A 144,179-nucleotide genomic window follows, 5' to 3' on the forward strand; every position below is an offset into this window, starting at 1 on the left:
CCCATAGGAACCCTAACCATAGCTCCAAGTGTCCTACCCATAGGAAACCTAACCCTAGTTCCAAGTGCCCTACCCCTAGGAACCCTAACCCTAGCTGCAAGTGCCATACCCATAGGAACCCTAACCCTACGGCGGGAAAATCTACCCATAGGAACCCTAACCCTAGCTGCAAGTGCCCTACCCAAAGGAACCCTAACCCTAGCTGCAAGTGCCCTACCCATAGGAACCCTAACCCTAGCTGCAAGTGCCATACCCATAGGAACCCTAACCCTAGCTGCAAGTGCCCTATCCCTAGGAACCCTAACCCTAGTTCCAAGTGCCCTACCCCTAGGAACCCCAACCCTAGCTGCAAGTGTCCTACCCATAGGAAACCTAACCCTAGCTCCACGTGCCCTACAAATAGGAACTCTAACTCTAGCTCCAACTGTCCTACCCATAGGATCCCTAACCCTAGCTCCAAGTGCCCTAGCCATAGAAACCCTAAACGTAGCTCCAAGTGTCCTATCCATAGGAACTCTAACCTTCGATCCAAATGTCCGAACCATAAGAACCCTAACCCTAGGGCGTGAAGCCCTACCTATAGGAACCCTAACCCTAGGGCGGGAAACTCTACCCATAGGAACCCTAATCCTACCTCCAAGTGCCTTACCCAAAGGAACCCTAACCCTAGCTGCAAGTGCCCTACCCATAGGAACCCTAACCCTGGCTGAAAGTGCCCTACTAATAGGAACCCTAACCCTAGCTCCAAGTGCCCTACCCCTAGGAACCCTAACCCTAGCTCCAAGTGCCCTACAAATAGGAACCCTAACCCGAGCTCCAAGTGTCCTACCTATAGGAACCCTAACCCTAGCTCCAACTGCCCTAGCCATAGGAACCCTAACCGTAGCTCCAAGTGTCCTAACTATAGGAACCCTAACCCTAGATTCAAATGCCCTAACCATAAGAACCCTAACCCTAGGACGGGAAGCCCTACCTACAGGAACCCTAACCCTAGAGCGGGAAACTATACCCATAGGAACCCTAGCCCTAGCTACAAGTGCCCTACCCATAGGAACCCTAACCCTAGCTCCAAGTGCCCTACCCATAGGAACCCTAACCCTAGCTGAAAGTGCCCTACTAATACGAACCCTAACCCTAGCTCCAAGTGCCCTACCCCTAGGAACCCTAACCCTAGATTCAAATGCCCGAACCATAAGAACCCTAACCCTATGGCGGGAAACTCTACCCATAGGAACCCTAACCCTAGCTCCAAGTGCCTTACCCAAAGGAACCCTAACCCTAGCTTCAAGTGCCCTACCCATAGGAACCCTAACCCTAGCTCTAAGTGCCCTACCCCTAGGAACCCTAACCCTAGCTCCAAGTGCCCTACAAATAGGAACCCTAACCCTAGCTCCAACTGCCCTAGCCATAGGAACTCTAACCGTAGCTCCAAGTGTCCTAACCATAGGAACCCTAACCCTAGATTCAAATGGCCTAACCATAAGAACCCTAACCCTAGGACGGGAAGCCCTACCTATAGGAACCGTAACCCTAGAGCGGGAAACTCTACCCATAGGAACCCTAACCCTAGCTCCAAGTGCCTTACCCAAAGGAACCCTAACCCTAGCAGCAAGTGCCCTACCCATAGGAACCCTAACCCTAGCTGAAAGTGCCCTACTAATAGGAACCCTAACCGTAGCTCCAAGTGCCCTACCATAGGAACCCTAACCCTAGCTCCAAGTGCCCTAGCCATAGGAACCCTAACCCTAGCTCCAAGTGTCCTAACCATAAGAACCCTAACCCTAGGATGGGAAGCCCTACCTATAGGAACCCTAACCCTAGAGCGGGAAACTATACCCATAGGAACCCTAACCCTAGCTCCAAGTGCCCTACCCATAGGAACCCTAACCCTAGCTCCAAGTCCCCTACCCATAGGAACTCTAACCCTAGCTGCTAGTGCCCTACCCATAGGAACCCTAACCCTAGCTGCAAGTGCCCTACCAATAGGAACCCTAACCCTAGCTCCACGTGCCCTACCCCTAGGAATCCTAACCCTAGCTCCAAGTGTCCTACCCGTAGGAACCCTAACCCTAGCTCCAAGTGCCCTACCCCTAGGAACCCTAACCCTAGCTCCAAGTGCGCTACTCATAGGAACCGTAACCCTAGCTCCAAGTGCCCTACACATAGGAACCCTATCCCAAGGGCAGGAAGCCCTACCCATACGAACCCTAAACCTAGGGCCGGAAGCCCTACCCATATGAACCCTAAACCTAGAGCGAGAAGCCCTACCCACAGGAATCCTACCCCTAGGGAGGAGAGCCCTACCCTTAGGAACCCTAACCCTAGCTCCAAGTGCCCTACCCATAGTAACCCAAACCCTAGCTCAAAGTGCCCTACCCATAAGAACCTTAACCCTAGCTCCAAGAGCCCTACCCATAGGAACCCTAACCATAGCTCCAAGTGTCCTACCCCTAGGAACCCTAACCCTAGCTGCAAGTGCCATACCCATAGGAACCCTAACCCTACGGCGGGAAAATCTACCCATAGGAACCCTAACCCTAGCTGCAAGTGCCCTACCCAAAGGAACCCTAACCCTAGCTGCAAGTACCCTACCCATAGGAACCCTAACCCTAGCTGCAAGTGCCATACCCATAGGAACCCTAAACCGAGCTCCAAGTGCCCTATCCCTAGGAACCCTAACCCTAGTTCCAAGTGCCCTACCCCTAGGAACCCCAACCCTAGCTGCAAGTGTCCTACCCATAGGAAACCTAACCCTAGCTCCACGTGCCGTACAAATAGGAACCCTAACTCTAGCTCCAACTGTCCTACCCATAGGAAACCTAACCCTAGCTCCAAGTGCCCTAGCCATAGAAACCCTAAACGTAGCTCCAAGTGTCCTATCCATAGGAACTCTAACCTTTGATCCAAATGCCCGAACCATAAGAACCCTAACCCTAGGGCGGGAAGCCCTACCTATAGGAACCCTAACCCTAGTGCGGGAAACTCTACACATAGGAACCCTAATCCTACCTCCAAGTGCCTTACCCAAAGGAACCCTAACCCTAGCTGGAAGTGCCCTACCAATAGGAACCCTAACCCTAGCTCCACGTGCCCTACCCCTAGGAACCCTAACCCTAGCTCCAAGTGTCCTACCCGTAGGAACCCTAACCCTAGCTCCAAGTGCCCTACCCCTAGAAACCCTAACCCTAGCTCCAAGTGCGCTACTCATAAGAACCGTAACCCTAGCTCCAAGTGCCCTACACATAGGAACCCTAACCCAAGGGCAGGAAGCCGTACCCATATGAACCCTAAACCTAGGGCCGGAAGCCCTACCCATATGAACCCTAAACCTAGAGCGAGAAGCCCTACCCACAGGAATCCTAACCCTAGGGAGGAGAGCCCTATCCTTAGGAACTCTAACCCTAGCTCCAAGTGCCCTACCCATAGTAACCCTAACCCTAGCTCCAAGTGCCCTACCCATAGGAACCCTAACCATAGCTCCAAGTGTCCTACCCATAGGAAACCTAACCCTAGTTCCAAGTGCCCTACCCCTAGGAACCCTAACCCTAGCTGCAAGTGCCATACCCATAGGAACCCTAACCCTACGGCGGGAAAATCTACCCATAGGAACCCTAACCCTAGCTGCAAGTGCCCTACCCAAAGGAACCCTAACCCTAGCTGCAAGTGCCCTACCCATAGGAACCCTAACCCTAGCTGCAAGTGCCATACCCATAGGAACTCTAACTCTAGCTCCAACTGTCCTACCCATAGGATCCCTAACCCTAGCTCCAAGTGCCCTAGCCATAGAAACCCTAAACGTAGCTCCAAGTGTCCTATCCATAGGAACTCTAACCTTCGATCCAAATGTCCGAACCATAAGAACCCTAACCCTAGGGCGTGAAGCCCTACCTATAGGAACCCTAACCCTAGGGCGGGAAACTCTACCCATAGGAACCCTAATCCTACCTCCAAGTGCCTTACCCAAAGGAACCCTAACCCTAGCTGCAAGTGCCCTACCCATAGGAACCCTAACCCTGGCTGAAAGTGCCCTACTAATAGGAACCCAGCCCTAGCTCCAAGGGCCCTACCCCTAGGAACCCTAACCCTAGCTCCAAGTGCCCTACAATTAGGAACCCTAACCCGAGCTCCAAGTGTCCTACCTATAGGAACCCTAACCCTAGCTCCAACTGCCCTAGCCATAGGAACCCTAACCGTAGCTCCAAGTGTCCTAACCATAGGAACCCTAACCCTAGATTCAAATGCCCTAACCATAAGAACCCTAACCCTAGGACGGGAAGCCCTACCTACAGGAACCCTAACCCTAGAGCGGGAAACTATACCCATAGGAACCCTAGCCCTAGCTACAAGTGCCCTACCCATAGGAACCCTAACCCTAGCTCCAAGTGCCCTACCCATAGGAACCCTAACCCTAGCTGAAAGTGCCCTACTAATACGAACCCTAACCCTAGCTCCAAGTGCCCTACCCCTAGGAACCCTAACCCTAGATTCAAATGCCCGAACCATAAGAACCCTAACCCTATGGCGGGAAACTCTACCCATAGGAACCCTAACCCTAGCTCCAAGTGCCTTACCCAAAGGAACCCTAACCCTAGCTGCAAGTGCCCTACCCATAGGAACCCTAACCCTAGCTCCAAGTGCCCTACCCCTAGGAACCCTAACCCTAGCTCCAAGTGCCCTACAAATAGGAACCCTAACCCTAGCTCCAAGTGTCCTACCTATAGGAACCCTAACCCTAGCTCCAACTGCCCTAGCCATAGGAACTCTAACCGTAGCTCCAAGTGTCCTAACCATAGGAACCCTAACCCTAGATTCAAATGGCCTAACCATAAGAACCCTAACCCTAGGACGGGAAGCCCTACCTATAGGAACCGTAACCCTAGAGCGGGAAACTCTACCCATAGGAACCCTAACCCTAGCTCCAAGTGCCTTACCCAAAGGAACCCTAACCCTAGCAGCAAGTGCCCTACCCATAGGAACCCTAACCCTAGCTGAAAGTGCCCTACTAATAGGAACCCTAACCGTAGCTCCAAGTGCCCTACCATAGGAACCCTAACCCTAGCTCCAAGTGCCCTAGCCATAGGAACCCTAACCCTAGCTGCAAGTGTCCTAACCATAAGAACCCTAACCCTAGGATGGGAAGCCCTACCTATAGGAACCCTAACCCTAGAGCGGGAAACTATACCCATAGGAACCCTAACCCTAGCTCCAAGTGCCCTACCCATAGGAACCCTAACCCTAGCTCCAAGTCCCCTACCCATAGGAACTCTATCCCTAGCTCCTAGTGCCCTACCCATAGGAACCCTAACCCTAGCTGCAAGTGCCCTACCAATAGGAACCCTAACCCTAGCTCCACGTGCCCTACCCCTAGGAATCCTAACCCTAGCTCCAAGTGTCCTACCCGTAGGAACCCTAACCCTAGCTCCAAGTGCCCTACCCCTAGGAAGCCTAACCCTAGCTCCAAGTGCGCTACTCATAGGAACCGTAACCCTAGCTCCAAGTGCCCTACACATAGGAACCCTAAACCTAGGGCCGGAAGCCCTACCCATATGAACCCTAAACCTAGAGCGAGAAGCCCTACCCACAGGAATCCTACCCCTAGGGAGGAGAGCCCTACCCTTAGGAACCCTAACCCTAGCTCCAAGTGCCCTACCCATAGTAACCCTAACCCTAGCTCAAAGTGCCCTACCCATAAGAACCTTAACCCTAGCTCCAAGAGCCCTACCCATAGGAACCCTAACCATAGCTCCAAGTGTCCTACCCGTAGGAACCCTAACCCTAGCTGCAAGTGCCATACCCATAGGAACCCTAACCCTACGGCGGGAAAATCTACCCATAGGAACCCTAACCCTAGCTGCAAGTGTCCTACCCAAAGGAACCCTAACCCTAGGTGCAAGTACCCTACCCATAGGAACCCTAACCCTAGCTGCAAGTGCCATACCCATAGGAACCCTAAACCTAGCTCCAAGTGCCCTATCACTAGGAACCCTAACCCTAGTTCCAAGTGCCCTACCCCTAGGAACTCCAACCCTAGCTGCAAGTGTCCTACCCATAGGAAACCTAACCCTAGTTCCACGTGCCCTACAAATAGGAACCCTAACTCTAGCTCCAACTGTCCTACCCATAGGAAACCTAACCCTAGCTCCAAGTGCCCTAGCCATAGAAACCCTAAACGTAGCTCCAAGTGTCCTATCCATAGGAACTCTAACCTTTGATCCAAATGCCCGAACCATAAGAACCCTAACCCTAGGGCGGGAAGCCCTACCTATAGGAACCCTAACCCTAGTGCGGGAAACTCTACACATAGGAACCCTAATCCTACCTCCAAGTGCCTTACCCAAAGGAACCCTAACCCTAGCTGGAAGTGCCCTACCAATAGGAACCCTAACCCTAGCTCCACGTGCCCTACCCCTAGGAACCCTAACCCTAGCTCCAAGTGTCCTACCCGTAGGAACCCTAACCCTAGCTCCAAGTGCCCTACCCCTAGGAACCCTAACCCTAGCTCCAAGTGCGCTACTCATAGGAACCGTAACCCTAGCTCCAAGTGCCCTACACATAGGAACCCTAACCCAAGGGCAGGAAGCCGTACCCATATGAACCCTAAACCTAGGGCCGGAAGCCCTACCCATATGAACCCTAAACCTAGAGCGAGAAGCCCTACCCACAGGAATCCTAACCCTAGGGAGGAGAGCCCTACCCTTAGGAACTCTAACCCTAGCTCCAAGTGCCCTACCCATAGTAACCCTAACCCTAGCTCCAAGTGCCCTACCCATAGGAACCCTAACCATAGCTCCAAGTGTCCTACCCATAGGAAACCTAACCCTAGTTCCAAGTGCCCTACCCCTAGGAACCCTAACCCTAGCTGCAAGTGCCATACCCATAGGAACCCTAACCCTACGGCGGGAACATCTACCCATAGGAACCCTAACCCTAGCTACAAGTGCCCTACCCAAAGGAACCCTAACCCTAGCTGCAAGTGCCCTACCCATAGGAACCCTAACCCTAGCTGCAAGTGCCCTATCCCTAGGAACCCTAACCCTAGTTCCAAGTGCCCTACCCCTAGGAACCCCAACCCTAGCTGCAAGTGTCATACCCATAGGAAACCTAAGCCTAGCTCCACGTGCCCTAGCCATAGAAACCCTAAACGTAGCTCCAAGTGTCCTATCCATAGGAACACTAACCTTCGATCCAAATGCCCGAACCATAAGAACCCTAACCCTAGGGCGGGAAGCCCTACCTATAGGAACCCTAACCCTAGGGCGGGAAACTCTACCCATAGGAACCCTAATCCTACCTCCAAGTGCCTTACCCAAAGGAACCCTAACCCTAGCTGCAAGTGCCCTACCCATAGGAACCCTAACCCTGGCTGAAAGTGCCCTACTAATAGGAACCCTAACCCTAGCTCCAAGTGCCCTACCCCTAGGAACCCTAACCCTAGCTCCAAGTGCCCTACAAATAGGAACCCTAACCCTAGCTCCAAGTGTCCTACCTATAGGAACCCTAACCCTAGCTCCAACTGCCCCAGCCATAGGAACCCTAACCGTAGCTCCAAGTGTCCTAACCCTAGATTCAAATGCCCTAACCATAAGAACCCTAACCCAAGGACGGGAAGCCCTACCTACAGGAACCCTAACCCTAGAGCGGGAAACTATACCCATAGGAACCCTAACCCTAGCTCCAAGTGCCCTACCCATAGGAACCCTAACCCTAGCTCCAAGTGCCCTACCCATAGGAACCCTAACCCTAGCTCCAAGTGCCCTACCCATAGGAACCCTAACCCTAGCTGAAAGTGCCCTACTAATACGAACCCTAACCCTAGCTCCAAGTGCCCTACCCCTAGGAACCCTAACCCTAGATTCAAATGCCCGAACCATAAGAACCCTAACCCTATGGCGGGAAACTCTACCCATAGGAACCCTAACCCTAGCTCCAAGTGCCTTACCCAAAGGAACCCTAACCCTAGCTGTAAGTGCCCTACCCACAGGAACCCTAACCCTAGCTGAAAGTGCCCTACTAATACGAACCCTAACCCTAGCTCCAAGTGCCCTACCCCTATGAACCCTAACCCTAGCTCCAAGTGCCCTACAAATAGGAACCCTAACCCTAGCTCCAAGTGTCCTACCTATGGGAACCCTAACCCTAGCTCCAACTGCCCTAGCCATAGGAACTCTAACCGTAGCTCCAAGTGTCCTAACCATAGGAACCCTAACCCTAGATTCAAATGGCCTAACCATAAGAACCCTAACCCTAGGACGGGAAGCCCTACCTATAGGAACCGTAACCCTAGAGCGGGAAACACTACCCATAGGAACCCTAACCCTAGCTCCAAGTGCCTTACCCAAAGGAATCCTAACCCTAGCAGCAAGTGCCCTACCCATAGGAACCCTAACCCTAGCTGAAAGTGCCCTACCATAGGAACCCTAACCCTAGCTCCAAGTGCCCTAGAAATAGGAACCCTAACCCTAGCGCCAAGTGTCCTAGCTATAGGAACCCGAACCCTAGCTCCAACTGCCCTAGCCATAGGAACCCTAACCGTAGCTCCAAGTGTCCTAACCATAAGAACCCTAACCCTAGGACGGGAAGCCCTACCTATAGGAACCCTAACCCTAGAGCGGGAAACTATACCCATAGGAACCCTAACCCTAGCTCCAAGTGCCCTACCCATAGGAACCCTAACCCTAGCTCCAAGTGCCCTACCCATAGGAACTCTAACCCTAGCTGCTAGTGCCCTACCCATAGGAACCCTAACCCTAGCTGCAAGTGCCCTACCAATAGGAACCCTAACCCTAGCTCCACGTGCCCTACCCCTAGGAACCCTAACCCTAGCTCCAAGTGTCCTACCCGTAGGAACCCTAACCCTAGCTCCAAGTGCCCTACCCCTAGGAACACTAACCCTAGCTCCAAGTGCGCTACTCATAGGAACCGTAACCCTAGCTCCAAGTGCCCTACACATAGGAACCCTATCCCAAGGGCAGGAAGCCCTACCCATACGAACCCTAAACCTAGGGCCGGAAGCCCTACCCATATGAACCCTAAACCTAGAGCGAGAAGCCCTACCCACAGGAATCCTACCCCTAGGGAGGAGAGCCCTACCCTTAGGAACCCTAACCCTAGCTCCAAGTGCCCTACCCATAGTAACCCTAACCCTAGCTCAAAGTGCCCTACCCATAAGAACCTTAACCCTAGCTCCAAGAGCCCTACCCATAGGAACCCTAACCATAGCTCCAAGTGTCCTACCCTTAGGAACCCTAACCCTAGCTGCAAGTGCCATACCCATAGGAACCCTAACCCTACGGCGGGAAAATCTACCCATAGGAACCCTAACCCTAGCTGCAAGTGCCCTACCCAAAGGAACCCTAACCCTAGCTGCAAGTGCCCTACCCATAGGAACCCTAACCCTAGCTGCAAGTGCCATACCCATAGGAACCCTAACCCTAGCTCCAAGTGCCCTATCCCTAGGAACCCTAACCCTAGTTCCAAGTGCCCTACCCCTAGGAACCCCAACCCTAGCTGCAAGTGTCCTACCCATAGGAAACCTAACCCTAGCTCCACGTGCCCTACAAATAGGAACCCTAACTCTAGCTCCAACTGTCCTACCCATAGGAAACATAACCCTAGCTCCAAGTGCCCTAGCCAAAGAAACCCTAAACCTAGCTCCAAGTGTCCTATCCATAGGAACTCTAACCTTTGATCCAAATGCCCGAACCATAAGAACCCTAACCCTAGGGCGGGAAGCCCTACCTATAGGAACCCTAACCCTAGTGCGGGAAACTCTACACATAGGAACCCTAATCCTACCTCCAAGTGCCTTACCCAAAGGAACCCTAACCCTAGCTGGAAGTGCCCTACCAATAGGAACCCTAACCCTAGCTCCACGTGCCCTACCCCTAGGAACCCTAACCCTAGCTCCAAGTGTCCTACCCGTAGGAACCCTAACCCTAGCTCCAAGTGCCCTACCCCTAGGAACCCTAACCCTAGCTCCAAGTGCGCTACTCATAGGAACCGTAACCCTAGCTCGAAGTGACCTACACATAGGAACCCTAACCCAAGGGCAGGAAGCCCTACCCATACGAACCCTAAACCTAGGGCCGGAAGCCCTACCCATATGAACCCTAAACCTAGAGCGAGAAGCCCTACCCACAGGAATCCTTACCCTAGGGAGGAGAGCCCTACCCTTAGGAACTCTAACCCTAGCTCCAAGTGCCCTACCCATAGTAACCCTAACCCTAGCTCCAAGTGCCCTACCCTTAGGAACTCTAACCCTAGCTCCAAGTGCCCTACCCATAGTAACCCTAACCCTAGTTCCAAGTGCCCTACCCCTAGGAACCCTAACCCTAGCTGCAAGTGCCATACCCATAGGAACCCTAACACTACGGCGGGAAAATCTACCCATAGGAACCCTAACCCTAGCTGCAAGTGCCCTACCCAAAGGAACCCTAACCCTAGCTGCAAGTGCCCTACCCATAGGAACCCTAACCCTAGCTGCAAGTGCCATACCCATAGGAACCCTAACCCTAGCTGCAAGTGCCCTATCCCTAGGAACCCTAACCCTAGTTCCAAGTGCCCTACCCCTAGGAACCCCAACCCTAGCTGCAAGTGTCCTACCCATAGGAAACCTAACCCTAGCTCCACGTGCCCTACAAATAGGAACCCTAACTCTAGCTCCAACTGTCCTACCCATAGGAACCCTAACCCTAGCTCCAAGTGCCCTAGCCATAGAAACCCTAAACGTAGCTCCAAGTGTCCTATCCATAGGAACTCTAACCTTTGATCCAAATGCCCGAACCATAAGAACCCTAACCCTAGGGCGGGAAGCCCTACCTATAGGAACCCTAACCCTAGTGCGGGAAACTCTACCCATAGGAACCCTAATCCTACCTCCAAGTGCCTTACCCAAAGGAACCCTATCCCTAGCTGGAAGTGCCCTACCAATAGGAACCCTAACCCTAGCTCCACGTGCCCTACCCCTAGGAACCCTAACCCTAGCTCCAAGTGTCCTACCCGTAGGAACCCTAACCCTAGCTCCAAGTGCCCTACCCCTAGGAACCCTAACCCTAGCTCCAAGTGCGCTACTCGTAGGAACCGTAACCCTAGCTCGAAGTGCCCTACACATAGGAACCCTAACCCAAGGGCAGGAAGCCCTACCCATACGAACCCTAAACCTAGGGCCGGAAGCCCTACCCATATGATCCCTAAACCTAGAGCGAGAAGCCCTACCCACAGGAATCCTAACCCTAGGGAGGGAAACTCTACCCATAGGAACCCTAATCCTACCTCCAAGTGCCTTACCCAAAGGAACCCTAACCCTAGCTGCAAGTGCCCTACCCATAGGAACCCTAACCCTGGCTGAAAGTGCCCTACTAATAGGAACCCTAACCCTAGCTCCAAGTGCCCTACCCCTAGGAACCCTAACCCTAGCTCCAAGTGCCCTACAAATAGGAACCCTAAGCCTAGCTCCAAGTGTCCTACCCATAGGAACCCTAACCCTAGCTCCAACTGCCCTAGCCATAGGAACCCTAACCGTAGCTCCAAGTGTCCTAACCATAGGAACCCTAACCCTAGATTCAAATGCCCTAACCATAAGAACGCTAACCCTAGGACGGGAAGCTCTACCTACAGGAACCCTAACCCTAGAGCGGGAAACTATACCCATAGGAACCCTAACCTTAGCTCCAAGTGCCCTACCCCTAGGAACCCTAACCCTAGCTCCAAGTGCCCTACCCCTAGGAACTCTAACACTAGCTCCAAGTGTCCTACCCGTAGGAACCCTAACCCTAGCTCCAAGTGCCCTACCCCTAGGAACCCTAACCCTAGCTCAAAGTGTGTTACCCATAGGAACCCTAACAATAGCTCTAAGTGCCCTACAAAGAGGAACCCTAACCCTAGCTCCAAGTGCGCTACCCATAGGAACTCTAACCCTAGCTGCAAGTGCCCTACCCATAGGAACCCTAACCCTAGCTCCAAGTGTCCTACCTATAGGAAGCCTAACCCTAGCTCCAACTGCCCTAGCCATAGGAACCCTAACCGTAGCTCCAAGTGTCCTAACCATAGGAACCCTAACCCTAGATTCAAATGCCCTAACCAAAACAACCATAACCCTAGGACGGGAAGCCCTACCTTTAGGAACTCTAACCCTAAAGCGGGAAACTATACCCATAGGAACCCTAACCCTAGCTCCAAGTGCCCTACCGAAAGGAACCCTAACCCTAGCTCCAAGTGCGCTACCCATAGGAACTCTAACCCTAGCTGCAAGTGCCCTACCCATAGGAACCCTAACCCTAGCTGCAAGTGCCCTACCAATAGGAACCCTAACCCTAGCTCCAAGTGCCCTACCCCTAGGAACCCTAAGCCTAGCTCCAAGTGTCCTACCCGTAGGAACCCTAACCCTAGCTCCAAGTGCCCTACCCCTAGGAACCCTAACCCTAGCTCAAAGTGTGCTACTCATAGGAACCCTAACAATAGCTCTAAGTGCCCTACAAAGAGGAACCCTAACCCTAGCTCCAAGTGTGCTAGCCATAGGAACCCTAACCATAGCTCCAAGTGTCCTAACCATAGGAACCCTAACCCTAGCTCCAAGTGCCCTACCCATAGCAACCCTAACCCTAGGATTGGAAGCCCTACCCATAGGAACCCTAACAATAGGGCAGGAAGCTCTACCCATAGGAGCCGTAACCCTAGGGCGGGAAGCCCTACCCATAGGAAGCTTAACCCTAGGGCGGGAAGCCCTACCCGTAGGAGCTCTAACCCTAGGGAGGGAAGCCCTATCCTTAGGAACCCTAACCTTAGCTCCAAGTGCCCTAACCATAGGAACCCTAAACCTAGGGCGGGAAACGCTAACCATTGTAACCCTAACCCTAGCTCCAAGTGCCCTACCCATAGGAAACCTAAACCTAGGGTGGGAAGCCCTACCCATAGGAACCCTAACGCTAGCTCCAAGTGCCCTACCAATAGGAACCCTAACCCTAGGTCCACGTGCCCTACCCAAACGAACCGAAACCTTAGCTCCAAGAGCCCTAGCCATAGGAACCCTAACCGTAGGGCGGGAAACGCTACCCATAGGAACCTTAACCCTAGAGTGGGAAGCCCTACCTATAGGAACCCTAAATCTAGCTCCAAGTGCCCTAAGCATAGAAACCCTAACCATAACTCCAAGTGCCCTACCCATAGGAGCCCTAATGCTAGGGCGGAAAGCACTACCCATAGGAAACCTAACCCTAAAGCGGGAAACTATACCCATAGGAACCCTAACCCTAGCTCCAAGTGCCGTACCGAAAGCAACCCTAAACCTAGCTCCAAGTGCCCTACCCATAGGAACCCTAACCCTAGCTGCAAGTGCCCTACCAATAGGAACCCTAACCCTAGCTCCAAGTGCCCTACCCCTAGGAACCCTACACTACCCATAGGAACACTAACGCTAGGGCGGGAAGCCCTACCCATAGGAACACTAAGGCTAGGGCGGAAAGCCCTACCCTTAGGAACTCTAACCCTAGCTCCAAGTGCCCTTCCCCTAGGAACCCTAACCCTAGCTCCAAGTGCGCTACTCATAGAAACCGTAACCCTAGCTCCAAGTGCCCTACACATAGGAACCCTAACCCAAGGGCAGGAAGCCCTACCCATACGAACCCTAAACCTAGGGCCGGAAGCCCTACCCATATGAACCCTAAACCTAGAGCGAGAAGCCCTACCCACAGGAATCCTACCCCTAGGGAGGAGAGCCCTACCCTTAGGAACCCTAACCCTAGCTCCAAGTGCCCTACCCATAGTAACCCTAACCCTAGCTCCAAGTGCCCTACCCATAAGAACCTTAACCCTAGCTCCAAGAGCCCTACCCATAGGAACCCTAACCATAGCTCCAAGTGTCCTACCCATAGGAAACCTAACCCTAGTTCCAAGTGCCCTACCCCTAGGAACCCTAACCCTAGCTGCAAGTGCCATACCCATAGGAACCCTAACCCTACGGCGGGAAAATCTATCCATAGGAACCCTAACCCTAGTTGCAAGTGACCTACCCAAAGGAACCCTAACCCTAGCTGCAACTGCCCTACCCATAGGAACCCTAACCCTAGCTGCAAGTGCCATACCCATAGGATCCCTAACCCTAGCTCCAAGAGCCCTAGCCATAGGAACCCTAACCCTAGTTCCAAGTGCCCTACCCCTAGGAACCCTAACCCTAGCTGCAAGTGTCCTACCCATAGGAAACCTAACCCTAGCTCCACGTGCCCTACAAATAGGACCCCTAACTCTAGCTCCAACTGTCCTACCCATAGGAACCCTTACCCTAGCTCCAAGTGCCCTAGCCATAGAAACCCTAACGATAGCTGCAAGTGTCCTACCCATAGGAAACCTAACCCTAGCTCCACGTGCCCTACAAATAGGAACCCTACCCCTAGCTCCAAGTGCCCTAGCCATAGGAACCCTAACCGTAGCGCCAAGTGTCCTAACCATAGGAACTCTAACCTTCGATCCAAATGCCCGAACCATAAGAACCCTAACCCTATGGCGTGAAGCCCTACCCATAGGAACCCTAAGCCTAGGGCGAGAAACTCTACCCATAGGAACCCTAACCCTAGCTCCAAGTGCCCTACCCCTAGGAACCCTAACCCTAGCTCCAAGTGTCCTACCCATAGGAACCCTAACCCTAGCTCCAAGTGCCCTACCCATAGGAACCCTAAACCTAGGGCGGGAAACGCTAACCATTGTAACCCTAACCCTAGCTCCAAGTGCCCTAACCAAAAGAACCATAACCCTAGGACGGGAAGCCCTACCTATAGGAACTCTAACCCTAAAGCGGGAAACTATACCCATAGGAACCCTAACCCTAGCTCCAAGTGCCCTACCGAAAGGGACCCTAACCATAGCTCCAAGTGCCCTACCCCTAGGAACCCTAACCCTAGCTCCAAGTGTCCTACCCATAGGAACCCTAACCCTAGCTCCAAGTGCCCTACCCATAGGAACCCTAAACCTAGGGTGGGAAACGCTAACCATTGTAACCCTAACCCTAGCTCCAAGTGCCCTAACCAAAAGAACCATAACCCTAGGACGGGAAGCCCTACCTATAGGAACTCTAACCCTAAAGCGGGAAACTATACCCATAGGAACCCTAACCCTAGCTCCAAGTGCCCTACCGAAAGGGACCCTAACCATAGCTTCAAGTGCGCTACCCATAGGAACTCTAACCCTAGCTGCAAGTGCCCTACCCATAGGAACCCTAACCCTAGCTGCAAGTGCCCTAACAATAGGAACCCTAACCCTAGCTCCAAGTGCCCTACCCTTAGGAACCCTAACCCTAGCTCCAAGTGTCCTACCCGTAGGAACCCTAACCCTAGCTCCAAGTGCCCTACCCCTAGGAACCCTAACCCTAGCTCAAAGTGTCCTACTCATAGGAACCCTAACAATAGCTCTAAGTGCCCTACAAAGAGGAACCCTAACCCTAGCTCCAAGTGCTCTAGCCATAGGAACCCTAACCGTAGCTCCAAGTGTCCTAACCATACGAACCCTAACCCTAGCTCCAAGTGCCCTACCCATAGCAACCCTAACCCTAGGATGGGAAGCCCTACCCATAGGAACCCTAACAATAGGGCGGGAAGCCCTACCCATAGGAGCCGTAACCCTAGGGCAGGAAGCCCTACCCACAGGAACCTTAACCCTAGGGCGGGAAGCCCTACCCACAGGAACCTTAACCCTAGGGCGGGAAGCCCTACCCATAGGAGCTCTAACCCTAGGGCGGGAAGCCCTATCCTTAGGAACCCTAACTGTAGCTCCAAGTGCCCTACCCATAGGAACCCTAAACCTAGGGCGGGAAGCCCTATCCTTAGGAACCCTAACCGTAGCTCCAAGTGCCCTACCCATAGGAACCCTAACGCGGGAAACTATACCCATAGGATCCCTAACCCTAGCTCCAAGTGCCCTACTGAAAGGAACCCTAACCCTAGCTCCAAGTGCCCTACCCATAGGAACCCTAACCCTAGCTGCAAGTGCCCTACCAATAGGAACCCTAACCCTAGCTCCAAGTGCCCTACCAATAGGAACCCTAACCCTAGCTCCAAGTGTCCTACCCGTAGGAACTCTAACCCTAGCTCAAAGTGTGCTACTCATAGGAACCCTAACAATAGCTCTAAGTGCCCTACAAAGTGGAACCCTAACCCTAGCTACAAGTGCCCTAGCCATAGGAACCCTAACCGTAGCTCCAAGTGTCCTAACCATAGGAACCCTAACCCTAGCTCCAAGTGCCCTACCCATAGCAACCCCAACCCTAGGATGGGAAGCCCTACCCATAGGAACCCTAACAATAGGGCGGGAAGCCCTACCCATAGGAACCGTAACCCTAGGTCGGGAAGCCCTACGCATAGGAACCTTAACCCTAGGGCGGGAATCCCTACCCATAGGAACCTTAACCCTAGGGCGGGAAGCCCTATCCTTAGGAACCCTAACCCTAGCTCCAAGTGCCCTGCCCATAGGAACCCTAAACCTAGCTCCAAGTGCCCAACCAATAGGAACCCTAACCCTAGCTCCAAGTGCCCTTCCCATAGGAACCCTAACCCAAGGCGGGAAGCTCTACGCATAGGAACCCTAACTGTAGGGCCGGAAGCGCTACCATAAGAACCCTAACCCTAGCACCAAGTGCCCTACCCATAGGAACCTAACCCTAGTTCCAAGTGTCCTACCCATAGGAACCCTAACCCTAGGGCGGGAAGCCCTACAAATAGGAATCCTATCCCTAGGGAGAGAAGCCCTACCCATAGGGACCCTAACCCTAGGGCGGGAAGCCGTACCCATACGAACCCTAACCCTAGCTCCAAGTGTCCTAGACATAGGAACCCTAACCCTAGCTCCAAGTGTCCTACCTATAGGAACCCTAACCCTTGGGTGGGAAGCCCTACCTATAGGAACCCTAAATCTAGCTCCAAGTGCCCTAAGCATAGAAACCCTAACCATAACTCCAAGTGCCCTACCCATAGGAGCCCTAATGATAGAGCGGAAAGCCCTACCCATAGGAACCCTAACCCTAAAGCGGGAAACTATACCCATAGGAACCCTAACCCTAGCTCCAAGTGCCCTACCGAAAGGAACCCTAACCCTAGCTCCAAGTGCCCTACCCATAGGAACCCTAACCCTAGCTCCATGTGCCCTACCCATAGGAACCCTAACCCTAGCTCCATGTGCCCTACCAATAGGAACCCTAACCCTAGCTCCAAGTGTCCTACCCGTAGGAACCCTAACCCTCGCTCCAAGTGCCCTACCCCTAGGAACTCTAACCCTAGCTCAAAGTGTGCTACTCATAGGAACCCTAACAATAGCTCTAAGTGCCCTACAAAGAGGAACCCTAACCCTAGCTACAAGTGCCCTAGCCATAGGAACCCTAACCGTAGCTCCAAGTGTCCTAACCATAGGAACCCTAACCCTAGCTCCAAGTGCCCTACCCATAGCAACCCCAACCCTAGGATGGGAAGCCCTACCCATAGGAATCCTAACAATAGGGCGGGAAGCCCTACCCATAGGAACCGTAACCCTAGGTCGGGAAGCCCTACGCATAGGAACCTTAACCCTAGGGCGGGAATCCCTACCCATAGGAACCTTAACCCTAGGGCGGGAAGCCCTATCCTTAGCAACCCTAACCCTAGCTCCAAGTGCCCTGCCCATAGGAACCCTAAATCTAGGGCGGGAAACGCTAACCATTGTAACCCTAACCCTAGCTCCAAGTGCCCTACCCATAGGAAACCTAAACCTAGGGTGGGAAGCCCTACCCATAGGAACCCGAACCCTAGGGCGGGAAGCCCTACCCATAGGAACCCTAACCCTCGCTCCAAGTGCACTACCCAAAGGAACACTAACCGTAGCTCTAAGTGCCCTACCCATAGGAACCTTAACGCTAGCTCCAAGTGCCCTACCGATAGGAACCCTAACCCTAGGTCCACGTGCCCTACCCAAAGGAACCGAAACCTTAGCTCCAAGAGCCCTAGCCATAGGAACCCTAACCGTAGGGCGGGAAACGCTACCCATAGGAACCTTAACCCTAGGGTGGGAACCCCTATCCATATGAACCCTAACCCTAGCTTCAAGTGCCCTACCCATAGGAACCCTAACCCTAGGGTGGGAAGCCGTACCTATAGGAACCCTAAATCTAGCTCCAAGTGCCCTATGCATAGAAACCCTAACCATAACTCCAAGCGCCCTACCCATAGGAGCCCTAATGCTAGGGCGGAAAGTCCTACCCATAGAAACCCTAACCCTAGAACGGGAAACTCTACCCATAGGAACCCTAACCCTAGCTCCAAGTGCCTTACCCGAAGGAACCCTAACCCTAGCTGCAAGTGCCCTGCCCATAGGAACCCTAACTCTAGCTCCAAGTGCCCTTCCCATAGGAACCCTAACCCAAGGCGGGAAGCTCTACGCATAGGAACCCTAACTGTAGGGCCGGAAGCGCTACCATAAGAACCCGAACCCTAGCACCAAGTGCCCTAACCATAGGAACCCTAACCCTATCTCCAAGTGTCCTACCCATAGGAACCCTAACCCTAGGGCGGGAAGCCCTACAAATAGGAATCCTATCCCTAGGGAGAGAAGCCCTACCCATAGGGACCCTAACCCTAGGGCGGGAAGCCCTACCCATGGGAACCCTAACCCTAGCTCCAAGTGTCCTAGACATAGGAACCCTAACCCTAGCTCCAAGTGTCCTACCTATAGGAACCCTAACCCTAGCTCCAAGTGCCCTACCCATAGGAACCCTAACCCTAGGGTGGGAAGCCCTACCTATAGGAACCCTAAATCTAGCTCCAAGTGCCCTAAGCATAGAAACCCTAACCATAACTCCAAGTGCCCTACCCATAGGAGCCCTAATGCTAGGGCGGAAAGCCCTACCCATAGGAACCCTAACCCTAAAGCGCGAAACTATACCCATAGGAACCCTAACCCTAGCTCCAAGTGCCCTACCGAAAGGAACCCTAACCCTAGCTCCAAGTGCCCTACCCATAGGAACCCTAACCCTAGCTCCATGTGCCCTACCCATAGGAACCCTAACCCTAGCTCCATGTGCCCTACCAATAGGAACCCTAACCCTAGCTCCAAGTGTCCTACCCGTAGGAACCCTAACCCTCGCTCCAAGTGCCCTACCCCTAGGAACTCTAACCCTAGCTCAAAGTGTGCTACTCATAGGAACCCTAACAATAGCTCTAAGTGCCCTACAAAGAGGAACCCTAACCCTAGCTACAAGTGCCCTAGCCATAGGAACCCTAACCGTAGCTCCAAGTGTCCTAACCATAGGAACCCCAACCCTAGCTCCAAGTGCCCTACCCATAGCAACCCCAACCCTAGGATGGGAAGCCCTACCCATAGGAACCCTAACAATAGGGCGGGAAGCCCTACCTATAGGAACCGTAACCCTAGGTCGGGAAGCCCTACGCATAGGAACCTTAACCCTAGGGCGGGAATCCCTACCCATAGGAACCTTAACCCTAGGGCGGGAAATGCTAACCATTGTAACCCTAACCCTAGCTCCAAGTGCCCTACCCATAGGAAACCTAAACCTAGGGTGGGAAGCCCTACCCATAGGAACCCTAACCCTAGGGCGGGAAGCCCTACCCATAGGAACCCTAACCCTCGCTCCAAGTGCACTACCCAAAGGAACACTAACGCTAGCTCTAAGTGCCCTACCCATAGGAACCCTAACGCTAGCTCCAAGTGCCCTACCAATAGGAACCCTAACCCTAGGTCCACGTGACCTACCCAAAGGAACCGAAACCTTAGCTCCAAGAGCTCTAGCCATAGGAACCCTAAGCGTAGGGCGGGAAACGCTACCCATAGGAACCTTAACCCTAGGGTGGGAACCCCTATACATAGGAACCCTAACCCTAGCTTCAAGTGCCCTACCCATAGGAACCCTAACCCTAGGGTGGGAAGCCCTACCTATAGGAACCCTAAATCTAGCTCCAAGTGCCCTAAGCATAGAAACTCTAACCATAACTCCAAGTGCCCTACCCACAGGAGCCCTAATGCTAGGGCGGAAAGTCCTACCCATAGGAACCCTAACCGTAGTGCGGGAAACTCTACCGATAGGAACCCTAACCCTAGCTCCAAGTGCCTTACCCGAAGGAACCCTAAAGTTAGCTCCAAGTGCCCAACCAATAGGAACCCTAACCCTAGCTCGAAGTGTCCTATCCCTAGGAACCCTAACCCAAGGCGGGAAGCTCTACGCATAGGAACCCTAACCGTAGGGCCGGAAGCGCTACCCATAAGAACCCTAACCCTAGCACCAAGTGCCCTACCCATAGGAACCCAAACCCTAGCTCAAAGTGTCCTACCCATAGGAACCCTAACCCTAGGGCGGGAAGCCCTACCCATCGGAACCCTAACCCTAGCTCCAAGTGCCTTACCCAGAGGAACCTAACCCTAGTTCCAAGTCTCCTACCCATAGGAACCCTAACCCTAGGGCGGGAAGCCCTACAAATAGGAACCCTATCCCTAGGGAGAGAAGCCCTACCCATAGGAACCCAAACCCTAGGGCAAGAAGCGCTACCCATACGAACCCTAACCCTAGCTCCAAGTGTCCTACACATAGGAACCCTAACCCTAGCTCCAAGTGCCCTACCCCTAGGATCCCTAACCCTAGCTCAAAGTGTGCTACTCATAGGAACCCTAACCCTAGCTCAAAGTGTGCTACTCATAGGAACCCTAACCCTAGCTCCAAGTGTCCTACCTATAGGAACCCTAACCCTAGCTCCAAGTGCCCTACCAATAGGAACCCTAACGCTAGCTCCAAGTGCCTTACCCACAGGAACCTTAACCCTAGCTTCAAGTGCCCTAACCATAGGAACCCTAAACCCAACTCCAAATGCCCTAACCATAGGAACCCTAACCCTAGCTCCAAGAGCCTTACTCATAGTTACCCTAACTCTAGCTCCAAGTGTCCTACCCCTAGGAACTCTAACTCTAGTTCCAAGTGCCCTACCCATAGGAACCCTAACCCTAGCTCTAAGTGACCTACCCATAGGAACGCTAACCCTAGATCCAAGTGCCCTACTAATAGGAACCCTAACCGTAGCTCCAAGTGCCCTACACATACGAACCCTAACCTTAGCTCCAAGTGCCGAACCAATAGGAACCCTAACCCTAGCTCCAAGTGTCCTACCCATAGGAACCCTAACCCTAGCTTCAAGTGCCCTAACCATAGGAACCCTAACCCTATCTCCAAATGCCCTACGCATATGAACGCTAACTCTAGCCCCAAGTGCCCTCCCCGTAGGAACCCGAACCCTAGGGCGGGAAGCCCTACTCATAGGAAATATAACCATAGCTCCAAATGCCCTACCCATTGGAACCCTAAGCCTAGCTCCAAGTGCCCTAACTCTAGGGCAGAAAGCCCTACCCATAGGAACCCTAACCCTGTGGCGGGAAGCCCTACCCACAGGAACCCTAACCCTAGGGTGGGAATCCCTACCCATAGGAACCCTAACCCTAGCTCCAAGTGCCATAGCCATAGGAACCCTAACCTTAGGGTGGGAATCCCTACCCATAGGAACCCTAACCCTGGGGCGGGAAGCCCTACCCACAGGAACCCTAACCCTAGGGTGGGAAGCCCTACCCATAGGAACCCTAACCCCAGCTCCAAGAGCCCTATCCATAGGAACCCAAACCCTAGGGCGGGAAGCCCTACCCACAGGAACCCTAACCGTAGGGCCGGAAGCTGTACCCATAGGAACCCTAACCCTAGCTCCAAGTTCCCTACATAAAGGCAGTGCTGAGCTGGAGTCGGTTCCCACCGGTTAACGTGAACCGGTTGTTAAATTTAGAAGCCCTTTTCGAGCCGGTGGTCCCGTGAGGGACCACCGGTTCGAAAAGGGTTTTTTAATTTAACAAAAGCCCCAGCAGCTCTCTGCCCTTCCCTCGTGCCCAGCTTATCTCACTTTGCCTGTTCCTCCTCTCCTAAACGCTTCTGAGGCTTCTCCTTCCCCTTCCCGGCTTCCCGCAAATCAGCTGTTAGCACGGGAAGCCTGGGAGTGCTGAGAAGGAAGCAGCGGCTTCCCACAGGTTTGCTGGGTAGGGAGGTAGGGGTGTGAGGAGGGCTGCAGGCGCTGCACAGCTCCGGACTGGCCCCCGACCCCATCCCCGGGCAGCGCGGCTCCGGCCCGGTCCTGGCCCCGGCCAGCTGAGCGTCCTGACTCCTGCCCCGGCCCCAACCCCGGCCGAGCGGCCCAGCCCGGCCTGGTCCCCATCTCCAGGCAACGCGGTAAGGGGGCAGGTAGCATGGAGGGGGTGTTGGATAGAGGGGAGGGGAGTTGGGGGGGTGGATTAGTGTCGGGGCGGTCAGAGGGAAAGGAACAGGGGGATTGAATAGGGGCAAGGGTCCCGGGGGGGCAGTCAGGAAGGAGCAGGGGTTGGATGGGGTGGCAGGGGGCAGTCAGGGGACAGGGAAGGGGGGTGGATGGGGCAGAGGTCCAGGGGGGGCTGTCAAGGAACGTGGGAGGTTGGATGGGGCAGGAGTCCCAAGGGGGCATGACCCCCTCATGGGGTGAGGAGGAGGGAACTGGTTGTTATAATTTTGGCAGCTCATCACTGTGCACATCGTGACAGCTACAATGTCAGATGAGGCTAGACAGAGCTGGGTAAAACAGAAAGGTCTTTTACAGAAGTGTGCATTTTAAAAATTATGTTAGATCAGAATCCAGTTCAGTTTTTTAAATGTGCTGTAAATCTTACATGTATGCTTGGCAAACCTAAGCTTATTCACAGATCCAGTATGTGCTATTAGGGAAACTTTCATGCTGGGGGAACTTGGAAAAAAGAAACATTTATACATGATGCAACTTATTTTGCCACTAACTTCCTTTACCTTCTGCTTCAGTTGCAAATGTGCATTTGAAGAGATTTCCATCCTCACCCTCCTTTCTGCCTACAATCAAGGTTGCGGCTTTAGATCAGTCTACTCCACGACAGTGCCTCTAGGGAATATCACTCATTCAGCAGTCTAATTACAAGATCAAATAAAAAGAACTGATGGTTAAGATTAGGCACTGGCTATGTGCCTACTTTGTAATGAAAGAGGTGCCATGGCTCAAGCAATTTTTTTACTTTCATAACTGCCATAGCCAGAGGTGCCAGGGCTATGAACTGCCCAGCCTAGAGGTGCTGAGACTCAGCCCTGGCACAACTTAAGCAATGTACATAGCTGTTTAAACAAAATGAGTTGGGTGTTCAGCAAAATGGGCAGGGGATTTATTAAGAGAACATGAAACATAAAAGGATAAGTCAGTAGTAAGACTAGTTGAAAGCTTAACCTGGAGTGAAAAACAACTTTCTAAAAACCACATTACCTTAAAAGCAGCATAAGAGGCTGATTTTTCTTCAAGAGCGTGAGCCAACTGCCTCACAATTTTTATTTATACAAAGAAATCACACTTCTGATCAAATGCAAGCTCTGGAAAGGTTGCTAATCCTGGTTTTATGTGAAGCAGCCATATACAGAGAAAGAGCAAGTCTGTTATAGAAACTCAAAATCCTTCTTCCATATTCCCCATAGCTTCCATACACACTAGTGCTGAGTCAACTGGTAGGTGAAAGATTAGAACTACTGAGTTCGTGAGAGGTTCCACGATGTTGTGGTCTCTCCTCTCTGCATAATAAACTGGCTTTTCCCCTTCCCACACTGCCAGGCTACAAATGGGAGACTCTCAGTATGTAGCCTGGAAGCACTTTCCTGAATAGTCCTGATGAGACAGGAAGGATGGCCTGTGGTTAGGGCACTAGCCTAGGACTTGAGAGCTCAGGGACCAAGTCCTTGCTCCAACAGACTTCCTGTGTGACCTTGGGCAAGTCACGTAGCCTCTCTGGGCCTCAGTTTTCTCTCTGTACAAATGAGGATAATGGCACTGCCCCACTTCACACGGGTGCTGTCAGAAGTACGTCAAAGATTATCTGGTGCTCGACTACTACAGTCAAGGGGATATTTAAATAGCGTAGCTAAAGGAGCAAAGGCAGATTCAGTAGCAGATTTAGGGGGTGGGAGTGAAGGAAAGAAAAGCATGCATTTGATGAAATGGGTTTTAGCCCACAAAAGCTTATGCCCAAATAAATTTGTTAGTCTCTAAAGTGCTGCAAGGTCTCCCCATTGTTTTTGCTGATACAGACTAACACCAATGCCATTCTGAAACTAGGAAAGAACTGTTTTTAAAACTAAACTTGTAGCACAGCTGGAATTAGTAGCTATCCTTAATGGACTTTCTGAGGGTGATAAAATATATGGATCATCCATGGGCTCTATCACTATTTCCTGGCAGACAGATACAACATATATTCCTGAGGTCAGTTCTAGAGAAGCATCTTATAACAACAGTGTTTATGTGAAATTCTGGCCTCATTGAAGCCTATGGTAAAACTCGCATTGACTTCAATGGGGTAAGGATTTTACCCTTTATGTCCATTAGAGGAAAGGATTTTCCTCAGTGTGATCATGCCAGCACACCCTCCCTTCCTTCTTTCATGTGGGGCTCTCCCACCTATCATCAAACCGTTGGCTGCATATTTCCCCCCCATCCTTCCTGTGATGGGATTCACTCCTCCCTGGGGCACCTCCTTCTAACTGCCTGTGGGGACGAGCTCCTTCCAGGTCTAACCCCCTCCTCCGTCATTCATTCATGTGAGCTGCAGCCTCCTCCTCTCTCTGCATGAAACAGGGTGCTCGTTGTGGCTTAGCCCTCCAGCCAGGTCACTACACTCCTCTGCTTCTGGGGTATAGAAGTCCCACTGGGACATCTGTCTCAGACAATCTTCTGTTCCACTACTCAGCCTGTGCCATTTCCCCACTGGCGGGCAGGGGAACCCAGCCCCACCCACTACTCCATGTTCCAGCCCAGGGATCTTACAAGAAGCAGTGAAGGTCTGCACTTTCCCAAACCTTGCTGCAGTTTCCCTGGGCTACTTCCTACTTGGACTCCTTCTCCACCATCCTCGAGGTATGCCCTTACCTCAGAGCCAGGATCACAGACACCAACTTTTGTCATTTCCGGGGGGGTGCTAGACCCCCATTCCCCCCCCCCCGTCTTCCTGCACCCACCCCACCTTGTTCTGCCCTGCCCTCACTTTGTGCCCTCCTCTCCAGCACCTCCTGCATGCAACTGAACAGCTGATTGCAGTGGGCAGGAGGTACTGGGAGGAGCTGATCAGCAGGGCCACTGCTGAGCCCTAGAGCACCCAGGGAGTCAGCACCTATGGCCAGGATCCCAGAGCCTCTATGCTCCCCCTGGTTCCTTCCTTTTCTTCTCTAAACTCAGAGTGACTGCAAGCCTTCCCCTCACCCAGTTGTGCTTCATCATCATATTAGACCTGAATCCCCCCCCACATGGAACATATCACAGGGTTAATTGGCTCTTTCCCTCTTCTCAGGCTGCCTGGGGTAAGCACCTCATCATAATCTCAATTCCCCAAGGGATCCCTGTAAGCCTGGAAAGCATGGGTGGTGGTACATGCACTCTCCCCACCTAGTCCCACAGAGTTCCCCATACAAATGTAATACAGCTGCAGAGTTCCTGTTCCTAGTTTGTCCTGCAGGAGATCATCAGACACTCCATTTTACTCAGTCCTTGCTTGGGGCAACTCCTGTTGAATCTCAAAGTTGCACAAAAGGAAAAACATGGGTTTAAAAGAAAATCGTCAGAATTCAGTCCATCATCAGTGCTAAGGGAGCCAAAGGCAAAAGGCCAGCCTCAATCGCTCCTCAAGCTAATTTTTGGAAACTGGCCAATAGGGAAGAGAATAGCCCAATCTCATTCTTGAACTGTAATCCTTTTGAAGATTTTCCCCTCAGTCAGCTCAGGGAAGAATGCCCCTCCATAATGGAAGGCTGAATAGGCTCATGGAGTTCTTTATCCAACTGAGAGTTGGATAGGGCCTAACTGAAGTCCAACAATTGGTCTAGGCAGGGTTTGATTCCATGCAGTAGTAACTAGAACTAGTTTAAGCCACCACCACCCACCCACAAAAAAATCCCAGAAAGTATTTTTGCACAGTTTTGGTTTCTATGCTCTCTCCCTGCCACAATTTTTTTCCTCTCTCTTTCACACTCACTCACACACTTACAGCAACCAGAATCCCTGCAGCACCAGACCCTTCCTCCCCCAAACTCAAACCCCTACAGGGGGGCTGGGGCTTGCAATGTCTTCAAAAGGAAACTTTATTGGCTGTGTCTGTACTGGAGGAATCCTCCCCATCTGAACATGGGTGTTTAAGGCACCTTTATACTGCTCTGGCCCTTTTATCCAGCACAAAGGGAGCTGGGTGGAGGATAGAACCTCACCCCTCAGCTGCAATTAAAAACTCTTTTCATCTGCATTAGTTTTCTTTTAATTAGCTTAGAAAGACTTGACCTTTTAGTAAAACTTCTATCTACTTTTAACTTTGGAGAGACTAACATTTAATTAAGATAATGGGGCTGACTCTGTCTCTTGCATGACTCATTTTCCACTAATGTTGCTCCATGCAGTGGACAATCAGCCCTCAGGTTGCCAATCCTCCAGGATTGTCCTGGAGTCTCCAGGAATTAAAAATTAATCTTTAATTAGAGAAGTCATGTGATAACTCCAGGAATACACTCATCCAAAACTGACAAGCCTAAATCAGGCCCAATATTTCATGTGAGAGCTATGTATTTAATCACAAAGAGACAAGGGAATTTAAACATTTATTCTTTATTGTATTGCTCAGAGTATCTATGCAATTTATGTATGTAGTGTAGTTAAGGATCCACATTTCCCAAAACATCACATTGCAGCACAGTCTCTTTACACACTGTGAGTAATCAGTGCCTTCTTTAAAAGGTGACAATCAGTTGCAAGTTTAGGCATTTCTGGTAGTAAATGAAGGAAAAAGCTAAGTTATCAATACATATTTTTTCACACTCAAAAATACAGTTTACAGAGGACCGCCAATGAAGTCAAGCAACTACTTTGATGATACTCTATCTGTAAATGTAGACTGCAGTAAAAAAAAAAAAAAAAAAGCCAAATAAGCACAAAAATATATATTTTAACTTTTAAAATAATTTAAACACAGTAATATTTTGCTTGTGTTACCTGTGTTTACAACATATTGTCTATGATCTGATCTATAGATATAGGGCCAGATCCTTAGCACCTGAGGCTCTGACCCATATTTAAACTGAATCACCCCAATTTGTTCATATTTGAACACAGAGCAATTGTTTAACACTGAAGAACTAGTTACAGTGCAGCTAAAAGAAGTAGTACTAATTTAAACAATTTAAGATTCTAGAAAGAATCTTAGATGTAACACAATGTTGAAATAGTTAATATTTATTCTTCACCTCATAAGTCTCGTTGATGCTTACAGATTGATTACTCAAAAGCCACTGATGGTCAGTTAAGCTAATGGTCACAAGTAGTATTATTATCCCCAAACAACATTTCTTAATTTTTTGATAACTAATACTGGTATCTGAAAGATATTTGTATGATTGCTGAAAACTTTTATTAAAATGTATCCTCCTGCTACGAGATATTTACCATACTAAAAAAAAACCCCCAAAACAAAAAAACATGAAAAACATAAAAAAATATTTTTAAAGATTTTTAGAAAACCCAAACAACTGCAAATACAGCTGATCTTTTAATATATATATTCTTCAGTTTTTTTTTTTTTTTAAATGTATCATTTACAAAGAGGCAAAAAAGTACAACAGTCCTAGGATTTATTTTTGTCCATTACATTGAGCACTTCATCCAGAAGTGAGGGTCCCAGGTCAAGCTGCAATGAAAGAAGCGAGCCTGCAAGATCTGGCAGGGATTCTTCTGACTTAGTCTCTGCCTTGGTTAGTTCACATGAGAGATGACTGTCTTCAAGGAAGTCAACTGTTTGCCAATCAGTGCACTGTTCAGAAAGGCTGGATGAATGACTCTCTCTGCCATTAGTATAATGCGATCCAGAACCATTTGGCTCCCATAGGATGTCATCTTTGTACATTTCCCCATTCTCCAACTGTTTGCTTTTCTCCTGCAATTTTTCTTCCATTACTGGCTCACAACTAAGCCTTGGATTCTTTGATGGCCCAAAGGAGTCCCGCTTCGAATTAAATGTCACTGGTGACAATAAGGGCAACACAAGAGCTTGAGAACCACCAATGGCAGGAAGTGAGATGGCATTTTTGAGCACGGGTGAAGGAGTTTCTGTAAACATGGAGTCACAGGTGCTGTTTGCCCTTAAGAACTCATTATGTCCACCAAACTGACCAACTCTTGGTGTTCCCTCATTCCCAGGTAACAGCTCATAATTTCCTTGCAGAAATGAAATGTCCCCAAAAACATCATGTTGTCCCTCTTTCCCAATGTGTATGGTGTGGCGAAAGTCTCCGAGTGGTGGACTGATCATATCAGGAGACAAAATATCCCTTAATTTGAATTTCTTCCCTTTCTTAGTATTGGCAGCTTTCAGGTAGATGGGTGTCTTAGCTGGCATTTTGTTTGCAGATTTTGAGGTGGTTTGTTTTATAAGGGATGAAAAAAACCCAAAAACCACTTAGAAGAATTAGCGATTCTTCTCCAGCAGACTTTCAATGTTATCGTTGTCCCATTATTGACTTGGATGCTTCTCACACACGGGGTCCATTTCTTCTGGGAAAGAGAATCTGGGAATTAAGAGAGCTGAAGAACCCCAACGTAGAGCCTTCCAAGTTTAAGCATACAACCGTCCTTCAGGTGAGGAGTTAGTGACCAAGTACTCTATTACTTCCAAAACCTGAGAGAACCTGTATGGGAAACAAAGCAGGTTATTAGCTTACTCTTCATGGTTCACTCAGCCTTGCTTTTACAAAAACGATTAGTAATGGTACTGACAGTTCCAGCCTACAGATTAGCTTTATGATGTTGCTTCCCTTCATTAAGCAGGATAAAAGGCTTTAGTCTAACAAGGGCTAGCTAACCTCTTCCTAACTTCATAGTTTTTTGAAGTCGGAGTTCCTTAGACACGGTTGCTGAGCACAGTTCACTTGGTAAACTCACTATCTCTGTTTCTCTCTCACTCTGTCAGTCATCTTCAATCTGTAGAGGCAGCGATGATATTCAAAGGTTTATACATTGACATTTAAAAGAAAAAAACACCTTTAAACTTTTTAAACAAAACACCTCACACTTTAACAGAGGCCTATACACATTACGATTTAGACAGGTCTGAGAAAGTTCAAAGTTAGACTTGTATAGCCAAGATTTTCAAAAAATGGTGTCAAAGGCACCACTGTAAGCTCTCTAGTGTAGCCGCTCTAAGTCAATGGGAGAGAGGTCTCCTGTCGGCAACTCCAGCCCCAGCAAGTGGCGGTAGCTATGTTGGCGTGAGAAACTCTCCCACCGACATAGCGTTGTCTATACCAACACTTACGTCGGCATAAGTTACGTTGCTCAGGAGGGTGGCTAATTCACACCCATGAGTGACATAACTATGACAACTTAAGATGTAGTGTAGCCATGGAGCCTAGATTTAGGTTCCTAGCCCCATACTGAAGCATCTAAATAAGATACCTGATTTTCAAGAGCGTTAGGCACCCATCACCTCTCACTGCCTCCCACCCCCTCCCCCACCCCAAAGAAAAGGAAAGAGTCAGATCATTTATTTAGAAGCCTAAGTGTAGGCCCTCTTTTGCTTCCCCAAAAGGTCAAAATGTTAGCAAGTTATGCACAACTGAAAAGATCTTAGAATGGAAACTCCCACCTCAGCCTTAACTACAGTTGTCATTAGCACTTCAATTATAATTAAGTTCAAAAAATTGCACATTTGAAACAAAATCACAGCACATAAGGAAGTGCAGAAAGTGTTTAAAAACATATCCCAGGTTAAAGTCTACTGAAGCCAATAGAATTAGGCTACAGGTTCTAACAGCAACATTAATTCAGCCTGGCTGCATACTATCTGCGGTCCATTAGATTTATTTACTAAAATGAGCATTAGAAATAAAGCTATACGGTTAAGAACAGAAAACATCATTTATGTGCAAGGTGGTCAAGTTCACTTTAATATTTTTTATTTCTTGGCTTTCTGGGTGTGATTTTAAAGCCAGTCCTCCAGTTTTTACAGGCAAAATTTTACATCCACAATTAGCTGCGCCTAGTATTTATTCAGGAAGGAGCAAAATTGTGGGAGTAATTCACTGTTGGTGCCAAACACGACAAGCAAGACTGGCCCAGCGTGAAAGTCAGCCCTCAGCAAGATTTACCTTTTTGACTTATTGCGATTCAGTTTCCTAGTGTGCACTTTTAGGAACTAAGTGCCTAGTTAAAAACTCTTAGCCAGTGACTTCTAACATGCACTGGAAAAGTGACCTTCATATCCCTCCCTTGGCTTCCCTTTCTCCATCATATAAAATGTCAGCTACGTGTCCTCCCTTCCAAAGAACTTTATGACCCTTCCTCACCCAACCTCATCTCTCATTCAGGATGACTGGCCCATGATGCCAGCCTCTGCAGCCCTGCTGTAAGAAGACTAAGGGAGCGGATCTGTGATAGCAGAGCTGCAGAGAACTCCTGGAGCTGCTGCAGGGCCCGGGACAATGCATCCCTGCAGGCAGAGGCGAAGTAGGGGTTTGTGGGTCCCTAGGCCAGAGCAAGTGGGGCCCCTTCCCTACCCCTTCCACCTGCATTCCCCCCGGCGCTCCTGCAGGGGAGGAGTGGGGTTGGGTTACAGGGGCTTCCCCCACTTCCTGGCAGGAGCGCCGGGCGGACAGAGCAGGACAAGCCAAAGCGGGGGCACCCATTTTGCTGGTGCTCTTGGGCACGGGCCCCATTGGCCCATGGCTAATCCGCCACTGCCTGCAGACACAAGGTAGGGGTGAGGGAAAGGAAGACCTCCCCAGTACTAGTGAGGCAGACCAGAGACCCCTGGCCAGGGCTGTGAGGAGGAGAACAACAGTAACGATCCTCCCTCCAGCCATGGTGGAGACCACCGAGTGCAGTGGCTGAATGGCTCAGTCCACAGGCAGGAACTGTTCAGGAACACCCCATGGCCACACGCTCATCCTCCCTTCTGGCAGTCCTGACCTGGGGCGGGGTGGATGTCTCTGCTTTGCCAGGCCATGACCACATACTGTCCTGCACCTTGTGCCTCAGTGTCTTGGGCCCCTGCTGTTGGCGCTAGTAGCCCTCTGCAGCCCCGCTGTTGGCATTGCTCTATCCATACTCCCCCCCGCCCCCCAATTTACAGCAACTGTAAAAATAAAAATAGTTAAAAAAAATTCTTAACGGTGAAAAATGCAATATTAATAGTTGAGATAGAAGTCCCGGATTCTGCCAAAGCTATACATAGCACCATATGGTCCTGGTCCAACACTAAGGCACAATAAATAGGTAAAATAAATAGATAAAAAGGGCACAAATAAACTTAATAAAAAAAGGTGAAAAGGATCGCCTTCAAATTAAAAATAAAACAACAACAAAAATCCCTCCCCGGCATACTTTGAAATAGAGACGAGGCCTGAGACATTTCAGCCTCAATGACCCATTTTCAGTATTTGATTCAGTTATAACCCTGTTTTCACACAAGCAGTTTTACCTTCTATTCTTTGCTACCAAGCAAAGATTTATAATGCTGTCTCAGACTCCTTTCAGCAGTCTCATCAACCCAGTACACAGTCAGCATAAGCCTCCCTCATGCAGCCTAAAATTTTCAATGGATGCCTCAGTTTATACCCCAGCCAGCACTTCACAAACAGTTACAAGCTAGTTTTTGAGGACTAGGGCTACTAGGCAGAGGTAAATACATAAGGTAAAGGCAGATTCCCATCTCCACCCCCAGCAAGGCCAGAGGAATTTCTCGGTGACATGGGATTTCTATTAGAGCAGTGGTTTTCAACCTGGGGCCCACAGACTATATCTAAGATTTCCAAAGGGGTCCGCAAATGAAAAAAAACTTTGAAAACCACTGTATTAGTGATCTCTTTTGGGGGCTCCATCTTTCAAATTTATGTCTGGTTAATAGGTGTTACCGCTGTTCTACATACAAAGTTGCACCAGTTTAACAAGATCGGCACATCACCACACCTTTAGTTCCAACAGTGCAACTTTTGGGTTCAGACCAAGCCTTAAATCTGAAGTCTCACCACCAAACTGCTGGGAGGAAGGAGATGCCTCCTGCAAGGGAGAGGGTCTCCAGTATTTTGCCCCTACCCTTGGAGCCTTCTCTCCTCTGATTAACTCCAGTGCATACCTCTGTTATTGCTCAGAGCTTTCCCAAGCAGAAGCAATATACATTTGACATCTTCAGTTTCACTGCTGCTCACAGGGTTCTGAACAGCAGCAGTCAAAAGTGACCAGAACCATGTTAACTTCAATCTGATGCTGCTTGGCAAAGCTAAAAGCAACGAATCGGTGCATCTGCCAACTCAACAAAATGACACTGCATTGAGCCTGCATCAGTTTACATTTCGGAGGTGCTCTTAATTTACATAGGAGTTAGAAACATACAAAATAATCTTCAACTCTGCAGAATTTAACAGGACAATCACTGTACTTGCCTTGTAGATTTGTCACTTAGTCACCAGATGAATGTATTTTTCAAGCCCTGACAAGACACTCTGTCCTGAATTTAAAAAACAAGGAGATGCATTAGGTACTAGACTGGTATTCAGATATTCTCCTGTTTGTCAACACTAACAAGAATATGCATTGATAGGATCCTCAATTAGCACAATGGCAAACTCCCTTGAAAAGCTAGATCCTCAAAATACATAAAGAATATATTTTATGCTGCTTACAAAGCCAAAGGCCAATAGAGTAATCATGTAAGACAGAAAGGGGTTCTACAGAAAATGCAAACCAGATCAGAGGCTCTGGTGCAGCTACAACCCACGGCTGGCCAATCATGGCTGAAGTCAGGGCAAACTAGTCAGTACAGTGTAGACAAGCCCTTAGTTACTTAATTAAGAACTTACCATCTCTTATCTTTGAAATCCCATCTAGATTTCTGTATCTGTAGCAGGCAGCAGGCCCTGGAAAATATGAGAGAAGGACATATATGTCTGTTTCCTGGAAAAGACCCCTTAACTTCTGTGTTTATATAGCCCCAAATCCCTTCTGAGTAGCTCCAACCAAATCAGTTGGTACTGTTTAGCTCTTTTGTTGCTCCCTGCTAAAGAGTTTGCATCCTTTTGATTCAGGCCACAGATTTAATTACTCCATTAAAGATTCAGGCCAATTCACACACCAGTTCAGTTCAAGTGATTTACCCTAACTCTGCTCAACCCAGCCCTTTTAAATTAAATTTACCCATTCTATCCCAGTTTAACTCAAAAGAAACTGTAAACAAAAAAAAAGAAAAACAAACCACATAAATACATGAGAAAAAAATCACACCTCCTGCTCCCCACTGGACATATATTTGTCATTAACAGGGAATGCATGGAAAGCTTCAAATATTTGATGTCACAGTGAGCTGAAGGGAGTATAACAGGAACTGGTTCATTTTCAGGAATACTTTCCTCTCCACTTCCCTTCCCAAAGGTGTGAAACACTTCTTATATGGATTCTGTCCCTAAATGTTTTCATTTCCTCTAGTTAGATTCCCTCAATTTAATGAAATGTTAGATGAAAAGTATGCCAGCAATGTTTAGACAGGTGGTGAAGATAGCTGAACTGCAAGGATAGGCTAGAAAAGATGGAACTTCGAGCCCCTGACTCTAGATATCTTCCATTCCTCCTATGTCTACTCTCCCCACAGAGTCCCCTCTTATGTTGAAGACGAAAATAAATATCAAACTTTTGGAAAAATCATTCAGCTATTTGCATCTTTAACTCTTGCAGCCTTTCCCCCGTGGAAAACCCCCTCACACAAATCAAACCCCACTGGATAAAAAGCACCTTAGTTGCTTCTACTAAAATGCACAACAATGAGATAAAGTTGCCATTATAATGGTCACACTAAAATTTGAGTTACCCACCCCACTGAAATGGATGGGGTAATTCACACATCTAGGAGCTATTATTTTAGTCTTTCAATCAGCAATCTTAAAACAGCCTTGCACTTACTAACACTTGAAAGGATATCTCTGAAATCAGAAGGGTGTAGCACAATGCCTGTTCCCACCTCTCTGGCCACTGGTTTGAACTCTACTGGCCTGCTCTCAGGGTGACCAACCGTCAGCCCCACCCCATACATTCCTTTGCAAATCTGAAAGTCCCCTTCCTGTTTGCTTGGTGATGCATGCAGTGGTCTCGGCACATCTTTCCAGGTGGCCAGGCCTGCTCCATACAATCCCCCGCTTGGAGCAATGCTGAGCTGCTAGACCTCATCGGCATTTGGGAAGCGGGGGCAGTGCAGTCACAGCTGCACTCCAGCCATAGGAATTATGATACCTACGGACAGATTTCTAGATGCATGATAGGAAAGGGCCACGACCTGGACACACTACAGGGCAGGGTCAAAGTGAAGGAGCTGCGGAATGCCTACCACACGGCGTGGGAAGCAAACCGCCGCTCTGGTACTGCGCTCACGAGCTGCTGGTTCTACAAAGAGCTGGACGTGATACTCGGTGGTAACCCCACCTCCACTGCAAAGTCCCCTGTGGATACTTCATTGGCTCACGTTCCAGTCGAGAGTGGACCGAGCCAGGAGGAGGGGGATGAAGAGAGGGAGGGGGAAACCAGAGGCAGAGGATGACTCAGAGGCCAGAGATGCATGCAGTCAAGAGCTCTTTTCTACCCCGGAGGAGCCTAGCCAGTCACAGCAGTCGGTTCTTGGCAAAGCGCAAACAGGAGAGAAGGCCCCTGATAAGTGGATCTGATTTTGGGAATTGCTGAAGTGAGTTGTTGGGGGCAGGAGGGTTGCAGAAAGCAGGCTTGTCTCCCACTTCATGCCTAGTTTGAGCTGCGGGACAGGCTGTTGATACACTCCCTTGCTTCACGGGAATCTCCCTCAGAGATCTCCAGGAAACTCTTGTGGAGACACTGGGCAATCCGCTCCCACAGGTTCCCCGGCCCCATTAACAGTAACGGTAACTTTCCTGCGCCACTGTGTGTGGGAGGGTGGAACCATTGCTGCACACAGGCGAGCCACATAGGGGCCAGGGTGGAAGCCGCAGGCTTGGAGAAGACCCTCCTTTGATTCCCTGCTCACCCTCAGCAGCGAGGTATCTTCCATAATGACCACCTCCTGTGGAAAGTGTGGGGACAGGAATGATTATCAGCACCCCCCTACAGTGCTGGCTCTCCCCAAGTGCCCAAGAGCCACATGCTCAGTGTACAGCAGGGTCCATGAACAGTGATTTACCCTGCCCCTGTGGCTACTCACCATTTTGGGGGTCTTGTAACTTATGTGTGCTTGCTTGGGGTCAGCCAGTTAGTGACAGGTGTGTGAATACTGGCTGTGTTTTAAAGCACTGAAACCAGTGTTGTTTGTGTTGCAAACAATACTGCTTCTGTAAAATGTTGCATTTAAACTTCACAGGAAGTGAAGTGGCGGGACAGCAAGAAGAGGGAACGAAAGGAGAATGCGGCACACCAGAAAGAAGCCACGGAGCGGCTCTTAACAGTTATGGAGCGCCAGACACGCTCCAGGCGATATTAGCTCTTCAAACCGAGCAGCTCCGCGCCCGTTTCCCCCCTGCAGCTGCTGTGGCAAAACTCTTTCCCATGTGCCCCCTCCACACCACCAACACACTCTTATCAACCTCCTGGCTCCACTCTCTACCTGCAGCATTCCACTCCTCCCTCCTCACAGTCCAGCAGTGTGGACTCCCACTACCCACTGCACTCAACACCCATCCCTCTGCAGTTTGGCCCTCCTGAAGTACAGCACCCGCTGTATCGTACTCTGAAAGAGAAGGTGGATATAATCCCTGGACATACACAAATCTGTAGCCGTCCCAGGACGTCTCCTCCTCTTGAGACCTTCCATTCCCCCCACCCCCCTCCCTGCTGATGAATTTTTTCGTTTGACTCTCTCCTCTGGTTGTCTTTCAATAAAAGAATTGTGTTTGTTTGAAAGCAGTCTTTATTCTATTAAGTGAAAGCAAAAAGAGCACTGCAAAGCAACATACAATTAGGTTAAGGCCCCTTCTTGCACCATGTGCACCAATCACCTCCAAGCATTACAAGCACTGCAATCCCGAGCATAGCAACAAATATTAGTGGCTCTCAGCTTCAAATTGCTGCCTCAAAGCATCCCTGATCCTTATGGCCCCACGCTGTGCCCTGCTAATAGCCCTGGTCTCCGGCTGTTCAAACTCAGCCTCCAGGCACCGAGCTTCTGCGGTCCAGCCCTGAATGAAGCTTTCACTCTTCCTTTCATAAATATTATGGCGCGTACAGCATACAGCTATAAGCATAGGAATATTGTCATTGGTCATGTCCAGCTTCCCATACAGGCATCGCCAGCAGGCTTTTAAACGGTCAAATGCACACTCTACAGTCATTCTGCCCTTGCTCAGCCTGTTGTTGAACCGCCTTTGCTGTTGTCAAGTTGCCCAGTGTATGGCTTCATAAGCCACGGCATTAAGGGGTAGGCAGGGTCTCCCAGGATCACAATAGGCATTTCGACTTCCCCTACGGTGATCTTCGGGTTTGGGAAGAAGCTTCTTGAACAGGCTAGTGTTCCAAAAGATGTGTGCGTCATGCACCTTTCTGGACCAGCCTGCGTTCATGTTTGTGAAATGCCTACAGTGATCCACAAGCACCTGGAGAACCATTGAGAAATACCCCTTGTGATTAATGTACTCGGTGGCTAGGTGGTCTGGTGCCAGAATTGGAATGTGCCTGTCATCTATCACCCCTCCGCAGTTAGGTAAGCCCATCTGTGCAAAGCCATCCACAATCTCACACATGTTGCCCACAGTCATGGTCTTTCAAAGCAGGATGCGATTAATGATCCTGAACGCTTCCGTCAACATGACTCCAACGGTTGACTTTCCCACTCCAAACTGGTTAGCGGCCAATCAGTAGCAGTCTGGAGTAGCCAGCTTCCACAGTGCAATTGCCATGCGCTTTTCCAATGACAGGGCAGCTCTCATTCTCATGTCCTTGCGCTGCAGGGCTGGGGTGAGCTCATCACACAGTCCCATGAATGTGGCTTTCCTCATCCGAAAGTTCTGCAGCCACTGCTCATCATCCCAGACGTGCATCACAATGTGATCCCACCACTCAGTGCTTGTTTCCCTGAGCCCAAAGGCGGCGTTCCACTGTGGTCAGCACCTCTGTGAATGCCACAAGTGTTCTCGTGTCATATCTACTACGTGTGGCAAGATCAATGACGCACTCCTCTTGCCTTTGTAGTTTAAGGAATAAATACACTGCCACTCGTGACGTGTTGGTCAGTGCAAACAGCATATTGGTCAACAGCTCGGGATCTATTCCTGCAGCCAGAAAGAGGCAGGGCAGGGTGCAAAGTACACAAACCGTTGAAAGATGGTGTCAAATGCGGACAGAAGCACAGGGATTGCTGGGATGTGAAGCAATGCATCACGGGGCATTAGGACGGGACCCAGGATGTCCTGAAACCCCTTCCACCTTCCCACAAGTCTTAGCAGCAAAAGAGAAAGAGGTGCTCTGTGGGATAGCTGCCCAGAGTGCACGGCTCCAAATAGCGCCGCAAGTGTCAACACGCTATTGTGCGGGCAGCTGTCCGTGTGAACACACAACAGCGGTTTTCCTTCGGCGCTCTCTGAGCGGCGCTCTAACTTTTCCAGTGTAGACGTGCCCTAAGTGACTACACAACAGAGGGGATGTACTGCTTTAACCCTAAGTGACTACACAAGGTGCAAGGTAGCAAAGAATTAGGCTTTTGTCTCTTTAAGAAATATTTACCAAAAAGAAGTCCTACTGTTGCTGACACTCCTTGAGCTCCAGCACTGTTAGGTGTTGTCTAGAAACAGAAGTTGCATGGGTTTAACTAAAGGTGTGATGTTACACCAATTTAGTTAAACCAATGCTGTTTTGTGGGGGGACACGCCGCATCAGTTTAAATCTGGCCTCCCTTGGTTTAGGCTTGCCTCACAAAGTTTCATCAAGCAACTCTGTGGAACATTACACCTTTAATTAAACCGGTGCAACTTTGTGTACAAATGAGGCCTTAGTACCTTAGAGTAGCTCTAACATAGGTGCTGTGGCAGCCATTTTCAGCACTGTGTTGATTAGACTTGCTGTGATACTGAAAATGGCGGCTGGAGCCAGAGAGCTATCTGTGCTTGGGCCTCTGAAAGTCGCTCTCACTGAGGAATTGAAGGATCAGCAACAGTGACAATTAAAAATAAATCCTTAGTTTAGATCAGTGTTTCTTAACTGGTGGGTCAGGACCTCTGGGGAACATGAATGGCTGTCCTGGTGGTCATGAGGTGTTGAAAATTTTATTCCAGTCTAAAGCAAAGAAAAAAATCTTGCTCCCTGCACACCGTTACCTATCAAGCGCCAGTATTCTCTATCACTCTCTCAAAACACTTGCACAGATCAATGACATTTTTTACTCTTACTTTTATAGTAAATGTAAGGGGAACAAGTCTTTCTTTTTTAAAGCTTCAAATAAGTGATTAGCAACCTGAAAAGACTTAGAAACACGGGCGTTGATAAAGTTTTAAGGCCCAAATACACACTTTGTATAGGTATAAGTGACAAAACAAAGTGAAAGCCAATGGAAAACAAGACAATTTGTACGGACCCTATTCATGGGTAAGAGTGAACCTCCTCTTTGTGTTGTAGGTCTTCCCTTCCCCAAAAACTAAAGTAGAAAAGATAAATCACCATGGGTGGGAAGGTGGTGAAGTCTTGCACTGAATAAAAAACTCTGCTCTCACGCAGACTTCAATGAGTAGGTCTACACAGCAATTGGGAGGTGTGATTCCCAGCATGGGTAGACAGACTCATGCTAGCTCTAACTAGTTTAATTAGTTTAATTGAACTAACACACTAAAAACAGCAGTGTGGACATTGCGGCACTTGCTTGCACTCGACAGCTCTCGCTAGCCGACTAAGTCCAACCCCCTGGGTTCGAGTTCAGGTGGTTAGTCCGAGCTCTCACTAATGTTGCACCGTCCACATTGCTATTTTTAGCATGAGTTTGTTTACCTGTGCTGAGAATCACAGCTCCCAGCTGCAGTGTAGACAAGCCCGATAAGGTTTTTGAGCAAAACCAAGCTCTTTTACTTGAGTTCTGCACCGTTTCCCCAAATATGACATTATAAATCATCCATGTATAATTCAATACAGGTTGTTAAAGAATTTAAATTATTCTTCATTTTTGTTTTAGATCATCATATGGAAGAGAACCCAACAGAATGAAAACAAAGTGTTAAAAAATGGGCCCAATCTTGCGTTCCCAACGCATGATTTCAATGAGAGTTACATGTGCAAGCAACACCAGACTGGGGTTACTGCATGTTGGGTGGTCCATTTCTCATACAAGTGAAAGACACATGTCAGACACTGCCTTTCTAGCTGGGGCATGTCATTGTCACCTATCACTTGCCTCTGACTTTGCTGACATGAATGCACCATGCCAGAGAGTAATGCAATTCTTGCTGCTTCCTTTTGGAATCTGTTTGCTGACAGTAAACATGACTTGGTAAAGAGTCCTCCATAGAAGTCATGTCTCATTAACTTATATGTCTGATATATAATGTACCTGGTATATCTTTTTCTGGAAAGAACCACTTAAATATTTATGCTCCGAGTACCTGGTATTGCTTTGAAAAACAGTTATGCTTCAGATACTGCTTTGCAAAAGCAGCCTAATTTCAAATAGTTAAATATGCTAGGACCTTATTCTATGTTTGGCAAGAACAATAAGATACAAAGAATGAAATACTAGAGTGTGGCAGCAGCACCATTATAATTAAGATTGGAACTAGCTCATTAACAGCTGATTTTTCTAAAGCTCTAGAATCTACAGGCTCTCGCAGACTGTCTTGGAAAATGAAGTACATTTTGAGAGTCTGATGTAGGATAAGTGGTCCAAATTGGAGGTTGTTGGAGCAACTGGTTCCTGAGATGCAGCCCCCTAAAAATCTGGTTTTTATAAAAAAGTGTATGAATTCCATGTGAGCCCAAGTACTATGGCTCTGATCATTCCCAAACTTACCACACCAGCTTGAGACTGATCTCGGCTAGTGTCCATCAACCACTGTCCCTTTGGGGGAGCAATATTTCAAAAGTTATGCAGGGTAAAAGTTACATCTCACAGTGTGGCTCCAGTCAACTTGATAAACCAGAATTTGCACATGTGCAGCATGAGTTCTGTCAAGACAGCTTTGCAGGCAGCCTGGAATTAAGGTAGCGGTCAAGGACTGAATCTAAGCAGCACCTATCCGTGAGCTTTCTAGGAGTATATTACTTTCTGCCTGCATTCTGTAGGGTCTCCTTCTGGAAGTTTTGTCCTGAGAACAAAGCTTAAACTCTGGTAAAAACTGATACTTCAAAGTGCTCCAATATCCACATGAATACCCAGATTTTACTTTTGAAGTACTGTCAAGGAAAATTGCATTAATTAACAGATGGAGGATGAAAGTCTGGTAAACAGCAGCGTAATGTAATCATGACATGCTCCTCACCCATTTCCTGAAGAATAGGATTGAATGTGATAAGAGGAAAGCAAGTAGTTGTGTCTCATCTATATTAACAGGAAAGGTCATGAGGTTGCCAAATCAGGTTATTATAAGTAACTTTTGGCTTGTTTTTGTGGCATGGGGCAGTTGTTTTCATGCAGTTGTGTGGCCTGCATTTTTCCTGCTTGCCTATGGGGAAGCTTAGAAACAAACAACAACAAAAAAAACCCACCAAACAAATAAATAAACTGCCCCCTCCCTTTTTTGAGGTTTTCACAAGTTTTTTTGGGCCAATCAGGCTTAGTTTTAGGTGGCACAGGTCCCAAAAACTCTGCAAAGGTCTCTCTCACATGGGAAGGAACATGGGGCCCCACAGAGACAGTCTTCCAATCCCACAAATTCCAGAAACTTCTTGTGAGGGCATCAGCCTCTCAGTGCTGCTTCTCTGGTCCAAGCTGCAAGAAATTCATGTGGCCAATTGGGGAAAAATACCATGGAGTGACTGAGATGGAGCCGCCCTGGATCCACCAGATACCTTCTGGCTGCAGAGTAAACTTAGGTTTTGATTTATACTGCAGCAGTCACTGTAAAAATTTCCACACGTTGCTCTGACAGAGCATTTCTAAAACTGATCTACAATACTCCTACCATATTAAATCTTGTGCCTCTTTTAAGCATAAACTGCCAAGAATAATCATGCCAAGTTGGGTAGACACAACTTGAGGAACAAATATTCCCTGTGAATTAGAACAAGACCAAAACCCATAAATTTTCATTTTTAATCCAAGGCAGAATTTGAACCTGAAGGTGAAAGACTCACACAGTAGCCCACTGTAGGTAAGCCCTCTGATATCAGATTTATTGTATTTTTTCTTTCATGTCCTCCTCCACCACACACATTCTATGATTCTTTGTTCATACAGAAAAATATACTTAGTAAAGTCAACAAAAATCTTTCCAGAGGAAACTGTCATTATATATAAACTAGATTTATTGGATAATTAATAATATACTTCACTGTGTGTGTGTCTCACACACACACACACACACACACACACACTTAATAACACCTTTCTAGATAACTTGATTGTACAAGTTTGACTGTCACAAGAATACTAATAAACTCATGGTTTCTATGTGTTACTATAAGGACTCTGGATAGTTGCTGAATTTTCTTTTCCAGAACCCAATTAAATTTTTTGAAAATACTGTGGGATTTACTTTTATGTAAACTTACTCAAAATACAAGAATACTGATCATTTGGTATTTTTGAGTAGTTTTAAATGAATTTGATTTATTTACCTTAAAAAAAAATCATTCCCCAATCTTGAGCTTTTCACCACCCACATGAGAGTGCAACATTCACCCTTCTATAGAGATGGTCTAATCCTCCCATATCACCTGTTTCCCTCAGAGTCCAATGTTGAGGACCAAACAAAGTTAAATATTTAATAAAAAAGTGAAATTATAGGCATTTCTAAATCCTGCAGCTGTACTCTCGTAGAATGCCCTTTCAAACAATTCAAAACACTCTGAATAAAGCACATTAGAAGTAAAGCTTTTATTAGCAGCACAGCAGTTAACATATATACAACATTCACTGGATTTCAAAATTAACCTTCATAAATTCACACCTCTCAAAGCTACTGTTTCAGTGAGCTTATCAACTCAGGAAGTCAGCATTTCAGTGGGTCACATCTGGAAAAATTTCTATGCGAACAGAAAGACTAAAAACCTCATTTTAAAATAAAAGCTAAACTTGCAATATACAAATATTGAGAATACCAAAAATCCAGAGAGACCCTCAATCTGCACTATACTTTGGCTCTTCCAACATGTGTACTTCAAGTGTCTTTACTTATTATTTCAGTAATACGTAAAGACTGGTGTGTTTTTATTGCTTGATTAAACCAATTTTAACACTATTCTGGTGGAATGCCCTTCATACTTGAGGATATTTACTTCTCCCATGTGGGAGAAGATATGAAAAGCTTTCTTGTGTGTTTTTTCCATGTATTGGAGCACTGCTGTTGGACTTTCCATTGTAAGTCCCGAATTTCATAATTGCTTAGCAATAATCATTTGCTCCCTGATGAAACTTGGCATACAAAAAGTCTCAGGGCACAAAAATGTTTTATCAATTTTGAAACCACCTTAGTTCATATTAAATATTGTACACTGCACAGTGCTAAAGTAACAAGTGTCTCTTAACAGGAAATACATTGTATGCTCTAGTTTCCGTAAGTATTTTGTTAGTACGTTTTACAATTAAGTGTTAGGTGTAAATAATGTTAGGGTCAGCAGCTGCTTCTCAACTACTGTGCACACAGGGACACTTTTCCAAACTCATTTTGCTAGCTTGAAAGACCAATGAAGTTCCTTTGGGGTCCTTAGGCTCATTTCTGATTTCACTCAGTTAGAAGTTAACTGTTGAAACCAATGGAATTACATCAACGTACAATTGGTGTAAGCGAAATCAAAATCACGCCTCGTTTTCCCTTCACTCCAATTAAAGCAGGCTGGACCCTTAAGATGTTGATGTATTATGTAACTCCACATCATCCAGTGCACTCTTGCAAAAGCAAAGAATAATTTTAATGTCACTGCTGCTCCTGCAAGTAGTGGGCCTGGTCCTCTTACACAATTTTAACTCTAGTGACTTGTCCTGAGCTCCTTCCTGCACACTGCACCCCCTCGCACACCCTGCTCTCCCAGCCCCAGCCCTATATTCATGGCCCTGCATGCAATTTCCCCACCCAGATGTGGTCCTTGGGCCAAAAAGTTTGCCCACCCCTGCCATAAGACATGTTTTTAATCCTTTAATCATTCTCATAGCTTTTCTCTGAACCGTTTCCAGTTTATCAGCACCCTTCTTGTATTGCGGACACCAGAACTAGACACTGTATTCAAGTACTATTTACACCAGAGTCAAATACAGAGGTAAAATAGGCTCTCTACTCCTACATAAGAGTCCCTTCTTTATGCATCCAAGGATTTCATTAGCCCTTTTGGCCACAGTGTCACACAAAGCTCATGTTCAGCTGATTATCCACCCCAACCCCCAAATCTTTTTCAGAATCCTATGCAAAATTTTAGTCTTATGCAAAACTTAAACCTATGACCTTCAAACTCTGGATCTGGTTAACACCTACACCATCACTCACATATAATACCCTCTTTAAAAATGTCTCTACTCTTCCGGTCATCAGGCACTTTCCTTTGCTCCTGCAGTTTCAAGACAGAGCTTAGCTCTAACCTCATCAGAAAACTGAGCCTTGTGTCAAACTGAATTAGTGCAAAATTCAAAACAGCAACAGTATCTGAAGTGAAAAAACAGAAGATTTGTACCAGAATTTGTTTCCACCATGAATATTATGACTAATGTTAAAGAATATCCTGTACTTTTAAATATTTTATATTTAGACAGACTTCTACTGTTTTGGGGAAAGTAGGACGTTTAGGAAGCTGTCCTTAAGACATTTCACAGTGCATAAATAACTCTGAGGAGAATAAGGTCTCTATTCAGCTACTGCACAGCAGAACTAACCAGCAACATTAGTGCAGTCCATGGTATTCCATCTTAATAATCATTCCCATAATCTATTAATATTAAGAGTTGGTAATTCAATAATTGAGTTATTTCTGCACTACAAGTCAGGATTCTAGGCAGAGCTATTCCCCACCCCACCCCTCCCCTTTAGGACATTAAAATGCCCAGTGTTTCAAAGATTTACCAGACACCAACTAACCAGGTCACTAAGAAAAATAAGGTGAGGCCAGCAGCAAAGCTGAGAGGGACAATGCCTTTGTGAGACGCTCAACTAACACTCCACTTCCTTTCCTGGCGGCGGAAATCCCAGCAACTTCTCCTTCAAGGACCTTGCTCAGAAACTCTAGCTTCAGTAGAACAGTTAAGTCCCTGATATATTTTGAAGTCATTATTTTAAAACTGAAACTTAAGACTAGGCCCCCAGGAGTTGCAGAGCCTCATTGGCAGCTAACAAAGAAAGGGGCTAGGCAACAGAACAAAGCAACCAGAGGAGAGGTGGTTTCCTCTTTAGTCTTCAGCTTCAGAGAAACAAGAAAGGAGAATGTCTCCTGCTCTGATGCCTTCCACCAAGTTCCCTTCTGATTATACCTACCCTCAGCTGAACCCCCATTCTCCCCAAGCTGCTGAACACCTTTTGAAGTCTGCAGGATAGTGGGCCTGACTGCCCAGCCATTAGGAGATGTGGCTACATGGAGCAAGGGGCTTGAGTGGGAAAAGATTGGGGAGTATTTCCTCCTTTCTTGTTGACATCCTGCTGTCAGCAGTGAGAATTCACAGTGCACCTCAGAGTGGATCATCAGCCCCTCTCCTTCCCTGGGGAGGCTCGCTGAGGGCAACCCTGCCTTTGGGGGCCTTCACTCATAGAGATGGCCCTCAACTTACATTTATACAATATTCAGCAGCCTTTGAGAAGTCTGTTTAGACTTGGCGGGGCTGACAAGCTTATTTATGTTCACCAGGCTCTGAAGGGAAACATAAAGCCGCACACATTTAGAAGGAAGCCCGAATGAGCTGCCCTTAGCTGTGAGGGGACACCACTGAGTCTTTTAAGATTAATGAGGGAGGAAAGGAAGGTTTGGGTTGGGGTACGACAAACAATGAGATTCTTAAGGATCTAAGGGTGATGCTACTGAATTAGGGCTTATGCCTTTACCCATGTGGAGGCCTCAACTTCTGCACACTTCCGAAGGTCGGAATCACATGGACTTCAAGAGGTCTGCAGGCAGAAAGGATGGAAACAGCCACTGATGTGTTGCTCCCTCTCCCAGCTATTATGATCACTCTATTCATCCCTTTGCCTCCTACAGATCTCCTGAGATCAAAGGAGGAAACCCCCATCCAGCCCACGTCTACATGAAAGGTGCATCCCTCTTGCAGAACATAGGAAGCCAGCAGGAAAGAAAGCGAGTGTCCCTGCTCTCTCCCTAACTCAAGTCCACTTTTCTTCCTAGTCTCATGTTAAGGCTATTTACAGGGATAAAGGAAATTTAAGACAAAAACAAAAAACAAAACAAACAACCCTTTTTAGGGTAAGCTTATGGTGGACAGTACATATCAATAATTTAAGGATTTTAATCCTTACCAAAAATCAATGCAGTCATCAAGAAAAAACAACAATGACCAACATCCAATCCACCCCATCCATTAAAAAGGTCTGGAAATCTAGAACAAAGTTTCAACTTCCAAGAAACTGAAGTATCTGAATGTATGGAGGAAATTCACAGTTAAGGTACTTATACAACCAATGCTGCCCCCACAGTGATAACTTAAGGAAATTCATAACAAAGAGTTTTATCTCACCAGTGACCACAGAACATTAATCTTTACTATAGGAGGGTTGTGCTGACACAGGCCTTGTCTACACTGGCAAGTTTCTGCACAGTAAAGCAGCTTTCTGCGGTGTAACTCTTGAGGTACACGCTGCCAAGCCACTTAGTGTGCAGAAACAGTGCAGTTGCAGCGCTGTAAAAAAAAACAAAAAAACCAAACGACACCCACACACCCTGACGAGAGGCGTACAGCTTTCTGCGCCGGAGGTACAGCACTGCGGTGCCAGTGTAGACACCCTGGTCGATTACAGCACTGCAACTGGCCTCCAGAAGGTGTCCCACAATGCTTGTTCTTGCCTGTCATCGGTCTGAACTCTACTGCCCTGCCCTCAGGTGACCAACCATGAGCCCCACTGTTAAATTCCTTGGGCATTTTGAAAGTCCCCTTCCTGTTTGCTCGGTGACGTGCGCAGTGGTCTCAGCGCATCTTTCCAGGTGACCATGCCTGCTCCACACACCAGGCGATCTCCTGCTTGGAGCAGTGCTGAGCTGCTGGACCTCATCGGCATTTGGGGAGAGGAGGCTGTGCAGTCCCAGAGCACAGTACAGTCCTGGAACATGGATTTCCCCGCCCCCTGCAGTTACTGACCATTTTGGGGGTCTTGTGGCTCATGTGTGTTAGCCTGGGGTCAGCCAGTTAGTGACAGGTATGTGAATAGCGGCTGTGTTTTAAATCAGTGGTCTCTGTGTTGCAAACAATACTGCTTCTGTAAAATGTTGCATTTTGGCTTCACAGATATGACCTTGGGAGCCCAGCCTCCCTCTTTGTTATCACCGACTGAACAGCTGAGCAGAATTAGAAAGTGGCCATGAAGAACTGAAGAGGATTTTCTGTGTGATGTCATGATGCACTCCGCGGCCGAAAAACAAGAACTGAAGGAGTGGCAGGACAGCGAGAAGAGGGACCGAAAAGAGAATGCAGCGTGCCAGAACAAAGCTGCTCTTAAATGTTATGGAGCGTCAAGCGGACACGCTCCAGGTGCTAATAATAGCACTGCAAACCGAGCAGCTCCACGCCCGCCCTCCTCTGAAGCTGCTGTTGTGAAACTCTTTTCTATGTGCCCCCAGAAACCGCCAAACACACTCTTATCAACCTCCTGGCTCCAGTCTGTACCCGCTGCATTCCACTCCTGCCCCATCACAGTCCTGCTCTGCGGACTCCCAATACCTATTGCACTCAACAGCCGTCCCTCTGCAGTTTAGCCCTGCTGAAGTACAGTACATGCTGCACTGTACCCCAAAGGACAAGGTTGCATATGATACCTGGACATACACAAATCTTTAACCCCACCTCCTCCGTTCCCCCCACAGTGCTGATGTGGTTTTTTTGTTTGTCTCTCACCTTCGGTTGTTGCTTTTGAATAAAAGAATAGTTTTGGTTTGAAATAAATCTTTATTCCATTGATTGAAAGGAAACAGAGCCCTGCAAAGCAACAGGTAATTGTCTTAAACCTTCATAGTCCATCGTCTCCACCAATCACAATCATCTCCTAGCATTACAAGCACTGCACTCCCGACATAGCAACAAATATTACTGACTTTTAGCTTCAAATTGCAGCCTCAAGGCATCCCTGATCCTTATGGCCCTGCGCTGCGCCCCTGTAATAGCCCTGGTTTCTGGCTGTTCAAATTCAGCCTCCAGGTGCTGAGCCTCAGTGGTCCAGCCCTGAGTGAAGCTTTCAGCCTTCCCTTCACAAATATTATGGAGTGTACAGCATGAGGCGAAAAAGAACTAAACTAAAAGAACTAAAAAAAAGCCACCGTGGCTTAACAACCTTGTAAAAGAAGCAGTGAGAGATGATAAGGCATCTTGTAAAAAGTGGAAGTCAAATCCTAGTGAGGCAAGAGGCAAATAGAAAGGAGCATAAACACGGCCAAATTAAGTGTAAAAATGTAATAAGAAAAGCCAAAAAGGAGTTTGAAGAACAGCTAGTCAAAAACTCAAAAGGTAACAACAAAATGTTTTTTAAGTACATCAGAAGCAGGAAGCCTGCTAAACAACCAGCGGCGTCCCTGGACAATCGAGATAAAAAAGGAGCACTTAAAGACGATAAAGGCATTGTGGAGAAACTAAATGAATTCTTTGCTTCGGTCTTCATGGCTGAGGATGTTAGGGAGATTCCTAAACCTGAGTCATCCTTTGTAGGTGATAAATCTGAGGAATTGTCACAGATTAACAGTAACAAGTCACTGAGACCAGATTTGGTGGCCCCTAGTTCTTATAGTATGGGAACAAGTAAATAATTTTTCCTTATTCACTTTCTCCACACCATTCATGATTTTATATACCTCTACCATATCCCCCCCATAGTCTCCTCTTTTCCAAGCTGAAAAGTCCTAGCCTCTTAAATCTCTCCCATATGGAACCCGTTCCAAACCCCTAATCATTTTAGTTGCCCTTCTCTGAACCTTGTCTAATGAGATGAGAAGACCACATCTATACGCAGTATTCAAGATGTGGGCGTACCATGGATTTATATAAGGGCAATAAAGTATTTTCTGTCTTATTCTCTATCCCTTATTGAATGATTCCTAACATCCTGTTTGCTTTTCTGACTGCTGCTGCACACTGCATGGACATCTTCAGAGAACTATCCACAAAGACTCCAAGATCTCTTCCCTGATTAGTTGAAGCTAAATTAGCCCCCCATCATATTGCATGTATAATTGGGGTTATTTTTTCCAATGTGCATTAATTTACATTTATTCACATTAAATTTCATTTGCCATTTTGTTGCCCAATCACTTAGTTTTGTGAGATCTTTTTGAAGTTCTTCACAGTCTGCTTTGGTCTTAACTATCGTGAGCAGCTTCGTATCGTCTGCAAATTTTGTCACCTCACTGTTTACCCCTTTCTCCAGATCATGTATGATAAGTGGAATAGGATTGGTCCTAGGACTGACCCTTGGGGAACACCACTAGTCACCCCTCATCGTCACACAGCACACAGTCAACCTGTGGAACTCCTTACCTGAGGAGGTTGTGAAGGCTAGAACTATAACAGGGTTTAAAAGAGAACTAGATAAATTCATGGAGGTTAAGTCCATTAATGGTTATTAGTCAGGATGGGTAAGGAATGGTATCCCTAGCCTCTGTTTGTCAGAGGGTGGAGATGGATGACAGGAGAGAGATCACTTGATTATTATCTGTTAGGTTCACTCCCTCTGGGGCACCTGGCATTGGCCACTGTCAGTAGACAGGATACTGGGCTGGATGGACCTTTGGTCTGACCTAGCATGGTCTTTCTTATGTTCTTATGGCTATAAGCATAGGAATATCAGCAACAGCCAGATTCAGCCTCCCATTTGGGAAGCGCCAGTGGGCCTTTAAATGGCCAAAAGCACACTTAGTCATTCTGCACTTGCTCAGCCTGTTGTTGAACTGCTCCTTGCTGCTGTCAAGGTTTCCCGTGTCTGGCTTCATAAGTCATGGCATTAAGGGGTAGGCAGGGTCTCCCAGGATCACAATGGGCATTTCAACTTCCCCTACGGTGATCTTCTGGTCCAGGAAGAAAGTCCCTGCTAGCAGCTTCCTGAACAGGCCAGTGTTCTGAAAGATGTGTGCGTCATGCACCTTTCTGGACCAGTCTATGTTAATGTCTATGAAACGCCCACGGTGACCCACAAGCACCTGGAGAACTAAAGAGAAATACCCCTTCTGATTAATGTACTCAGTAGTTAGACGGTCTGGTGACAGAATTGGAATATGGGTGCCATCTATCGCCCCTCCGCAGTTAGGGAAGCCCATTTGTGCAAAGCCATCCACAATGTCATGCATGTTGCCCACAGTCTTTCGGAGCAGGATGCGATTAATGGTCCCACACACTTCCAACAACACAAGTCCAACGGTCGATACTCGTTAGTGACCAATCTGTAGCAGTCCGGAATAACCAGCTTCCACAGTGCAATTGCCACGTGCTTCTCCAACAGCAGGGCATCTCTCATTCTCGTGTCCTTGTGCTGAAGAGCTGGGGCGAGCTCATCACAGTCTCATGAATGTGGCTTTCCTCATCCGAAAGTTCTGCAGCCACTGCTCGTCATTCCAGACGTGAATGATGATGTGATCCCACCACTCAGTGCTTGTTTCCCAAGCCCAAGACTGGCGTTCCACTGTGGTCAGCACCCTGGAATGCCACAAGCAATCTCGTGTCGTAGCTACTACGCATGGCGAGATCAATGTTGAACTCCTCTTGCCTTTGTAGTTTAAGGAATAACTCCTCTGCCACTCGTGACATGTTAGTGAGAGCAAGCAGCATATTGGTCAACAGTGCAGGGATCCATTCCTGCAGACCAAAGAGGCAGAGCGTGCAGTATAAAAAACGTTGAAAGATGGTGCCAAATGTGGACAGAAGCACAGGGATTGCCCGGATGCGAAGTAACGCATCACAGGGCTTTGGGACAGGACGCAGGATGCCCCGCGGCCCCCTCTGCATTCCCATAACTCTTAGCGGCAGAAAAGGAAGAGATGCTCTGTGAGATAGCTGCCCAGAATGCACCACTCCAAATACCACTGCAAGTGCCACAAATGTGAACATGCTATTGTGCAGGCAGCTGACAGTGTGAACACACAAAAGCGGTTTCCGTCCAGCGCTCTCTGAGCGGTGATGTAACTGCCAGCGATATAACTCTGCCAGCAGAGAAACACTCTCAGTGCTTTGTGATCATACACAGTACATGGAATAAACCTACTGCACAAATTCCTATTTAGACAAAAACCATAGAGGAGGCAATCAGTCCCGTTCGCCTATAAAGGGCTCTGAGAAGCTAGGTGCCAACAAATATCTCAATGTCAAATTCCTAGGTCCAGACCACGATATTGCCCTTACCTGAAAAGATCAAAAGTTGGGATGTGGTGTCACTATGAGACTTGGTACCAGAAGTAGAGGGAACTAATTATAAAACCAATGCTCCATAGCATACATTTTTAGTTCATCACCTGCAGGCTGCACAATTTCCTGGCTCTTTAATAATATTTTTTGGTTGTCTAATGTCCTTGTAAGGCTTTTTACCTGGAACTTATTAATATGGATAAACTTCCCTTCACCTTAACTTTCTTTTGTCTGGAAATTATTGAAATGTCTAACGGTAAGATGCTTAGCTGAGCTCAAAACAAGACTTTTTTCTAATTAAGAAAAAAAGATATTTGCAAAACATTTTTAAAATCCAGGACAAAATAGCAAATTCGTAAAAGCCACTTATTCAAATTCACTGGCTCTTCTCTGGATAGTCAAAAGGACTACTGTGAAGAGTGAAAGGGTAACACTCCTTAACATGGTCAGAGGAAAATCTCACTCAAAGTAAGTGAATTTAAGTGCTCAACTTGAGGTAGCCAGTTTTAAAAAGTTTGGCTTTAGTCTTCACCTAAATTAAATAATCTTTTTTTTAGCAAAAAGACAGCACAAGGTTCTCAAATTTTGTCAATCACAAACACTCTCAACTTATAAAACGTCAAAATTGATTTGACCATGTACTTTCCATAACTAATGTCTTTGTGCTGTTTTAATGGAATGGATTTATCATGGGAAATTAAGAAAAGATTCCTCTCAAACTTTTAGCATGTAGAGTGTTGAGAGACATTCTTACATCATTTGAATTCTCAGGGTCTGTCTACAATTTAAATGCTGTAGCAGCACAGCTGCACCACTGCAGCGCTTCAGTGTAGACACTACCAATGCCGATGGAAGGGGTTCTCCTGGCAGCGTAGGTAATTCACCTTCCAGAGAGGCGGTAGCTAGGTCGATGAAAGAACTTTTCCATCAACCTAGCGCTGTCTACAAGAGGACTTACCTCAGCTTAACAACGCTGCTCAGGAGTGTGGATTTTTCATACTCCTGCCCGGGATCGTTAAACCAACCTAATTTGCCATTGTAGACCAGGCCTGAGTGACAGGCTAATGATAGCAGATGATTTAAATATTTTGATACATTTCAAATTAGCTGAGGTTAAGTTATTGAAATTACATTTCAAGATGATGTGAGTCTTTATAAACAACACTCTCAAACTGCCGTTTACCTTGAGTTGTGCACCAATATAATTTTCCAATTATAGCAACTGTATTTTAGGCTGGAGATGCTTTGGGAGCTCATTAACCCAAGAACTACACACTGAAAATTCTATGACAGACAACCCCTAGTATTGCATATCAAAGAAACACTTTCAATCATGTGACTGACTTTGCCATTTTAGATAAACATCTTTAACCCCAAGTTGAAAACCCCCTCCTCCATACAGAGTACGATAAATACAGCTTCCTTCACGTTACGGTACTTATGGTCAGGTGATTATTTCTTACAGCACGTATTATAGGTGGTACAGGTAGTGCTGCCTTTTCTTCAGGTTGGCCAACACTTTCCATTAGAAGACCCTGCTTTCAGTTGCTTATAACTTTGCCAATCTGTAGCCATGTGGGTTGAAATTTTCCAGCCAGGTGGTTGCCTAAGGCTGAATATTTTGGGATAATTTGAGCTAAAATGGTTGAGCCATTTCTGGTGAGTATTTGCTTCAGGTTGGGAGGCTGTCTAAGCCAATGCATCATCAAGGATCTAAAACCTATCCTGAAGGACGATCCCTCACTCTCACAGACCTCGGGAGACAGACCAGTCCTCACTTACAGACAGCCCCCCAACCTGAAGCAAATACTCACCAGCAACTACACACCACACAACAAAAACACTAACCCAGGAACCAATCCCTGCAACAAACCCTGCTGCCAACTCTGTCTGCATATCTATTCAAGGAACACTATCATAGGACCTAACCACATCAGCCACACCACCAGGGGCTTGTTCACCTGCAAATCTACCAATGTGATATACGCCATCATGTGCCAGCAACGCCCCTCGGCCATGTACACTGGCCAAACTGGACAGTCTCTACGCAAAAGAATAAATGGACACAAATCAGACATCAAGAATTGTAACATTCAAAAATCAGTGGGAGAACACTTCAGTCTCCCTGGTCACTCAATACAGACCTGAAAGTGGCAATTCTTCAACAAAAAAACCCTCAAAAACAGACTCCAATGAGAAACTGCAGAACTGGAATTAATTTGCAAACTGGACACCATCAAATTAGGCCTGAATAAAGACTGGGAGTGGATGGGTCACTACAAAAAGTAATTTTCCCCTCTGCTGATACTCACACCTTCTTGTCAACTGTTGGAAATGGGCAACGTCCACCTTGATTGCATTGGCCTCCTTAGCACTACAGAAGTAATTTTCCCTCTCTTGATATTCACCCCTTCCTGTTAACTGTTGAGAATAGGCCACTTCCACCTTAACTGAATTAGCCTCGTTAGCACTGACCCCCCCACTTGGTAAGGCAACTCCCATCTTTTCATGTGCTGTAATATTTATACTGCTTTCTGTGTTTTTCACTCTATGCATCTGATGAAGTGGGTTTTAGCCCACAAAAGCTTATGCCCAAATAACTTTGTTAGTCTCTAAGGTGCCACAAGGACTCCTCCTTGTTTTTGCTGATACAGACTAACACAGTTACCACCCTGAAATATATCATTAATGTGATCATGCATACACATAAGGAGGCCAAATAAAGGTTGCACAGACAATCTTAATTCTGACATTTCCTAACTCAGGGGTAGCCAATTATTTTTTTGTCACGGTCCAAACTTTTTGGTCAAGCCTTAGGTATAGTCAAGGACCAGACTCCAGAGAAACATTTTTCACACCGCAGTAAGTGTACACTACAAAATTAAGTCAACTTAAGTTAGGTCGACATACAGCCATTGCAGTAATTATTATGGTTTTTCATGTCCACACTACACCCCTCTGTCAGTGGTGCGCGTCCTCACAAACTTAACTGACAGTGTGGGGCACTCGCAGCCCAGAGCCCTGCCACCCCAGGGCTCAGGTGGTCAGCCCTGCCTGTAAATCGCCAGTTGCTGCCTTTGACAGTCCAACTTGTCAGCTGTAGGGCTGAGAGCTCGGGCATTTAAAGGAAGAAACAGGCAATGTTAGCGTAAGTAAATAGGGCTGTCAAGTGATTAATCGCAATTAATTTTTTTAATCACACTGCTAAAGAATAATAGAATACCATTTAAATATTTTGAATGTATTCTACATTTTCAAATATATTGCTTTCAATTACCATAAAGAATACAAAGTGTACAGTGCACACATTATATTATTTTTATTACAAATATTTGCACAGTAAAAAACAGAAGAAATCATATTTTTCAATTCACTTAATACAAATAATGTAGTGCAATCTCTTTATCATGAAAATTCAACTTACAAATGTAGAATTATGTACAAAAAATAACTGCACTCAAAAATAAAACAATGTAAAACTTAAGAGCCTACAAGTCCACTCAGTCCTACTTCTTGTTCACTTACTTGCTCAGACAAACAAGTTTGTTTACATGTGCAGGAGATAATGCTGCCCGCTTCTTGTTTACAATGTCACCTGAAAGTGACAACAGGTGTTTGCATGGCACTGTTGTAGCCGGCGTCGCAACATATTTACGTGCCAGATGCGCTAAATATTCATATGTCCCTTCATCTTCAAACACCATTACAGAGGACATGCATCCATGCTAATGACAGGTTCTGCTCGATAATGATCCAAAGCATTGCGGACTGATGCATGTTTATTTTTATCATCTGAGTCAGATGCCACCAGCAGTTGGTTAATTTTCTTTTTTTGGTTGTTCAGTTCTGTAGTTTCCACATTGGAGTGTTGTTCTTTTAAGACATCTGAAAGCATGCTCCAAACCTCATCCTTCTCAGATTCTGGAAGGCACTTCAGATTCTTAAACCTTGGCTCGAGTGCTGTAGCTATCTTTAGAAATCTCACATTGGTACCTTCTTTGCGTTTTTGTCAAATCTGAAGTGAAAGTGTTCTTAAAACAAAGAACGTGCTGGGTCACCATCCGAGATTGTTATAACATGAAATGTATGGCAGAATGCAGGTAAAACACAGAGCAGGAGACATACAATTCTCCCCCAAGGAGTTCTGTCACAAATGTAATTAATGCATTTTTTTTAAAATGAGTGTCATCAACATGGAAGTATGTCCTCTGGAATGGTGGCTGAAACATGAAGGAGCATACAAATGTTTAGCATATCTGGCATGTAAATACCTTGCAATGCAGGTTACAAAAGTACCCTGCAAATGCCTGTTCTCACTTTCAGGTGACATTGTAAATAAGAAGCGGGCAGCATTATGGCCCGTAAATGTAAACAAACTTGTTTGTCTTAGCGATTGGCTGAACGAGAAGTAGGACTGAGTGGACATGTAGGCTCTAAAGTTTTATATTGTTTGGTTTTTGAGTGCAGTTATAAACAACAAAAATTCTACATTTGTAAGTTCCACTGTCAAAATACTTGTATGAGGTGAATTGAAAACTACTATTTCTTTATAATTTTTACAGTTCAAATATTTGTAATAAAAATGATAATATAAAGTGAGCACTGTACACTTTGTATTCTGTGTTGTAATTGAAATCTATATATTTGAAAATGTAGAAAAAATCCAAAAATATTTAATAAATATCAATTGGTATTCTATTGTTAACAGTGTGATTAAAAGTGCAATTAACAGCGATTAATTTTTTTAATCATGATTAATTTTTGAGTTAATTGTGTGAGTTAACTGCCATTAATCGACAGCTCTATAGGTAAATAAAAAGATTTCATGCTCCCTTCAAAAGCGTCTGGCGGTCTGCATTTGGTCCACGGTCCGCCTATTGACTATCCCTGTCCTAATTTATTGACTTTGCCAATTTAACATTCTTTGAATGTAGTTTGTGTGTAGTCTCTACACACACACATTTGATGTTAATACTGACATTGTAACAACAGCTAGAATGCTAGGATATTTCTTTTGCAGTACTACAGGAGGAAGTTATAACAATACTTGTAGAGTGTTGCAGTCTTTCCCTGCAAATGTGAAGTGTGGGTGGGTGGGAGGAGGCGAGAGAATGAGATATTTTAAGGCCCAATTCTAATTATGTATGCAAAACGCCCATTAATTTAAATGGGAGTTAAATCCTTCTTTAGTCTGCAGAATTGGTCCCTAAAATGTATTTCCTTCCTTCGACATTGTTCAGCTGCATACAGATTCTCTTTTCGTATTTTCAGTGAATTTTTCAAACTCAATTCAAAGATTTAAATTTTAATGGATATATTTTCTGCTAGGCAAAGGCATCACTTAAAGTATTTAAAATTATGAATACACTGCTTCAGATTTAGTACATGCCACTCCACAATTTCCTTCAAAGTCTCCTTCAAAGACTCCTGCAACGTCACAAAAGTATTGTCCTGGCATTCCAGCTGCTATTTCAATGCCAACATTAACATTAGGAAATGTGTATAGTCTTCTTCCAACGCAGAGCCCTAGAGTAGTTTCAAGGTAAGATGATATACAGAAGTCTTGAGATCAATAAAAATAAATGTTTACTTTTTAAATCACTTAACATTAGACAAAAGATAGCTGTTTGCAGTAAAACTACTAGTTTTGCACTGGTTTATCCTGTTTGTTGATTTTCATCTCCTATGCAGATCCTTTTAGATCCATTAGCACTTTTGATACCGTTGGCCAGAGGTGGTTGAGTAATAACTGTCAAATAATTGTTTAACGAAGAAGGTTGCAAATTTTTAGAATGAAATTAAAGTGAATTTTGTTTTTTTAATTGACCACCCAACTCTACCATTAAATCTGTGCTTTTGTTGATGTGGCTGTGGACCCTAGGCACAAGTGAACGGAGGTGGCTTAGGAGATTCCAGGGACAGGTCTAGGGTCTTCTGTACTTTGTTTTAAAGCATTGCCCCTGAAATGCATATTGCAATGTACTCTACGTCAGTGAAGGTGGATCAAATCCTGCCAACTGGGAAAGGTGCATATAGGAACATATTATTGCCATAAAACCAGTGCTCTGTCTAGTTTGGTATCTTGTCTCTGACAACGGGCTCTTCTATTCACTCTATCTAGCCTCTCTCTATCATTCATTTTGTATGCCTTTAAAAAGGAAACCAATATTTGCTATATCTCTTTTAGGTAGGATGAACAGAATTGAACACTGCGCTCCACGTGAGGGAGTACCACTGATTTATACAAAATCAGTACTAGTAGGGTGCATAAGGAATGGAATGGAAAACAATGTTCAAAATATTATAATGAAGAACCCACGTGTGCATGTTATATCTATACCACGGGTTCCCAAACTTGGTTTGCGGCTTTTCAAGGTAAGCCCCTGGCGGGCCGCGAGACACTTTGTTTACTCGAGCGTCCGCAGGTACTGCTGCTCGCAGCTCCCAGTGGCCGTGGTTCGCTGTTCCCAGCCAATGGGAGCTGCAGGAAGTGGTGGCCCGGCCCATGCCGCTTCCCACAGCTCCCATTGGCCGGGAACAGCGAACCGCGGCCACTGGGAGCTGTGAGCGGCAGTACCTGTGGATGCTCAAGTAAACAAAGTGTCTCGTGGCCCGCCAGGGGCTTACCCTGCACAAGCCGCAAACCAAGTTTGGGAACCCCTGATCTACACACCCATCACTGAAAGATGTTGCCAAACTGCAGGAAGTGTCTTTGGTCACAATGTATCACACCCTCTTGAACTGTGGTTATTCTTCCAGGGTCCTATTCCAAAAAGCCATGAGCAAACAGGCAGCCAAGTTAAACTGATCAAAGGTAGTAAACTTTTGCATCAATCCTCTGCAAGCTTGAATATACAAACGCCTCACATGTAAGACAAACAATCACATTATCCTCTCAATGTCACTTGCATTCTGGCCATTCAATTCTCTCATTGTTTAATAAGTGTCAGGGCCAAGAGAAAACAATCTAAAGGCCAAAAGAGCTGGAAAAAAAGAATGAGACAAAAGGTAGGCGCTGTCAAAAGGAACTTACATAGTTGAACATATCTATACATATAAAATTGCACCAATAGCCCTTCTTTCTTACTATATGGGGCATGCACACAAGAGCTGAGATAACTTTTCTTCACAAAGATAAGCATAACCAAGGATGGAGACAGAGCTAGCTGAGGGTATATTATGCCTTTCTCCCCCATCATCCCCACAACTTCCACGACTAGGCACTGCTGTATTTAAAAAAAAACAAAGGGCAGAATCCGGTGGCATTTTCCCCTTCCTTCTGCCCCCCCGACATATGCAGCGTTTGTTTTCTTAGGCTTTTTGTTTTTAATTCCTTGTGATTACATAAACCAGTATCTTAATTCTCTCAACAAATCCAGACAGATTTGTATTCACATTTAGAACAATATTATCATGGTTGGTTCATTGCCATCATACAGGTTTTGTACAATTAAGAAGATTTATACTGGTACAGATATAGTCTGAAACTGAAAAGGGAGATGTCAATAATGTATAGTTGTTATACAAGACAGAAATAGAGAGTCCTATGGTTGGGAGACATTATATAGAAAAATTCAACAACACTGTAATCCCCAAAAGAGAGTATATCAACCATACCTGAAAACAAAGATGGTAAACTGATACCAAACACTACTTGCCACGGTCAATGAATCATTAGAAGCAGTGGCAATAGGTAGTCTGAGCATGCTGCTGTTACTTAATAACTGGTGTGCCAAATTGAAAACAGAATGTTGGCGTATTTGGAATGTGCACCTTGAAGTGACACATCTCTGTCTAATCTTTGCCTGTGTTACAGGTTTCATTTGTACACCCCAGAGAATAAGTGGAATTAAAGTCATTTTAGGAAACTAAATCAAACCATATTTAGCTACAGCAGTTAACTTGAGTTAATGGTAGATTTAGAAGGTTTCTCTCAAATATTCAAATATGTATGAAAAGCATTTAAAGAGATGTTCATATAAACGGGTTGATTCTACTCTTGTAGTAGACCCATACACAATACTGAGAGATACACATATAGATGGAGACAGGAGCAGTGGAAGTGCCCTAAAAGTGAGGGTGCTACAGGCGACTGAACAATGGCTCCATCCCCCTGCGTTGCACTCTCCCACTGCCCTTTCTCTCCGAACCCCCAACCTCACACCACCCCCTCTCCCAAGGCCCCGCCCCTGTGCTGCCTCTTCCCCCAAGACCCCGCCCCCAGTTGCTCCTCTCTGCCTCCACTCTCCATCATTCGCCCTTACGGTCAGTAAAAAGTGGGAGGGACATGGCCCCCTGCACCCTCCTCCCCCCTGTTCCGCCACCCTTGGATGGAGAGAAGAATAATAGTTGTTTTTTTAGCACAGTATGTTTTCTTAATGTTTTGTTGAATACAGTTAGAAAGGTCAGATTTACCAAGAATCAGAATCAAGAATGACATTAAAAAGTCTTTGTAAGATCCAAATAGCTAGCTATGTGACCTCTACAATATTCTTTCATAATCAAGGATATTTTAAAAGGCATCTATGTTTTACTTCATTTAAAATCTCTTTCTTAGTGAGAAAAATCTAATAGTGCTGCCACACAAGTCAAGGATGCATCAACATATCCTACTTAGGGAAATATTAAACAAAATTACCCAAGATAGTTAAATCCAAAGCCGACTGCAAAGAGTTACACAGGGATCTCACAAAACTGGGTGACTGGGCAAGAAAATGGTAGATGAAATACAATACTGATAAATGCAAAGTAATGCACACTGAAAAACATAATCGCAACTACACACAAAAAATGATGGGGCCTAAATTAGCGGTTACCACTCAAGAAAGCGATCTTGTGGTCATCATGGATAGTTCTCTGAAAGCATCTGCCCAATGCACAGCAGCAGTCAAAAGAAGATGAACACAATATTAGGAACCATTAGGAAAGAGATAGATAAGACAGAAAATATCGTGTCACTATATGAATCCATGGTATGCCCACACCTTGAATACCGTGGGCAGTTCTACTCACCCAGTCTCAAAAACAGATATAGTAAAATTGGAACAAGTATAAACAAGGGCAATAAAATGATTTGGAGTATGGAACAGCTTCCATACAAGGAGAGATTAAAAAGACTGGTACTGTTTAGCTTAGAAAAGAAATGACTAAGGGCAGGTCTACACTAAGAGTGGGGGTCGAACTAGGGTACGCAAGTTCAGCTACGTGAATAGCGTAGCTGAATTTGAAGTACCCTAGTTCGAACTACTCACCCGTCCAGACGCCGTGGAATCGAAGTCCACGGCTCCAAGGTCGACTCCGCCACTGCCTTTTGCAGTGGTGGAGTACCGGAGTCGACCCCGGCGCTTCCGGAGTTCGAACTATCGCGTCCTGATTAGACGCGATAGTTCGAACTCCGAGAAGTTGAACTCACCGCGTCGACCTGGCTGGTAAGTGTAGACTAGCCCTAAGAGGGATATGATAGATGTCTATAAAATCATGAACGATATGGAGAAAGTGTTATTTACTCCTTCACATAACACAAGAACTAGGGGTCATGCAATGAAATCAACAGGCAGCAATTTTAAAACAAACATAAGAAAGTATTTCTTCACACAACACACAGTCAACCTGTGGAAACTGTTTCTAGGGGATACTGTGAAAGCCAAAAGTATAACTGGGTTAAAAAAAGAATTAGATAAGTTCATGGAGGATAGGTCTATCAATGGCTGTTAGACAAGATGGTCAGGGATGCCACCCCATGCCTTGGGTGTCCCTAAACCTCTGATTGCCAGAAATTGAGACTGGACGATAGAGGATGGATCATTTGATAATTGCCCTGTTCTGTTCATTCCCTCTGAAGCACCTGACATTGGCCGCTGTTGGAAGACAGGATACTGAGCTAGACTGACCACTGGTCTGACCCATCATGGCTGTTCTTACTATGTTTTTAAAAAGACAAGAATATACATTTGGAAAAAACAAAAAAAACCAATAACCAAACTAAAATTAAAATATTTATATGCCCTCAGCACCATCGTCCCTGAGCATCTCTCAAGTACCAAAGAAATAATCAACTGTCTCTTACAACCCCTCTTGTAGCAGACCCTGTCATGTGAATCAGTCACTTCCTTTCAACATTGAACAAGGAACTTTACTAGAATAATGGCTCTTTAGTGAAGCACAGGCCGGTGATGGACCGAAGAGCTTAAACCTAAAGTCTTCTCTAGCAGCTCTTCCTCCCACGGGTTATTAGAGATCTAAAGAAGTAGTTCTCATATCCTCACAGGTGTCTTTGGTTGCCTTCCCAGGCAGATCAGGAGAAAAGCGAGTACTGAGAGAGTTAGTTTTACAACTGCCTTCAGCTGGTGAATCAGGGCCGGATTAAACTTTTGTGGGCCTGGCGCCAAACATATTTGTGGGCCCCCATGGGGGCAATGGAGCATGGCACAGAGGGTTCAGTCCCCAGAGCAAGGGGCCAGCCAGGGGCAAGGCATGGAAGGGGCGGCCCTGCTCTGCCCAGCGCGAGGGCACTATTTACAAACCGGCAGTTGCCAGATGCACAATGGCCCACCTGGCCCTGTGCTGCCAGCATGCCCCTTCCCGTTGGGGGTGGGCCCATGTTGTGCCACAGAGTCCCCCCCTCCAATTCCCTATGGCCAAAGCCCCCCGGAACCCCTATACCCAGCTCCGCCCCAGACCCTGTCACAAATGCACAGTGCCCTGCACAACACCTCAACTGCCCAGCACCCCACACAGAACCCCCACTCCCTAGTTCCTCAACACACAGATCTTCCCCACCCCCTCAAAGCCCAGCACCCTCCCCCAGACCCTTGAAGACCCATTCCCCCATGCCCTGCCTCCTGGCCCACGCACTGGCCCTGCTGGGAGGCGACTGGGATTGCCAGGCTCAGCAGCCAGCGTCCTGGAGTGGGGAATCACTCCAGCCCCTTGGAAGGGGCGTGATCAGCTAGGCCAGGGCCTGCCCCTGCCCCACCCGGGCTCCCTCAGGACCCACTTGCCTGGAAGGGCCCAGCCAAGCCCCCCCACCCCTCCATTCCTCCCCCCAACCAGCCAAGACTGGCCAAGCTTCTGCATCAGTCCCAGGTGGCTCAGCTCCAGGGAGACCGGTGGAGCCCCATAGGTGGTGGAAAGCAGAGACTGCCTGGAGCCAGCGGTGCACTGGGCTCTGGCCAGGAGGCAGAGAGAGAAGCTGGCAGGTGTGGCCAGGGGGTGGAAAGGAGGCCTCGGCCGGCCGAGAAGAGCAAGTGGTGTGCAGGGGGTGGGGGGGAGCCAGCGGGCTAGCGGGATCTCAGGGCACAGTGCAAATAGAAAAGGCCAGGGCCCCTTCTGAACATGTGCCTGGCTCCATGGCGTCACTGGCGCCATTGTAAACCCAGCACTGCTGGTGATAGTGGAAGGGAACCTCCTTTGATCCCCCTTATTGGGTAGTGCAAGAAGGAGGAGGAAAGTCTTATGATGTGGAGAAAGTGGATAAGGAAAAGTTATTTACTTATTCCCATAATACAAGAACTAGGGGTCACCAAATGAAATTAATAGGCAGCAGGTTTAAAACAAATAAAAGGAAGTTCTTCTTCACGCAGCGCACAGTCAATTTGTGGAACTCCTTACCTGAGGAGGTTGTGAAGGCTAGGACTATAACAATGTTTAAAAGAGAACTGGATAAATTCATGGTGGTGAAGTCCATAAATGGCTATTAGCCACGATGGATAAGGAATGGTGTCCCTAGCCTCTGTTTATCAGAGGATGGAGATGGATGGCAGGAAAGTGATCACTTGATCACTGCCTGTTAGGTCCACTCCCTCTGGGGCACCTGGCATTGGCCACTGTCGGTAGACAGATACTGGGCTAGATGGACCTTTGGACTGACCCGGTATGGCCGTTCTTATGTTCAAAATTCTTCATAATTAAAATTACATATGAAAAAATCCAAAATTTGAATGTTAAGATTGCAAAGTCAAGTTGAGAAGTTAGGAAATGCCAGGATTAAAGTTTCCTGTGCAACCTTAATTCAGCCCCCTTGTGCGTACACATTATGACAGTGGTACTCAACACTACATAGGAAGTCTGTGGCAGCTTAGGAATAGAACCCAGCTCTCCTGACCCAGTACCTTAAAATAAGAAAATATCTCCTCTCTTTTTGAAACCTCTGGCCTCATTCATTGTGCACCGAATGAGGTGAAGTCCTGTGGTGAAAAGTAGTATGAGATTATGTTATGACTGATGGGCTCATAGCAAATATGCACAAAGGAATCAAATTAAGGTAACACAAACAACCTTAATTCTGGCATTTCCTAACTTTTGCAACCTTAACATTCTTTTAATCTAATTTTGGTATTTAAACTTCCCAGATTTTTTAAAAGCCAACAAGCAATTCACATGGAACAATATTAACATTCTTTAGTCAGATTGTTTTAAATTGTTTGTTACTGTTAACATTTCACACCAATGTCTAATTAACATTTAGGAAAAAATGTCGTGATTAAAGATTCAATGCCTCAGTTCTGCCATTAAGATGTAAGAGCTCATAATACGCATGCTCTGTTTTGCTGGAAGGTTTCTCTTGGATGTCAATGAAGATCAGACTTGATATTTCAAATATTTCTCAGATAAAAACAAAAAAAAAGTCCAACAACTCCTGCCTTTTAGGTCTTCTTTATAAACCATAAAAAGCACAAAACGAGTGAACAAACCCAGTTTAAAAAAAAATGCTTTGCATGTTACCTTTAAAATATTTTTACTGCCATAAAAGTACATCTGGACAGCTTCTGTGAAGCTTGGGTGAGTCAAACTCAGTCTGGATGACTTCAGCTTGTAATCAGCAATTTTATCTCTACAGAAGGTCAGTCATTATTTGCAACGGCATAGAATCACAGAAAAGATCACTTGTATCACCCACTCTGACCTGTAGCAAGATAACTGCCTGCATCACTTCATCTAATGTCTTATCTAAACTTTTTCTGCAAAGAGAATGCCTTCACTACCTCCTCTGATAGCAATCTAGGTAGTTAAATAGAATTTCTGAACTTTTCCAATTAAATATAAGCATATAACATTAATGCAACATTATGAGCGTATAGTTAAGCATCTACATTTCATCCAATGTAAAAGTTAAGGTTGAACACACACCCTTAACTCTATCCCACTGCATGCATGGTCATTCTATCTTTAAAGTTATGAGGCTGCATAATATTTCTGAACAATATATTATAGCAGCTTTTTCTACGACCTCAGGCAAAGATGTAGCATATACCTTCAATAACATTATCACTGTATACATGCAAGAAGGTAAAATTTAGGTTGAGCATTCAACCATAACTTTTGCATTTCTGGACTTTTGGGTGCTTGAATGTGCAGTCCTAGAAAATGTAGGTTTTTGCATATCATTTCCGAGACTTTTAAGAAAAAAGTTCCAACTCACCAACACCACCAAAGGCAAAGGTTGCCTATAAATGTCATTAGTAATTTGTGGACTCAAATAGTATTAGTGTGAAAATGAATGCTCAGCTTGCAATACCTGGGCATTTGTTCCATGGCAGCATAAGTTCCTCTTATCACCCTGGCCAGCTCTCTATCTCCTTGTTATTTTTGTATACTAACTCAATCTCTATTGTTTTGCAAACCTCACTGACACTTGAGTTATTTCCAAAACCACAAAAATATCACTATTGTTTGCCTAATCCAAGATTGCTTCTGTTATACCTGATTCCTGTAAGAGTCCCATGTTGGATTAATACCATTTTATTAATGAGCTTAATACTATTTTAAATTCAATGCATGATTTTGGAGGTAATGATTACCTCAAGTAGGGCATCCAAAAATACAATTAATATTACATTAAATAAAGGAGTAGGTCCATTGCAAAGCATACTGAAATGGATTCACATTTTGGGGGTATATCTTCACTATAGAGTTGGTACATGGGTTAGCCTAGCCTGGCATGAGCATTCCCACAGCAAAGGCACATTTGTGTTATTGTGTCCTCCGTCATGCTGTCTTCGTTGCAGAGCTAACTTGGGGTCTTATTTGAGTGTTGCCCCATATCTCTCTCCCGTCCACACAAAAACCCCTTTCACCTGAGTTTTGCAGTGCTTAAATTCTGGGTTAGCTAGAAGAGTGGGTTAGACCTCAAGGGCTGCTTTCACTTGGGCTGGTAACTCATCCACTTTTCAGTGAGGATGCAGGAAAAGTCACTTGAGGGCAGATAGTTCTCCTCTGCATGTCCCTGCCCCCCTGTACCCAGAAGCAAAGACAAGTTCTTCCACTATTCACTGGGAAAGAATCAGAGTGGCAACATTTACCGGAGCACATGCCCCATAAGTCCTAGCAACACACTCGAGTGGTACACCAGTGAGGACGCAGTAATTTTGTGGTGGGCTTTGCAGAGTGACTGCTCACACCTGGGCTATGCTAAGCAGGATGACAATACCCAGAGTTAACTCTGCAGTGAAGATGTGCCCTTGTAAGGCCACTCTCAAGGAAGTAGAGTGACTCCATTCAGGATAACCTGCGGAACCCCCAAAATAGGACACTGGCTGTTTCAAGCGCAGTGTAAGGGGAAAAAAAATCTTGCTGCATTTTTTCACTACTTTACGTTTGCATCACTCGCTGTGAAATTAGATCAAATCCTGCAGTAGCACAAACACTGTGCTTCTGCTGTGCAGTGGAGTCAGGATATGAAGAGGCAACAGAGTGGACTGTACTGTCCCAGTGCAGCAGCAGTTCTACTCATGACAGAATGGGAGTGTGGTGGACGCATGGACCGTGAGTCTATGAATTCTCTTGATCCTTTGGAATACAATCTCATTGAAAAGGAGAAATAAAAGGAGAACTAGAGCGAGCCAGGAAGGTGCTCTGAACTCGGTAACAAGACATGAGGAGAAACTCTCCTTTTAACACCCTGTACAAAACCCCTACTCAAGACTTGGGATGGGGACCAGGATTTCACCCATAAGAAAGACATTTTATTTGAAAGAGATTATTAGGTATGTTGCTCTGGTTTATAGAGAAAAACTGAGAACAGTTTTGTTTGCCAAACCTATGGCGTTACTTGGTCACAGCAGAACTGATACAAGTGGTTTGGAAGAGTTTTAAACAGTTCTTTGGAGCTAGATTGCATCATTTAGCCACATCACTTGAAGGCCTAGTGCAGAGCCACAATGCCCCAGGGAAAGCTGGGGTTGAGATTGCACTTTAAAAGATAATTCTCCCCTCTTCTTTCCCCAGGCTGCAAACTCCAGACCCTTCTCCTCCCAGTGCATTTGGCCAGCTTTGAAGACTGGTATGGGGGGCGGGGCCATGGCTATGTTTCCCCTCACTTTTGGGGGTGATGTGTACTTTTGACAGTGCACAAGTGAACTCTCGCTGAGTTCATGAGTGAGGATGGTACTTTTCCTTGATCTGTGCAGAGGATGGACCCTGTGAAGCCTCCTCTCCCTACACTGCTCACCCATACTAGGGGCAGGGAAAATCTGGCTCTTTACTATTTTTCTGCAGAGACAAACAAAAACCTGTTTAAGAACAATGTATTCCAGCATATTCCAATGCAGAAACAAATGCTCAAAATCAAAGAATATTTTGGCTGTATATATCTACTTCATTCACTTTTCAGAATACCGGTGCCGTAATGCTACTTGTAACATGCTGCTGTGAGAACATAAATCTAAATGTGAACCCAGTAAAAAACTAGGCCCTTCACAACACACTTTAAAAATAAAATCCTTGCAACATAGTAATCACTTGACTGTATACATGTTTATATTTCTGCAGTCACCCAGGTGACATATTGGGTTCCAATATTGTGTTTTCCTGTGAAGAATGCACAAAATCCTGCTCTTTGAGATTCACTGAGCACCACAACTCCTTTATTGGTACCATGTTTCTAAAAATTCTACATGAAGCACATTCATTTTATAAGAATGGTCTCATTAAGATTTCAAATGGAAGATGGGTTTTAGAAATCATCCATTTTAGGTTTTCAATTGTTTTTAAATTCATGCTTTTAATTGTTTATTCAAACATATTGTCCCCTACATACCTCTATCCACATTTAGCAAGGAATAATGGCCCACTTAAATGATTGGTGACAATGAAGCAATTTCCCAAATGCTTTCAAAGAAAAATAAAAGCTCATGCTCATTTTATAAATATTAAGATTTTAAATAGTTTTAAAGCACAACTACAATCTACAGTAGGGGTTCTCAGACTTTTGTACTGGTGACCCCTTTCACACAGCAAGCCTCTGAGTTAAATATATAAACATGTGTTTATATATTTAACTCCATTATAAATGCTGGAGACAAAGCGGGCTTTGGGGTGGAGGCTGACAGCTCGCGACCCCTCATGTAATATCCTTGCAATCCCCTGAGGGGTCCTGACCCCCAATTTGAGAACCCCTGATCTACAGTGATGAACTCTTCCACTAATTGCTTCCTAGATTTGGGACTTTATTTTCATGTGATTTTTTTTTCCCCAAAAAATCTTAGCTCGGCTTTACTTTTAGATAGCATCCCAATAAAACCCCTTTGGTGAGTTCCTTACAATCTCTGTCAGATAACCAGTATTACACTGTACTATGGGCTCTCTTTTCTGCGGACTACTCTACTTTGATGCATTCAAGTCACAGCTACGTAGCTATTCAGAAATGCAGCATTCAAGTAGATATTTATTTTTAAACCGACCCATCCAGAACTGCACTGCAAAAATGACATCCTGCCAAAAACAAAAAATCCTAACACCACTCTGTTTTTATTCAAATATGTGACTCTGAAATAGGAAATGAAACTAGGTATCACCTTTAGTAATAAATGGCATCAATTCTATTTGTCTGCCTGGATGCTAATTTTTTAAGTCACTGAAATTGACAGCTTTTTAAAAAAAATCACTCAGACAGTAGCCAAGCTGTTTCAGTACAATTGTCTTAAGTTGCCAAGTGTTATGGCAAAACACACTGCATCTTGACTCCTGTAATCGGCTCTTGAGAGAGCAGAGTAAAAAACCTGTGATGCTTATGGCAGCTCCACGCCCAGAATTTTGCCCATTCTGTGCACACAGAAGCCCAGAATAGAAGAGCCACGCTGCGCTAGGTAGATCCCAGAGCAGAATTTTGCCAGTTGTTCCCTGTGGAGAACAAAGTATCAGCCAAGATGCACGGGGGAGGGGGGGGCAGAATTGTGCCCGTTTCATGCACATGCTGCAGAATATTGGAGCAGAGATGTGCAAGGTGTTTGTTGGAGCAAAATTGGACCTGTTTCACGGGGAGAGGGAAAGCGGAAAATCTGAGCCCTGACGGATTGGGTGGCTCTGGGAGGGAGCAGAATCGTATCTGTTTTGCACGGAAGAAGGAGAACAGAATCACTAGTCGCATTGCACTGGGCAGCCCTGAGCGCAGAGCTGGCTCGCCCTGCACACCCCTAGCAGAACACTGGAGTCCTGCTGCATGGGGCGGATCCGGGCACAGGGTTGTGCTCGCTGAACATGCCAAGGGGAAGCCGGATACCCGAGGGGCGATGCCCCGGACAGCTCAGAGCAGACCTGTGCCCCGCTCGCGCCTTGGGGGTGCTGCTCCCCGGGGCTTAGGCTTTACAAACCCGCCCTTCCGCCGCTTGCAGCCCAACACAGGAAATCTCCACATCATGCAAGGGAAAGACAACACCCGCTGCCTGCAAACCACCTGCCTGCCAGGCCAGGCGGCTCAGGCAGGGGCTGGGGCCGCAGATCTTTGTACGCAGCAACTTACAGGCTTCCTAGGGCGTCTGCTCCTTCCCCCGGCTGCGCGGCTCGCTGGCTGCTCCTCCTGCAAGCAAGGCCGCCTGTGAGGAGTTGGCTCTGTATGGGCTGGCAGCCGCAGCAGCCTCGAGGAGGGGGAGGGGGAGGGGGAGCAGCAGCTGGTTGGGGCGCAGAGACGCCTCTCCCGTGACTCAGAGGCAACAGCAGCACCTGTGACCGCCTGTCACCCGGCAGCTCCCTCCCCTGCGCGCCCTCCCCCTCCTCTGGGCTGGTGCATTGGATGGGAAACGCCTTACCCTGCTCCTTGCTCATCCCCAGAGGTTGCAGGCGAGAAAGCAGCAGCAGCAGCAGCGTCCACAGGCTGTTGCAAGCCTGATGTCTGCAGCAGGTCCTGTGTGTGGCCAGCGCTTCCCTCGGGAGCCCGGGTGTCTGCTCACACCGGCACCGCTCAGGGCTAAGCCCACGTGCTTGCAGAGGGCTGGACTGGGCGCTAGGCAGGTCTCTGGTGTGAGGCAAACTGCAGCTGAACTGAAAACCTTGCAGAGGCCAGGGCTGGCTGGAATACACTCAGGACACACTTGATTTTTAAATATATATATCTTGATGGCTAGTTTGCGCACAGCATTATGGAGGCACTAACTGCTCCCTTGTTAAAGCTGCGTCTGCACTAATGCCAGGCATTCAAAAAAAAAAATCAGATGAGCTCTCCCCCCAAAAAATCATGATTGGCTGGGGAAAATGAGTTTGAAAGCACATTTGGGGTTCTTTCCATTTGCCGCACATTTTTTGATCCTTTACAGTTCAGGATTGCAAGCTTTTCCACTGCTTGCATCCGAAGAAGTGGGTATTCACCCACGAAAGCTCATGCTGCAAAACTTCTGTTAGTCTGTAAGGTGCCACAGGATTCTTTGCTGCTTCTACAGAACCAGACTAACACGGCTACCCCTCTGAAGCTTTTCTCTGCAACTCGGAGGGTTGGGGAGACTTTTTGTCTAGGAGGAGAGATTTTTTGAGTGCCATGACTCCAGAGCTAGGGATTTTTTTAAGAAAACTCCCAAACATGGCAAGAATTATGCCCAAAGATATAAACACATTATACATGCTGTAGAGAGACACTTCTCTGTCTAGTATCAGAGGGTAGGCGTGTAGAAGAAGTGGGTCCGAAGAAGTGGGTATTCACACACGAAAGCTCATGCTGCAAAACGTCTGTTAGTCTATAAGGTGCCACAGGATTCTTTGTTGCTTTTACTTCTCTGTCTGTTAGGAGTTCTCACAGCCAAAATCATTTTGAACACCAGATTTAAAATTAAACTGTCCATCTATTTGATGAAAGTGAAAATGCTTTAAGCAGAATGTTAAAGAACTAATAAAATAGTTGTTGGCAATCCAGCCGATTATGGGATAGGAAACCCATAAATACTAAACTGATGTTAATATTTTTACAAGTGCCAGAGTTAATCCTGATAGAGACCCCAGCATTGTTTGGCTTCTTCCAATGATATCCTCCCAGAAGTTATTGTTGGCAGCTACCTGAACTTAACACGACTCTTCTGACAGTTTTACTAAAGGTTCATTTTTCAAAATGTTACATTTGGCACAGACACGCAAGCACTGCATGTGAATTGATTGAAAATATTAAATATGTTACAGACCTTACACAAATATTTTTATAAATATTTACACAGTTTTCATTATGCATGGTATTTTTATAAGTATAAATGCTAGATATATACCCAGTACGTATACTTCTCCCCTCTATTGTCAGTGGCTGTTAAGCACTTTACTTCAGGGCAATTGGGAGTAATTCCTTTTACAGTTTATATAAATACAGTGTCACAGGACTGAGAAAGCATTTTCACTCCGTGGCCCTGATTTTGGAATGTTCAACATGCAGGTGAACTGCTGCACCCTCACAGAGGCCCTACGAGGGCTATGGATGGGCACAGCCATCCAACCACACATAATGCGTAGAGTTAAGGCCCTGATCCTGCAATTTTCATAATTCCCCTCAAAAAACCCTACCACCTTTCAAATGAAGTCTCACACACTCAGTGCTGAAGTTCATTTTTTTTGGTAAACTTTATAAAACCCCCTTCAGCAAGTACCGTGGGGGGGGAAGCAGGTTTCACTTGTTAAAGGAAAACTGCAGTGATTGATTCTCATCGATTGAAGAAGTAAACACTAGTCTTCAGTATATAACTGAATTTCCACACTTTTCTTTTTAAATACATTCTTGTCACACTTATGTTACTGTGAATTGTTCTGGTGTCTGAGTTATCACCATCTTAATGGCCTGCTGTAGTGATTTGCTCTGAACTCAGTCCCATTTAAACCAGAGAGAATCTGTAAGATGCCTTGAATGGCATCAAGTGCTGTATTGACGTTACTGGAATCAACCCATGCTCTTTGACTCCAGCCCACAGAGAGATAGGGCAGAATACAACTCTATTATTTGTTACAAAGTGCTTCTCCGGAGATGAATACATGGGAGGCTGGAGGCTTTCATGTTTGTTTTATAAGTGGAGTTATTTTGTTAAAAGTTTGTGTATAATAGTATTCATGATAGGAAATGCTATTGGTGAGTTCAAGGGCTTTCCATTCCACTTACTGTTTTCATTTGTGTATAATTTTTTTTTTAATGTTTAGACAAACACACTCCATGTTTGGTTTCACACCCAGGAGGTGAATTTGCTTCCTCAGTTGGACTGCTGACAGTTTGGAGTTTTGTGCAGGAAGTTATTTCCCTTGCTACTCTTTGTGTGGTGGGGCCTCCCAGCTACAATGAGAGTATCAACTCGGCAGCTGGAACTAGAGCATGGTCCCACTGCTGCTGGAGAATTGGAATGGCTCTATGCCCTGGCAGCCCTTAGTAGTAGTGGCATGACCAGAACATGCAGTATTTCAGTGATTCTTAGTTGCTCCAACAGCCTACATAAATTGAGAGCAGCTTCTGGGCTGCTCTCAACATAAACAGGGGGCCAGGCATAGACTGTGGGTACCACAAAGTTGTCTTACAGTGGTCTTTGTCACATCATCTCCATTCACACCCTGAGAACAATTTGGGAAGAATAGTGAATAGGACCCACTGTCTGAAAAACACAAGTATCTCCTGTGCAGCAAATTGAAACTTTCAGGCGCCAAGTAATGCTACTTACAAAAAATATATATTTTTTTCTTAGCTCAATATTACCCCAACTGTTATGGGATACAGGAGTTGCCAGTTAGGTTTCTTGATGGAATGGATTTCCACCTCACCCCAAAAGGGAAAAAAAAGAATCCTTTATTAAATGCTTACTTCTGTGAGTCCCTTTCTAACTTCTGCAATGTTCACATCAGGCTTTGCGATTGTTATGTTTGCCAGACTGCACTTATGCATTATCTGTTTTTAACCTGACTACTGTTGAGACTGTGCTTTCATTCTAAAGACCCTGTTATAAGCCACTTAAACTTGAATCCCAAAGATACCTTTGTCATGCTACTTATTAGTTCACAGGTGAAATCTGTGTCGGCAGTAGTTTGAAGAAAATCCAGCCAACCATTTTTGAGGACTGGATAGTCAAATAGACACAGGTGCATTTGACTGCCAATATTTAACAAGGGCTCCTGCAAAAATTTGTTTCAGTCATGGGACACATCCCAGCCCCTTTGAATGCCTTCATTGGCTTCTTGTCTCTTTGATCATTAGATTCAAGATCCTCACTTTCCAGGATCTGCACAAGCTCACTCTCACCTATATCGTTGACTTAGTGTTATTGTGCTCCTGTGATATGCCACATTTGTCCAAGTCCTCTTCTCTTACTGCTCCCTTTCTCTTCTCCATCGCTCAGTTATACAGTCTTTCATATTGTCCCCTAAGTTTGGATCATTCTCTCACCGCTTGTCCATGAAGTAACTCTCTCCTTCTTCAAGCCCATTTCTGTTAGGAATCCCATTCATCCTACTTTTGTTATACGCTTATCCTTACCATTCCCCAATTCATTCCAGTATCCTCCTGATTTTAGAGTTAGATTGTTACCTCTTCATGATGGGGAATCCTTTATCTATCCTGTAATGTGCCAGGCACAACTATAGAGATATATAGGTAGTAATACTGCTTAGATCATATTATGAAGAAATAAAGGATTAATAGTGCAAAAAAAAGTCCTGCTCAGATGTATACAAGCTTATAGAAAAGCAGTTTAAAACATAATACACAATTCAACTTGTTTGTATAGTCTTACTGGAGGAGTAGTTTAATAGAAAATGCATTTTCCCCCTACTGTAGGGTATACATAGAGGAAGAATCAAGGTTGCTAGGGAAACCTGAATTCCTAGTTTCTCAATTCCTGTGTAATTAAAATCTCAACATTAACACTGTATAATAACATACAGCTACTTGTAAATGGATTGCAAAGTAGGAGTGGAAATGCCTGTCCCATTCCCACCAAGGATTTATGCTTTCTCTCTATAATTTAAAGATTTCATAGGTAGGAACTTGTGCTGGAGTTGAAAGGTTGGTCTTAGTTAAAGTTCCTAATTGACATTAGGCATACTAGTCCCAATTCAGATCAGTACTTAAATCCCACTTCTAGTATGTCATATGGCAATTATAATGGATTTATATGTGCCCCATTGAAGTCAATGGCACTTTAGCATTTATTTCACTGGGAGCAGGAGCAGGCACTTAGTAAGCACAGAACTTAAATGTAATTTGCAAACTGATTCCTTTGTGTTTTGAAATTGTCAGTTTCAAAGCCATAAATTGACAAGACATGAACAAGGGCTTTATGGTCATTAAACTTTGCAGTGGTCCTCAACCTTTTCGTCTGGCGGGCGCCAGACAAAGGACCATGGCGGCGGTGGAGCGTCCGCCGAAATGCCGCCGAATTTCTGCGGCATTTCGGCGTCGCCACCTCTCGATGACGTCGCTTGTCAGCGGCAAGCGGCGTCATCGAGAGGCGTCGCCACCGAAATGCTGCCAAAATTCGGCGGCATTTCGGCGGATGCTCCACCGCTGGCCAGGACGCGGGCGCATTTAGATGCCCCGTGGGCTCCATGATGCCCACAGGCACTGCGTTGGGGACCCCTGCATTAAAGTATATCCCTTTACACCTATCTACACCTAAAAAACTTGGGTTGACCTAGCTATGTCGCTCAGGGTGTGAAAAATGCACATCCCAAGAGATGTAGTTAAGCCAGTCTGTCTATACCAGGATTTAATGCTAGGTCAATGGAAGAATTCTTCCATCAACCTAGTTCCTGCCTCTTGAGGGGATGGATTAACTACAGTGATGAAAAAAAACCCCTTCTGTCACTGTAGCAACTGTCTACACTACGGTGGTACAGCGCACAGTGTAAACTCAAGAAGTTGAGAGTTTAAAGGTAATGTAAATGCTTTTCACAAAAAGCTTTGGTCATAAATAAGGAAGTTAGACTCCAAGCCTACAATATTTTTCAAAAGCCATTTAATACTGTTTCACAGTGCACTCCAAAGGTTACATTCTGGAATACATTTGCTAGATAATATATAGTAATATGTTTGATTATGTCTCCTCCCACCTTTTTACAATCCAAGTGGATTACTGAAGGTACATAGATCTCCAGTAATTCATCTTCTCTCACCATTTGTTCATACCACGTCAATACAATGCCCAGGGGTTACATAACACAATTTCATGGAAATGATTATACAGTTCTTGGAAGGAGACTTTTTTGAATTTTTTAAAGTTTTCTTTAGCCTGTTGGCCACAGATTATTTTAGTAACTGCCGCTTTGGGAATTTCTATAAATAAAATCACTAGCAGGCTGAGCAGTGGATCTTTTTCTCTTTTTTTAAAAAAAAATCAGTAGAAATACTTCTGCTTTTCATCTAAATTCTTTATATCGCTGAAATCATTAAAAGAAGAAAGTCCAAAGAAATGTGGTTAGCTTTGACCAAAAGTCTCCCACTGGGATATTTAACAGAATATGTAGAGAACAGTATTGAAAGTCTTTTTATAATAATTGGAACCCATTTTTTAGAATCTGATACTGTTATTTCTGATGTCCAGAGTCTCTTGTTTAGCTTGAGCATGATCCTCCTCTTCAGTGTTAATACTACAGATGTGCGAGAGAGAAAGACTAATTCACCCCTTGTTTGAAAGGGGGATTGTTTTGTTTTTAGTGATGTTCACCTTATTTACGGTGTCTGAATCATAACAGATTGATATGCAAGTGCTGTGCAATTTACTCTGGCTTTTGCTATTCTATCTAGGGCCCCAATGTCAGCAAGTGGACCTTCAGAGGCCCTCGATCCCTGCTCCATTGGGTCACTTTGATAGCAAACACTGCCCCAAAAGTGGATGGTGCTGACCAGGGCGGGAGCACTGTTAAGCTGGCCACGGTATGTGCTAATTCACACACATCCACAGGCAGCCTTTGGATCTCCAATAGCAAGCTCAGACTGCCTTTCTCTGCAGTGCTCTTGGAAGAGGGATGCAAACTGAATACGCTCGTGCCAGCTGGGGAAGGAATCAAGGTCACTGTATATATTAAACCAACAGATTCAACTCAATAAGCTTTTGTTTTTAGTAAAGACAATTAATGGTTATTGTCTGCTAAGCTTTGAAGGAGAAAAATAAAATGTTAATTCGTGGGTAAGGGATATGGCAATTGTTAAGAAGTGCACATGGAATGTATGGGGGAAGACAGAGAATAAATATTGTAATGTTGATGAAAACTGCTAAGCTTATAAACAAGAAGAAAGCCAAATTCTAACTGGAACATTCTCACTTGTTGTCTTGCTCCATACAATAATTGCCATCAGCTTTAAACGTTAGGGGCTAATCCTGGAAGTTGCCAAGTACCCTTCACTCCATTTGACTACAGTGGGAATTGAGATCACTCAGCATCTTGAAGGATCAGGCTCTTTGCCATCTTTGATGTAGAGTCTGACGATACTGAATAAAAATATTCTTGGGGGTAGCCTGCAATTATATAGTATGAGCTCATTTTTTCAGTATAAAATGTGAGTTGAAACCATTCATAACTGCCAGGCAATATTACAACAGGCAAGTCCAGTTTTTCATTGCATGGGAAAAGCACTAACAAGCTTTAATAAGCTTCAAAAATAGCTGCCACATCAACAAAATTGTGATTGTGCTTGGTTTTCTAATGTGAGTACCTGTTCAGCAGACATCACTTAAACAATAGAATCAGAATAGCTCAGGGAATGTAAAACAGCTACTTTATTTGTCAGCTGCACACCCATTGTTTTCAGTCAGAGCCAGCAGAGCAGCTTCAGCTGTACATTCCTGGGAAGTGAATAATATCAGTGGAGATTACACTGCAGTATCACATCTATTACTAGCACATTATAAAGATTGAATATAACCTAATTAGGAAATGCTGCAGTCTGCTGGGTGTGGACTTGGGCTGGTAGTCATTTTACATGACCTCTACTTATTGAAAATGGGAGTTCACAGAGGATAAAGCAAAGGTTCTAACCCAGATCTCAGTCTTGAGTCTAGATTTCACAAATACATTCCTCAGACGATTACCACTTACTTAAGACAGTGCTGTGCCCTACATTTCACTTGTATGAAACCCCATTGCAAATAGCAGCATGAGCCAAGTTTGGACAACTTCTTATGTTTTATTCAATGCAGATGAATGCAAAATTCTGTCTTAACGAGCTCAGTTTTTCTGAGTCAGCCAGAATTCCCCCTGGGGTGTCCTAGGAAGCACATGTTGCAGCAGTTGTCTTGCCACCCTAGCAATGGGTTGTGTTCCCACAACATTGCCTGTTAACACCTTCACTATATCCCAGCTGACCATATACAGGTAGCAGGGTTGTGGTCTCCCCATTGTCCTCCCTCACCCTTTCAGGTAGCCATGGAAGCACTGGGGTGTGGTGTGGTGTGGTGTGGCGGGGCAGCATCTGCACTCCAGTATGAGATCATGCCTAGCACCTGTGCAGGTCAGGACCTACCACAATCTGACCCTAAGTTTCTTTGTTCCATCGTCATTATTTCACCTGCCTTCTGACAGGAATGGTAAATACTTTATTAAATGGACTGAAAGATCTTCTGTTTTCTTTGCAGCTTCTCTAAGGTCCTGTCTTCAATGAAGAAGTGAACGGGCGGCCTTCCTCACATCGATGTTCTGAAGCCACTGCTGATTTCTCCCACATCTGCATGATGTCCCACCACTCTTTGCTTGTAGTCCTACTCCAGAGCTTCTGGTCAGTGTAGGGGGATCCCACGGCTATTAAAGCTGCGTCAGCTGTCTCCACTTCTCCATCTCTGCATGCATCCTGCAGAATCCTCTTAGCAAGGTATGTCACTGCCTTCTCAGAACAACAAACCAGTGCCAAAATGCCCTCCACTGTGTGTCATGACCTGCATTGATCTAATGTTTCTGAAAGAAGAATTGCATTAATGCCAACTGCTGGAACAGGTCATCCTTCTGAGTTGGATCCAGGACTTGCCACTGGCTGGAACAGAGGCTGAAACCAAGAATCTAGACTGTGCCAATCCAGAAGGAGAGTTTACTTTACTGACTTGGCGGGCTAAGAGCATGTCCACACAGGGGCCCAGAAAGGACAGATAAGTTGTCCCATGACACAAAATAATTCAGATTGGCACAGTTTATTGTAGCGCTAAGAACAATGGTATGTGCCCCCAGAAGTCCTAGCGCCTTACACAAATACGGATGTGCTCAAGTATGGCTTTGCATTTTGGCTGTCCACACCCAAGTTAGGCTGACCCAGGCCTCCCATATGGATGTCAATCATGCAAGTTCCCTGAAGTTACGACATACCCGAATGACCTACTCCAAAACCCATGCAAACAATTTAAAGACCTCCCATTGTTTTCAGTGGGCTTTGGATCATGGCCTATGTGTTGTAGGTCTGATTCTAATCTCATATTGGTACAAAATCAGGAATAACTTGGTCACCAGAGTTACACTAATGAAAAACGGGTGTAAAATCAGAATCAGGCCTCTGTATCTTTTCCTAAAATGCTCTTTGACTTCTTATAATAGTGCTTATTGAATCATAACTTGTATTCCTCCAACAGCTGTGACAATACACTGAAAGGGGAAAAAAAATCTTCCAATCAGCGTAATACGACTTTGGTCACAAACTTGTGCTCAACCAGGGTTCTGTGTCAACAGATCCTCTAAATAAAATGCAGAATGAATGAAAATTACCTTTCTGTACTATAGTCCTATGAATATTATAAAAAGCATTTTAAGTTTTAGGTTGAAACCAATAAAAGTGATAAAACTAACTTGAAGCAATATTTCACTGCTCGTTTTAATAAATAAAAGCACTGAAAAGAACTGTTTGGAATTTAATTTGTTTTCAATTTTTCTGTTAGATTATGTCCTCATATTCATGGGCAAGAACATGAGAATGGCTATACTGGGTCAGACCAATGGTCCACCTAGCTCAATATCCTGTCTTCTGACAGTGGCCAGTGCCAGGTGCTTCAGAGGGAATGAACAGAACAGGCAATTCGTCCAGTGATCCATCCCCTGTCATCCACTCCCCGCTTCTGGCAAGCAGAGGCTAGAGACACTCAGAGCATGGTGTTGCTCTGACTTAAGAATACTGCTAGAGATTGCATTTTTGCATCATATAGCTTTTGTGTGTGTCAAGAAAGAGCATTCACTGGACTCAAAGTGATTACAGGGGGAAAAATTTGGAGGAAAAATGCTCTGAACATTTTTAATGTTTTTAACTGATAAAACTGTAATATATAGCTTGACATTGAGTCCATCTACTAAAATCAACAGTGAATTTCAAGGCGTTAACACCGGGAATCAGAAACCCTCATCGTATCAGTTTTCCAAGGTGATTTGTTTGAAATGTACACACTGGTTACTGTTATGTTTTTAACCAGTATTTCTGTTACAAATGAAGACGTACCTTCTATCTGGCTAAGTATTGTGATAAACAGTATGTGATTAAAATACTGAGCAAGTTGCACAGATGATGACAAGGTAGCATGGAAAAATAAATCCATTCACCTTGGGGGAATAGGAAGTTTTTCCCAGACAAGAGCATCACCATCTGCAGAATCTAAGCTTCCATTCAAAGTACAAAATACACACACACAGATCGTATCCTGGAACAAACATTTGGAAACTGTTCAGCCTAGTCTTTACAAATGTATTAAATACCTATAGTTAGTCAGCAATTAATTAACTTGAGGTAAAAAGCTTTAGTGTAGACAAGCCCCAAGATAGGAAAGGCCCCACTGAAGTCAATGGGAGTTTTACCTGCATAAGACTTACAGGTCATGCTCAGATCCTCACAGTACAGGATTTGAGATTTGGAGAGTCACCAGATATTTCAAAACCTCACATATCCTTAGAGAAGTCATTTGTTGCAAGTGTCCTCTTTAGTAATCCAATATTACAAGACCACATATTTTAGTGAAGAGAGAGATTTGTATTAATATTTAAACATTAGTCATGCTAGTTATGTCATTCAGCAGCATTTCTTAATTGACCACAAGACTTAAGGCTTCGCTTGTCTACATGGCCCTACAGTTTGGACTATAGGGATGCAAATTGCTGTGCACACTGCTCACTATGCTAGTAACTCCCTCATGCGAATGCTGCTGGCATGAACTAAAAAGGTACCCAGTTCGTGTTAATGTAGTCATTTTTGAAAGAGGTATTGTATTTCTATTGGTGTGCAACTACCAGTTTTACTAATTAAGTGGCAGGACAAGATCAGCAACCGCCTTTGTCAGCACTGGTTTGGTTTCAGCAGCTTTCTCGGTATGGACATATTATTAGAATGGAAGACCAACAAATTACGAAGCGAGTTTGCCAAGGAATGCCACTACATGGCCAGTGATCATGTGAATGCCAAAAGCTTTGGTGATATGATAAGATCACCAGTGATGGACAAAAATGGAATATCTGGTCAGAACATCTTAAGGACCAAGCCAAAGATGGAGATGAGTGACACTCGATTTACAAGGAGGCTATGTGCCCTTGGGATTTATCATGTTGATCATGCCAGTTTTACATATGTCACATTGGCAGATGTTTTAGAAATGTATCCCATAATGTCAGGTTGTTTGGTGTTGGCTAAAAGAGTGGCAACATCCTCATGCCATCTACAACTTGAAGGAAAAGATGCATCACTGAAAAAGAAAATTACAGAGAAGATTCCACTCAATTCCCTAAAGGATTTTTTTAGAAGAAGAAAGTTTCTTATTCTGAGTTTATTCACAGTGAATCAGCTCCTGCAGTCCTTACTCAGGGTGGGATCATTTCCCTCAGGAGATGCGTGCACAGAAATGCACAGATAATTATTCTTATACGAATAAAAGAATTCTCTAGTTTTGAAAATGTCCATTGGGCATGGCTGGAGAAGTCTGTACCTGGGGGAAGACCCCATTTCTGTTAGGCCTAAGTTTTTAGATTCACCTTAGTTTGTCTCTGCTCTTCATTGTATAGTGTTTGTTTTGAAAATGAGTCCAAATTTATGAAGTCTTTCGTGAGGATAGCCAGTCAGTTCTGGTTCATGACATCTTACAGTAGTTTCATATTGGTTAATAATACCTACTCTATATGGGTCTGTGTTTCCAAGTTGTGAAATACCACAGGCATTGATGAATAATAGGACAGATTTCCAGGAACACAAAGTACACTCTTTCAGAGTACAGACCCTTCTGCAAATAATACTTCTGGAATATTTGGTGACAGGACCACAGCTTCCATTCCTGACCCCGCCCCATCAAAAACAAGGGGGCCAAGTTGCAGGGGCTCCCATGCTTTTAAATTGCAATGTATGCAAGACAGATTAATGTGAGAGTTAATAGTTACTAGTTTAAAGTCCGGTCCTGGAAAGCCTAACTAGTGGGTGTACTGCTTACTGCAGTGGACTAATCATGGTAGCTAAATACTGTGATCTTGAGCCAAGCCCACTGAAGTCAATGGAAAGACTCTCTGACTTCAATGGGCTTTGGATCTGGCAATATGCCTGGTAATGTTTGCAAACTTGGAACTGTAAACTGGCATATTATTTATATCCAATTTTAAATTATGCTGCTATTTAGAATAAATCAAGCTCTGCAAGATTAAACAAATAGGGAAGTTCATTTCCAAAGGCACAGTCTCTTAAAGGTGAACTGGAAATGAAAATGTAAATGCCACCTATTATAGTAGTGTGCTGAAAGGTACCACAAAAACCAGACTACAATAGTAATTCAGTGTGTAAACAAACTAAACTTCACAATCCTTTTTAATCCCTGTGAAGTTGTGCCAGATCCTCCGCGATGCTCCAAAGGGCACAGTTACCAGAGTGACATTTTATATGTGGGGCACTTCTCAAAATTCCTTTAGTATGAGGTAAGAAGAGACTGGGTTTCTTCACCTCAGGAAGAATTACTATTTATTGACCTGAAGAGCAAATATTGACCAAGACAATATTACCTTAAAGCTCAATAATTACTTCCATGGGAATAACCCAGGAAAGGGGCAGGAAACACTGAGCTTCTTGTGGCGTTTCCAGTCATGGTAGTTATCTATCTTGCCCCCCTGTAAAATGGGCAATAGATGTGACATCAAATGACCATTATAGGTTATAGAAGAAGACTGAAGTACTCCCTACAATTGGTCAAATTCCACTCAGCTTCAAGGGGAGGTAGGGATGAAGAAAGGGGTTCCCCTTTGATATTCTCCCCCTCACACACACACATCCCAGTACAGCTCTCTGGATCTGTGCTGTCATGGGAATTCTTCTCTTCCCCGGCGCCATTTTTCAGCTTCTCTCTTATCATTGAAATCTGTATTTTCAAACAAACATAAATATAGCCTCAGTGGAGCTGCCTGGAGGGGTTTGATCTGTAGAGAGCAGGCAACATCACATTGCATCTCTTCTGTCTACCACACCCTCCCATCACCACCACAAAAATCTAATCCCCACAAGTCATAAACCAAGATTCCTACCTCTGCCTCTCTCCCCAAGGTATTTGGTATAATTAGCATTCCCCACTGTGTCTACATTCCTTATTTAGTGCCTAGTGTTCCATTACTTGTTATCCATTAAGAAGGTAACATGCATCATTTGATTAGTTTATAGGTGGGCTTCAAAAATAATCATACAAAGGATCATATTCTGTGATGTAAGTGTTTGATTTTTCATCATGACTAGATCATTGTGGGGTAATATCCCTTAAAAAATAAGCTGTGTCTTGTGTTTTTCCAAAACATATGCCCTTTTCCTCTTGAAACATAGGTGGCCATGCTAATGACAGCGTGATTGGTAATGATATATATACAATGGGTCTCATCCACTCTACAAGACTCTGATGTGTACCTCTGAAGGGGAGACTGGGTGCCAGCTGATGTACAAGTTAAACACAACAACTATGGAAAAAATAATGAGAAATTATTACCACTACTGCCATTAAAGAGTCCCCACATCACAAGAGGATTCTCCCCACACCATGTGGGGGGCTGGATCTGTAGGCACACCACAGATTTATCAGATTGAAGAACTGGTCCCAGGAAGTTTGAAACTTGACCAGAGATCAGAACTGTGGCTTTGGTTTGTGCCTATTTCCCCTTATTGCATGTACTGCACTTGTAGTGACAATGTAAGGGAAAACATTTATAATGATGCAAATCAGGAATAATTCCACAGATATTAGTGGAGTCACATTAGTGTAAGATGACTACACCAGTGAGGGGAGGAGGGCTAGGTCAGTGGTTTGCATGTTGGCCTGCTAAACCCAGGGTTGTGAGCTCAATCCTTGAGGGGGGCCATTTGCAGATTGGTCCTACTTTGAGCAGAGGGTTAGACTAGAAGATCTCCTGAGGTCCCTTCCAACCCTAATATTCTATAACTAAGAGGTAATATTTGGACCCTAAAGATTTATAAGAAACTTTCATATGAGTATGATATTTATTTTCTCTATGCTGGTTGATACTTAAATTCAGTATAAAGGGCAACTTGCAGGTTCAAGACCAACAGTTCAACCTGGTAGCAATTGCTTAATGTCTATTTGCACTTTTCCAAAAAACATATGGCTAGATTCTACTCTATCTCATGCTGGTGTAAATGCAACAAAGTTAGTACAGATTTAGAGAGAACAGAGTTTATTAAGAAGAGAATTTGGCCATTTTTGTTTAAAAACAATTTCCTAGTGCAGCAAGATAGGCACCTAAGTCCCTTTGTGGATCTAAGAGCCTACACTTAAGTCCAAAATGTAGATTCTCAAACCTGGGATCAAGTCCCTACTCCTCTTAGGGAGAGTGGAGATCAGCCCTTGAGTCTCCCAGATCCTGGGTGAGTGCTCTAACCACTGAGCTATTGGGTACAAGAGGGGTATCCAACACCACTACAGCCTCCATTTTTTGGAAAGAAAAGATCTTAAGACAGATTGGCCCTAACTCCAGAAAGGGTTCAGGGCAGTGAACCCCAACTGGAGAAAGATGCCTCCCTCAGACTTGGAGTTAGGGCCAGGCTATCCCCCCTGGTTATCATTTCCTGCTGGTTAGTTTAGGTGGCTTCCCACTCAGCATGCTGGAATTGGTTAATCCCACTCTTTGGCTCCCATTTCTCCCTATTGTAAAGGGAGCCTGAGCTCCTAACTCAGGACCATGGATTCTACTATATGGCAGAGCACCTAAAGGTAGAGATTGCAACACTTAGCCTAAATCCCCTTTGTGGAACCTGCTCTTGAGACAATCGTAAGAGTCAAGCTTCAAATAAGCATAAACTATATTTTAGAAGTTTGTCTCCTTAAAACATACTTCCCCCTAGTGTATCACAGAAAGGGCTTGATTTTTTCCTCCCTGTAACAGTCAGGCAGTTCTAGATAGAAAACCTAACACTGGACTTGGAAAGACACTGATGTTTTCATACATAGGAGAGATAATCCGGAGCAGATGATAATTCATTGCATGAGAGTGCTAACGTGTTAATCCAGCTGCTTTGAGAAGCTGGAAGTGCTTACTGGGATTCCCAATTACAGTCTGAGCTCTGTTTCTCTCAGCCTTGATGTGCAGATTAATATGGGAGCATGAAATGTAGAGATTTCTTACTACATTCAGAATGGTTTCTCTCTGAAAAAGGGCACTTCAGCCAAGTTCAGAATGTGCAGCATACAATACTTGCTCTAGGAGGAAATACAGTGATTACATGTTGTATTTATGGGGCCTACTTATCTTCTCCTTTTGGCTTGCTCTAGGTTTTCCCTTTGGTAGGGGATAGTGAATAAAGTTCAGTATCGGGAGCTGCCTTAAATGTTTTTCCTACCTCTTTTGCCATGCTTGCCTCTAATCTGCTTAGAGAGATGGAGCTCCCCAATGCTGAGAGCCAGCCAAAAATAGAAATGCTTCTTCCTGACTGCAAGCGTTTCTTGGGGAACACTTGTGAGAACACACACAAAGGTATGAATTACCATTACTTTTTTTTTTCTCCCCCAATTTGGAAAACTTCAGACCCAGCTGTGGTTTGCTATGCAGAGGAATGACTCCTTGGCAGTTTGGACTTCACTGTCTCCAAGTTGTTTGATTGAAACAACTTACTATACATCTAGCAGTTTAAATATTGAAAACTATCTACATACATTACATTTTAGTGAGGTTTTTTTGTCTCCTGTTTCTCCTGAGGTGTTCTGTTTGTTTTACTGGCTATAGCTAAAAGGCTATACCAGCATCCAACTAGCTTAACCCCCAATATTTGAGAAGATTGGTGCGGGTGGGTTTTTTAATAGGAAAAAATGCTGAGGAGAAATTCTTAAATGTTTGTTTAGTAACACTTTTCTTACCTGACCTAGAGAGCAAGAAGTGAGCTATGATCATGGGATAGTCTAGCATGAATCTGAACTGTATAGGGTCACTTATGGTCAAAGAGAGGTGAAAACATTATTCTATAACAGAGTTTTGATTACATTATCTGTTCAGTAAGTAAGGTTCTGAGAAGGAATTTTACATTTAAAAAGTGTTTTTTTGTTGTTTACATGGTGCTTTACAACAATGGAATCATCTACCATTCCCAGTTGTTAATACAACTGGATTGCCACTCCAGATGAAGGATCTGTGCAGGGCGTGAGGAGGTAGCTGTTCCTCTGCCTATTGCACAAGTAGTGGGGGATATAAGCAGCAGCAACAGGACTTTGATGAGCAGCCCAGCAGAACATTTTCAAAAATGCCCTTGCTTAAACACAGTCGCTCAGCTGTTACAGTAAATACCTATGTCCTCATGTAAGGCCTTAATCCTGCTAGCATTTATACACACGTTTAACTTGAAGCACGTGTGTAAGTGTGTGTAGCATCAGAACCCAAGATTCCAACCCGGAGCTATTGTGACCATAGGAGGTGGTGTAGGAAAGAGGAGGGCAGATGGAGACCAGGGCTGAGTTATGGAGGGCTTTGAAGGCAAAGACAAGTTTTAAGAGCAACATTAGCATAAATTAAGACTCACAATGTAGAGTTAGGGTTGAAAGCTAAATCTATGTCCAGCCTTAGGGCTTAAATGTGACCCCTTTATATCGAATGAATTATTTGTAAACTAATATAATGCAAACTCCCATACACTAAGTATATGATTTTACCCACACACACACACCCCTTTAGACTTGGTTTCATTGCTTAAAGGCATCAATGAGGTTTACAGAACATATTCATTTATCCATAGTTTGAATTTACCAATCCGGGAAAGAGACTGGAGCTGGTCACTCACTCTTCTCCCTTGCTTTGTTCTCTGTAGATTTTCGGGAACTGTACATGTAGTGCAACATCCTCCTGGATGCTACTGAAGTGTTAACCCTCTTCTATCCCACCCTTCTTCCTTTCCAAATTTTGTCCTCACAAAGCCAAAAAAGAAAGGATTTTCCACTTCTTCTGCCTTGCACTTGACACATCTCTGCAATTCAGTCTTCTACAAAATTAAGGGGAATCTCAAACATGGATTTCTCATAGCTAAAGATGCGCTTGTCTAGTATTCAGTGGGTCCATAGATAAGAAATACATAAAACTGTGTATTCATGTACAACACACTGCTCATTTTCTTGTCAGATTGGCATATAAGACTGGCTACGGGTGCAGTCTTCAGACCTAAGCTTTTGGAATATATATTTTTACTACATTCTTGTGATCATGCATTATTGTTTACACAGTCTTGGTCTATTACAGTATCTGTATCATTTTAACTTTTCAGTCCATGAGGGGTTCCCTATGTATTATTTTCTGGAAATAACACTGCATAGGAAGAGATTAACATTATAAGGGTAAATCATCTTTTGCCAAGACTGTAAATTCCAAATAATTTAGCCAATTTGTTTGACCAAGAAATGCCATGTCTAAAATAATATTATCATTTATAAACCATCACCTCCTTTTCTAACCAAGAAGCTCAAGGTTCTACACAAGTTGATTAGAACTGGTCAGAAAAATAGATGGATTACTCTAATTAAAACATTATAAGCACCTACTTTGCTATTCATATGGAATGTAGTATTGTTGTCTCCCTTTCACTGCATTGCCAACCCCAACCATCCAAAAATCATGAATCGGGTCCCACAGAAGAGATTTTTAAAAATAATATATTTTGTGGTTCCTTTTATTTGCCTTCAACTTATTGGGACATTGGGGATATGTTTTCAAGCTTTTCTCTGCAACCATGAGGACTAACAGCTTTCCTTTTGTTAAGCATCAAAGCGGAGAGTCATATTTACAGGACTCCAGGACCTGGGGCTTTAAAAAAACCACCAAATTTCATAGGACTCAAAATAAAATGGCAAGAATATTATTTGTAACTATTGCAAATATCCACTTTACACATCTCAGTAATACTACCAAACTAACTAATAGATACTGTATCATTTAACAATCAAAGTTCACGACAGAGACATCTGTCCTTCAGGGTGAGACAGGCCATGGGGGAAAACTACAAGAGAGTTAAGGTACCTGTTCACAGGTCAATATAATTCTAATTTGCATGACAATTATCAGTTGAAATTAATATCAAGCTCCAAGACAAAGTTAGGAGAAACCAGCTGCAGAACACACACTGCAGAAGTCACTCCTTCCTTACATGTCCCCTTATACTATTAAAAAAAAAAAAAACCAAAAACAGGCTCTCTTACTTCAGAGGAGTTGTTACCACTCTCGATCCAAAGGAAGCTAACAGAGTTTGATGGTAGACAGCATTTTGGACCAGGTGAAGAGGCTTCTGAGTGCTGCTGTTTATACCCCCACACACCTGGTGCTAGGCATGCATCATCCCATTGCAATGAATGGGGAACTGCTTAGTTCTAAGTTTGCTGCTTTTGTTTGGTTTATTCTTTTTCTTATTTATTGTGTTTGTTTGTTCGTGAGTGACTGGTGCCGGGGGCCTCTACTTTTATTTGGCATGGGGAAGTTAAGGTGGTAAATTATTTTTAATGGCTAAAACAAAACAAAAGCACATTCATTTTCCCCTGAGCTCCCCTCCCCCAACCCCAAGAAAGAAAAAAGAAAAAGAAAAACAAGTGCGTGTGTGTTGAACTATGGTTCAGGAAATCATGTGGCAAGGTAAAAGTGGCTGACAGACTGAAACCAGGAGAGGGGTTAAGGGTGGCAAAGAAGCCCACGGACAATAAGGCTGGTTTTCACTGCTAGGCAAGTCACTGTAGGGTAGATCTTGTAGTGTAGTTAGGTCTTATTTCAGGATTCAATCCTGAAGGCATTCTCTAAACCAGATCTTTATAATGGGTGGCAACTTTCATAAATATTACTTGAACTTTTTGTGACCTGCCACCTAGACTGTGATATGTCTCATTATAAAACCAGAATTTGATATGCCTTTCACCTGATACATGTCAAGAAATTCAGCAGATCTCTCTTATCATAAGGGCATTCGGCTGTGCCCTTTTAAAAAGACATCTATACATTATAAAATCAATGAAATATATAGTACTTACAATTTTATCAGTTGGCACACATTTGCTACACTATGTCAGTAAGTAATTATACACCAGCTTATTAACAATAGCCAAAATCATAACAAAAGTTTGACTTTGTAACTTTAGTGTTATTTAAAAATAAACTAGATATTCAATTTTCTGTTAGCTCTAATATATTGAGCAGTGCCAGATGTTCAAAAATCATGAGTTAAGCCCCACAATCATTAGATTTGCTGAAAATCATGAGATTTTAATAAATAAATGTGTTCTTTTTATTAACCTTTTAGTTTTCGAGCCTTTCAGATACACTCAGGTTACATTTTCAAACTTTTCTCTGAAACCAAGAGGTCTAGAAGCTTACTTTCAAAAGAAAAAAAAAGAAAAAGGGAAAGCTGAGATTCTTAGATACTCTCAGGATTACAGGAATTGTGGCTTTAACAGAAAGATGAAATAGCTCAAGATGTGATAAAATAGCACGAGCTGACAACGCTTTTTCCATTGTGGACATCTTCAATCCTTCTGTTTGCCTGCCCTTGCTCCTGCCAGCCATACATAGGCAAAACTGAGACGACATGGGATGAAGACATCCCTTTGCCCATTGAAATAATTCTACACAGTTGAAAAAAGAATAATTCTACAACTGTATTGACTAGATTGCACAGTGTCTGGAAAACTGTCCCAAGATCAATGTCTAGACTTCAGAGAGGAGATTGTCTTTTAAAAATTGGATCATGTGCTATTGCTTGTACTCTAAAATGTAGGGTATGTCGACATTGCAGCTGGGAGGTGTAATTCCCAGCTCAGGTAAATGTACATGCACCTACTTTGCAGCCTGAAAATAGCAGTGTGACCATTAGCTGCCCAATTACATACCTAGGATCTAGGACCTTGTACTCGGGCGGATAACTTGAGCTGTGCCACCAGGGCCGTACTGCTATTTTTAATGCACTAACTCAAGCAAAGCTGGTGTGTGTAAGTCCTCCTGAGCTAGGAATCACACCACCTACTTGCAGTGTAGACATAGCCATAGAGTAAAGGCTGGAGTGGGGCAAGAGGTAATTGAGTAGAAAGAGCATCAAAAAGCAAAAAAGGCTTTTTCTTTTTAGTTCCAGCTCACCATTTTTACATGAAATAATACAAACAAATAGCTTGCTATCAAAACAGGCAGAGTGAGCTAGGACTGCCCCCTTTTCACATTTTACATTTTCCAGCAACAAAAATACTTGTAGTACTTTATGGTTTCTGCAAATATTTGTAAACTCCCCAATTTTGAGAAAGATAATTCAATAACTCAAAAGCAGATGTGAAATCTACTTGACAGTATATTACTTTCCAGCAGTTGCTACATCTAAAACTAATTCAATATGGAATGAGACTTGCCTGCTATCACAATCCCTACATTTCAGACATATTTGGCGGTCTGACTTAGTGAATTATGAATGAATGTATGGGACAGAGTCTATTTTTACTGTAGATCAAAACCAGGAAGAGTTTCAGCATTTGTAGAAATTTTAACTAATTTTTTTCTGATAACTCAGCACCTGATTTGAAGACCATTGAAATAGACGGAAAGATTCCCATTGACTTCAATAGCTTTTGGCTCAGTCTTTCAATACTTAAATTCCTTACTCACAGATTGTCAATTCTCTTTCTTCTATGAGGGTACAGAGATCTTAACTTATTATAAACGAGTGAAATAAATCATAGACAGAAATTCCTTTAACAGCAGAATTTTGTTTTTCTCTTTTTTATGTTAACAACATTTTATAATCCTGAACTTGTACATGTATTTAAAAAAAATATTTTATACCATCTTTAGAGTTGAAAAGAATATTTTCAGGGTCTATAAAACAGCTACAGTATACAAATTGTTTTGTTCCCACACCATCCAGACAGAATCATTAACACCAGACAGGAGCCAGAACCATAACTCTTGATACAAACATCCTCAAGATTTTGTAGAAGTCTAGATCAAAATTTTGCAGCTCTGGCCCAACTCTTACTGAAACTAGCCATTGAATCCAAATTATGATTTATTTTGAGTTTACTCTGGGATGTCAGTTTTACCCATTCTCATTTCACAGCTTAGATACAGTACTGCTCACCAGAGAGTGTTTGAATATGTCTACTTCCCTTCTACTGGTGGGTAGTTTCTTTTACATTGTGCAAAATAAGTGTAATAGAATTTAACAGAATATTTCTCTCTCTGCAGTGAGGCCTAACACCCATTCTGACATAGGCCTGAATTCTGCAAGGAGCTACACAGGTCAACTCCCCGTGACTTTGTTGTGGCTTGTAGCAGGGTGCTTACCAGGGCTTAAAGGGCTTAAAACAGCGCTGGGCGAGGGCTGTGCCCAGAAAAGCAGCTACTAGGCAGAGAGATTAACTAGGTATCTGGAGTGGAGCAGGGCTGGGGAAAGGCCAAGGGAGCTAGGGAGCTCCGGCCTAGGAAAGCCCCAGGCTGCAGCCTGGTAAGGCATATTAGGTACTGGGTTGCAGGGGCAACCCATGGGTAGCCAGAGGCAGCAGGTCCAAGCCCCTTTGCCTGTGATGAGTGGCTTATACTGCAGCCTGTCCCAGTGAATGGGGGCTAGATGGAGACTGGGTAGTAGCCAAGACTGAGGTGAACTGGGGATAGTGGGTGAGGGTTCCCCTGGGAGGGAGAGACCCAGAACTGTGGGGGTATTGCCAGGGGCAGCACCCAGTTAAAGGGGCACCAGGGTCCTGGGAGGGACACAGGGGGCCAGCAAGCAGCACCGGGACACTGGCCGACAAAGGGTGCTCCGGAGGCTGGATGAGCTAATTTTCCAAGACAACCAGCAGGAGGCGCTGCAGCGGTGAGTCCTGCACGCTTACAGGGCTCTATGCACACTCATGGTTCTATCTACCCAGAGCTCTTTTTAAGGCCATAGTCATTCTTACATGTCTAAAACTGCAAGCGCACAAATATCTAAGCAGACCTGGAAAACCTATTCTCTAATGGTGAAATCCCGGCTCCACTGAATTCCATGGGAGGTTTTGCCATTGATTTCAATAAGGTCAGAATTTTAGCTCAAATATTCAGCCCTCCACCTAGACAGGCACTCCACCTCCCCACTCATGTTTAAGTTATCCCACAAATGCTTTCCAATTCTCTCTTCACTTTTACATGCTCTCTTGGAGAGTATGGCCAAGCATTTGTAAGAACTGCTGAGCCACTGGGCCAGACTCTAATGTAACTTACATGGACGTAAAACTGCCACAACTCCACCAAAGTTAATGGAGTTACTTAGGGCTGTCCTTAGGATTTATGGGGCCCTATGCAGTATTATTAAACTGGTGCCCCTGTGCCCAATGGCAGCCCAGGCTCGCAGCCCAGGGATGGGGGAAGGGACGAGGCAGCAAAGGATACTGAGATGTCCAGCCTGCCTCACGGCGGCGGCGAGTCACAGTTCCCCACAGAGACCCCTGTACTCTCTCCCTCATACAGAATGCGCGGCGCTGGTGCATTCAGCTCTGTGAATACAGCCCCTGCCTAAGGACACTGCAGCGTGCACTGGGTGTGCAGGAGCTGACCCGCTCTTACCTGCTGTCATGGGTGGTGGGTGAAGCTGCTGCTTGGGGAGGCTAGCTCCACAGCCCACCTCTTCTGCCTGTGGCTCCGCCCATACTCCAATCCTGCTCCGCCCCAGGCCCCACCCCACTCCAGCCAGGCCCCACCCTCTCCCCACTGTCTCCATCCTCTCTTCCCTCCCGCACCCTGCTCTCCCCCTTCCAGCCAAATCCCTGAACCCAAATGAAGCAAATGACATTAGAAAGAAATTGCAGAAGAGTGTTTTTTTCAAAAGAAAATGGAGTATGTTTTCCACTGCATCCCAGATGGTGAAGACTGGACATGCAGAAGGTGCCTAATTAAAAGCACTAAACTTGGGAATAAAAAATGTTAGTCACAGGTATTTTGCTATACCCTAAATTTTGTCAAGGATTTCTTTGCAAAAACTTTGTAGTAAGGGCAAGTCAGCTGTCCTGCTGAATACAACATTAAATATTATGGAATACATGATGCAGCTCTTCTTTGTTTTACATTTTTTTAATCAGTATTTCTAAACTGATTTTATATTTTAAATGTACTCTTAAGCTTTCATAAAGTAAGCATTCCAGATAACTACATATTTAACTCACTGAAACAACTACATTATTTTAAATTAATCAGTGACAAAGGTTTAGTGTGTTCATAACAATATTAATTGCTTTTAGAAAAAGGGAACACTAATTTACTTTGTGTGATCTCCATAACAATAGTTTATGAAATTTCACCAACTTTAAAAAAATATGTTTCCAAAGATTTTAGGCATAACAAAGGATTTTATATCTTACTGAGGTACTGATTTTGCTAGAGGGTTATCTTAAAACTAGTTCATTAAATAGAAGTAAAGAAAGGGAAATTTGTTTGTCCAGCTATCTGGAAGGAAAGGGGTATTGTCCTCTCTTCACAGGGTCGGCTCAGGCTTTTTTGCTGCCCCAAGTGGTGAAGAAAACAACAACAACAACAACAACAAAAACGCACCGCTTCATTCCTTGGCGGCAATTTGGCGGTGGGTCCTTTGCTCCGAGAAGGACTGATGGACCCGCTGCTGAATTGCCACTGAAGACCTGGACGTGCCGCCCCTTCCCATTGGCTGCCCCAAGCACCTGCTTTGATCGCTGGTGCCTGGCGCCGGCCTCGTCTTTTCAACATGGGGGGAAGGGAGAAAGGGATGAACAGAAACTGCCTGTTCAGAACAACCTCGTCCTTTCTCCTCAGCTTTCCTCCCCACAGAAAGGCAGGGGTCAGCATGGGACCAGCAGTTCGAGGAGCTGTAGAGGGGATGTAGGCTGAGTGCAGGGATTAGCATGGAGATATTTTCTAAAGAGGGTGATAGACATGAGAGGGGCATGGATGTAGGGGATTTGGGGGAGACAGAAATGAAGCCCCTTAACACTCCCCACTGCACATCTAACACCCTGCTTTCCTTCCCACTTTTCCCTATTCTATTCCAATTCTCCCTCATATTCCTTGCCACTGCTCTGAACGCCCCATATCCCCTAAAACTCCTCAGAGACTTCCATCACTGCTGTGACACTGTCCCAACTTCTCCCTCCATCATGCCTATAGGTCTGACTATCCCCACACTCAGACTAGCTCCACCCTTCTCCTTGTCACTCCATGCCCCTGGCAAGCTTGGAGGGATGGTGGGACTGTGAGGAGTGCATGTACCAACTGGAGTCAGGGAGAGGCAGGAGACTGGAGATGCAGAGTCCCCACCCCAATTCTGGGTCTAGTGTACAAGGAAGAGTCGTGGCTATTTGCAGCATAGGAGGCTCGAAGAGGTGTGAAGTGGCCCATTCCTCTCAATGTGGTGATCTCAGCTGAATGAGACCCGCCCCCTGAAGATGGATGCAGCCTGAAATAATAGCTCTGAAATGTGTGAGCTATTTCATTCATCTCAGTGACTGCTCTCATCCTCCCACTCCTTCTGGCCTTTAGTATCTCAGCTCACATATAGTGGGGCAGGGAGCTTGCTCACATGGGGTGGTCAAGGAGAGGGGCAGAGCGCCCCCCAAACCCTGGTCCACATATGGGAGGTCCCTGCCTTCTCTGGGGCTGGAGGTCACTGGTGCCCCCCTCTTTGTGTGAAGTGTGTCCCCTTCTGGCTTCCAGCCATTGCCCTGAGAAATGGGGCTATGAATGGAAAGCATCTCACCTCACCACTGAGGTTGGCGACTACAAGGGGAGCAAGCAAGGGGAGGAGATAGGAGGCTTCAAACAGGCAGAATATGGGGCAGACAACACCCCCCCAATTTCTCCAGTCCCCCGTGTTTCCTAGCTCTGCACCAAAAAAGTTATGTTATAAACAGCTAGTGTTAGGGGGCTATATATCAGGAACCCCTTAAGTGACCCAGTAACCTGCTTTCCTTTGATCACAGTCAGTTCCATTGTTCAGGAAAAATCATCTCACTATCATGCCTGTCTTCTTCCTTCTGTTTCATTTGTGCTAATTTATTTGACAATATTTCTACAGTAAAATCAGAGTCCGCATTTGGATTTTTGAGCACTTTGAACAATATCACTCTTAACCCACAAATTTTGGTCTCAGGGCAAAACTTCCAAAATGAGCCCCTGCAGAATGCAAGGAGTGTGCACAAGATACATTCTGTGAAACTCTCAAGGGTAATAGGGTTCAAACTCACAGTGCATGGGTGCCACTTGAGTTCAATGATCACAGCCTCTCACCATGAGCCCTCCAGTTACAACAGCCTCTTACTTCAACAGAGCCCTAGTCTTTCTGCAAGTACATATTTTAGGGGGTATATCTCAGGAACCCCTAGATAAAATGACCCTAAATTTGGAGTATGTACACTACCCAACACCTCCATGAGGCGCAACAAATTTGAGTCAGCATCTGGATTTTAGAACACTTAGAACCATCCACCTTTAAACAGAAAGTGATGCTCAACCTTAACTAAAGCAAATCTACCACTCTGCTATAATATTGTAAATAAAAACAAAATTTCCCCTCCATTTTAGCCATACATACCCCCCAATAAATAAGGCACATGTTAAGAAGAATTTGAATGTAATGTTAGAGTGCTTAGACCTGTGTGAAAGCCTAAAGGGCTAAATTTTAAAAACTCAGGTCCTAAACTGCTCACGGCTCCAAAGGAAAAAAAAAAAGCTGTAAGACAAATTCTGTGTAACACTAAGGTACTTAAAAATATATATACCCATTTTCACATGCATTTACCTGATTTGAGTACACAAATGCATTTGTGTGTGCATATAAGAATACTTTCTACAGGCATAATCTAGAACTTAAGTTTTGAAAATTTGGCCCCAAAAGTATAAAATTCCAGAGCACAAATCATTGTCACTTTGCATCTTGTGTAAACCTTTCCAACAGTGTCAAGCGGATATAAAATGCTACTATTCTGACTTGGCAGTATTTTACAATCATTTTGCACTGTGGTATCTGACTATCAAAGGAGCAGTGACTTACTTGGCTCCTCTATGCTTGGTATTATAAGGGAAATCTCTATGATGGATCACACCTGATCCTGTACAGCTAGCAACTGAATTTCTTTCTTTTTATAATGTGACTCAGATCACTTTTGTGACTTTCAGTGTCTGAGCTCAGTTTCTGTATATCCCTGTCTGTCACTCTCAAAGACTATATAAGTTCTCAGCAATTAAATAATGTTCTTCATAGCTAAGATTCCCCATCTTTCAGTACCTGGGCAAGGAATTAAAACAAAGTAAATGAATCTCTCTTCCTTAAAACACCAAGTAAACTTTCTAGTGTTTTGCTTGAATTTTGACTTAAATTAAGGAAAGAGAACATAATCAGTTACTTTTTTTTAAATAGTAACTTGAGAGAATTGATACACTGAGCCATGTCTCAATACAAATAGTTCCTGACCTACCATAAATTATGATTGTTCATTTTTCACTTTGCCTAAGTGACTGCAGCAACTCAAACCTTATTTGTTTTCATTGTTATTTATGACAATTACATTTTAGACAACTTAGTTCATTTAATTTAAAGTCCCATCCCATTTAATGAAATACAGTATCTGGCACTTCTACTGCAAAATCCATTAAACATTTCCAGATTAGATTCTAACTTGTCTAGTGTATTTGCCTAGCAGAGTACAGTGAATCTTTGTGCTGTGTTAGTGGGCTGAGCTGCTGGACGAGACCAGGCTTTCTGACGATCGAGAATTTTCACATGAATTGCATACTATGAGATTGAGAGACACGGACCTTGCATGAAATCAGAGGAATATACTACATATTTTTACTGACTAACCCATGTCACTTCCATTACACTATGGATTGAGATGAAAAAAACCCTGCTCAAAAAAAAAAACCCCAAAACCCTTAGGAATTGTAGTTGTTTTTTGGAGGAATTCTTAGAGACCAGACATTGGTGGCCTCTGAAAATAAGAACTAAAGTGAGGTCTTTTTGTATGCTTCACATTTATTATTTGTTAAGCACCCACTGATAAACCTAGGACTTGTAATGGGGGTCAATGGGCCCTCTGGGATTCAATAGGGAATCCACTGGGACCAGAAACACCACTTTATTTAATGACATGCTCCCAAAGGTAGGGTGGGGAGAAAGGAAGAAGCCAGAAGGGATTAACAAGGCACAGATGCTTCCAGACCTCTGTTCTGACCATGGAAGAAGAGACGGCAGCTGTGCTTGGCCCAGGATCCAGGCAGGGAGAGCAGGTGGATTGTGTTTTAATAAGGAGCGCTTAGAAAGTAGGAGGTCGGAAAGAAACTCTCTAAGCAAAATGTTCACCTGGTAGTGTGACTAGTCTTTTTTCCCCCTCTTATGCATATTCTGAGATGAATAGAGACAGAAATAGTGACTAAGAAAGGCTCAGCTGTCTGAAACCCTGCAGGTCTCCTTGATAGGAATCTGTGTCTGTTGTTAATTACTTAAATAAAAAATCAACCTGGAAAGGTAGTTTTGTTTTGTTTTTTGTTTGTTTTCCTTCAGTTTTGAAAACACCAAGAAAAATGGTGTCTCTCTCTGAACTTGTTTTGGCACAAAGCGAGAGCCACCTGTAGCTTTATAGCCGGTACAAAACTAGAGAGAATCCCCATTCCGAGGAGTTCACAAACTAAGGGCAGGTCTTCACTACGGAGCTAAACTGGCGCTGCTGCAATCGATGCAGTAGCATCGATTTAGTGGATCTAGTGAAGACACGCTCAATTGATGGGAGAGCACTCTTCCATCAATCTGTGTATTCCACCTCAACAAGAAGCGGAAGCAATGTTGGCAGGAGAGTGTCTCTCGTCAACATTGCGTAGTGTGGACCACGCGGTAAGTAGATCTAAGCTATGTTTGACTTGAATTACGCTATGAACGTAACTCAAATTGTGTAGCTTAGATTGACCGGCAGCAGTAGTGTAGACCAGGCATAAGAGCCCTGCACCAATCATGCACTGGGAGACGCCATGTTAGTTCAGGGTGGATTTTTTTTTGTTTGTTTAAATTGTTTTTCTTCTCCTTTTGTAATATTGGGCAGGAGATGGAATCTGACTTTTGTGGGTTAGTGTCTGTGGACCTTCCAGCAGAAGTGGGTCTCTAGGAAGAATTTGCATGAGGAGAAGGTAGATCCTGTTGCACTGTGACTGTTAGTTTGTTCCATGCTGGGGGCGGGGCAGGAGGGGGGGCAGAAGGACTGTATGGAAGTAGCCCCAAAAGAGGAGAGAAAGAAAGGAGAAGAGATATATGAGGATACAAGTAAATACCTTTTTATACATGGAGAAGGGGAACTGTGAAGCATTCTAGTCAGAAGTTCTATAGCAAAGCAGAAAGACAGATTAGTTTTAGTGACAAAACTGTTTTCCTTACTCTAATAAGGTTCCTTGTTCAGTGTTAGAAGAAAGTGACTGGCTCTTTACCAATGCAACAGGGCATGGAGTCAAAAGCTGACATTTTTAAGCAGCATAAGTGAGTGCTAAGAACTGCACAGAAGAAGCCATTTGCAATGTACAACAACCAGTTTTATTAGCCTGCAAAACTCAGGAACAATGCTGCATATTCTTGCACACCATCTACTGGGGCTTTGTCTATTAACTATTTATATTTCTTTTTTATAGAACACGTTTGTAACAGTAACGAAAGGAGAATGCTAAAGTGCAATGTACTGCATGACTGTCAGCATGCTAAACCCACGGAATGGCCTGAGTGGAATTAGAGTTTACATACATTTTGAATCACAGTGACGCTTAACACTGTGCATGGAAAAGTACGAGTCAATCCACTGGCATGATGTGCAGTGTGAACTCATGGGAATGCAAGTCGCCAGCAAGAAAGTAATGGAAACCTGGTGCAAAAGGAGCAAAGACATTTTCATGGGAGAAAAGGAAATGTACTGCAAAAAATTCCTTTAAACCCCACTTATAGTTTTATGGTCAGAAATGCGGTAAAAGGGAGAATGCAAGATTGAAGTGTGCCCATCCACTGGAGACATGCACAGGAAGTGTAAGGACAAAAGTTGCTCTAGAAGCATGTCTGTTGTAGCAAAGGAATGAGGCAATGTCTGCTTCCTAGGATCTGTGTCTAAAGATGGCATTCTTGAACAGGCTTGAACTGTTAATCTCAAGCCTGCAGTATTACTGTGGTTTAAATCCAAAACTGATTAAGGGGCACAGATGACTGTGATTCTGGGTAGGGCTCAACAGCCCAGTGTGACTAGGGTTGCCAGGCATCTGGTTTTTGACTGGAATGCCTGGTCAAAAAGGGATCCTGGCGGCGGTACTGACCGGGCCATTAAAAGTCCGGTCAGTGGGGCAGCAGGGCTAAGGCAGGCTCCCTGCCTGCCCTGGCTCCATGCGGCTCCCGTAAGTGGCTGGCTTTTCCCTCCAGCTCCTAGGCGGAGGTGCAGCCACAGTGGGTCTGCACATTGCCCCCGCCCTGAGCACCGGGTCCCCAGCTTCCTTTGGCCGGGAACCATGACCGATGGGAGCTGCGGGCACGGCCCTATGGACGGGGTCAGTGCGCACCGCAAATTGCTGCCCGGCCATACCTCTGCCTAGGAGCCAGAGGGACATGCTGGCCACTACCAGGAGCCGCCTGAACTGCCACCCGAAGCCCGCATCCCGAACTCCCTCCTGCACCCCAACCTCCTGGCTCAGCCCTGACCCACCTCCCACGCCCAAACTCTCTTCCAGAGCCCATACCCAAACTCTCTCCCACAGCCCGTACCTAGAGACCGAAAGAGGTGGCTGTGCCACAGCATTCAGCACAGTGACAAGAGTGCCAATCCTGCTGTTTCCCACAATGAAAGAACTGGGTGAGGTGGAGAAGAATGGCATAACAGAACACATTTCTGAATGGATAGTGATGTGCCCTTATGGTGCCTGTATTTGCTTTTTAAAAAGTACATCCATATCTGCACAGACTTATAGAAATGCAGTGAATGAGGGAAAGGTATATTTTCCTCTTTGTGTAAGAGAGAATCTCCAAGTTAACTGGTCCAGTAATGATCACCTCACTAAGGACTTCTCTACACCACAATTTAATCTTTTTCTAACATGTTAGTTGTGACATGAATGTAAATCGAGTCTGGATAAGGAGCAAACGTCTCTGCTGGTTGCAGGGCCGGCTCCAGACCCCAGTGCACCAAGCGCGCGCTTGGGGCGGCATTTTGCCGGGAGGGCGGCAGGCGGCTCCGGCGGACCTTCCGCAGTCATGCCTGCGGGAGGTCCACCGGAGCCGCGGGACGAGCGGCTCAGGTGGACCTCCCGCAGGCATGACTGCGGATGCTCCACCGGAGCCAAGGGACTGGTGACCGCCAGTGCGCCCCCTGCGTCGTGCCACCGTGCTTGGGGCGGCCAAATTCCTAGAGCCGCCTCTGGCTGGTTGCATATAACCGTAGTGTCCAGCCAAGGATTAGAGATTTCTGGTACACTTGTGATATTGAAAGCTGTGCTTTCTTAAAGGATGTTATCAAAGTTGTTGGCTTGGCCCTGGCACTGTTGAGTGGAACTGAGTAGAATCTCTGCTAGGCCTTGCCTACAGTGTGGTTTGTAACTAGGTTAATAATCTTGTGAACTCAGTTACACACTATAGTGTAGATACAGCTAGGGTATTCTGTCAAGCTTTAATCTGCCATGACTCTTCTAGGCTGGCACTTTTTATAATGCTCTTTGGAAGAGATTGCTCTCATTATCACGAGCCCCGAGAAATCTTCCAAAGTAAACGAATGAGATTCTGGAAGGAGTGGCAATTAATACGGATGACATTTTTGTCTCTGGGAAATCAGAAGAACATAATGAGGTTAAAACAAATCCTGATGACAACTAAGGTTGCTGGACCAAAACTAAAGAGAAAAATATATTTGAGGACAAATCCAACTTCTACTCTTAGGGCACACCACTGATAAAGAAGGGGTGAAGGCAGCTTCAGAAAAAGTCAAAGTCATAGTTGAAATGCCACCACCTAAAAACATATAGAAATCCACACAGTTCCTCAGTACGATATAAATTTTATTCAAACCTGACTTCAAAAGGCCAAGCTATTTATAAACCTACTTAAAACAGATGGGGATAAATCACAGGGATATGCTTTTGAGGATCTAAAGCATCTATTGACCTCCTCATTATGTTTCCAAGTCTACAGTCACTTCAGCAGCTGCGGTCTTATTGAGTTGCTACTTTACTTAAATGAAGATGATCAGAAGCTGGCAACACATTGTTTCAGATGGCTTTTGAACAAATCTAGAATGCCCCAAAAGAAAAACAGAATATTTGGTGAGCATGTGGGCGTGCAAGATGCTTGCAGATTTTGCAAGATCTTGATAACATCCTGCTTGTGACAGACCACAAGCCACTTTTACCATTAATAAACATTAAAACCCCAGACAAGCATGCCCTTAGATGACAGATAATAGACTACTCCCTAGGGAAATTCCTTGTGGCAGTTGTGCATGAGGCGGAATGTAACAGCTGCCTAACAGCTGCACAATACGCAGCAATTTAGGGGTGAAAGTGAAGAATATTGAACCTTCATATACGCAGAATGGCATTAGAGTACTGGAGTAAGAATCTGGCCAGGACAGTTGATCAACAGCCTACTTAAAAAAAAAAAAAAAACACCAACAAAGCCGTGCACATTTTAAGAACAAATGGTTAATATCTTGGTTTTACATCTCCTTCTAAAGGTGGCAGCTCAGTGCCATCTGAGCATTGCCCCAGCGCCATGTCTAAGTATAGAGTCAGATTGCTAACTGAAATACCAACACCACTTCCTGCAATGTCTAGGAAGCAAATTCTACCCTGGTGTAAAAAGGTGCACTTTTTGGTCTGAACTTAATCACAGGACTCCCATCTTTAACTTGAGATCAGATGGGGCAAGGGTGCAAAATGACCATACCCCTTCCATTTGACTTTTACTCCTTAAGAAAATTCAAGGTTTTAAATGGGACTTACCTACATATATGTTCCTGAGAATAGCATAATATGTTATGTAATGAAAGTGAAGAGCAGCGGGAAGAGTAACATGTGCCTCCCACATGGACCTGTGAGCTACATTAATTTTTTCCATGAATAGCAAAAAACATGTCCAAGAAACATAATGAAGGAATGTGTCATCCTGTTAACGACTCCAATAACTTTTGACAAGATGATTTTTTATAAAGACGATTTTTTATGTTACTCTATACAAAGCTATTAAAACGGCTGAAATGACTACAGATGTGGTCAAACAGGAACCCCTCAAAGGGGTATCTCTGCTTTGCTGTCCCGTAGGTTCCTTCAGTGAAATAAAACTAAACTGCACAGACACATTCATTAGCAGTCGATCAAACATACTAATAGGCATATCATGCCTTTCAGCCATATTCTAAATGTGAAACCGTGTATTGCACTATAGAGTAAACTAGAATAAGCACACCAGTCACATATCTGTAAAAGGACGGCAGACGCTAAGGCCCAGAACCTCAAAGGTATTTAAGATGCCTATTTTCCATTGGCATAAGTTCCTGCATAATGATACACAGCTCATCTAAATCATCTTGCTGTCAGGTGTCTGAACACTGAAAAAGATACAGGTTAATTACAGCTGAGTCATAGTGACAGATGCATCTTGTTATATATAACAAGAATGTAAGTGGGGTTGGAATGTCTTTCCTTCTCTGAGATAGAGAGAATGAGGGCGTGGCACAGAGGAGGTCCTCCATGGAAAGTCTAAGGAACAGCCAAGCTTGGGAAGAAAGCCTAGATTGAGGTTTGTGTTTTGTTTTATCGTTTTGAGTTACCAATAAAGGGGATAAGTCTGGACTATATACAGAGTATATAGAATTTGTTCCCAGCACGGTGAGAACTTCACCAGCTAGCCATTCCTTGTAGCAAAATTGTACTGATCATCTGAGAGATGATCAATCAGTTTATAACTGATAACTCAATAAGCCATTCAACAGAATAATGCAATGTCCTTTAGACTACAATACATTAGTGTACAGTACGTTTCTAGGTCAGCACACCCTCTGTGCTGTACGTTGAAAGAAGACTTCTTTAATGCTATCTAGTGTCCTGAAAGGGAAATGCAAGTGATTTTAAAGTTCTGGCAATATCAGCTTTAATCAGCACAGCTGTCTAGTGTCATTTTCTGAAAGTCAAGAAAATTCAGTGGCATTTCCTATTTATGGCTCAATGCACGGCTCGTTGCACCAATGGAGCAGAGTTCACAATCCCCAAAGAAAAGTGAGTTCCTTCTAGTTGTCAGAACTGTGCTATCGTATAAACTTATACGCACCCTACAACTCATGGAACTACAAAATGGGTTATCTAACATAGATTTTGACTAATCCTATGATAGTATCACTTGTTTCACTGTTTTTTTCTGGGGGAAAAATTCATTGTTATATATGAAAAGCAGAGTTCACTATAAATATTATAAATAGATATAAAAAAAACCCTTCAATAATGTCAATTATCTTATAGCAAGCGGATTGATGGTATAGGGCACTGGTATGAGTATATGGCAGTTTTTCACTCTGACATTGCCTGTTTTAGTCTATTCCAGATTGATGGTGGCTGAAAATTATCACTATTTAGTGGCCTATGTCAAATGAGTTTGTGGTCTTAGCTCAGGCTTACTGAACCTATGTTTAAAAGCCACCATCTCAGCTGAAACGCTTGCTGGCACTCTTAGCAGAGAGGACAAGGATTATATCAATAGAGAGAATGAACTTTTTTCTTTTTTTAACTCTCCAGATGCTCCCACCAACTCAAAGTTAAGGCATATTAGCGAGGTAGTATAGTGTAATAGCTGGTTGGGGAAATTTCACAGGATTCAAAATTCATTGAAGTTTTGCGGTTCTAGTTTTTTTTTAAAAAAACACCTGTACAGAGTAGGGAATCTTGCAGTGGCACTGCCTTTGCTGCGCTAGAACTGTGGGTAAAAATCATCCTCATCAAGAGATGTCAAACTCATGCACATTGAACTCTAAATTCACGTATAAATATTTTTACTTAAGAAACGTAGGATAGTTACAGTTTCTCTAAACCAGCATATACTGAAAAAATGTTCAGAAGAGTTCTTACACAGGAAAACGTGCATGATGTGTGGAGGATGGGTTTGGTTTTGCATTATCTTATAGCATTATTGAAAACTCCAAATGCTTCCAAAAAGCACACAACCTAACAATAATGCAATAAACTTGTTCTTAATTATATGGGTCTCCTGGCTATTTTCAAGCATCTACTTTTTTTGTTTTTACAGTGCTGGAAGGAATGTGGACAACAGCCAAAGCTCTCCGGCCAGAGTCTAATACTTCACTACATTTACATGTCATTGAAATACTAACAGATAGGAAGCAACTGTTACCAGACCAAGTTGCACCTATTACAATTAATGCTGTTTAGTAATTGTTATTGTTATAAATGATGATAAAGGGAGAATTTTTACAAGTATTTGATAGGTTTAAATACCAAGGAAGGAGAGAAGTTTTTTAGGGCACTTGATTGATTGAATACCATCAGAGAGAGATCATATTTGAGTTAATTAATTAAAATAGAAAGGGTGTTTAGAATATGAGCCTGTGGCATTCTCTAATTAAACTAACAATTAGCCAGGAGAAAATGGAGATGCCAAGGGGGTTGATAAACTAGTCTGAAAACCTGGTACAAGAACCTTGTGTAGAACAAAAAAGGGAATGTAACTTCTTTGTCCAAAATTCAGATGAGGAGAAGCCATTTTGTTTGGGGAAAGCAGTAGCTGACTCCTACCTACTGCTTAAACATGTATTCATCCACTGATATGAGCAAATAACTTTTGGTCTGGTCCATGTCTCTCAAATGCAGACTGGTGGGCTAGAACACAGTTCAAATGTACTGCCAAGGTGACAGACAACTGTAAGGAAAGGAGGCAGAGAAATAAGCTTACTGAGTGGTGGTGTGACTGAGAGTATCATTGTCCATGTACTATTCAAGAAATTGCTTTCAGGTCTAAAATGGGACTAGGAAGATGGTCACACCTAAACAGTACAAACAAGGAGCACACTACCTGAAATGGGGGAAGCCAACTTCATGGGCTGAAACAGGTGGTTCTGGCAGACGGAAGTAGAGAACCTGTTGCAGTGGTACTAAGCCACATGTGCTATAATAGTGAACAAACCCTGTTTTACTTAAAGTGTTTACCCTACCTCACGAGGCTCTTCACCAGGCCTTAAATGAGATGATTTATTACTACTTCCCTTTGGCTTACTCTGATTTCCTCCGTTTTTGAAAACTTTATTTTTAAAAAGATACTTTGGACATAGGTTGTTACTGGGGCAACAACAGCAGCTTTTCCATTGGGACAAAGACAGTAAACTTCTGATGCCTTTTTGAGAAGCAGAAGCAAGTCAATGTGGTCTGGAGCACTTACTTGGTCTGTCGAGGGAGCAACAGGGTGATCCTTCTGAATAGGTGACACTAGCTGCAGGCAGTTGGATGCACCGGTGGAGGGCTGGTGCTCAAGAGGGTTGGCAGAAAGGAAAGCTCTGGATTACAGGGTATTACAAGGGCAGCGCTCCTGCCGACAAAGTGCTGTTCACACCAGTGTTGTTGTTGACAAAACTTTTGTCTTTCGGGGTGTGTGTTTTTTTAACATCTCCAAATGACAAAAGTTTTATCTTTCATTTGCCAGTGTAGACAAAGCCTTAGGCAGTTTTGTGCTGCCTTAGTGCCACAAAATAACTTCAGAACTGTCCTATGGGTGAGGATGCAGCTCCTGACAACAAGGAATCATTGGGTGGCATATAGCCAGTGTAGCAAATTCTATACTGCCCACTCCCCTCCATTGGCATTACAGGGCAGAGAGGGATCAAGTGCATGGTAGGTGGCTGATCTTGGGCTGCAGTAGCTAGGTAGTTTACAGAGGAGCAGCTGAAAATCTGTCCCACAACATGATGCCAGTTCTTGATAGAAATAATCATGTCCAGTCTCCTTCCACCAGAGGAAAGATTGGTGTCCCATGGGCCCAGATCCTCAGAGATATTTGGGAACCTAACTTGCATTGAAATCAATAGGAGTTAGAGTTATTTAGGAGCCTGAGGATCTGGGCCATAGGAACTTGAAGGAGTAAAAAGGGAGTAATAAAAACAAAATATAGTAATGACATTTATTACTAACAAACACTCTAAATCAGACTGTACAAATCCAGTTTAACCCAACCAAGGACTGGCAGAACAAGCAGCAGCTTTGCCTTGCAACGGACATGGTTTAAAGAAAGTGCTCTTTGGTAGTCTTCTCCGCGGGAGACAACGCAATTACAGAGAAGACAAGCTAGTGAAGCTCAGCTTTCAAACAACGTAACTACTCCACAGCAGCCACTTGCAGCTACAATTTGCCTCATATTTCTACTGCATTTTTCTGTTTCAACCAAAATTAAAGTAGTGTGTGTGGAAGGGAGTAGGGAATAATTCCAAACTTGTAAACACGTTGAAATTTTTTTTAAAAGTGCTAAAAAACATTATTTAGCATACAAAATTAGGGGTGTGCATTTTAAAAAATGAAATTACCAAATAGATTGTCATTTTTCTGCTTCTGAAATGGAAGCTGGGCAGTGAGTAGTAATTTCATACCAAGATAATATTACAGCTTAGAGATCTGAACACTTCAAATGTACAAAGTTGAAGGTAATTTGAAAGGACATGTGGAGTTTATGCTAGCAGAGGCATAGAGGGAGGCTTATTTTCTTGTCAAAAACAGGAGTGTAACTTAGACATTTCAAGTTATGTAGGAACAAGGACCCACAAAAAAAAAATCTCCTTCCAAACCTTGTGGCATCTGCTAGTGTGAGGAAATCTCACCTTACTTGAACAATGTGACCAAGAAATTCAGAGTGAGATCTTGAATGCAACCTCCAGCTCTGGTGATGATGTCTTTGTCTCAAAAAGAAAGGGATTTGGGGATGTGTTGATGGTAGTATTTTCTTCTTTAACAAAAAACAGGAAAAGGAATTGAAACTTCACCTTTTCACAGATTCCAAGGTCAGAAGGCACCGTTGTCATCATCCAGTCTGACCTCCTGTATAGCAAAGGCCATAGAACTTCCCCAGAATAATTCACATAGCAGATCTTTTAGAAAAACATCCAATCTTCATTTTAAAATTGTCAGAGATGAAGAATCTATCATAACCCTTGGTAAATTGTGCCAATGGTTAATTACTCTCAGTGTTAAAAATTTACAACTTATTTTCAATCTGAATTTGTCTAGCTTCAACTTCCAGCCATTGGATCGTGTTATACCTTTCTCTGCTAGATTGAAGAGCCCATTATTAAATATTTGTTCACATGTTGATACTTATAGACTGTAATCAAATCACCTCTTAACTTTGTCTTTGTTAAGCTAAATAGATTGAGCTTCCTGAGACTGTCACTATAAGGCATGTTTTCTAATCCTTTAATTACCTAAGAAAACTCTCCAGTCTCTTTGTATTTCTGATCTCCATTCTGAATAAGCAAAAAGCACTCCATTCTGAGATGGATGCTGCAGACACTTAGCATACTCAGTAAGAATTTAGGATTTATTTATTTTTTTAAAAAAGTGCCCTGGAAAGATCTAAGTGGGTGTGGGCCTGGCACAGCAGAAACACAGCTCTGACGTAAAGGACATCCGTGAGCATGTGCAAGATTGGCAACTATTGAGCATGTGCAAAAACATGTCCAGGCAAAGACCTGACAGCCAATAGTGTAGTACTGCTGAGCATGTGCAGTAATGGGCGGGGTCCTGTTGTGTTCTGGGAAGTGGGCAGGCACAAGCCCACTCACAGCTAAAAGCCCGCCCCCCCAGCCTAAGGGGAGGAGCTACTGAACCCAGGACACAAATGAGTATGGGGGACAACAAAAGAAAAAACAGAAACAGGCATGAGGGTCAAAGGGTTAAAAGTAGGGAACCTGAAGGGGAACCGATCAGAGAACCTGACAGCACCTCGAAGCTGTCAAGGGAGCCAGCGGACGCAGCCCAGAGGAACTCTGCCCAGATACGTGAACAGAGAGAGGAATGGAAATAGGCCCCACAGTCGCAGAGCACCCCGTTGGCCAACATCCTCTCCCTGGTGTTATAGATGGCCACTTTGGCCATCGCTAGGAGGAAGCTGATGAGGAGGTCTCGTGACTTCGGGGGTGTGCATAAACGAGAAGGTGTGGGGAGAAGTGCAGCCAGAACAACAAAAGTAGGTCCAGGAGGAGCTGGAAAAGAGGCTGCAACTTGGCACACAGGACCGGCTCTAGGCACCAGCAAAGCAAGCATGTGCTTGGGGCGGCACATTTCCAGGGGCGGCATTCTGGTTATCCTTTTTTTTTTTGAAAAATCCACCAATGTATGAAAAAAAATAATACATGAAGATCAAAAAAATCACTTTCTTCTTGCTGTAGGAACAGTACTGCTTTATCTGGTGGGTGGCCCATGAATTTGGCTGAAATTTACCTTTTGTCTGAGTGTGTATATGAAACAGGAGGGTGAGGAACTGTATTGTATAAGGAACCAGTAACTTACAAATAAAAAACACACAGTTTATCTATAGAAATATCATAATTTATTTTCTGGGAAATTCTTTCACCACATCTGGATTGGGGAATCCTTAAGAGCAAATCACAGGTGTTCCTATGACTTCACTGAAGTTGGAAAATTCTTCCTCTGGATGCTATTAATTGCCCATACAACAGATCCTATTCTGTTGAATGTGTAGTGTATTGAAGGTTGACTAAGTCTTACTCTTTCAACACAAAGTGAAAATATGGAGTCTGTGAATGAAAAGGAATTGCTTGTATTGATATGGAAAGTTGAGAGTATAACTTAAAAAGTCTTAGATTAGCTTGTGTCTACTTATAGGAGAGAAGCAGCTGATAAATGTTGGAACTGGAGTTCAAATGCATTTCAGCAACTAGCTTCATTCCTCCCTTGGAGGCAGCTCCTCTTTCTTGTTTGCTTTCTTGGGATCCCACTCTCTTAGCTAGTCCCAGGAGGAGTATATTTATCTGTACTTTACAGATGGGAAAACTGAGGTTCTGGGAAAGTAAGGCAGACATTTTCAAAATGGCCTCTGCTTATGCAATCATTGAGAGCAGCTGGGTGCTCAGCACTTCCAAGAAGAGGTACGTGTTTCCAGTTGTATAGCCAAAATCAAAGATCCTTTTTTAAATCTAATTGACTGGTTCAAGTGACTGAAACAGCAAGTCAGTCTCAGAAGAAAGCTTTCAAAGCAAATTCTCTTGAACACTGTGCTTACCACTATACCTAATCCACTAGATTATAGTGCCTAGAAAACAAGCCACATAACCTCTCTCTGTATTACTCTTCCTATGCCTTTGACAATTCAGGAAGTTTTGATTGGGACTGAATGTCACAGCTATTCCCTTCACGTATATAATATGTCAGACCATAAGCCTAGATATAAACACACCAAAAAATTGTGAAAGTAAAGGCTCTAGATTTGAACTTCGTGGTTTAGGCCCATCTCCTTTATTTTCACACACACAAATATCCCCCTTTCTCCCCAAATCAAAAACCAACCCCCCCCCCCCCCCCAAAACCAAAACACTCATAGGTAACACTTGTATTCAATGAAAAATCCAATGATTAAAAAATACACAGGAGACAAGGGGATAATACAAAACATTTTCTAATTGACAAACTGTTATCAACAGAGTAGTCCTAAGTAGACTTATATGCAGGTATTGCATTATCTAACTGTAAATTAATATTGGTAAGTAACCAAAACTATGAATAATGTAAATCAGTTTGACATTTTCCTGGTATGGCTGTAGCTTAAGCAGCTATTTGTCTTTCAAACCTGTCTGTTATCAGGCCTAGAGGATGACTAGATGTGTGTGTACACTCACCCACACCCCTTTCTGATGCATGTATTACATACTATTACAAATGGAGGCTGTTAGAGAGGAATGTCTCAAATTCCCATCCTTTGTAGATATGTTTTTATTGTGGAACTAGAGTTTGCACCCACACTGCCAGTCAACCATTCTCCAATATGCAATGATGAACAATCCGGAGTGAAAAAAATACACCATAGCTCCTAAATCTGGCCATGCATAGAAAACAATTGTACTGTATGCGTGCAGCAGCCAAAATAATCCTCAAAAGAGTCTGCAATTAACTTCATTTTTTGAGTTAGACATTGCTGCATTCACACAGTGTTTTTTAATCAGAAACAAAAAGCATCATATAAAGTCTTGCTATAGCCCCCTTCTTGAATGTTGTTAGCAAGCTGAATGTTGAGAAATGCTAATTACCCAAAGCGCAGGGAGGGAAGCAGTTTAATGGAGCTAGCTCATTCTGTAAACAAAGTTGTGTATCTTGGATTCCACAGCAACTGCATTGGAAGCATCCTTTGAACTATGGGAGATAATAAGTGATAAACCATCTCAGTGAGCAAGAAACAATGTTGCAGTTCAAAAATTGTTTATCAGACTAATATAACTCAACATAAATTGCCACAAGCCAGGATGGGTTTTTTTAGCTTTGTCAGTGTTTATTATTTGGGATCTCACTGTAGCACGCTGGATCCTGCTCAATTCCCAACTGGATTATTCAGACTCCTGTTCCAGGGCTCAATGCAGAAAGAGCAATTTCAAGGAGGCCTGTTTGCTCACAGTTAGAATTATTTGCCCAATTACTATCAGACAGACTGTTTAATCACCAGTTTAGAAAAAGGACAGGTTACAGATAACTCAAAAGAGAGGGAGCCCACAATAAACATGTCAAGGTTTTCCCCTGTCTCACAGAAGCCCTCTTCTGTTTCCTGATTTAGACTGGAGCAGGGAGAGCAGGGTCTAGTTGGATTTTACTATTTTAATTTCCACATATAGTTTTTCTTTCTCCTCAGTTGCTCAGCTGGGAACTCTCTGCCCCCTTCTCCAGGACTCTCACGAAATTTACCAGGAAGCATCAGCTTTATGGACGTGCTATAAGCCAAATTAAGATCACTGTGCTGCATCAGTTGCTTGCCGCTCTAGTTTAAATTCTTTGTTCCCTTCTGACTGCAGGTTAACAGACATCATTCCAGACTTTAACTAATACCAGTTTTTAAAAGCTGGCCTCAAGTCGCCCAACGGGCAAGTTCTGTACATTGTACATTGTATGCAGTCCTGCATCAGGGGTGATGCAGAGCTGCCATACTCTATGGGAACAGCAATTCCTCCTCTTGTTGTAGGCATGCAAAGGGAATATGTACAAATGCACACCCCAGGCTGGTTTCTATTTCACTTGGGATGACACAGTGTGATCTCTCTGTGTTGTCAGTCAGCTCTTATGCCCTCCCACTTTGGGGTGGATTGTACTATTTTAAGTACTTATATGGCCCACACTGCTGTAGTATCTTGACACCTCACAATCTTTAATGTGTTTATCCATATTTTCCAGATAGGGAATTAAGGCAGAAAGAGGCTAAGTCACTTGCTCAAGCTAACACAGAAAGTCTGTGGTAGAGGAGGGATTTGAATACACATCTCCCAACACCTAGACTAGTGCCTTAACCACTGGACCATCCTTCCTCTTGTGTGCCCAGGGTAGGGTGACCAGATGTCCCGATTTTATAGGGACAGTCTCGATTTTTGGCTCTTCTTCTTACATAGGCTCCTATTACCTCCCACCCCCTGTCCCAGGGCCGCCCAGAGGGGGGGGGGCAAGAGGGGCAATTTGCCCCAGGCCCCGAGCCCCACAGGGGCCCCCACCAGAGTTTTTCGGGGCCCCTGGAGCGGGGTCCCTCACTCGCTCTGGAGTGCCCGGCAAACTCTTGTGTGGCCGGGCGCAGGAGCTTCTGCCGCTCCCGGTCTTCGCCGGCGGGGGGTCCTTCCACTCCGGGGCGGAAGGACCCCGCTGGCGACTACCGAAGACGGAGCGGGACCCGCGCCGGTTCAGCTCGGTCTTGGCGGTAATTGGCGGCGGGGCCCTCCCGTGCCGGGACCCGCCGCCGAAGGGCCCCGAAGACCCGCGGCGGGGCCCCCCTCCGCCGAATTACCACCGAAGACCGGGCTGCACTTCGGCGGCGGGGGGGCCCCTGCCGTGGGTCTTCGGGGCACTTCGGCGGCGGGTCCCGGAACGGAAGGGCCCCCCCGCCGCCGAAGACCCCGGGCCCCCGGAATTCTTTGGGCGGCCCTGCCCTGTCCTGATTTTTCACATTTGCTGTCTGGTCACCCTAGCCCAGGGCTACTAAGAGAGGAGCAGTCCTTGTGTTCCCTTGAGTGCTGAGATTGCTATTCTGCCTGATGCTTGTGGGGTGGATTCAAAGGCAAGAGGTTTCTTGTGTTCTCTCCCTACACCCCCATCCCGCCCCCCACGTACCCATGCAAGGCACAATCTTACTCTCAGTTAACATGACATTTCAGTGTGATCCAAGCTGTTCTATGCAGTGACGTGAAAGTCTGACTACTTCACCTCAAACAAGGCAAAACCTATAAGGAATCTAAATATTTTGATGACCGGCTCTACCCAGAATGTTGGAAAACTTCCACCTCCCCGCCCCTCCCCCCCTAAAAAGCTCTGGAAACAAAACATTTTTAGAATTCCCCAAAGAACCTTCTTATGCAAGGGCTAAATTTATTAACAATTTGTGTAGGAGAAATGTTGCCAATCACATGGCTCAGTGGTCAGAAAAAAAATATGATGGCAGTGTTGTTTTGGCTCAATCTTTGGCACATTTTGTTGTTGGGATATATATCCTCACAGTGAAACTTTTAGGCCATAGGGCTGGCAGGCTTCTCCCCAGCACACATAAATATATTAACTGTGTAGGCCTTCTCCACTGCCAAGAGTTTCTTTATCCTGCTCTGTAGATGAAAGGACGAGGAAGCTACAGCTCTGCTTTGTATCTTTCTATGCAGGCAAATGTCTCCTTTATCACCAAGAAATACACAAAGATTCAGCTACGATTTAAGGCTGGGAGTGGTTGTGCTGAAACTCAAGTCACAGCCCAGCACTGCAGGCAGTCAGCAGCTGGCTGCAAACCTCATGACCACTGGAGGCAGACAGGCAGTCATTGAGTGCTGAACAATCCTGAGCAGCTGTGATACTGGCCTGTGAGCCTATATTCAGGTGTTGTCAATTACTTAACAAAAAGAAAAATCTAGCAAGTAGAGTCACAGCCTTTAGGCCTGATCTGGATTTCAAACCCCACAGTTAAAGGGCCCAAATTTTCAAAAGCCACTAGTGACTCTGAATGCCCAGCTTGAGACACCTGGAAGGAGTGTGACTTTCAGAAGGTGGGTGCTTAGCCCTTCCTGAAAATCAGGCCATTTGAGTTGTCTTAAATTTGGGCACCTAAAGGCATTGGCTACTTTTGAAAACATGGGTCAGCATATTTGGTTCAGTCCATTATAAAGTCAGTGGCATCTGGAACATTTAGATCCAGATACAGGTTTGAATTGCAATTACCCTTACAGTTCAGGGAGTCTTAATTCATGTCCATCTTACATAGTAGCTGAGACATCTGGTGCAAATTCAGCTCTAATTCTTCAGCCTTTAGTTTGGTGAGTAGCCATTTGACTTTAGTGGGATACTTGCATCTGCAAGTTCTATTCCGCATGAGTAAGGATAATAGAATCGGGCCCATTAATGGCAAAATAGTAATCAATAATGTTTTAATCCTAAGAGTCTAAATGTTCAGAAGCTAGTCAGGTGTATGCAGTGCCAACAGTGCACTTTTTCTTGTGCATTATAGAGGGAGACAGCCCACGCCTGCCCCAAAGAGTTTAAATCTAAGATGACTTACAATGAGAGAAATGTTTTGGAAAAAAGCTTTGCAAGTTTCTCCTTCCTCTGCTGTAGGTTTAGGTTTAGCTTTAGTTAGAACTGTTCATTCACATCAGCTTAGCTGAAAAACAGCTTCCCATTTCCACAGCATTAGTTTAAAAAATAATATAGAAGAGGGAAAGGATGTACCTGGTTTCAAAACAATTAAAATTCTGAAATGGAAATGAACATACAGCTACTGTAACTGCAGCATTAATAACAACTGTCTTTACCTCAACAAGGGGTTAGTTAAGATTTGAAAGCATTTAAAAGAATGTATTGAAGTGCTGCATTCCCACTTAAGTAAACAAGTATCCTAAAGATCATTTGATCTTTGGAATATTTCATGTCAGTCCATCTTCCCATCAACTGTATATCTCTGCTAGAGTGGCTAAAATCCCCTTACGTAAGGATGTGTCTCCACCCAAAACCGGTGCAAAAGGCTGTGTGGACATTCTGGTTTGGGTGTCTTATTTGGTTTAGTTTAAAGCTGTTCCTAAGTGATGTAAGCTAAACTGAAATCAGCCTGGTTTAAACCAAAATCAGTGTCCACACAGCCTTTTGCATGAGTTCAACTCAACAGGTTTAGAATAACACCTGTTGTTAAACTGGTGCAACTCCGGGTGTAGGCATCCTGACCTCTTTTGGCTGAGAGGTTTGTTCTTAAATATAGAATCTGTATTAAAAACAGTGGGTCTGATCCTGCGGTTATTGAAGCCAATGGGCTTCCATAGCAGCGAGACTGGGCCCAATCCATACCAAGAAGAAAAGTGTCGGTAGAACTAACTCTTACACGTCTTAAAAAGAAACCTTCTGTAAGCTGCAAGGAAGAGAGCCTATTCTCAGAATAAGGTTTCATTAATGACAAAGCATCATTTAGTTCCACATACTCTTCAACACTTTTTGTATTTAATTCTGGTTCTGCACATAAGCTTCAATGGGCACAGGATCAGACCTTTAATGGTAAAGCTCCCACTGACTTCATTGACAGAGGATCAAGCCCTACCAGAGCTTTATTACTTGAGTAGGAAAGAGAATATCCTGAAAGGTGCCCCAGGAAAAGGGAATGGGAAAGTAAGTGTAAATAAAGGACGAGTCTGGGCAGACCCACAAGAAATATTTAACATTCCTTGCTCTCCACAAAGGGCAGGTCAAGGAAAGGGAATGAGTGGTTGGGATGGAGCACATGCCACAAATATTTTTCAAATACTGTTCAGCACAGTATATCTGGTCACATAAACATCCACAACAAATAGAATGAGTTTGTTCTAGAATGTGGCAAACCTTCTGGGTAATTGTATATATGCAGGATTGGGTGAAACTATGTAGAGAAGCCACAGAAGTTGAATTCACGGCTGTATGTTGAACAGACAGACACAAACACTGAAAGCTGTATCCTGAGCACCAGATGTTTTCAAAATTGAGCAGTTGCAGTACATCTTGCAAGAGTCCCAGTCAAAACAATATCTATAGCCATGTAATAGGTGCACGTATAAACCCCAAAGGGGTTTTCAAGAGTCAAAATTGAAAAATGTCAGAAAACCTTTAATGGCAAATGAAAATGACAGATATATTGAGCCAGATGCTGATCTCCGTTACAACACTGTGAAATCCAGAGCATCTCCACAGATGTCAAAATTCTGACCCATTGTACAATTTATACTAAATAAAATCAACAGGCCCTGATTCTGATATCACTTATCCTGGTGTAAATCAGAACTAATTCCCCTGAAATCGAAGTGGGTGCAGCAGTATAAAACTGATGTGAGATCAGAAAAAAAATTATAATTCTGTTTATGCTGAAATTCAAGACACACAAACATTTTTAATAGTAGTTTGGCTAAAATGTGTTTCCAACAAGCTGAGAAAACCAATTCAGTAGAAGCGAACATGCTTTTGCCATTTAAATGCTTCTGTCACTATTGCTATTCACCAGCAGGCCTCCCCCATGCATTGGGGAGCCTCTCACTGCCTGCATTGCAATACATGCATATTGGAAACAGCTGCATTTTACTAAGGAAACCACTTTAAAAAAAATGTAAACTGCACTGTGCAAACAGTGGCATGGGAAAGAGTAGAACAGCAGCATATAGCTCAGTGGTTCTGAAACTTTTTTACTGGTGACCCCTTTCACACAGCAAGCCTCTGAGTGCAAACCTCCCTTATAAATTAAAAAACACATTTTTTTATACTTAACACTATTATAAATGCTGAAGGCAAAGTGGGGCTTGGGGGTGGAGGCTGACAGTTCATGACCCCTCACATAATAACCTTGCGACCCCCTGAGGGTCACAACCCCCAGTTTGAGAACCCCTGATATATCTGAAAAAGCAGAGTACTTAACAAGGATAAAGTTAAATCAGAAAAGCTATGATCAGGATGCCTTGTATAGATGCTATCAGATAGCATATTCAGGTACCAATCACGTGATTCAGGGTATTCCAACATAGCAGACTCAAAACTCCATGAATTTACATTAATAAATAACCATGTAGTTTTCTCATCTGTTTAGGAGGCAGCCTTTGCTCTCCTGTTCCCATAGAACAAACAGGACGGTCATGTCAAATAACCACTGAGTCTCTGGAGAGGATGCCATGGTCATCCATATAGAGGCCTTTTGGGCCTGCATGTTGCTCTCCAGTCTACTCTGGTCCCCTTGGCACCACGGCTTCTGCAGACCTGTGCTTCCAGAGGCATCACCAATTAGCCACTTCTCTGGAATCCCCCTGCAGAGTATAAGGAATAGGCTGGTTTCTCTTCAAATAGTTTGTAAGCCCTCTACTGGTGCTCACTGGGTTCTATATTTTAGAGGCCACCAGAAACCAGAGAGAGTGGCAGTATGTAGCTAGGTAGGCAGGCCTTGCACATTCACGCAGAGTTAGTAAAACAGTTATTTTGGACCCAACTGTGCTCTGGTGGCTTCTTCATATTATTTTTATTGTGTAAAGATCAAAAAGACACCACACTGTCTATAGAGGAACTCAACATCACAGGAAGTGGGGTGGGGGGAGGGTGGAACTCTAATATAATTAATTTAGTAACTTCCTCAAAGTGTGCTGGGGAGATGCTGCTGCAAAACCATCAGCAATTAGCACCTTCTTGTGAATGTTCATTTCTTCTGTTAAGGTGCAGTGCTGTGCTAGATCATCTCAGCAGGAGCACCAGCCGGCATTTTCTCTGGAAGGGGCAGAATGCCTCCTGAAAGGCCCCAGCATGCAAAGGGAGCCCAAACTCTGTTACAAGGGTGTAGAATGCTCTTCCTTCTGGGCTGGCTCCTGCACTGGAAGGCAGAGCCATGGTTCTATGTCTCTGGAGCCCCTTGAGCTCCTAGGAAAGTAGGGAAGGGTGCGCTGAGCATTTGGACTAGAATTCTTCCCACCTCTTAAGAGGATCATGCAAGAATGAAGGAGGCTTCTTAGCCTCCTTCCTTTCCACAGCCATGTAGCTGAATCTGACCCTAGCATGGCATTAATGGCCTATTCCTGTTTCCCACATTCATCCATGTGCTATCTGAGTGCCCTACAGAAAGGTGATAGCTCTAGGATAGTATGGGTTAGCTATAGTACCTGTTTTTCCTTTAGTTAGCTCCAGCAGATATTTCCTTTTGTGTGCAGTTTAAAGCAGCTTACTAGTTAGAGTGGTTGGTGATTTAGGGATAGATGAACTTCCTGGAGTTCCGTGTTTTGTGAACCTTGGGAACTATTTTTGTGGAGATTGGAGGGTTCAGAAATCTTGCTGGAGTTCATGAACTTGATCTTCCTGTAACTGAAACCCATGTTTTAGTCAAGGGTGATTCAATATTTAAAATAAACGTTTTCCTTGCTAACGGGAAAGCCTGTTCTATGTATAAGGGATAGAATAACACCCTCCCAAAACCCATGTGGCAAAAGTGGGTGGCCTGTACACTAAATGCACACACACACACAATCAATTTTCTAATTAGAATATTTTTCTTCACCCCTCTCTTTTTTGTCTCACAGTCTGTCTCCTTTCTCCCTGCCTGATCTCTTATCCTGTTGCACATGACTTTTCAGTTTATTTTTTTAGTTTCTGTCACCTTTCTGTTCCCCTCCCCCTGCAGTTTCCTTTAAACAGAAGGTGAACCCTGTAATGTTAGAGTTCAGATCAAATTTAAAACCTACCATCTTTGTGGGATCATATGTCCAATCTTAAACTGTTGACATAAACATGATAATAAATTTAGGCTTAAATCCATCCAGCTCATAACCTGAATTAGCATCAGCACCTGGTATACTGAGTACTGGGTATCTCCACAGAGAGGTCAGGGTAAGAGATCCTCTCCACCTCAGGCTGCAAAGTGACTGTGGAGGTGCTCTGCCACTGCAGTCTTAAGTCACCCCAGCAATCCTAATGTCCTACGGGTTGATAGGGGATCCTTCAGCAGAGACTGAGTTATGCACTGTGCAGGGTGTGCTTAAACCCTGAATAGCCCCTATGCATCCTGCAGCCCTCTTGCACAATGGAACTTCATTGATTTCCTTTGCCAAGGGCTCTTTCATCTCACAAGGATGTTCCACTCTCAAACTATATCTGGAATTCCCATCAACACCAGTGGAAATTCCACTCACAGATCAAGGGCAGTACAATCCTAACATGCACAATCATCATCCAAAGACAGTTTTGTACCAATTTTGGTTTATAAAGTCACAGAATTATCCATCATCTAAAGGAGATAAATCATTAAAAATATGCTAGGACTTTAGGCAGGAAAATGTAAATTACCGGGTATGACAGAGTCTGCTCCAGATCAAGTTCTTTCCTTTGATCTTTGGAAAGATGGTTATTAACTAGCAGGGTCAATGCTAAGACTTCTGCTGGAAAATATGCACTTCTCAGCCACCCACATAACAAATAGTCACTAATCCATTTTACTGCCCAAGGCAACCTCATGGACAGAGGTCTTCAGGTGATCTGGGTAACATAATCAGCGTAGGAACAAATTGACTATAAACAATGACAATGGTCATTTTGCAGAACACCATTAGGACCAAATTTTTTTAAACTTGAATAAAATGGGCTAAATTCTGCTAAGTTACCTGGGTGAAAACCCACTGACTTCAACAGGAATTACACCTGTGTAAGGATCCACCCACACTATAGCAACTAGCAGGCTGGAGGAGGAGGTTACAATGTGGTAGACTCCCAAGTTAAACCAAGTTTTGAGCTTGCAGTGTTGGTAGAAATGAATGATGCTCATTGGGCTCACAGTACAGCCCTGATAAAGTGCAAAGACTCTCATTGGAGTCAGAGTGAGTTCCACGCATATAATGGAGGGTGGGCGAGGGCTAGGGCTCTAAGGCTGTTCTGAAGTTCAGAACAGGTTGTCCCATCTATATGGCATATGACTTAAGTCTGAAACAGTGGAGGACGACCATATTACAACTGGGTCCCACAATACACTTGCTGCTTTAATGCAGACCAGACCAAAATGAGGGGAGAATTTGGCTCTGTCTCTTTTACATCCAGCAGCAAGTTAAATCTGTTAATCTTTCCCTCCATTGTGAGTGACATGCATGCCACATGATTCATTGGCAGCATTTTACTTTCAACATGGGACAATACGTTTGTTTGCACCATTTGGCCCATGAAAGCAAAACCAGCCTATTTAAAGGGAGACCTTCAAAGTATCAGACTATGAGAAGAAGCTACAGTTCTGCCTACTTTCTACTCCCCGCCAGAGGCACTATGGGTATGTCCACACTGCAATTAAAAACTCATGGCTGGCCTTTGCCAGCTGACCCAGGCTTGCAGAGCTTGGGCTGTTTCATTGAAGTGTAGACATCCAGCCTCAGGCTGCTTGCTGAGATGGTGCCCGGAGCCCATGTGAGGGTCCCAGAGCCAGGGCCGGCTCCAGGCACCAGCTCAGCAAGCAGGTGCTTGGGGCGGCCAAGGGGAAGGGGCGGCACATCGGGCTCTTCGGCGGCAGATCCCCTGGTCCCTCTCAGAGGGAAGGACCTGCCGCCGAATTGCCGCCGAAGAAGAAAGCGGCGCAGTGGAGCTGCCACCGATCGTGGTTCCCCCCTCTCCCTGCCGCTTTGGGCGGCAAAAACCCTGGAGCCGGCCCTGCCCAGAGCTCAGGCTGCAGCCCAAACTGGAACATCTACACTGAAGTTAAAAAGCCTCTTAGCCCAAGCCCTGCAAGCCCAAGTCAGCTGGCATGAGCCAGCCAGGGTGTCTAATTGCAGTGTAGAGATACCCTGAGAGGGAACAGTCTACCATGCTGGGGGTGAAAGGCAGTGATTGTGCCTGGCCTATAGGTGAGAAGTATGCAAGGGAAGTTTCATCCCTTGCATTTCTCATCTATGCGCTCCTTCAAGGACTGGGAAAAATCTGGCTCAAAGTAATCAGCCCTGACATTTAATTTATTCTGTGTTATGGACTGGCTGTTCAGAAAATCACAGACAAGTCATCTTGCCTAACTAAAGTGATTTAGCTGCAAAGCTATCCAGACCAAGAGAAAAAAAACCCACTACATTCAAAAAATACATAACTGAAAAAATGGGAGTGAGAACTGCCTATCTGCTCATGCAAACATATGTCACAAGTTACGCTATTGTTTCCTGGGTGCCTCCTTTTATAGGCATTATCTAGAACTGGAAGCAAATAGCCAGCTGATCTAGATAAAAAATTTGCAATCAATTACACAATGGCTGTCAGTATTATGATAAGAATCAAAGCAACATGCACAGCAGCTGAAAGGCTAGACATCTGTGGCCTGAGATTACTTTGCTGGAACTGTAAAGTATGAGGTTACTTACAATCTGCTTTAGGGGGTTTTGGTTTACCACTATAGTATCTCATGCCATTGTTGGAACGTTTGAAAGCAAACATCTTCATGTGTTCTATCCTTCTGGAGAAGGTAGTAATGAAGACAGTAGGTAAAGCTGGCTCAGAAAGACAGATAACCATAAAACTCCAGTCACTGTTTTATTTTTCAGATGTAGGTGAGTCTGTATTTAGAATCAATTCTAGTAGAGGGGAATTTTGTGATTTTTGGGGCCTGATTCAGCAAGATACTTTATTCATCTACTTACAGTTAAGGAAGATGCTAGACTTATTGACTTCAGCTGGGCCTACTCACATGCTTAAAGTTAGGAACACACTGAAGTACCTTGCTGAATCAGGGCCTTAATGCTAATGTATCTGCAGCTGCTTATAGTCCTAGCTGAAGTTTGCTATCATTGTAAAGTATAAATTCAGAGTCTTCATGCACTCTTATCTACTATCTCTTCCCTTTTAAAACCACACACTCACTTATGTTCATTCTGGGTATGACTCAACTCTTTACCTCCCTCAATAAGAAGTACCCATAAAGCTCAGGCATACTATATTGCACAATATTTTAGTGGAGTCTCCATGCTTAATGTGCACAGTTTGGTAGGGGGGCTTTTCTCTATATATTTAGGTGTTTAAAATACTTAGCTGGAAAGAGAAGAATAATAGTTTTTAAGTTGATTTTTTGCAGTACATGTCTACCATAAACTGGGCTTGAATTTTAGACAGCAGTTAGGCATACTGTTCCATATGTATTGTACTTTTGATTCCTGTGGGAAGAGTTCAAAACTTGGTGCTAGTTAAGCTGTTGGGGGTAAGAGACTATTGCCTACCACACTGGCCAGTATTGTCTCATTGTTGCTTCTTATATTGCCACTTCACTCTGCCTGTATCCATCTGGTGTCTTGTCTTATGCTTAAATTGTAAGCTCCTTGGGGCAGGGGCTGTCTTTTTGGTCTGTGTTTGTAAAGTGCCTAACATAATGGAGTCTTGGTCCATGACTAAGGCTCGTAAGTGCTACAGTATTACAATAAATTAATAAACAAATTAGGTCCCCTCTAAAAGTGCTGAGATTTCCTCCTTCCCCACACAGCTGTCACTGTTCGCCCTACCCTACTCTTCCTCTCTACATGTCTCCTGTGATAGACACCCCTGAAACACTGTACCAAAGAGTTTATGCTCATGCCATGCTGGTTCAGTTGTGCTAGCTAGTGCAGAGGGGGTTGTGCCAAGTTTCCTTTACTCATACATGCACGATTAGAACACAAGGACTGCATTTATGACGAGTGACTAAGGGATACAAGGTGGGGAGCGGAAGAGAGAGAGTGTCTTCTAGCACCTTCTATTGCCCTTTCTGTTGTACACACATTAGGATGTCCACACAGCAAGTGTGAAAAATCAGGACGGGGTGGGGAGTAATAGCGTATAAAAGAAAAAGACCCAAAAATCGGGACATCTGGTCACCCTAACACACATGCAGGGTTAGACACCAGCAGGTCATTCAGTGAGACTCTTAACTGCCCCAGATGGCTCTATTACAGCTTAGAAGAAAGAAGGAAAACAGTATACAAATGTGGGGAGGGACTTGGTGTGGTGATTGCAGTAGTTCTGCTGGTTGTAATTGCACATGCTACTGCCACTAGACCTTAGACCAAGTTGTACCAGGGAATTTACCGTATCTTTTTCTGTCTGAACTTGACACCTAAAACCAGACACTAATTCTATGTTTTCCAATACAAAGAACAAGTCTACAGAGGTGATTCAGGATGTATTCCCTCTTATGCAGAGAAAATTGATATTTAGATATACAGATATATCTGCAATGGACTGTGGCTTGTTGGGTGTGTGTGTGTGTATACGCATGGAAAAAAAAAAAGTACAAGCACCACCCTGAACTATTTTAAGTCTTGGCAACCAAACTAATTATTATCTTCTGTCTAAGTTGTAAGCAAATGACTACCCATTCCAGGAGTGGGACAAGCTGAACACAGTGGCAAGTAAAGGAATAGTATAATGAGCAGAATGTTGTACATTTATTTTAAAAGCACAAAACTCACTAACTATTACATATAGTTAAATAAAGGCTTAAAAACAGAGCTTGGCAAAGTCTTTTGACAAAAATGTGAAGACTCAGATGTGTGCATTTTTACCCAAGGAAATCAGTGCACAAAAAAATGAAAACCCAGCAAAAATTTACTGCCCTACCATTATGTCTCTGATTGTTTTCTGACAGTATGGTCAAGAGATAGGGATCTATGACTCTGGGTTCTATTAACGGTTCTGCGACTGAGTCACTGTAACTACTGACAAGTCATATAGTCCAAAAACTTCAGGTCTAAAGTTAGGCACCTTTTGGTATCTAAATAGTTGGCATGTTTTTCAGGGATAGTGAGCACTCCAACTGCAAATTTATTTTCCAATTCCAACTGAAGTTGTTTATGTAGGTGCCCCAAGTTTGAATATTTTGGCCATAATCTACCTGTGCCTTAGTTTACCCAGGGGTAAAACTTAATTACCTTCATAGATGTGCTGTGAAACTTCATCATTTAATGTCTTTTAAAGTATTTGAGATCTTTTGAAATGTACTTTACTGGTTGGGTGTAAAATGTTATTACCTGGTAATTATACAGTGGTGACAAATTTATTTACCATGTTAGGGATATAACTTGATGATGGTAGTGTGAATTAATTGCTATTGTTTCCACTGAAGTTACTACATAATGGTATTTAGCAACAAGCAGGTAAGTGACAAATTCTAATTCAAGAGTTCTTTTAAAATCTATATATGTTCACTGTATTAACCCCAAATGTTAAAGCATTTTTGATAGACTGAAATATCGTAAAGAGGAGGATTTTTAGGATGCTATTTTACCCCATAACCAATTAAAAGTAGGTATGGCCTCTTGTAAATCAGAGACCTGGCCCTGAAATGTTTGATGTTGTTGAATACCTAGTGAGCAAGCAAAGACACAAGGTGCCGTGTAACTAAGATAACATTGTAACTTACATGTTTGTATGCTGCTTAATAACTCCTTTGGTCAATTAACATGCAAAAAACAGGGAACTGAACCTTAATAACTGGAGCTCTGAATGGCCTTTGGACAAATGTCATAATCCTTAATGAGGAAACAGTCTTTGGGCCTTTAGCAGCCACTTAAGTCTATTCACCATACCACACTTGGCAGGGAAACTTTGGCTAAAGGCCCCTTAGTCTGATACATCTTCGAGATAGTCTTGATAATGAAAACTGCATGAAAGGCCTGCAGGAGCAGGACAGCAGTGTCAAGTCCTTGGTCTCTCCCAGTATTCCCCTTTCTTGTCTTATGTGATCTGGGCTGTTAGCCATGGCACCTTCTGAGCTGCCTTAGCTCATAGTGCCCTCTCTAACACAGCTGATTATGGAGGCCTGTGGTGGCTGGTGAGAGAGATGGATGCTTTCACAACTTCCTCCCCGCAAATATACAAATGATGCCCCAATGGCACTTGATTCCTTGAAGGGATGCTATCCATTTGAAATATAAACCCTACAACTAGAGGGTTTGATTTAGTGTAGTGAACCTGCTGGGTCATTACCGACTGCCATATTACTTCCCAGTCCAATATCCATAATCCTTCCTGTACAGAAATACAACCCTGAGGTCAAGCGAGAGCTAGAGGCTGTGCGGGAAGAGAGGCAGCAGCTTGGGAACTGTCTGTGGCAGGAAGGCTGGGCAGAGGCTGCTCAAGAACTGAGAAGGAAAGTAGCCTGTTAGCAGCAGGAGGCCAGGAGTAGTTGCAACCAGGCACATACCTACAAGTGGCCTGCAAACTGGAGATCAAGGCAGACAGGCTCCAATGAAACAGCAAGGGCTGGACAGACAGGCTGAATTCTGCCTGGGGAATCTGCAGGCCAATGTCTGTTTGCCCCTGTGTGGAGTGTGGTCTGGAGGGAGGATCCCTGGAACTGGGTCTGAGAAGCCCAACTTGTAGACCCCTCTAATGCACTGCTCTTGGGGCCTGGGTTAGGAAGTGTTGTTTTGTGCATTTACAGTAATCAGTAACACATGTCGTGATTGGAGAGCTGCCTGTTGTGTTTCTGGTAGCCCTAGTAAAGGATCCCTGTGCTCAAATGGGTGAGTGTTTTCGGGACCCCATTGAGAGCTACAGCTTGTAGAGCCTTCTTTTTGGGGCACCCTGCAGCACTTGCCTCTGAGCTGGTGGGAGACCCTGCACACTACCAGACGGCAGAGGGGCTGGTGCATGACACTCAGTGTGTTGCCAATTCTCGTGATTTTATCATGATTTGTGCAATACTTGCTATTTTTCTTAACACTTCAGATACTGGAATCTGGCTATTACCAGAGAATCTCAGCTTTCATTAAAAAAAAACAACAACCCATTTCTAGCCTTCATTTTTGGGGAGAAAAGCTGGCAGTGTGAACCCTAATGTTCCAACACCAAGAGGCAAATACAGAAAACACAACACTTATTTAAAAAAAAATCTCATTTTTATGCTAATCCTATGATTGTGGGGGCCTGACTCGATTTTATTCTTTTTAAACACTTGGGGTTGGCAGTACTGCACTTGCAGTGACATCCTGCAATGGGGCCGCTTATGCTACCTTTGATAGATTTCCCTGCTTCTGTCCCTTTTACTGTAGGGCAGCCTCTGGCTTCACCGGTACTGCTGGAACTGAATGCTTGCCTCCTCTAGGGTTTCATTTGCACTGGCTCCCTCAGGGTCCTCTCCCAGGTACTTAGCGTCCACAGCCACTATCACCAGGACTGGCAAGGGGGGTTGAGCGAGGATTTTTTAGGGTAAAGGAGAAAGTAATGTGCATGAAGGCAAAGGGAGTAGAGCTGAAAGAGAAAGAGATTTAGAATAATGGGAAGGGAGAAGCCAAGAGATCAGGACGGGGAGGTGATGGAACTTTCAAACGCTTTGTGTGGTTGAGACAACACAAACTTTTTACTAAGACAGTCTTCCCTCTAAGTTCTTGATGCATATTTACAACTTTAAACAACATTTTTGTCTGGGAAGTATAAACTGATAAACAGGAAATGTATTACAGTAAGCAAAGAGCAGGAAAAAGGAAGAGTTAGTAATCAAGCAGGAACAGGGTTTGTTAACACAGAGAGAACAAACAATATTTATACACAAGCCCATTATCTTTCAGGATTGGGACTAAGGTTACCATGAGATAATACAGGACAGAAAAAGGCAGTTACAGTGTGAGAAAAATAATGTTAAGGATCAATATATTCGGGGTCAGATGATGCCTTTCTTTTGCTCCAGCTAAAGAGATTTCCCAGCACCACCGCTTCAGTCCCTGTTCAAATGCCAGGCACAACTGCAGAGGCCTTACACAGTGTAGTTTCATAAGCTTATATATGGTGTCAAACAATGGACCTACTCCAACTGAGCAGCTAGTCCTTGGTTTTTCAAGTTGTTGGTTTTTTTATTATTTTTTAAATGGCATGGGTGCACACACAAACAGAACCCTGATACATTACCAATATAAAATACTGACAAAGCTAAACTGCACTTGCACTAACGTAGAACAATAATATACCAGCGCGCCTCTATAACTTTTCTGTACAGGAACATCCTATTTTCAAAGAACTTTAGCAGGCTAGGGAGGATCCTTTTACATATCCTTTGTTCTTTTTTAGTAGACATGCTACGCATTTCAGCCACAAAACCCTCTTTAGAAGACAAACTATTTTCTGTACTGTATCCTTAGTTAAAAATAAACCTTAGTCTTATTTTAATTGTTGTTCCATGAGCTCTATTGTAAAGACAAGACTATTTTTTTTTTGGAAAGTCTTAGTTGTAAGTGTTGTATGATTAAGATCCATTTAATAATCAGGGTATTTGTTATACTTACAGGGCAAGTGTGTGCTAATGAATTATTTGAATTTGCTTTAAAATGACTATCTTTCTGCAACTATCAGATTCATAACTGAAATGCTAAAAACAAGTTTAGACCAGACTGTGGCTTGCTACAAAACAGCATGTTAAACCTTGTTGTTGTGTCTGCTGATTTCTTTCTAAGCAAAATTATAAATGTACTTGATTTGTATCTTCACTCCCTTGGGACTTAGTCCTGCTATGACTGAAGTCTGATCTATCCAGGTGCTTTTATGGCCTCATCACCATGGTATCTGAGTGTTTGACAGTCATTAGCAGATTTCATTCTCACAATACTCCTGGGAGGTAAGAAGCCTTAGCTGCATTTCACAGATGGGGAATTGAGGCACAAGGGAGACCTGTCTCATGTCATAGAGAAAGGGTGTGGCTGAGCTGGGAATTGAACCCAGCTGGCCTAGTTCCCCCGTCCACTAACCATCCTACCAACCTGTTCTTTCCATTGATCCAGCTTTCCCCCATTGACTTCAGAGACTGGATCCTACTGATCAGTAATGGCCTGATTCTGCCACCCCTTCTTACAGTGAGTAGTATCTTATGCCTCAAGCAGCCCCATTCATTCTATCAGGGCTACTTATGAATAAAGTACTACTAAATGTAAGGATGACAGAACTGGGGACTGAGGCAAATCCACATCCACCCCATTCTTTATGGTGCCCCGGTACTGTGGAAATGGTTCAGGGAGGAGCCTGGATGTGGGAAACCAGACCGGGATGATACACAACCTGCAGTACCATGGAGGAGGAGGTGGGGCATTGCTGAGCTGGGGCCAGGGGAATCCACAGCATGAAGGTGTTCCCCCAGTTCATTTATGTATCTCTCCAACATCCAGCCTGACTATTTGAGGACTGGGTTTGGGCCAAAGAGTTGTATTCTACTGTCAGCAAGATTTGCATGTACATTCCTTCCAAGTCAACTTCTCAGTGCACCAGTAGGAATTCCCAAAACTCCACTGCTTTGCCAGGCAGGACTTGTAGGTATGGCTGACTGGATTTTCTAGACTTGCACCTCCCCTGCAGATGCTCTGAGTTCAACCAAGAGTTATTTCCATAACTGGGGCATTATGGATATAGAAGTATGTGTGGTTGACAAAAGTTGCCACATTTCAGCTGGCAAACACAGCTTATGCATTAATTTCCTTCACCTGAGTACACATAGGTTGTCATCCTATCTGGCATCGCAACATAAAGTTTAGTGGCATAGCAACATGTGTGATTAAATAACAGGTTCGAACAGGACAGCTGTTGCCATATGATGGATGTCATAAAGCAACACAACCTGGAGCACCTTCCAGAAGAAGGCTGCAGTAGATCAGGCATGCCCACCTCAGTTTTCCTTCTTCAGAGTCTCCAGTAATTCCACGTAAGGTTTTTTGACTCATTAATACTCCTCTGGGCCATCTTATTACCAAAATATAGTGCAAAACAGTCTTAACTAAAGTTCCAGAGTCCCTTGCTCACCCCCAATGTATATAGCCCTTGAAATCTATATCCTCTAGTCCCTTGACAGAGCCCATACAACACTCCAGCATCTCCACAGACACTCTTCTTTGATCGGCTCCAGTCCTTGTGCCAGGAAAGCCACCCAACCCCTTTCAGCTGGAGTGCAACAGCTTCTCTCTGCTGGGAGTTCATCTTTACCAGCAAAGCATCTATTGTTTCCTCTGTTCCATTAACTTCTTGGAAGGTAGGTCCTTCCACTGTTCCCCTGTCTCCAGCTCTCTAGCCTGGAGACATCAGCAGTAACTCTTCTGCTGGTCTCCTACCTTCAGTCTTCCCCCAGGAACCACTAACTAACACCTTCCTTCAGGGACCTCCTACAGTCTCCTAGTCTCTGGAAGCTTTCACCTGTCAATTTCTCACTCCCAGGCAGCCCTCACTTGTCTTTTTCTTGACCACTCTTCTGCCATCTCCGTCTCTCCCCAAGTGCCTTCTTTTAAGCCCAGTTGGGGTCAGTTGACCACTCTGAAGTGAACTAACCTCTCCTTTTTAAAAGGCCAATGTCACCTCTGACAATGGGCCATCTCATTAAACAAAAAGCCCAGCCTAATTAGACAATATCATTCATGTAACAATAGTGCTCTAAGCACTCTAGATCAATGTTTCTTGGTCTGTGGACCAAGGCCAGTCCCTGAAATCTCCCTGAGACAGTTTAGGAAGGCAGCAAGCTGGTCTCGGGTATCAAAAAGGTAGAGAAACCTTCTGGATCACAGGCAACACTTGAAGGCCAGTATTAGAAAAGAGGACCCACAATTACATTGTGACATCTCTGTAAAAACAAAGTGGAATCACAACAACAGGACCAAATATCACACCTTTCTTATACACATTAATGCTGTGGTCATGAGTAGTAATGTCAAGTCTGGTACAAGGACCACGTCTCTGATTCTAGGCATGTAAAATAATACATCCCGACGAACTATTATGCAATGTACTAGTAAGTAGAACTGCTTGGGAATTTTAGGATTTTTTTTTAAAATCAGAAAATGCCATTTTGTCAAACCCCAAACTATTTGTGGGAAAGGGTCGGCTTAGACTAATCTAATTTGAAAAAGGTTATTACATCTTTTTTTTTTTAAATGATCACAATGGCCCGTTTTGACAATTTCCAAAAGTTTTTTATTTTCTAGTTTGGAACAATTTTTTGTTTTAAAACTTTAGTTTATTTATACAGAGAAAGATTAATTTAAAAAAAGATCAAAACAAAATATTTGGAAATTATTCAAATTAATGTTTCAATTGACCCAATCCCCGAAAAATTTGGATTACTGGATCATGAAAAATTTGGACTGTTTGTCTCAATTTGGGACAGGAAAAATATTCAAAAACTTTTGCAGTTTGGAAAAACTGTTTTTTGGCCTTTTCTTATAGTAAACCACATGTTCCCAAATATGGCTATTTAAGGTACTGGATATTAGCTCAGATTCTCAAACACATGGGCCAGTTCTTCTGCAGGTGTAAACTAGCGTTGCTCCATCGAAACCAAAGTTTGAACATTTTTTTGCCCAAACCTCTATAATTATTACATTTAGTAGAAAGTTCACTCAAGTACATTAAGGCTAGAAAAATGGATTTATGCTGTTAGTAACTTAGTATTCCAACTGACCAAGTACATGTAAAACACATTCCTCCCCGAGGCCCATTTCCCTTCATCAATATAAGTAAAATTATTTTTAAAATAATCAGTTAGTTTTGTAATTCTCAGCCAAACTATCATTCTGAGGGATAATTGAAGAAAGAATCCCCTAGCAACTGTACCTTTACTAAAGAAGACATGTGTCACTAGATAGACACAGGTGCAGTACACCAACCCATTAAGGCAAATTACGCATTCTTTGAAAATGTGAGACCTTTTATTCTTTAGTCCAAACTTTAAAACAAAATGTCAGAAGTACAAGCCAGGGAGTCAAGTAAACCAAAGTCTGCAGAAAAGTTGTTTTGGCAAAATTAGCAAAGAATACAGAGTAAAATACAATAGAGATGGGGAGTGTATTCTAAGAAATATGAAGGCATTCACAGTAAAGTTTTACTTTTTTTTTTAAAACAGGATTTTTACTAAAAATTGCTACAATAAACTGAAAACTTCATTTAAAAACCTATAGTCTGAAAGGGCTTAGTGGACAGGGCTCTTGTTTATTAGGTGGGTCTGTGATGTAAGTCCAGGTGGAGGCTATAATGAAAACAGTTACATGATTTCAATTCAGTTTCCTTGAAGGTTAACCAGCATCCCAGCGCAAGCTGGCAAGAGAAAAAAAAGCCCTAGACTGTATGGAGAGTATGTAAACTTAACTACAAATCACTTGTGGAGAGTGGCTCAGTAAATGTAACTTTAAATCTTTTGATGGTTATTATGGGTAATTTGTAAAATATTATTGTCCAAATTTTCAACAACATGCATGCATCTGTCTTGTATATGGAAAACACTGACTGCATGTGAATGAGTTCAGGGCTTGCACATACACATACAAAGAACCCTGATTTGTGGGCAAGCTGTGGGTGTTGTGTACACTCGAGTCAGGGCCAATTCTACACCATTTAAAAGATAAAACAAATAAAAATTGCTCTTCAGAAATATATAATAGGGCCAGGGATAAGTCATCTGCAAGGATGACTGAGCAGCATGCAGAGGGGAGTGAATTCCACTACAGCCAGGGAAATCAACACAAACATCCTTTCAGGTTGGTGGCAGAATTTTATCAAAGAGCTGATGAAAGGCTCCAAGACCCTCCCCCATCCAACATGTCAAGGAGGTTATGTCTACAGTGCAGCTGGAGAAGTAAATGGCAGCCCATGTAGATGTATTCATGGTAGTCGTACTCTAGCTAGCTCACTAACAATAGAAGCTGCACAAGCAGGTACCTATCCAGGGGTGCCAGGTGGACTTGTATAGCTGGTGCTGAAGCTCATGCCACCACATCCTCACTTCTGTTTTTTTGAGAGCTAGCTAGAGTACAGCTAACAAGGGCACATCTACGCAAGCTGAAAATCACAGCCCTGACTGCAGTGCAAATGCACCCTGAATTAGCTTGTACCAGAACACAGGATCCAACTGCCCTGCAATCTGGGAAAGTTTGGATTTGGATCCAAACTTCTGGGTGTGAGGTTGTTTCGAACAAAGATATAGGGGGAAGGAAGAAATTCTTGGCTGTAGGCTGAAAAAGCAAGTAAGAGAGTAAGACGAATGTTTCCCTACTCCACAGAAAGGTAATAAAGTTTTGCCTGCAGCTACTCTGTGAAAACAACACAGGGCAGATCTTCAGCTAATGCCAATTGTCATAGCTCCATTGGTCAGGCTGAGGGACAAACTTAATAGAAAGAATGCAGGGTGGCCAGAGGGGGGAGGCCCAATGAGAGGATGAGTGTGGGAGGCCTCTTCTGGAAGGGGACGCTGGGTAAGGAAAGGCAAAAAGAGATATAGCTGCAGGAGCTAAGGTTACACTGTAGTGGGCCCTGCAAAGGGGCAGGACTTGAGGAGAGGAGCCCTATGGATCAGTGTCCTAAGGAAAGGATGGAGAGGCTGAAACTTCAAACCCATCAGGAGTGAGAGAGATCCAGTGATATTTGTTTTGGATGCTGCCGTTGTTTCAGAGGCAGACTGAAAGCAAGGCCCGGAAGGGGCAGAAGTCCTTTGGGAGTTTTCTGTTTGCTTTAGTGCTGGCAGAAGATGTTATTTGGAACCTGAATAACATCACTAGTACTGGAAGAGGCAAGACTCCAGAGGAATCTGGCTGGAGGGCCAGGACCTGAACAGGAAACCATCAGAAAAAGCCACAATGGGTTGCTCAGGGATAGTAAGTCTGCTAAACTACACTATATTACCCTCCTGTCACACGGTAGCTGGTCCCCTGTGGATAGACTAGGCCCAGCTCCCCTGGACCAAAGTAAGTGAATCTAATGTAGCCAGTTAAAGAGGGCTGGGCTACACCTTGGCCTATAAAGGGCTGCTAGAAGGCAGGAACAGTGGGGATTGACTGAGACAACTGGGAGAGGGATAAAATGTGACAGTGGAGTGATGATAACAGCTATGGTGAGTCCCCTGGAGCAAAGATGACCAAGTGCTCCGGGAAATGGTCCTGAGGTTGCTGTCCCGAAGCAGGAGCAGAGCTGCCCAGAACTGGGAACCTGCCAGAGGCCCCTGAGAGGGGTGGAGCTGACATCTGCAAATAAGGCCTGAATTAAGACTGTTTTTCTATTTACTTGCTTTTATTAAGAAAAAACACTTCCTTGAAAGAGACTGGGTGTGGCAGCGCATACTATGGAGCTGGGGAAGCCCAGCCCAGTGACATTCCCCCACCGAATTTCCAATCTAATGCCATTTCAGGTGGCAAAGCCAGACATACCAAGCAGTACATTTCTGTGTTTGGAGCTGATGTTTGGACACTGGTGAATGTTTGTGTTTTTTTTATCAAACATTTAAAACTTTTGACAACTTTTGTTTAAAAAACAACCAAAACATTTCAACCTGTTCTCTAGTGTTGTAATGATCGGGGTGGCTCAGTAATGGAGAGCACCAAAGCAGTGGATCAGCTGCTGGTAGTGTGCTAAGTCTACCGGGACTCTGAGGCAAGGGCTGGAGGTGCTTCCACAGCAAATAATTGTGGGTGCTGCTAACCCTTGTGGGTCCCAGTAACCATGCAGGGTGTGTCTACACTGGAGCTGGTAGACAGACATGGGGTAATTCTGCTTGAACTAGTGTGCAAAAACCAGCAGTGCAGCTGGTGCAGCACAGGCAGCGGCTCAGGCTAGCTAGGGGGTCTGGGTGGGTTTGTATTCGGGCCAAAAGCCTGTACAGAGCTAATGCATGCCTGTCTACCTGAACTGGGAATCATGCTCCCAGCTGCACTGTAGACCCTCAGACACACAGCTAAGGGAAAGGGTTTTCTTCCAGGGATGGCAGGAAAGGGAAAGGTTGCCAATACCTTGGGAACAGAGGTTTAAACAGTTAAAGTTCAATGCGAGCAATGGTGGTAAATGTTTAGGCTCCTGGTGGCAGTGCAGTCAAGAGCTAGGGCTCATCAGGCCTAATGCCTGGGATTACCTCTCCAGCCCAATCTCTATTCAAGCAAACAAGAGCTTATGGGTTTTCCAGGCCAGGCTCAGATAGTGTCTCTTAGTAGGACCCCTCTGCACTGGCTCCCTTTCTACCTGCGGTTGCACCCCCATTGGTCCACACAGACTTGTACCCAGCTGTGATGTGTGACAGTCACGGCCTGTTCCACACGAGGCTCTGCATGTAGTTAGTGGGAATTCTGATCTCTACCTGGCTTCTCTGCAGCTCCTGCAGCCACCACTTTCAAATGGAGCCAGGACACTTCCTGGAACAGGACAGGACCTTTCTCCTGTCCTACCCAGGAGGAAGGGGATGTGCAATGGGGAGGGGGCTGATGGGCGTTGTAGTCCCCTGCTCAGCAGATTCATTATATTTTCTGATTTCTGAACAATTGATGGAAGTGCATTGACGTTTCTTTATTTACTGAAATTTAGAATTTTTACAAACTCTTTTTTTGAGGGTGGGGGAACCCTCCACAATTTGTATCAGAGGGGTAGCTGTGTTAGTCTGTATCCACAAAAATAACGAGGAGTCCAGTGGCACCTTAAAGACTAACAGATTTATTTGGGCATAAACTTTTGTGGGTTAGAAACCCACTTCTTCAGATGCAACATTGGAAAATGTTGCCCAGCTTTAATTATATATACGAATAATGCCCAAAGCCAGTGGACGCTAGCCCTTGCCATGTGACAGGGCTAAAACTTGTTGTAATCCTGTCTCCGGTCATGTGCCTGGGCCAAGAACTAGAGGTTTTGTTTTACCAGCACTTCTGTGCCACCTTCATTACATTGTGGACCTACTTGAGCCGATGTGATTTTGGACTTTGTTCCTTTTTGACTTTACAGAAACTGACCAGAAATACACTGCTTGCCACAGCTTACTGTTTAATCAAAAAACAAACCAACAAAAAGCCTGTGTAACTATAAGAACATACTTCCCTTTATTCAGTCTACTGAAATATAATTTGATAGCCATTAAACAAGCTTTTTATTTCATAATTGTCCATGTTAGGTAGATGCAACGTTGCTGTAGCCATGTTGACCCCAGGATATGAGAGAGACAAGGTGGGCGAGTTAATATCTTTTATTGGACCAACTTCTGTTGGTGAGAGACACACGCTTGTGTAAGCTCAAAAGCTTGTCTCTCTCACCAACAGAAATTGGTCCAATAAAAGATATTACCTCACCCACCTGGTCTCTCATATTAGATATAATTGGTTCTGGAATAAATGTGATACATTGTCTTATAAAAATGTATAATCCTTTCTGTTTTCCCTTGACCTCAGTCTATTTTTAAGGCTATTAGTGTTGAAATGGCAACATCAGGTTTAGTCCCTGAATTTATACAAGCTACTATTATAAAGCTTCACTTCTCTTCTCATAGGGCCCTACTTTGGCTCACTACAGACAAACCTATTAAAAATGTCCATTTAGTCACCTATGTTAAAATGAAATTGCTTGACTGCCAGAACGTTTCTAGAGAGTTTATTGTGCACTTTTCACTCTTTGTTAAAAATGTTCCAAATCAGACCATGACATCATCTTGTTCTGAATGTTGCCTTACTGTTTCAACTACCCCACTTGTCCATGCTTACACTAGTTTGAACTCCTCGAGCAGCTTGTTGGTTCAGAGGCATAATTTTTGACTCACTGTTTCCTCCCAAGTCTAAAAGGCAAACATCAGTGAGGTAGTGTGAGGGAAGGGGTTTATTTGCAAGAGTCTGATTCCCCAGAGAACAATTTATTGGCCTGTTTGAAAAGCTGAGGATGTTTTTGTAGCATATAATCCAAGCTGACCTTGATAAAAACCTTTTGGGGGTGCAATACCAGAGTGTTTTCTGCCTTTGGTTAAACCCGTATATTTGGGAATAGCTTAAAATGTTGATTGTTTTACTGAAGATTTGCAATTCTCTCAAGAGGCTTGTGAACACTAGTTTCTTCCTAGGAATAGCATGTGAGTAACCCACAGGGAATTCACCACACTTACACTATATATTTCACCGTATGATCCAGTATATTTCTAGCATGAACCCAAACAAAGGAGACACTGCTGCAGTAACACTGTCAGAAAACAAAGCTCTCTAGAAACCAGATGCAGATTCCAGAACCAATGAAATCAATGGCAGAGAGGGAGGAATACATGTGTTTACAACATGTCTCAAGGAAAATATTAACCCCTTGCCACCAACAGCTGTGGCAGCACCAGCAGCACAAGTGCAGAGAGACATAATCACCCACTCACAAGGGACTAAGGCCCAGTACCGCAAAGCAAGCTAGATGTCTAACTCCGATACCCAAGATTTTTCAGGACCTAACGCACATTAATTTCAATGGCAGTTAGGTGCCTAAATACTGTTGAGTGTCTGGGCCTAAAAAGTATGACTGTAATGGACAACTTTTTTAATGATTCAAACTATATAAATGTGACCATCTTCGCACTGTCTGTGAAAAGAGCTAACATTTGCTATTTCATTTAACATCATCATAAGAAAAAACCCGCTCTGAGTAAAATTGCTTTTTTTTTCTCTCCAGTAAAAAGCACTAGCACTTCGTGCCTGTAGGGAAAATTATGTGAGACATCTAGGGCTGAAGGAGGGAAAAGACCATCCCTGAGATCTATTACTAACCTAGTGTTCTTTGCTGTGTTTGTTCTGAAGACCCCATATTCCATCGTGGAGTGTCCAGTGTTATAGCTACAGCCAGGGTCTGTCTCAGGTGGCGTTAAGTACTGGCAGTGTAGTGTCGTTAATTACTGCTGCCTCCAGGCACCTGCATTATAGCCTCCCTAAGCTTTGTTTAAAACTAGCAAATGTGGAAATCATTCAAATCAAGTCCCAAGCAATGTATTAAATAATGATTTCCAAGTGATTACAAATGAGCACTAAGAACCAGAATCATGGTGCCCCATGTATGTAGTTAGGCCTTTGCCATATTAGAGCTGAAGCTTGTATTAAGACATAACAGCACAACAGTCATTCTGTAACCCGCACTCACCCTAGCTACTCGACCTTATGTATCTGGCTCCTTTTGTTCAGTGGACAAACATGCTTTGTATCACCAGTGCTCAAGAAATCCTCACCATCAGCCCCATCACTCTTTCTAAATACTGTTCTTCTATTCACCTCTAACTCAATAGGCTATTTACAATTACTGCATCAGGTCCTCTCCTAACGGTGTCGTGGATTTCCACAATCTACTTTCCACCCGCTCCACAAAAACTAAACCCACCAAGGTCAGGAATCACTTCATCGTGGTTAAGCCTGTTGGCCAATACTCCTTTTTCGTCCTCCTTGATCTTTCTGGAGCCTTAGATCATTCCCTCCCCATTGCCATTTTCTCCTCCCTTGGCTTTCATGGCCCTGTCCTCTTTCAGCATCCACTTTGGCATCCTCTTTTCTGCATCCCTCACTCCCAATCTCTGCAGGAATCCTTCAAATCCTTCAACACTTTCTTTTCTTCCTCTTACCCTACATATTATTTCCATGTCTTCAGTCTCTTTGCTGATGACTTCCAAATCTGCCTCTTCTCATCTATCAACTTCTCTCTCTCTGTGGCCAGCATGTGCTGTGCTCTGGCTGTCCCCAGATGGTGGACAGTCCTTTTGGACTTTGGCAGAAATCATAGGGTGAGGTTCTATGGCCCCTGTTATACAGAAGATCAGACTAAATAATTATAATGGTCCCTTCTGGCCTTAAAATTGATGTATCTGGTATACGTTGGAGCAGCCCACAAGGTGTTCTAAACTGTACCAGGACTTAGCAGATAACCAAAAAGGTATCACAGGCTCCCCGATTGTCCTCCACCCTTTCCTGCCTGCTGTACTGAAAGAGGTCTGGCACAGCTGAGAATTTGGCCATTATTTCTAAACCAACACATTTCTTATACCTTCTACACTGTAATCTCTGAGGCAACGGCTGTCTTTATCTGTCGGCACTAAGATCATCAGTGCTTACAAGTAATAAAAAGTAAATGTTAGCTCAACTCTGGTTCTGCATATCCATGATTACAGATAGCACTTTGTTAGTTTATAAGGTCAGGTTACTCCTTATATTTCAGTTTTTTTTCTTCCAGTCTCCAATCATTAGTATCATGGAGAGATTAAAATCATACATCAAACATAACCAAACTCTGCCATTTCTCTTCATAATATGTGGAAGACGATAGTACATGGATAGATCAATTATATAGAAATATGACGGTTGATCTGAGAAAGCAGAGGCACACGTAGCTCCTTAAAAGATAAATTTATATATAAGGAATAATGTCCCTATTCATTGCAAGAAATTGCTTTGATTACACTAAAAAGACCCAGCAGCTTTGAACTTATATACAGACTCTATAATTCAAATAGATCTCATTTGCATCTCAGTCAGTTAAGTTGATAAACATGAGTTTAAACAACTAAAATATATAATAAAAAATATATATACCTCTTACTGGAAATATATCAAGAGAATTCACTTTCCTCTGCAGATAAAAAACAAATTTAGTAAGACAAGTGTAATGAAAAAGAAGGGTTTTTAGAAATGAAGTATAATGTTACTAACAGGCTCCCTTTTGTTTGTTTGTTTGTTTGTCAAGTTGCCTGTAGTATTTCAATAGCTACATCGCATTGAATGAGCATATCTAATTTTGGATGGGCAACCTTAAATTGTTAAAAGTATAGTCGGGGCTGAATTAAGGCAAGCCAGGATGTGAGGCATACCATACAGCAAGGCTCCTTATTGCTTTCTCATCAGCCCCATGATCCTGCCTTACACTATGGCTCCTCCTTTCCCACGTTAGGGATGGTGATGATGAAGGCTTGAGCTCGTTGGAAGTTTTCCAATGGAATGTTTTTCCATCAGAAAATGCAGATTCATCCAGAACTGTGGGAATGTGTTGATTTCAACAGAACTTTGGATAGAAACCTGCCTGGTTTCCTGGCACTTCAGTAGCCCACCTCAGCAGCCTCTGGGGCTCCCAAGCTCCTCAGAAGTTCACCGAGGGGCAGCTCCAGGCACCAGCACACCAAGCGCGTGCCTGGGGGGCAAGCCACGGGGGGCGCTCTGCCGGTCGCTGCGAGGGCGGCAGGTAGGTTGCCTTTGGCGGCATGCCTGCGGAGGGTCCGCTGGTCCCGCGGCTTTGGCAGACCTCTCACAGGCGTGCCGCCGAATCCGCGGGACCAGGGACCTCCCGCAGGCAAGCCACCAAAGGCAGCCTGCCTATCGTGCTTGGGGCGGCAAAATACCTAGAGCCACCCCTGAGTTCACCAGGCAGTGTGCCAGAGAGCCTGGGAGCCCAAGATGATGGGACCAGAATTTTTTGAAATTTCCATTTCAGTTCTCCTGAAATGGAATTTTTGGAAAATAGCTCTCCTGTGAAAGGTTTTTACATAGCTGACCTATTGTTCCAATTTGGAATGGATGTATTTTTTAAATGTGAAAATTTCTGTAGGAGAAAAATTCCAGAGTTCCTGCACAGCTATAATTGAGATCCTCTCCTAGAGAAGCATGGGCAAGGGCAGCAGCAAGGGGCATCCTTCATTCCAGGAGCTGCAGGAGGTGTACCCTGCTCTTGGGTCCTCTCTCACCTTTGGAGACAGGCAGAAGTGGGGAATGCACCATTTACTCCAGCAGTGAGGGGTGTCTGCTTAGTTGGGGGACCAGGGCTGCTGTATTTTTAACCTTCTGGCGCACACAGTTCTCTGCTGGGCTGGTATTGATGGACCTCTTCTGCCCCCATCCCCTGAACAGTGTCTTGGAGTTAACAGTCCATTGAGATACATGGGGTTCACTACACTCAGAGCTGTTATTTCAGGCGGGCTGCAGCTTGGGCACACATTGCTGCCTCGGTTATGCTCAGATCTTGTTTCAAACTTTTCTTCACAGTCATGAGTGCTAGATGCTTGCATTTTTTTAAAATGAAGGCTGAGATTCTGAATTAATCATGACACAAGGAGTTTAGGCCCTATTCCTATATAGTACCTATGCCTCAATCCAGATTTGATGGTATTAATTTTCTTTACAATAAAAACACTGGAATAAATTAGCAGGCCAAAGCAGGACAAATGGCAGTTATCTTACAGTAAAGTTTAGTTTTGCCCAAACCCCTGCATCATATAAAATCAGCCAAATCCTGAAGTCCTTATTCAGGCCCTGATTCAGCAAACCCCTTAAGCACATGTTTAACCCCCATTGACATAAGTGCTTTGCTGAATTGGGGCATCACATCATACTCAGGTGAAGCTTTCATTCAAGTCAATGGAAGTTTTTACTGGTAAAAATTGGGCTTCAACTTTTCACCCATTCTTTGAAGTTTCAGGAACATTGCACCTGCAAATAAAAATCATCATCAGAGTCTCATTTTACACTGTCCCATCTCTTTTTATCCCATTTAGATTTTTTCTTCAGTCTTCCCCTAATTTATTTTACCACGTATGGGTATTTCTACAAGCACAAACTGAGCAGTACAGCCTTGTAAGGCATCTGGTCAAGAGGCAGAATTAAACTTGTCATGACTAATAGATTTGCCATAAAAACAAGTGAAGAGCTCATTCCTCTTTCATTGATTCCATTTTAGGTTGTAAGCTGAGAAGTGAATATTTTGTTAAAAAACCTGTATTGTACACAATACCAGAAGGATAAACATGATTTTTTTTTTAGCAAGTGCAAGCTTTTGGCTACAACCCAGCAGACGTTTTTCTTTGTCCATTAATATGATCTCCTACACAATGTTCCAGGGGAGGATGAAATTCCTTGGGTCATGTTGTTATAAACATTCATCGCTGCAAACATACTCCTAAGAGAAAGAACAGGAGACAAAATGTAAGACAGTGTCATGTCGAATGTGCTCTACATGTGGAGACTCTAAAGTCAGGACTGAACCAATAAAGCCAAAGACCAAATAAGCCACTGTGAGGCAATTAGAAAAGACAATTTGCAGATAAGCTCAGTAAAAGTTAGGAGAGAAATTGAGCTCTGTCACTGTAAACATAAGACACTGTAATATTGAGATGTCAAAGGAAAGAGTTAGGTGTGTTGACTTTTAAATATCTAAACAAACTGGAAAAGTACTGAGATCTCCCTTGAGAATATTTTGCTAAACAGATCTTACCTGGAAGCACTTCAAAACCAAAGAATTAGCTTTAACTTCCTCCAGGTGGGCTGGAGGCTCCCTGCATCTTCCTAAGAACTGTGTGGAATCTCCATGTTATCCCATCTCTTCCTAGTCCCTCATCTCCAGTTACTTAGTTCTGCCCCTGAACAGGCTAAGTCTGAATCACCTTTTTTTTGGCCCTGCTTTTATAGAATCCTAGAATATCACAGTTGGAAGGGACCTCAGGAGATCCTCTAGTCCAACCCCCTGCTCAAAGCAGGACAAATCCCCAGACAGTTGTGTGTGTGTGTGTTTGTTTACCCCAGTTCCCTAAATGGAACCCTCAAGGATTGAGCTCACAACCCTGGGTTTAGCAGGCCACTGCTCAAACCACTGAGCTATCCTGCCCCCCAAACTAATGCCTTCTCTGAAGCTTGAACTCAGGACCTTCAGATTATGAAACTGACACGCTGCCAACTGCACTAAAAAGGCCTTTACACTGAAAAATTAGATCGACCTAACTATGTTGCTCAGGAATATGAAAAATTTGCACCCTACGCACCATAGTTAGGTCAACCTATTGCCTGGTGTAGATGTAACTACGTTGATGGAACAATTCTTATGTCGACCTAGCTACTGCTTCTTGGAGGGGTGGATTAACTATAGTGATGGAAAAAACCTTTTCATCACCATAGGAAGCATCTACACCATGACGCTACAGCAACACAATTACAACACCATGGCTGTGCAGCTGCAGTGCAGATAAGTTCTTTGTCCTCTTCCTGTGTCTTTGCTTATTTCCTCATCTCACCCTCCCCAACAGTTTTCCTAACTAGCTCAGATAATTTGGCCTCTGTCCTAATATACAGGGCCTACCCTCAGGTGAATTGCTGCTGTAAACAGATATTTTTGGCATTCAACCATTGGCGTGTTGTGAGTCAAACTGAAGAAAAGAAATCGGTGTACCCTGCCACCACCACTGGTCTATAATTCGTGCATCTGACCTCTCCCACATTCCACAGGAACAGATTAAAGGGTTGGCTGATGCTACCGCCAAAGACACTGCACCATCAGTTCCCAGCCAATCCTAAATGGGTGGTGTCAGGAGAAGAGCAGGTTGTTGGGCAAATGTCCTTAAAAGGAGCTTTCTGCTGCTTTGTCTGCACCCATCTGAGTCCCCACTAAGTTCCCAGCCAGCCAGAGTGCCATACATCCTGCAGCATGGTACCCTGGCTGGTTGGCTTTTAGTCCTATGCCTTGGGCCACCACTACTGATTAATTGGCCATTTTCCCCTTATGGGAGAGTCCTATGGAACTGAATAGAGGTGAAACCAATAAGGTTCTATAGAAATGTAATTGGGTTCTGTTAAACTATTCTGAAAACTTGTAGAATATAATAGAGAATGAAAGCTTTTTATGCAGGGTTTTATTTGTAAAACCAAGCTACATAAATCTATGGAAGGGGTGTAAATTTCTATTAAATTCAGTAGGGTGGTGCAGAAAACCTAAAGAAAAGTTATCATGTTATATTAAATCCTATAGGACTTTTTCATAAGGGCCAAAAGTGTGACTTAGCTTTTCTACAAGCAGCACTTCCTGGCTGTGACTGGCAAGCAGCTCCTTCTCTGCAAGAATGGATTTTCTCCATCTTCCTTTGTTTTTTCTCTGTTTCTTCCTTTACTTTCTGCTTTTTTAACTACTCAGTTTTGTCTCTTCTCCTGCTTCTCTTTTCTGTTTTCTGTTTCCATCCTTCCCTCACAATATTTTTCTTCAACACTTCTCCTGCAGCTCCTGTATTATAGTAACTCAGAGAACATGGGTTTGTACTGAAACTTTTTGTTTCTGGACAAAATCATGTTTGGCATTTGTGATTTGTTTAGGAGTCTGCTAATAAACAAATCCCATGATAAGTGAGCCAAACTCAAAAACAAGAACAAAGAGAAAGGGAACTATACTGCTCTCTGAAACTAGCAAACCCATCATAGTAACTGCTGCCTTGCTGGTGGAGAGATTTGGATATATGCAGAAGTATTAATGCACAATGTCATTCCTTCCTCCGCTAGTATCCTCCATCTCTCCTTCCTTCAAAGCGTCCCTCAGCTTAACTATCTGCTTTCAGGATATATCTACAGTGAGCTGCAGCGATACTTAGAATCTGGGTTGACAGACTGTGATGGGTTGGCCTAGATTAGACCTAGAGGCCTCAGGGTCCTACCACACCTCGTCCCTGAAAGGAGCAGAAGAAAAGTCCTCCAAGCCTCCTAGACTGGTTGTGGTGAAGCTGCCAATGAAAGAGGCTGCAGGGAGCAGCCAATCAGGGCCCAGCAGATGCGCATAAAAGGACCTGCAGGGGCAAAGTCAATCAGAGTCTGCCCCAGCCCCGCCCCCACTCCACCCCTTCCCCTAAGGACTGCAGCAGGGGTCAGGCGCCCTGCACTCACTAGGCAGCGGTAAGTGGAGTGACCCAGCCCCAGCCTGCTCCACGCCGCCGGCTCCGTGCCGCCGGCTCCCAGCCGTGCCACCAGTGAGTCCTGGGGTGCAGTTCTCCCCTGCCCCCCAGTCTCAATGCCAGGAGCCAGGGGAGCAGAGTGGAGTGGGCTGGGCTCAGGTCACTCCACTTACCGCCCCCGTGTGAGTGTGGGGTCGGGCCCGCCCTGCACTCACTAGGCAGCAGGAAGTAGAGCGACCCGGCCTGAACCCAATCTGTTCCACTGGCTCGTGCTGGGGGGTGATTTGCCCCCTGGCCCCCAAGCCTGCTCCTGCCCCCTCATGGAGCACTGGGGCCAACCCCCCAGGCCCGGGGCCATGCCCCCTCCCTCATGGTGGGAGGGAGGCTGTGGAGGGCACCAAAATGGCTAGGGACAGCCCTACTTACAATGAACACATCTGCTGTGTATCTTGTTCAGTAAGAAGCTCTGTGACCAGTCCATATCTGGTACAAAAGCATGACCCACCCAGTTCTTTCCTTCTCAGTCATTCTGTCTCCATTCTCCTCTGTTCCAAACCTCTCTCTTTTCAACCTTCTCTTCTCTTTCAATACCTCTTCCTAGAAAAACTAGTAATAGCCAAATAAAAAAAATAAAAATACTTTAAGTTGTTCAGTTCAGCAACCAAAACCTTATGTAAGATGTCTAAGCCTGTTGGAACCAAGATTTTAAAAACTGGGTGTCTAAAGTTAGACACCCATGTTCATATTAAAGCACCTACATAAATAAGTGGACTGATTTTCAAAAGTGCTCAGCACCTCACAGTTTCCAGTGAAGTCAATCAGACATTTTTATCAGTGCCTAACTATGGATTCTGAAGTCACATTTTAGGCCTCCCATTAAAAAAAAATTCTTAGCCCAGCTCTATAGGCTTTCACTGAGAATCCCACACAGAGGATCTTACGAGAGACTTACTGTTTATTGCCACAAGAACATGTAGTAAGACCTTGTAACATTTCAACATTTCCATGTTCAGTCCGGACTGGTATCAGAAAGTACAAAGCAACTGATGAAAAATTGGGGGTGGGGAAGGGACTGCATATTTTTTTAACTTTGTAAAAGTTCCTTTCAAGGGATGGAGCAAAGGTTCAGGGCAATTCTTATTTTTATGTAAAATGTGCCTGTCCCTAGTTAAAATAATAAACTAGAAGAAAGAAATCCTGGAATGTAATATGCACTGACAAGTGTTTGTGTTGATACGAATCATAGGCGCCGACTTCCCCACTAGCCGGGGGTGCTCGACCTCCCCACTCTGCCCCAGGCCCCACCCCCACTCCTTCCCCCATGCCCCTGCCCCACCTCTTCCCACCCCTGCTCTGCCCCCACCCTACCGCTTCACTCCTCTTACCGCCCACTCCCGTGCGTTGGCCCCATCCCCGCTCCTCCCGCTCCTCCCGGAGCCTCAGGCACACTGAGAAACAGCTGTGGGAGTGGGAGGTGCTGGGAGGGAGGGGGAGGAGTAGATCCGTGGGGCTGCAGGTGGGTGAGACGTGCTGGGGGGATAGGAGGGAGCTTGGCTGCTGGTGGGTGCTGAGCACCCGCTAATTTTTCTCTGTGGGTGGTCCAGCCCCGGAGCACCCACGGAGTGGGCACCTATAATACGAATAGTGTGCAAGAGAACAGGGCTGAGATGTGCTAGGATAAATGAGGACCTTATACATGCCTCTGTGATCCAGAAGGTGCTGTGCAACTCTGGAAAGGCACCAAAAAAAATTCAAGTCAGTGGGAGTAAAAGGGACTCAGGCCTTCACAGGATCAGGCCTGGGGTCAGTCCAAATGTTGGGGACTGCTTTGTTTCAGCACTGATATTCATGAGGAAGAGGAGGGGTACTTGCAGCTTCATATGTACAGTTACATCCCTTAAATAGTTATGCTTCAGCAATTGTTTTACAGAGATCTGCTAGTTACATTCTAGCCCCCCCTAGTGGATGATCACAAATATGAGCCTGAGATGTCATGAAAGTGATGTAAGGAGACCTAATGAATAACCTAGATTTTTTTCTAAAGTTAAAACAAACCCTGTTAATATTAGGAGGGCCCCCGGGGCCACAGGAACTGAGGGTGACCCTTCCTTCTCCTAGAATCAGCCCAAGAGCAGCCAAATATCAGACATTTTCATATGTGTGGCTGAAGGTGGAAGAAGTCATAGCTAGCATTTCCAAATGCTCACCTTTTAACCTGTAGGGTAGTAACATATGGTGCAGCTGCTTTTACAGACTAATGAAGCCCACCTGCCTGCATTGCAATATCACGCTGGGGATTTTAAAAAAAGGCTTGCTGCTTTATGATGTAATTTTTGTGCCATAATTGTTTCAGTGCTGAATTAAGTACTTCCAATGTCACCCGTGCTTGTCCAGTACTGTTGGATGTGCCTATTATCAACACCTTTTGGACCAAAACCCAACTACAGAGGCTCCATTCCCTTTCCATCTCCCTGTTGTCTCACCCGAGGATGTAAAAAAATACCCAACAGCCTGAACATAAAGTAATGTGAACCACCGAGGTCTGCTGAAGGATGGATCTAGGAAGACCATTCACAGGCCAGGGCCAGCACCGAAAGCAGACTCTTAGTGAGATGACATTCAGCACCTGGTTTCCTGCATCAGAAGAAGCAGGAACCATGGAGAGACCCCCCCAGAGCTCTTCCCCCTATCAGAAGCAGCAAGGTCAGGTAGAGGAGGTGTTGCCGGAAGATTTGAAAGCAATTGTATTAAGCCAATCATGTTGCCTACAAATGCTGCTCTTAATTTAAAACCTTTATTTTTAATTTATCTATTCTGATAATTAAAGTTTTGGCCTGCCCTGAAGGAGGTTCCAGGCAAAGCCGCGGCTAGCTAACTTTCCCTTGAAAGGACACGGCTACAGATCTCCGATCAAGAATAGACAGTCAAGCAGTAAATCTTTGCAAACAAAAGTAATATTTATTTAGAAGTGAGTGGTTACAGTAAAAGAGTAGAGCTAGATAAAATAAGGTTACAATTAAAAAGGGAATGAAGTGGCATGACAAATAAAAACACTACACTACAATAACAATTTCAATTTAACTCTGGCATACAGCTACTCCTTGCTTAACGTCATCATTACGTTCTTGAAAAATGCGACTAAGCAAAATATTGTTAAGTGAATCCAATTTCCCCACAATAATTAATGTAAATGGGGGGGTTAAGTTCCAGGGAAATTTTTTTTGCCAGACAAAAGACGTATACATGTACAGTATAAGTTTTATATAATTTTAAACAAACAATTTAATATTGTACTCACCAATGATGATTTTGAAGC

At 44.5% G+C, this 144,179-nt stretch overlaps 1 protein-coding gene, 2 long non-coding RNA genes and 1 other non-coding gene across 4 annotated transcripts; 1 reads left to right on the forward strand and 3 right to left on the reverse strand.

Moving 5' to 3' along the window:
- Nucleotides 1-27,645: 27,645 nt before the first annotated feature.
- CDC42EP3 (CDC42 effector protein 3) lies at nt 27,646-29,042 on the reverse strand. Its single transcript, XM_039533043.1, has 2 exons — nt 28,919-29,042; nt 27,646-28,744 (listed from the first exon to the last, which is right to left on the reverse strand). The coding sequence occupies exon 2, from the start codon at nt 28,453-28,455 to the stop codon at nt 27,685-27,687; it is 771 nt and encodes a 256-aa protein (XP_039388977.1). The 5' UTR covers nt 28,456-28,744; nt 28,919-29,042; the 3' UTR covers nt 27,646-27,684.
- A 3,450-nt stretch (nt 29,043-32,492) lies between these two features.
- LOC120402416 lies at nt 32,493-86,653 on the reverse strand. Its single transcript, XR_005597229.1, has 3 exons — nt 86,520-86,653; nt 32,912-32,968; nt 32,493-32,559 (listed from the first exon to the last, which is right to left on the reverse strand). It is a non-coding gene; the product is annotated as an uncharacterized LOC120402416 (long non-coding RNA).
- A 14,324-nt stretch (nt 86,654-100,977) lies between these two features.
- On the forward strand, nt 100,978-102,761 carry LOC120400837. Its single transcript, XR_005596104.1, has 2 exons — nt 100,978-101,080; nt 102,578-102,761. It is a non-coding gene; the product is annotated as an uncharacterized LOC120400837 (long non-coding RNA).
- A 36,072-nt stretch (nt 102,762-138,833) lies between these two features.
- TRNAM-CAU lies at nt 138,834-138,906 on the reverse strand. The gene has a single exon. It is a non-coding gene; the product is annotated as a tRNA-Met (tRNA).
- Between the last annotated feature and the right edge of the window lie 5,273 nt (nt 138,907-144,179).

Source organism: Mauremys reevesii, linkage group 3 (genome assembly GCF_016161935.1).
Source record: "Mauremys reevesii isolate NIE-2019 linkage group 3, ASM1616193v1, whole genome shotgun sequence".
Classification (NCBI taxonomy): domain Eukaryota; kingdom Metazoa; phylum Chordata; order Testudines; family Geoemydidae; genus Mauremys; species Mauremys reevesii.

Bases quoted from the DNA above. Each gene is read 5' to 3' on its own strand.
- CDC42EP3 (XM_039533043.1), bottom strand. From the start codon at position 28,455: ATGCCAGCTAAGACACCCATCTACCTGAAAGCTGCCAATACTAAGAAA.